The following is a 136,571-nucleotide window of genomic DNA, read 5'->3' as shown; positions in this document are numbered from 1 at the left end:
CAAAAAAAAAAAAAAAAAAAAAAAAGATTAGGAATCTTCAAAGAGCCATTTAGCTTGAATGGGAAACACGAAACTATTTTTAAATACATCCCTCTAAGGACAACAGTTAGTCTCAGAGAAAAGGAGCTGAAGACATTGAGTAGTCTTCCCACTAGACTTGATAGCAAAGAAGCAGATAAGAAAACATAAAAGATCACCTATGAATAATTTTTATAAATTTATGTATACAAATGAACAAGTGTATCTCTATGTAACGCATAGATAAAAAACATGTTTGCTGCCAAAGCCACCAATGAGATGCTTCCTGTGTTCTTTGGCCTTCACTTAGCTGTGTGACCAAGGTCCAGAAAATGGTCTGTAAAAATTATTCTGTATATTACCCCAAATCTACTACGTTTAAATGTAACATCAAGTCCGTTGTATGAAGCTGGACTGTAACGTTTATACCAGAATGTATGTCAGTTATGATATTTTGCAAGCCCTCATAAATATTATATTTATAAATTAATAGCACAAACCCTATGATGTTTCTAGATCTTAAATTAGTAATAATGGGTGCTACATAATTATTTTTCACTTAGCTTCCTGGGATCTTTTCCGTTTCTCCCTATGGTCCATTTCACTTTAATGCTGTGCCCACTGGGAGACGCCACCTTCTTCGTGTCTGGTTCTCCTTCCATATGCCTGAAGTTTTTCTGATTCTGTAACTTGGAGCTGCTGATTCCTGCCTCCCAGGCCCTATCATGGCCCCAAAGGCAGAGTCACTTGGATGCTGGAAAAAATATTTAGGAAACGTTGTGTAACCTACATACTCTGCCCTGTCTCCAGTGTACCCAGGTGATGACCTTGCCTGCCAGTGAAGATTTCATGCTAGTGCATGGTGGCTCCTGACCGAGCACTTGGGAAGGCTGGTCAGTCCCAACCCTTGGGGCTTGGTGCAGACCCTGAGGTACAGCTCCAAGGATTCACTGTTATTATTATTTTTAAAATCCATTTTCTTGGTCATTTCTTCTTTTTTTTTTTTTTTTGCGATACGCGGGCCTCTCACTGCTGTGGCCTCTCCCGTTGCGGAGCACAGGCTCCGGACGTGCAGGCTCAGCGGCCACGGGTCACGGGCCCAGCCGCTCCGCGGCGTGTGGGATCTTCCTGGACCGGGGCACCAACCCGTGTCCCCTGAATCGGCAGGCGGACTCCCAACCACTGCGCCACCAGGGAAGCCCTTCTTGGTCATTTCTAAAGTTGCTCTGCAGAAACCGTTGACCCCGTTTCCCCTCCCTTCCCTCTTTCCAACCCTGGTTTCCCAACCTCTTTTTCTAATTATCCCCAACTAGAGTGATTAGAAATTCCCACCCACTCAATTCAAATTCCCAAGGATGTGAAGGGTTAGGACACTGTGCAGGGAACTCGAGGTTGCCATGCACTCGGGACACATCTTCTCACTCATGGTAGCCATGCTCTGATCATCACAGGACCCCAAGTACCTTGTATGTAACAACATATTGTAAGGGAAATTTAAGAAACCCACTTTAAGTACTATTCACAGATTTTACCGATATACTTGCAATCTAGTTTTAAAGTACACAAGGATTTTGTGAATGGGTTTTACAGACACATTATTTATAGGGATTGCATTCTTTCTGCTTTTAGGTGCCATTTACACTGATACCATTTTACTTTATAATAAATTTACATTTCGACTGAATGGAGCCTTACAGTTTAAAATATCTTCACATATTGTCATTTGATCAAATAAATTTCTTACTTGGAATATGTGCGTATTTTTAATTTCATGTCTCTTACATGTAGCTGATTTGCCCTAACGCCATGCCCAAAGGTTCAAGAACCTTCAGAGGTTATGGGAATTTCTCTGGTTTAGGTAATCTGAGCAGACCTGCAGAGGGCATGCTCTTGAGTTAGTTCCACTTAGTTTCAAAAGCCTGCCATCTTGCTGCCTTTGGCCGTGAAAAGAAAGGGCCACGAGGCAGTGGGCAGTGTTGCCTGGATGGAGCAATTGAGAAGCCTCCAGAGTTACACTGTGAGGATAGATTTCAACTTTTTAATACACTGCATCTGAACATTCTCTTCTAGTTTTCTGAGATTCAGCAACACAAGGGGTCACATAGAGGAGCCAGAACCCCTCCCCTGGGTCTATTCTATTCACGGAGAAACCCTTCTCTCCTCCCATCACCCGTGCTCGGTGTTGGAAAGGGAACTGGGCAGCCCATCTCTTGGCCCTTGATAGTAGGTCCTTGGCACCTAATAAACTTGCCCTGATCAGCCCCAAGACTAGACCCAACTAGAAGAGGCATCTTACATGACGAGCAAAGTAATTAATTCTCTTTCTCAATAAGCCATGTCACCAATATGTAAAAAATTTTCTGCTAAGGTGTATGTGTGATGAATACATATGAATGAACACGCTACATCAATATTTCCTTGCTGCAGCAACATGGATGGACCTAGAGATTATCATACTAAGTGAAGTTAAGTCAGACAGAGAAAGACAAATGTATGATATAACTTGTATGTGGAATCTCAAATATGATACAAATGAACTTACTTACAAAACAGAAACAGACTCACAGACAGAAAACAAACTTATGGTTAGCAAAAGGGAAAGGGGACGGGGGACGGATAAATTAGGAGTTTAGTATTAGCAGATACACACTACTATATATAAAACAGATGAACAACAAGGTCCTACATTAAAAAAAAAAAATTCCTTGCTATATACTAGGGGCAGACATATCCCCCCTGACCGTCAAGCTCTCCCAGCCTCCTTCATTATCCTGTCATGAGAGAATTCACGGCTTCCTGGCATGCAGCGAAGCTTTCTGCTTTTCTGCCCCATTTGCCTGGCCCAGCTGCCCGGTACAGGCAGGACTCCACATCGCGGGACCAGCCCCGGGCCCGCTCCTGGGGACGAAGCCTTGTGGCTGGGGATTTCACCCTCTGACTTCTTGCATGACAGACCAGCAGAAGCAAACGTGGTTTGAACGAAGCTAAACTACCTCACAGCTGAGTAAATGAGGTCCCACAACCAAAACCCAGCTCACAGAGGAAGGGAGCCTTCAGGGGAAAATGATTACCTCTTGATATTTATCTGCAAATGATGAAAACTTGAGAGCTGCTCCCATTCGCTGGTGGTTACATATAATTAGGCCATTTGTGCAGACACGGACTGAGGTGAAACCCGGAGTCCCCTGCAGAAAGCTCAGACCAGGGGCCGAGCCTCAGGCCATAGCCTCCCATGGGGGCTGTGATGAACGGAAAACAGAACGAACTCATTTCTCTTTAAAGGGTTTCTGTTATCATGGAGGCCTCGCTAACCTTTTTCATTGTGCTTCCCACTATTTTTATTGTTCTCATCTGACCTCTTTTAACTCTTCTCCTTATTAGTATTGATACATTTTGCTATAAGAATAATTACAATATAATGTGATGAGTAATAATAGCTGTCTCTTGAGTGCCTACTATTTACAAAAGACTGTTATAGGCATTTAAAATACACGAGTTAGGGGACTTCTCTGGTAGTCCAGTGGTTAAGACTGCACTTCCAAGGCAGGTGGGGTGGGTTCTAATCCCTGGTTGGGGAGCTAAGATCCCATGTGCTGTGCAGCCAAAAAAAAAAAAAAAAAGAAAAAGTGAGAGAATACACGATTTAGTATTTTCACAAAAATCCTAGAAGGTGGTTAAGACAATCGAACGGAAGCTCAAAAAGAATGATTTTGCCAAAACAAACCAGCTAGTAGAAGGGGGCGATTTCATCCCAGATCTCTCAGCCTGCGGACCTGCTCACTCTGCTGCTTTTTCCAATCCTCTTAGATAGGAAGCCTGCATCCTCCAGTACAAACCTTGTTCTCAGCTTCTCACCTTAGGTTATCAAGGAGTTTCCATGCTGAAATAAAAAAATATAATGCTTTAAATTTTTTGAGCAACAAAAAATTTGTACTTTTTAGGGAGAGGCTTTTTTAGAAAAAAAGAAAAGCTAAAATTTCTATTGACCTTTATTTAAATAACCTATCAGTTCATGTGAAAGGGTGGGGTCCTAGTTACACTTTGCCCCAAACGGGTTTTTATCTCTGTTGTCCACCTTGATCTCCCTCTTAGCTCAAAGCACCGACCTGAAAAAGGAGGCCGAGTCTTTATCCTTGGACATGACTTTGAGGTCAGACCTACCTTGTTCTGAACACCAGCTCTGACCATGTGATCTTTGGCAAGTAGTTACACCTTTTTAAGCCGCTGTGTCCTTGTGTGTATTCTAGAACCTTCCCAAACATGCAGTTGGCATGAAGTACATATTCATTCTCATCCCCTTTTCTCTTTTTCCTTTGGTTGCCACGTTGAATCCTTAAGGCTTCTGGAATCTTAGCAACCACAGTCCTTGTAAAGAGACAGAGGGTTGGTACCAGCAGGTCCTGAGGGGCAGGCCGGGCAGGGGTCAGTCACCAAGATCCCTCCCGCTCACGGCAGAAATGTCTGCAGGCCCGGGGTCCAGGCTGCAGTCTCTCTGGACCTGTCGGACTGAAGCAGAGAGGCGCTCATCCTGTCTCCCACATGTGGCCCCAGGAAGCATTAGGCAGAGAAAGGAGGCTGCAAGCGCCTCTCGGGGGAGGTGGCTATGGATGTAAAACGCCAGCATTAGGCTAAATGAGGCTCTCCAGGAGGTGAAGAGAACATCTTCAGCTGTGGTTGTTTTCAACCAATATCCTTGTTGATCTCCCACGGGGACCACGTGAGAGCGAAGAGCAGGTGGGATGGATATGGCTGGAGCACGTGATGAGTACGTTTTGACAATAGAAGGACGGAGAGAAGTTTATCTAGACCCCAGAGAGTAAGGGGGAGGGGTAGCTGTCAATCACTCAGGAGACATGTATTCCGGTCACAGTTTGATTGTTATAGAATGCTAGGACCCTGGGCAGCTCACATCTCCTGATGGGGCCTCAGTTCTGTCTGTAAAAGGAGGTCCGACCAGGTGAGGGATCTTCCAGTTCTGGTGCCCGTAATTGGCCAGTGTGCGGACTTAAGCGCTGACATGGCGTCTCCTTGCTTCACGTGAGCCTCGTGGTCCAAGTGAGTCAGGCCTTTTTTCTTTTTTTTTGCTTGAGGATGATTTGAGGGGTTAGGCAAAGTCTCACCTGCTGTCTTCCTATGCAGGGCGCTCCCGTCCTTGGACTGTCCTTCGCGAATGCCGCGTCGGTTTGAAGTTGTGATAGCATTATCATGAGCGACACCCACGTCTTTCATCATCAAGCAATGTTTCCTTGTGTTATCATTTAAAGGTTTCTCCAAAGTTGTCCTTAACGCAGTCAGCTTGCTGACAAACCCCTTCTAGCTCTTCCAGAATGGTGTGGATTGAGGTTTCCTTTGGAGGGGACAGAATTGTAGAATTTTAGAGCAAATAGAGTATGTAAATTTCAGCTAGCACAGAAGTTCTCAAACTTGAGCAGCATCAGAATCACCTGGAGGCTCCTTAAAAACCCAGCCCGTTGGGGCTTCCCTGGTGGTTGAGAGTCCGCCTGCCGATGCAGGGCACGCGGGCTCGTGCCCCGGTCCGAGAAGATCCCACATGCCGCGGAGCAGCTGGGCCCGTGAGCCATGGCCGCTGAGCCTGCGCGTCCGGAGCCTGTGCTCCGCAACAAGAGAGGCCGCGATAGTGAGAGGCCCGCGCACCGCGATGAAGAGCGGACCCCGCTTGCCACAACTAGAGAAAGCCCTCGTACAGAAACGAAGACCCAACACAGCAAAAATAAATTAATTAATTAACTCCTACCCCCAACATCGTAAAAACAAACCAAAACCACCCAGCCCACTGGGCCCCGCCCCAGAGTTTGATTCAGTACAGTTGGGGTATAGCCCAAAAGCTGCACTTCTAATAAGTTCCCAGATAATGTTGATGCTGCTATTAACGACACCACACTTTGAAGTCCCCTTAACTAGTCCAACCCCCTTATGAGCAAATGAGGAGGGTATGTCTGGGAAAGTTGAACCCAAGCATACTCATTCATAGTCTGATGGTTTTCAGTTAAAAAAGCAACTTTTGGGCTTCCCTGGTGGCGCAGTGGTTGGGAGTCCGCCTGCCGATGCAGGGGACACGGGTTCATGCCCCGGTCCGGGAGGATCCCGCGTGCCACGGAGCGGCTGGGCCCGTGAGCCATGGCCGCTGAGCCTGCGCGTCTGGAGCCTGTGCTCCGCAACAGGAGGGGCCGCAGCGGTGAGAGGCCCGCGTACCGCAAAAAAAAAGCGCAACTTTTTCTGTGTGTGGTTTTTTTGTTGGTTTTGGTTTTGTTTTGGCTCTAAGCCAATAGTTCCCAAACTTTTAATAAAAGTCACTTAGGGAACCAGTTAAAATCTGGCTCCAGTAACTCAACACACCTAGAACTGTGGGTCTTAACTCTTGGCTGCGCATTGGAGTCACAGATTCTGAAGTAATTTATCGGGGCATCAGGGTTCTTAAAAGCTTCCCAGATGATTCCAATGGGTAGTAAATTTGAGAAGCACTGGGCTGGAGGAAGGTCAGAAACCTTCACCAGTCTACGCATCCCGGGTGATTTGGCTGTAGCTGCAGGCTGGTCTGGACTTTGCAGGCGAAGACTTTTCTTGGTCTTGCTTCCTGCTTTAGGAAACAAAAAACGACAATAGTGTTAGTTTGGGATTTGAAGAGTGACTAGCAGAAGCGGGCGATAGAGATGGAAACGGTTAGACCAAAGCAAACGTAGGCAGTCTTGGTGTGTGATTTTTTTCTGTGAATACCAATATATTTTTTTGGAACATTTCCTCTTTTTTATCAAGATATAATTAACCTATAACATTATATTGATTTCAAATGTACAACATAATGGTTTGATATTTGTATACATTATGAAATGATCATCAAAATATGTCAGGTTAACATCCATCACCACACACAGTTACAAATTTTTTTCTTTCTTGTGATGAGAACTTTTAAGATCTCCTCTCTTAGCAACTTTCGAATGTGTAAAACAGTATCATTAACTAGAGTCACCATGCCGTCCATTACATCCCCAGGGCTTACTTATTTTGTAACTGGAAGTTTGTACCTTTTGACCACCGGTGGTATGTGACTGTGATCCTTTCAACTCCCTTACTCACTTTCTTTGGCTCCCTGTAGCTTCCTGGGCAGAGTCAGAAAGAAGCTTACTGCCTGGTTTTGGTGTTTGGGAGAAAAGAATACTTAGAATCAGAATTCTGAAGTGTCTTTTCTAGCTCCAAGCCTGGTTGTGTGACCTGAGCAGTTAATGTCATCTCCCTGAGCCCAATTGTATATTCCTTTGTAATATAGGTATAGTAATATCTGCCATCTTTCCCTCAGAAGGGCTCCGTGAGAACCAAACTTCAAAGCCCTTGTAAACTATAAAACACTATAAAAGTGAAAGCTATTATTATATTAACCAGTGACACTTAAATGGAAGCTTAAGGTGAAAGAAATATCTCTTCACTAAATTACACCTGGGAATTCTCTTGGAACTTGTATCTAATTAGTCCTTGCTTCTAGGTGCACATGTTCAGATCCCAAATCTAGAACACCTGGGTGTGATAGTGTGAGTATTTTAAGAAGATTCTTAGATAACAGGAGCATAGACAGACTTATTAAGATGTCTAAGTGAGAAGAACGCCACCAAAGTTTTATGTAATAAAATGCCAAACAAAAATTTTTAAAGTCTTGTATTATAGCTTAAAAGGTAGATGAGAATTTATGGGGTAGTGATGCAATATGAGCATTTAATGCTATATAGGTGTTTATATTTTTGAAGTTTCTTATTACAAGAAAACCTAGAAATACTCGGATAAAATACTTTGAGACTATCAATATCCCTTCAGCATCATGAACTTCATATTGACAGCCTCTTATGTCTTCTGCGTAAGAGCCTATAAAGCCATTACTTATAATTAGACATTTTTCTAGGGAGAAATTTTCCTAGATAAGTTTTATCATTCATGTTTAGAAATTCAAATATGTGGTAGCTATGAGGTGATGTAAAATTGTGAGGGAAGAGTGCCCTCTGGTGGTATCATGCATAACTGAAATGTATCATACTTGGTCTTTAATCACAGAATTATTAAACTACAGTTCTACAGTTTTTTAAAAGTCAGACGTTCACCTTAACCATAAAGAATTTTTACACCTCCAGAGGCCCAGTGTACAATGGACTATATTAGAACATGATTTTTAATTGTGTTATATTATTTAGGTTATCTTTTACAGAAGCCCTAAAGAAAATTCTAGTTGGGACAGTGTTCCATTAAGAAATACTTTTTAGGGACTTCCCTGGTGATCCAGTGCATAAGACTCTGCGCTCCCAATGCAGGGGGTCCGGGTTCGATCCCTGGTAGGGGAAGTAGATCCTGTATGCAACCTGCAACTAAGAGTCCTCATGCTGCAACTATGACCCGGTGCAAAATAAATAAATAAATAATTTTTTTAAAAAAGAAATAATTTTTAATTAAAAAGCAGCACTGTAGGTTAACATGGCACCTCCAAATGGAATCTCTTAAATAATCTGACCTTGGCCCAGAGGGTTTTTTTATTGCCTATTTGTTTTGGTTTGGTTTTGAGTGGGGTTAGGGATTGCGTTGGAATATTTAGACATTGTGCTGGGGTTTGGATGGGACTTGCTGAATCTTCTCTGGCAGGTTTTGGGAATAACCAGCTGGGATGATCCAGTGTGATCCTAGGTAAAGACAGAATATTGGGCTAAATGACATTCTAGGGTCTCTTCCAACCACTTTGTTCTATGTTAAATTTTCCCTGGCAATCTGATCTGTCTCCCCATTAATGCTGTGCAGTATTAACAAATAAAATGAAAATACAAACCCAAGGAAATAGAGTAAGCTCTGGCACATCTCCTGAATGTTTCTACAACAGCTGCTCACACTTCAGCCCCTCCTTTGTATTCTTCAAACTTTTCTACCATGGGAAAGTTTATTATGGTCATAATTAGATTTTATTATTATTGTTTTGAATGGATTGCTCTGGATGAGTGACAGAAGCAGTTTAACACAGGACTGGCAAACTAATATCTGGACTAGCTAATGAAAATTATTCATACAGAATTAATTTCATGAAGAAATGAGAGACTTTGAAGAGCCGATGTGGAGATAACTGTAATGGCATGACAATCTAAATGAAATAAGTGATTATAAATAGAACTTGAAATATCTGACAGAAATATCTGAGGCCACACTCCTAAAGGAAATTGTGGAAAACAGTAAGGAAGGACCACGTGTCAATAATACATGTATTTGAACTAAGTCAAATGTAAATATCGTTTGAGTGTTAAGTTTGAAATTGTCTTTCTCTACACTCAGATTTTGCAGTATTGCTGCTGCCATAATATTTAGGTGTCAGTCCAGTTCTCCTGACAAAAGAGCAAAATGAACCATGTCATTTGAGTGTAAGCAAAAATCCCAAGGTCGGAGTTGGTACTTTAAAGAATTTTTACAAACTGGAACAGGCAGATAGCTCCAGATGCTAGGCAGCTCAGAAATTAACTAGAAATTGAGGTCCTTGACCTTGAGAAAAACAATTCACACCTTCAAGAAACTTTGATTAATTTTAGAAACAAAGTATACATATATATGTCCTAAAGTCAAGAAACTTTTTAAGTGGAAATACTGGGCTAAGAAACATGCCTGATATGCAGACTCAGAAACATTTATCACTTTCCAGGATACCTAAGACCACTTCGGAAAGTGTGTGTGTTTGTGTGTGTGTGTGTGAGAGAGAGAGAAAGAGAGAATGAGAAAGAGAGAAAGAAGGATTAGAAAGAGTAATATATGATTTCTACATTGAAGATGACAGAAATTATATTTGGAATTTATTTTTAAAAATCTATACCTAATGTATTGAAAAAAGACCAGAAGAAAATTAATAATGAATGTTAATGGTTATTTATAGGCGATGGGATAACGTGTGTTTAAAAGGTTGTCCATATTTGAAATTAATAAAATTTAATAAAACTAAATTTAAACTTAGAATTAATAAGATGCAGGTGATGGGATTATGTACCATTTAAATTTTCTTTCAAGGTTCTCCATATTCTCTACAGTAAAGTACAGCACTACTTTTACAACGAAAAGCTACTCTTCTAAATAGCGATTATCAATGAAAGTAAACACGGTTGAAATGTTTAGGTAATAAGCTCCTCATGAGCATTCACGATTGAGCCCTTCACGTCACCCACTCACTGCTGCACAAGTGACTATACGTCACACTACTGAACTGTACACTTTAAAACCGGCTAACATGGTAGATGAAGTTATATGCTGTTGTTGCTGTTGTTTTTCATAGTAGGCCACAAGGGGAAAAAAAAGTGAATCATCCAGGTGTAGAGCAGAAATGAAAATCGGTGTAATTGTGGGACTGGCCAATTTATAGAACTCAGTGGTTTTATCAAGTTGGTTGTATAGAATACCAAGGCTGCATACAAAGTTTGGTAAATCTACATTCACAGTTTAGATATTTGGTACTGGTGCCACCTGGCCTTGATTGTTCTTTTCAAATACTTGAAAATTCTTAGGGAAAAAAATTGTAGGAAAATTCTAAAATGGTTTCTCCAAAAGGGTTTGAACACTTTTGTTTCGGGCTACTCTTCCTGACCCCAAGAAGTATGTGTCCTGATTCACAAGCTTGCACAGTCCGTGCTGGCTGACGCAGAATGGTTCCTAGTGATGACAGGACACACCTTTCCTCCTTCATTCAGACGGAATTTATTCACCATCCGTCCTGTAATAAGTAAGTTTTATATTTATAATCACTGCTATCTGAGGATATGTTAAAACTATTTAATTTATGCTCATACTGGTAATAAATACTGCCCAAGTAGCCTTTTACCCATTCATTTAATTTAGCCATCACACAAATCACGAAAAATCTCCAAAACTCATCATAAATGCCAACGTTATATGTTTTATTTTTAATCAAGTAATTTCTTTAAACCTCAAAATATCCATAATTGACAGAATAAGACATTAGGCATGAGATGACAATATAAAATCCACGGTCTGCAGAAAGGCAAACAGTACTTTTAGTCCATCAGGATGTCTGTACATGAGTGAAATGCCATTCCGACCATCTAACTCCTTTTTTGTCCTTTAAAAACATACAGTTCAAGTGTTTTTTTATTTTCACTTGTAAACAACGTGAGCCAAAATGGACAATGAGGTCATCTAAATACTACACAGGATAATTTTAAAGCACTAGATAAAACACCATATTAAAGACATATAGAAATCAGTGTTCACTTTGGTCTCTATTATCGTTAAAGTTGTTAATACCAAGAAGCAACACACACTAATTAAAGCCAGCTGGTGGTGGGTGCCAGTGGTTGGTAGCTGTAATTCAGGAGGTAGTCAACACCATCATTTTCAAGCTGGTAACTCTCACACACGTGAAGCCACAGATGTATTAAATGTCCTAATAGTTTCTCACAGTACAGCACTTTACCATAACTTTGCAGCTTTGCTCCAAGTAGACAATTTAACAACGATTCAGAGGTCAACCTCTCACTCTAACTGAACAACTATGACACAGATCACACAACCACCACATCTGAAAGAGGCTGCTGACAGCAATGTAAGACAGAATTCGATGCTTTTAACAAGTTGTTCTTCCCTAAAACAAACAAACCTCATTAAGACAGCTGGAAAATTAAAGTCCGTGCAGCTGCACTTGTACATACTTCCCCAAATTTTATAACCAAAGGGGAAATACACATATATATTTTATGATAAACATTTCTTAGAGAAAACAGATAAATTAATTTAAATTAACTTTTTAAGACTTAATGAGATCTCCCATGTCCTGTATAATTCATCTTACAGTGAATGTTACAAAGTCTATTAACACTTATGGGCTTCTATTCACAAACTAAATACAACTAGCAGTAACTTGGGGCCACATTGGTGCAAAATAAAACTGGGCCAGAACATGAAAAAAATACCGGCAATAAAAACACCCTATATTTATTTGTAGATGGACCAATGCTAATAACATGATGTTTCTTGATCTTTTCCCCTACATTGCACGCCAAACTTCCAAGTTATAAGCAGGTAAAAATCTTTCTAAGTCTTTCAGCTGTAAAAATACATCCAAAGGCTTCTAGTAAAGACTAGAAATGCAAGTATAAAACTGTTTCTACTATAATCTGCCATGTAGCAATGAATAGCTCACAGGGCTAAGAGACCGGTAGTGCATCTTTCTAAGGAATTACATTTGTGTTGACATGGGGGGGGGTGAGGTCAAGGGGCAACTAATTCACTGACCTCCTGCCCAACCCATTAGCAACTCCTGTAAACTGATGCTTCACACAGACCCTACCCCTCAGTAGCTAGAAATGGCATTGCACGTCCACTCTATGTTCACTCCTTGGCAGCCAGTGCTAGTTAATTATGTGCCTGGGCAATAATGCTGCAATACACTTGGCCTCAGGGCAGCACAGACACAAATGAAGGAGATTGGCATCTTTCTTTGACAAGTTTTGCCCAGCACAAAAACACTCATACAACCAACCTCTCTTCCCAACCTCTTCCTGCAACCGACTGACCTCTGGGCAAAGTAGCTATTTCCAAGATTGCTTGTGTGTTCTGTTTGGCTTCAGTGGAAGAGTCCCTATAAGTCTTTAAACAACATACATGATAACTTGAAGGAAATGCTCGGAGACTTTGCTAACTAGATGAGATGCTTCATTATTCACAAGTGTTTGTCAGAAACACGCAGTTGTGAACTGCTATCTATACTACAGATAACAAGGTCTGTACCAGAGCATTATCAGCCATTGTAAGGCTGGAGCAGCATAGAGGTATGCTATGCATCAACTATGAGGTAGCCTTTTGCTGTAAACAGAATAATATTTCACCCATGTAAATGGACACTGTGCTTACGTCAGTGATATTCACATATGCGAGGAGTTGAGGGAGTCTCCTTTAGAGTACTTTTCACATGAAATAAAAATAGGAGAACCGATATCCGATATTCAGAAATTTTGATCTATGTCAAACTCAGAGGTAGTTATTACTAACATCAGTACATAATACTTACATAAAGGTCTAAGTTATTTGGTTTGTTTTGAGTAAGCAGGACTGTAGACTATTCTGTAAAGAAACAAAAATATTATATGGTATGTTCCCTGAGCAAAGTTCTTTGTCCTGAGTGTGTTATGTAATAGTGATAATATTCTCATATAAAAAATAAACCCCAACTTTTAATCATAAGATAGGTTTGGTATGTGCTTAGTTCAGTCTGGTGAGATGCTGAAAAATGATTTCAAGTTGCACCCATAAGGTCCATAGTTATGTTTCTTTCTGTGTGTCTTTTTTAAAACCATGAACTCAGCTCTGAACTTTTTATATGTAAACAGGGAATGTCCAATTCTCAAGTCCACAATTTCCTATTTCTAATAAGGTCAAGGAACTTTGGTTTGAATTTTCAAAGTGACTTATGTTTTGCATTTTTACCGTTAACCTGCTTATTATACCTGCTAACACTTAAGCAACGCCACTTTGATCTGTCTACATAGTTTAAATAAGCTTACGATCCTCACGTAAGGCAAGGAAGTACGTCTCTACATCACATTCAATACCGTCAAAGGTGAGCTTTGCATCACAGCGCACTGACATTTCAGTATGTCCCATGGAGATTCTCACAGACACTGTCAACTCAAGCTGAGTTGCGAAGGGCTGGCGGCCCAGCCCGAGGCTCGCTCTCCTTCTGCGTGGCTTGCATGCTGAAATGGCAGCAACTGTACAACAAGCCTCCCTCGGCAGGACAAGTCGGGGAGGGAGCAGAAACTGTTCAGCAGAACGTGTCTCATTTGAATCATGCTATTTTCTGGTTTTGATTATCTGAGCTTACACCAACAGGCTCATACACAACTATATTTATTGCCAACGTTAAGCATTACCACTAATTGGTACCTTCTTGGAGATGTTTCCAAAATTGATCAGTAACATCTAGAACCAGGATGACACCAGAATGAATGTTTTTCATGACTGAAACCTGAAGGGACCAATACGATGACTGGCCCCCAGCCAGTTTACTACTGTAACTGAGGACCAACCTGAGAAGCACCTCTGTCCCCATCACTGAATGTTCATCCTGAATCTCCCACATAGGTCCCTTCAGTAGCAGTCATGAGGGAATTCCCCTAAGATGAACTGTATTATATAAAATACTCCTAGCTCTCTGGTAGGAGAGGTCTGGGAACCTCCTACCCCAGGCTCATCACTCTAGTCGCCCGCCATCAAACACGGAGCTTTTTAATATTATTCAAGGTCATACGTAATTGGGCAATTGTGAGCATCCACTTAAATGTTCATTCTCAACCCTGGCATTTTACTCACATCTGTGCTGTTTTGTTTGTTTGTTTCAGAAATAAGTTAGGTAACTCTCCAGGGGGAATAAAAACAGCCACCAAAAACATACACCAAACAACTGGAGTTTTCCTCCAAGGTCTTCAGTAGTAAACAAGGAGGCCTCCACTCGAAGCGATGGTTAGAAGGACTGACTTGGTCAAGGGAAGCTGCTGTTGCCACAGTCCCTCAAAAACCTCACAACAGGTAAAAGATTATAACGAGTATCAAAATACCATTGAAAACAATCAAGTCACTACCTTTATACATTGCCCTCCCCTTCATTTCTCTGAATAGGCATCTAATTTACAATCAAAACGTATGAATTAAAAACACTGAAATATCGGCACAGAAATTACACATTCATTGTCTTTTCTGGAGTCATGTATCCCAGATTCAAAAAAGCTTATGGCAGTCAGAGGCATATGGAGTTAAGGTACTGCCTTCAAAGGGGGTGGGGTGGGGGACACACTCTACAGATATCAAGAAAAAGAGGCAATCCCAAATTCGGGAGAACTGATGTCTTAAAAACCTTTAGTACCATAGGATTGGCAGCGCTGAGATCTGAAGTATCCTTTGGTTCACATAAAAGGTAACAGTCATGTTTTGTTTTGTTTTTCCTAATGTAATATAAAGGGAATGGTATTTCAAGAAAAACTCCAAGGGTTATTTTCAAAACCATCTAACATGCTTTACCTGGGTTTTCAATTCTTGGGGATGTCCAATTCTGCGAGGGAGGCTGTGTGCTGACATCTCTATACACACATATATAAAGACAAACCCTCTTTATATATATGTCTACATTCTATAGAAAATCCTCCTGCACACACACACAGGCTCAGGCTCTCTCCCTCTCACACGGGCACATACAGATACACAGAGCATCACATCCTCTGAGTCACGTGACACATGACACCCTGCTCAAAGGTAATTTGCTTAGACTGATTTGTCTGTTTAAAAAAATTCACAGTTCCTCAACAGTAGTTAAAAATCCCAGGTCAGCTGCTGTTTGTGAAATACTGTTCCCCTGTATTTGCATGAGGTAGACTTCCCAACCGGGGAGAGAAAACGATAACGTTAAGAAAAAGGGTTATGTCTTTTTCCGTTTTTGAACGGAAGGCCCCTTTTTGCTTTGATCTTCTGGTGCTGCAGATGACTTTGTGGAGGAAGCTTCTGCAGGTGACGTGCCTGGCCACTCTGAGACCTCGGACCTCGCCTCCTGAGGAAACGGTGGTGACGGATAGCCGTGCCCACCCCCCACCTCTCGAGGGAACGCGGTGCACGGCTGGGGCTCTGCTTCCTGTCTTCCCTGAGAACCGGCGGGCGGCTGCACCACAGTTTTGTGAGGGCAGTTCGCCACCATGTGCGTGATGCTCTGACAGCAATGGCACTTCTTTGGCTGAGGAGGTAGACTACATTCCTTAGCATGATGATCAAGGCCACCACAGTTGTAGCATCTGCAACAAGAAAAATGAAAAGATCTTGAGAAGGAGCATGTCTCACAAAACAGGTCAGAAGTCGAAAATATACTAAAACACGCAGACCGTCAAAGAGATCAGCTTATTTTAATATGCCTTCTTAACAACAAACGTGTTGTATTAAACACAAAAGTCAATGAAAAACGAGAGTCCGAAAGCATGAAAGACTAATCACCTCCATATGTAAATGACTGCTTTAGATTTGACAGTTAGGTTATTGTAAAGGAAACTTAGTCCACTAGAGGGCAGCCACGTTCAACAAAAAACAACCAGCTAGCTTGGAAAAGGCAGTTAAAAAACACAGCTGTTGACTAAAATGCAACACCAACTCAACCAGCAACTGGGAAAATTATAGACCAAATTAAATATTATGAATTTAACAATTCTTTGGGTGTTAATTATTTGGCTGTGGAAACCTGTTGAACTGGAAGAATTCTTTCCCATCGCACAAATTAGTGCAGTGAAATTTGATAAATAAGTAAGTCAGACATCTATGGTGAATGGTATTTGGGGAATTACCAAGTAATATTAGAACAAGATAGAAAGTGTCTGAATCAGAAGAATGCTGTAAAAGAAAGCTTCTTAGATCAGATAAATATAGATTAATCTAAGCTTCTTAGATACTTAGATCAGATTAATAAAGGTTGATGCTAGTTCAGGGGTGGGAAAAACTTTCTTTTCTTTCTATAAGAAGTTAGTTTTCCTTCAGGGTAAATTCTTCTAAGTTGAAATAAATATAAATCCATTTTTAATTAATACCTGAATGCACACTGGGGGCACAGCTTGTACTATATGTTTGAAATTCTGACAGCTTCTAAAAGCTGAGAAATTATTTGTAAGCTACATTGCTCAATTTCAGTCACATTTTCTTCTAAAATTTTATATTAAAAACAATAAAACACCATCAACTGGAGAGAATATTTTATATTTATGAAGGTTTTTAACCTACTTGTTGAGTACAAAATTTGCTTACTGATTTGTCTCCAAATGAAAAGTTTTAAGGGCTTTCTATTTTAAATTTATTTTCCAAATACATTTATGACTCCGTAATTCTCATTATGAAATTTACACAATAGGTCACGTTTTTAAAAAATGATAGCAAAATAGGTGGTAACTGTGAGAATCAGCTTAAGATCATAACAACAAAATAATTATAATTAGATTTGTGTGTGTGTGTGAGTGTGTGTGTGTGTGTGTGTGTGAGAGAGAGAGAGAGAGACTAGCAAGCTTAATAACTCATATTACCATATACTTCTAAGACAAACTACTATTAACCTACCGGGAAGTATATGTAGGATACTTATGGTTATGTATTTTATCTTCTGAGATAAGTTATAGAGTGAATTTTTTTTTACTTGGCAAAAACTAGGATAACTAACAGCCTGCTTCTCCAGTTATCAATATTACCTTGCAAATTTTAGAATAATGGATTCACAAGATGGGCTTTTATTCTTTGCAGTAATTAACAAGTATTTATGTCAGGAAAAAAGAAAGCATCATATTTTCAAGTTAATGGGAAAAACTAAGAAATCACTTTTTATGATTAAATTATTTATTGTGTAATTATACCTTAATAAGTTAATGAAACTATTACAATGCAGATTCAATGTTTTTTTAGCCACGTGTTCTAAGAGATAATTCAAAATTAAAGAATAAAAATTACTGACTAATGCTTGAAATTCAGGTCCCCCAAAATACACTCAAAAATGGCATCTTTGGGCTTCCCTGGTGGCGCAGTGGTTGAGAGTCCGCCGGCCGATGCAGGGGACACGGGTTCGTGCCCCGGTCCGGGATGATCCCACATGCCACGGAGTGGCTGGGCCCCGTGAGCCATGGCCGCTGAGCCTGCGCGTCCGGAGCCTGTGCTCCGCAACGGGAGAGGCCACAACAGTGAGAGGTCCGCGTACCGCAAAAAAAAAAAAAAAAAAAAAAAAAAAAAGCATCTTTGAGAAGTATAAGCATATTACTTATAATAATGTTGTTCCACATAGTTCTCTTCTATAATGGAAAAGTGAATTCTTAAACTAAATTTGCCCATCTATAAAACAGCTTCTTTTAAATTAAATTCACTTCCTTGAGGATAACATCCACTCAGAAGCTCATTTTTGAAGACAGAGAAAACAGGTTAAAGGATTGAGTAATAGAGCCGCTCTCCCACGGACACATCAATTTCATCAGTCACTGTGGTATGTGCACTGCTACCCAATTCAGGGAACCATTTGCCCACTCATTTACCAAGGGGCTGACGTCAGAATTCCATTTTTTCAAATGGGGTCTTCCATCGTATTCTGTATGTGTATTTACCATTACATCTGGGTTTTAAAAGTTACTTTTAAGGATACTACGGAATTTTGGCTTCCCTGCATTTTGAGCTGCATAGTTAATTCACTCCCTTGGCTTTTCAGATTCATGCTATCATTAGGCCAGACTGCCTTCCACACTGAAAAGATTTGCATTCAGTATATTTGTGCTTTGCCTTAAAGGGGAGGAATGATATGTATTCTTCTCTTCTATTTAAACATTCAATGCCAATCACGCTTACTGGAAGTGCAGGTCACACCCCATTATGAAACTCCTTCCTTCCCAAGGGACCGACAGGAAAATGGAACAGCACACAAATAATATCACACCACATTCTCCATACAAAGCTCTGAACGGTACTAGGCTCCTTTGTTCACTCTCCACACCTCTTCAAATCAGCTTGCTTTTGTTAATTTGCATGAATTTTATGTTGTGACACGAGCATTAAAACAGGTCCCAGAAGTGATCAAATAAAATGAGAGGTGACACTACATAAAGAGAGAAAGTCAGCTTTGCTTGTCTAAAAGTGTAACAGAAAAAAAATATAACGTAGGCGCTTCTAAGTATTTTAAAGTGTTAACTTAATAAGAATATATATGGAAACTTAAATACATATTCTGGGGGGTTAGAGGGAGGCATTAAGGATAAGGATACAGTGATCTATAAACTTCTGAAGAGGAAGGGAATGCTGAAAGAACAGTAAGTAAAGCAGTATCAGTGAGAGAGAACAGAGTGGGAAAAGTGCAAGCGATGGGGCAGGAAGGAGGGATGAATATAGAAAGAAGTATAATAAAATCCCTGGAAAAGAGAGATGAGAGAAAGGATCAGTAAAGTTTCAAATGGGAAGCCAGAGGGGTAAAGAAAAGTCACAGATCGGAAAGAGTTTCAGAAACTAATCTGGAGAAACGATAACCAACTCTTTGAAGAGATTAGCGTTGTTAACTCCGATACAGTCCAACTAAAATCCAGAAATGATACTAATGACATTCATCAAGGCTACAGTTTTCGATTTTACTCTGTCTGAACACTTGTTATCTAATTCAATTGTGTGTCATTCAGCCCAAGACCTGGGAGTGCTGGATCCCAGTCTGAACGTGGGAGGTAGGGGGATGGGCAGAAATGCCATCACAGACCCCAAGAGAGCAGGAGAGCAAAGGATCCAGAGTGGCAGAAGCAATATGCTCACCCTGTACCTCCTGAGGGTAAGAGACAGATTCCTAGGCCAACCTTCCAGAAGCCCTCATTTTATTCTGAAAGCTTCCAAACAATCTAAATTCACAACTGGGTATATAGCTTATTTACTCCATAGGATCTGCCCCAAAATACCAAGAGGAGAGTTGGAAAATGTTGATGAACCACTGAGCTAGAAACAGTTAACAGTGCACACATTTTCTGACCTCTATCAAAGCAACCTATTCTTTATGCAAATTTGTTTCTTTTATTATTCTTATATCCAAACACCTAAGACTATAAGCCAACTAAACAATAAAAACATTTTAATAATGTTAACTTTTATATATTTTTCCTAAGTACAATGGTAAAAATATTGAGTTTTCAAAAATATTGGTTAGTAGTGAATTATGTTTATTAAAAAGGGGTCTTATGGAACAAATACATATTTAACACCAGAATAATTTTTTTAACACCAGAAAATCTTTCATGTGTATCTTTTGAAATACAAAAGCCAGTATCCCCCCTCAATTACCTTAACTCATGCTAAAAATAAAATAATCTATCCACAGCAGGGCTGAACACACTGTTAACAGAATTAAAATGATAATAATAGGAATAATACTGAGGTTCAATTTATTAAGAGTTTACCATATTCCAGACATTGTGCAAAAGGTTTTTTTTAAAATTTATTTTATTTTATTTTTATTTTTTGGCTGCATTGGGTCTTTGTTGTGGCACGTGGGATCTTCGTTGAGGTGTGCGGGTTTTCTCTCTCTTGTTGAGGCACGCGAGCTCTGTAGTTGTGGTGCGCGGGCTTAGTTGCCCCATGGCATGTGGGATCTTAGCTCCCTGACCCAGGGATCGTCCGCTGCATTGGAATGAGGGTTCTTTAGCACTGGACCACCAGGGAAGTCCCTAAAGGTTTTTAATATGTAATATAAAATTGACTCCTCCCCCAAATCCTATGAAGTAGGTACTAAATATCAACGTTGTGTTGATGAGAAAATTAAGACTCAAGAGAGTATACAGAGAAGGAAATTTGAATTGAAAATAATAAATTTCACTTGCATTTTCATTATATAAAAACATTATACCCAACGATACTGATGTAAATTTTATTATGTAAAAGTCTAAAAACATATAAGGGTCCTGAATTTAAAACGCCAACAAACACACAGATTTGAAGTAGATTTTTCTTGAGACTTGGGTTACTATTCTGTCACTATGGTGTGCGGAAGTGAGCTTCTCTCTTTGAGCTGTTCCATCTGAAGGCTGTAACTACTAGTCCAGGTCAGACTTTTCACTGCCAAAGCCCAGTTATTTCCCCCTACCCTCTTGTACTTTCTATGTTGAAAGTTTTTATCTAAAAAAAACCAAAAATCAGTGAATAATTTTTCCATTTTCCTTAATCATATGTTTAAGACCGTAAATTGGAACTTCAGGTTGATATGCTATAATCAGAGCTATCAAACTGACTCAATGAAATTCCAGCCAAAATAAAGAAAATAAATTCCAGTCATTGTGGTTATTAGCCCATGAAGCCACACTGTGATGTGAACAATTTATTGAGGCCTTGAAATAAATACTGCAGTGAGATTCTATTGGCTGGAGCAAATGTAAGTTGCTCTTGGAGGGAAATTTGACAGCACGTTTCAAAATATTAATATGCATACTCTCTGAGCCAGCAACTCTAACGCTAGGAATTTGCCCTACAGGAATATTCATTGATAAGCATAATGATTTGGGTACTAAAATATTATCTACAGTATTCTCCATATTGGTAAAAAATAGAAAAATTAAATGGTAATAATACCACCAACAATAATAAATACTTATAGTCAAAACCAGGTAGTCTGGCTACAGAGTTTTTGCTCTTTACCATTGAGCTACAAATATGTGAAAAGGAAAAAGGAAATTAAAGCCCACATATACTGAGAAACACTCTACAGATATTGAAAGGAATGAAGTAAAAGAATATTTTTTTAAATGAGGTAGATCTGGGGCTTCCCTGGTCGTGCAGCGGTTGAGAGTCCGCCGGCCGATGCAGGGGACACGGGTTCGTGCCCCGGTCCGGGAAGATCCCACATGCCGCGGAGCAGCTAGGCCCGTGAGCCATGGCCGCTGAGCCTGTGCGTCCGGAGCCTGTGCTCCGCAACGGGAGAGGCCTCAACAGTGAGAGGCCCGCGTACCGCAAAAAAAAAAAAAAGAGGTAGATCTATATGTATTGACATGGAAAGATCTCCAAGCCAAATTAAGTGATAAAAGCAAACCACAGAATAATAAACAAAAGATGGTGTAATCTCATTTATGTTTCAAAAACACTATATATGATTATAAGTAAATATGCATTTTTAAATGCATGGAAAATCACTGGAAGGATAAACAGTACATTAACAGTGGTTACATATGGAGAGAATACAGGTAAAGGTGAAGGTGAACTTACATTTTTACTCCATAAATTCTTGTATAGTTTCTTTTTTAAATAACCAAAAAATTTATAGTTGATGTAATTGAAAAAGGAAAAAGAGCAATTATAAAGCTGCATTTCCATTTTATAATTTGACCTTCATTATTATTGTCAGTCATCTAACAGTTAACCTGTACATCAGCGATTCTAGAATCACCTTGTAAGCTTTTTAAAAAATACTTATGCCTGGGCCCTACTCCAGACCATTAAATCAGGATCTTTGAGGGCAGACCCCCAGGCATCAGTACTTCTTAAAAAGCTTCCCAGATGATAGTGAGCAGCTACTTGAGAACCACAGCTGTCTACAGACCTGAGTTTACCGCCGACAACCTTGACCAAGAGAGAGCGCTTTGTAATCCCAACCACAAGGAATGTGGTTCAAAACAGAACACTGAATAGTCCCCAAACACTGTTTCAACAGTTCACCGGTGCCTTGAAAGGAAGGAGGAAGGAAGGAAGGAAGGGAAGGAGGGAGGGAGGGAGGGAGGGAGGGAGGAAAAAGGTGTGTGTAGATCTTGTTTCTTTACTGAAAACTAAAAATGATTCCCTGAAACTTCTAGCTGTAAGCACAAAAGCCCACAACTTTTTACCATCACTGATTCCTGCTTATTTTGGAAGGAAAACATTGCAAAAATCTACTGAGTTTAGCTTCACAAGTAGTTTCTCTGTTTTTGAGGTTATTACTCAGTTCTTAGTTCATCAATCCAGGATGGGTTCAATGGGGAGGCACCCATGTCATCAAAACGGGTGATAATTTACAGCTCTTGAATCAATTGCTCCATTCTCTAAACTTCACCATCATTACCAATTAACATTTATTGATTTCCCATAATAACTCTTTTAATTCTCCATCTTCTGTTGCCTCCATCTACAGTAATTCTCAAAACCATATAAACTTATTTCCTATAGAGATACTCCTGCAAACATTTCTAATGGCCAAATTCTTCTGGCTGTTACATACAAATGAATATAAACATAATAAAAAGATCTCTGCTTTTTATAAAATCAGTTAGCCATGGAATTTTTAAAACCTCTAATATTTAAACTACATTTCACCTAAAATAGCACCATTAATGAAGTTACTACTGCCCACTCTGTTTTTTAAACTAAGAGAAAAATAAAAGTGCATAATGGATGGTTTAAAATCTGCTTATTAGTTAGACCACCCTAAGGATTGGTTTTCAAAATTATTTTTAAAAAGCAAAATTTAGTCAGTATAACTGCCATTCAGTTCTTTCCGGTGAATAACTGCTAGATGTTTGGATGGCTCTCTATGGCCTAGTGTTAGTCATAGTAAGCAAGGGTCAGTCTGATGTGGATGGAACTAATGTGAACTCAGAACTCGAAGCTGCTGGCAGAGGAAATGAATACTCTGTGCCTCCTCCAAACCTCAGTGCTCAGACCATTTACTAAACTGATATGGGGTTTGCACTGAGTTCAAAGGGTATTTTTTACTTACCAACTACTAACCTCTTTTATCATCCAGTTCTATGATGTGCTATTACCTAGATACCTTGCCTATCAGTGGGGACTCAACTGCTTATAATACCCATGCAATCATTTTCATAAACTCAAATGAAAAACAGAAAAAAAAAAAACCACTTAAGAATATCTACAATGAGTACAACTTTGTACTAGATACTAATAAAATGTATGTGCATAGTTGGCTGGATGGTAATATACACATACATATGTGTATATGTATGTATATAAAATCTTGTTTGATGTCTTTGCCTGACTGCTTTTTGGATTGTCTTATGTTTATTAGTTTTTGGACACTCTCTCTGATTAATGCCATGGTCTGTCGTCTGTATCATAACACCAGCTAAAAATGCCCCACAGTATCTTGACAACCAGCTAAAATATAGTAATAGTTCTATTCACAAACCTTTCATCATCTTATAAAAACAAGAAGGTAAGATGGAAAAATGTGGGGGACAGATGTGATGAATGGTGGTGCAGGGTCAAGAGAAGTAGGGATGGAACATATAACAGTTTTTAAAGAGTAGAGGACATGAAAGGGAGAGAAATCACTGGAGGAACTGGGGAAAAGGGAGCCTTTTTCATGTAAGGGCCCTTCCACCACACGGAAGGCATCAGGCATTTTTGTATTTCATTCCATTATGTTTAAAAATAGAGTCAGAAAGTAAATTGGGAGATGCCAGGGGCCTGGGAGTCGGGGGTGGGGAGGGGAATGGGGAGTTAGTGTTTAAAAGGGTTAGAGTTTCAGTTTAGGAAGGTGAAACATTTGGGAGATGGATGATGGTGAGAGTTGCACAACAATGTGAACGTACTTAGTGCCCCTGAACTGTACAGTTAAATATGGTTAGAAAAATATGTTTCATATTATGTGACTTTTACCACAATAAAAAAATTACTTGTAGGTTATTCAGCAATTCCACGGAACAATAATCGTTTGTTGAGAATTTGCTACTTTGCACCACAACTTGAGAAGGAGTATAATAATGAATTCTAGGTCATAAATTAAATCTGTATTTGAAATAGAAATGTTATCTCTCTTTTAGGTGACAAACGACATCCCACACAGGTAATCCCTTCTGGCTAATGGAAAAGTTGAAAAAACAAGGAGAAAAATGGACTCAAATACAGATAACTTAATGCTTTCCAATTTCTTGGGAGGAAAAGCAGTTTGTTATAAAATAGGACCCAATCTTACATGCAGTGGGCACTCTGCCAGCACGGCTTGCATGATCCCAACACAGCTAGGGAGGAGTGTCCAGGTCAGGACAACACACACACACACACACAAAAGCCACATGTATTTTTGAAATGGCAGTGTTACAACTATCCAAACTGCTGGTTTCTTGCTGGAACCAAGGTCAATGTATCTACCATATTTGATCATATTGACCTTTAAGGTACAGTGTTTTTAGAAGGTTAGTGCAGGTATTAAATATGAAGGAAAGGGCTTCCCTGGTGGCGCAGCGGTTGAGAGTCCGTCTGCCGATGCAGGGGACATGGGTTCGTGCCCCGGTCCCGGAAGATCCCACATGCCACGGAGTGGCTGGGCCCGTGAGCCATGGCCGCTGAGCCTGTGCATCCGGAGCCTGTGCTCCGCAATGGGAGAGCCCACAACAGTGAGAGGCCCGCATACCGCAAAAAAAAAAAAAAAAAAAAAAAATATATATATATATATGAAGGAAAGACATTCAAAATTTAACTTATCTTGAGATGGTTGAAATTAAGTATTTACTTAGATGGAAGAATCAGATTATAATAATCTGATTACAGCAATCTGGAAATGTTGGTTCATTTATCTGTCACAGCAGCCTTGCCTGAAAACATAAAACCCCAGGGCTGCTTGGTTTCCACCACACCATTTCACATTCACCATTGTCACAGGTGTGACATCTGCTGTAAATAAGCACTGGTTTGGCCTGAAGAAGGACAATTCCACTACTGCTTTTGTGTCAACTTTTATAAATGTTTTTTCTTGCTCATCACATGATTTCTTTTAGGCTCTGGCTCAGGAAAACAGCCTTATTTTTAGGGTTGACATTATTTCACAAATCATTCTAAAGTGATCTTTCTCCTTATGTTGTACGTTGAATTTTTTCATTATTAAACATTTGGTCAGAGGCACAAGAAATTTTAAAAGACAAATTTCATTATGATTACTTGATAGGTGAAACAGTAATTTGTAATCTAGAGAAGTAGATGTAAACAATATATGAGAAAATTTAAACACATAGTAAAAATACTTAAGGGTTAAAAAACCTTAGGTATTCAAATGAGGACTGCACAATTAAAAAGTGACTCGCTCACGTTTTGTTACACACACCTCCTCCATTAAAGCATAGAAGAAGAGACAGCATGAGAAATTTCAAAGGAAAGAATGATGTATAGAGGTCAAGAATCAATTTTAGTGGCATGACTGATGAACTGCACAGAGGAAGGTTAGATAACAGTTCCAGATTTATGCTGGTTATTTGCAAGCTGGAAGCAAAAAGAGGGCTGGATTAAAAAATGCAATCCTGGGGCTTCCCTGGTGGCACAGTGGTTAAGAATCTGCCTCCCAATGCAGGGGGCATGGGTTAGAGCCCTGGTCCGGTAAGCCCGTGCACCACAACTACTGAGCCTATGCTCTAGAGCCCGTGAGCCACAACTACTGAGCCCTCGTGCCACAACTACTGAAGCTCGCACTCCTAGAGCCCGTGCTCTGCAACAAGAGAAGCCACCGCGATGAGAAGCCCGCACACCACAACGAAGAGAAGCCCCCACTCGCTGCAACTAGAGAAAGCCCGTGCGCGGCAACGAAGACCCAATGCAGCCAAAAATAAATAAATTAAATAACTTAAAAAAAATAAAGATACAATCCTAGTTTTAGCCAAATGAGTTATTGTTGTTGTTGTTATTTAGCCAAATTGGTTATTTAAAGCTTTGATGTTACCATGGCTTAATTACCTCTGATGCCAGTAATAATGCTGGTAGCACTTGAGTTTCTGTGAAAAGAGTGTTAAAACAACTCCCTATTGTTGTATTAGTGAATTAATATTTTTACTATTAACACTGAATGGTTGCTATATTCCTGAATTAAGAAGAACTATGTGTAAACTTTCCACTTTGACAATGTTTATATGAGTAGCATTAAAATATATTTATAGAGGACCTGTCGTCCTAGAGCACGTTGCTTGGTGTGATCTACCCAAAACGTACCCTCAGGATTAATTCATGTGCAAGATGCAAAAGAAGACTGTGCCAAACCACCTCTATCTCTACAGCTACTCAGGAATCAGAAGGAGTTAAAACTATTCTGCTGAAATCACCAAGGAAAGGCTTCTAACAATCAATAAATTTGATCTCCCATTCCAGCACCAGCTACTGCCGAGGAAAATGATGAAGTACAGATGAGATGTAAATGACCTCTGTTCACTTCCCCCTCTAGCCCAGTTGGTCTTCCTGTGACTGGCTATATATTGCCCTTTGCCAAGAATCAGCAGTTCTTAAATTGTTTACCATGTACATACATAGGTAGGCAAGCGAAAGCTGAACAAGGAAAATTGCTACTATGTTCAGATAACCTCTATAAACTGTGATATTGTCTCCTCTCTGTGTAGGTCTCATCTTGAAAATTAGAGCCATGTCAGGTATTCTTGGCCTCATGGCTACTTCTTTTTTTTCCCTCCTTACTGGTTGCAGTTGCCCTTCACATCATCCCAGCTTTTCATATGACTAAAGACTGATGGTCAAGCTGCTAAGGCATCCTTGCAGATCTTTCCTCTCATCACTGATTCCTTAAGGGATTTTGTTTCCCTACTTGAGCATTTTAAGGCTGTGACTCTGTGAACACACAGCCACTAGTATAAAAAGAGACAGCTGTGGAGCTGAGGATGGAGGTAAAAACTGAAGGTAGGTATGAGAAGAGCAGATAGGTCCTTGGACGGAGCCAAGCCATGTCCAAATACTCTTAATAAGTGCAAACCATTAGGACTAGATTCTACACATTAACAAATTTATGTGTGCATTTCTATAAGCCAAACTATGGTTCGCCTTGAATACAATTCCTTTAGCATTTGAACAATGGAGTTTTCATCTCCTTTGGTCATCCTTTAAATTTGGCTGGTAAAGTTTACATGAAGAATTTGGTTTTCTCTCAGTGGGACAAAAGAAACAAAGCCACTAAAGAATTTTTCTGTGTTTCTCTAACAAAAAAAAAATTTTTTTTTTTTTTTTGGCTGTGCTGCACGGCTTGCAGGCTCTCAGTTCCCCAGCCAGGGATTGAACACAGGCCAGAGCAGTGAAAGCCCAGAATCCTAACCACTAGGCCACCAGGGAACTCCCTAACAAAAAAATTCTTGACAAATATCCTGGTAGGTGTGGTGAAAGGAGGTAACCTTCTTTGGATGATACTTGATCTTGAAACTCTAAAAATGTATGTATTTAGAAAACAAAGAAACATTGAAAAATATGAGAGCTACAAGTGGCAAAGTGTTATTTATCACACTTGAGTGTGAAGTTCTCTTTATATGTTTTATGTTTATAATTTAATTGAATACAACATATGTGTAAGGAAGAAGTTGTGCTTCCCTGGAAACTGTGCACTGCCTAGACCTAGCATTCACAATTATGGATTATCTGATTCTGATTGTATGGGAGTTATCTTACAGCTCTTTAAATCGCCAATAATTGCAAAGTTATTCTTGCCCGTAGAGTAGCAAATTCTGCCCTGTCAGGTTCAATTTACTTCCCTTTCCCATGTGGAAAAAAGCTAGTGTTGCTTCCATTTGCATAATTTCAATATTCCTCAACTACAAATGTGTCTGTTCTTTGGATTCTCCTTTGAAAAGGTTGTAACATCTGCTTGTTTCCCTCATTTGAGTTAAATAAAATCTTTAACACTTGCTCATTTTATATCTGTATGAGAGTCATGATGTTACCTTTTTTGAAAACTGTCCTATAATTCTCATACAATAAATCTATCCCAGAGAAGCCACTGCATGAGATGCAAAGATCATTATGACATTATGATGACTTTGTTCTTTAAGCACATAACATCTAGAAAAGAGATCAGATAAATGCACAACTAACTTTAATTCTCAGGGTTATCGGACCCAATTTACGTTTTTGTGTTTCTTCTCAGTGATCTTATTTTTCCTATACCTTGAAACACTTTGCTCTTTCATAATCCTGGGAATTACACCCAACTATGCTAAGGAGCTGAAAATAGTATGAAAATTTAATTTTTTCCACAGAAAAATGGCCAACAGATACATGAAAAGGTGCTAATCACTAATCATCAGGGAAATGTAAATCAAAACCACAATGAGATATCACCTTACACCTATTAGAATGGCTGTCATCAAAAAGAGAAGGGAGAGCTTCCCTGGTGGTGCAGTGGTTGGGAGTCCGCCGGCCGATGCAGGGTACACGGGTTCATGCCCCGGTCTGGGAGGATCCCACATGGCGTGGAGCGGCTTGGGCCCGGGAGCCACGGCCGCTGAGCCTGCGCGTCCGGAGCCTGTGCTCCACAGCGGGAGAGGCCACAGCAGCGAGAGGCCCGCGTACCAAAAAAAAAAAAGGACAAGGGATAACAAGTATTGATGAGGACATGAAGAAAAGAGAACCCTCGCGCACTACTGGTGGGAATGTACATTGGTGCAGCCACTGTGGAAAACAGTACGGAGAGTCTTCAAAAAATTAAAAATAGAACTACCATAGGATCCAGCAATTCCACTTTTGGGTATAGACCCAAGGGAAACGAAATCCTTATCTTGAAAAGATATCTGCACCCCCATGTTCACTGTAACGTTGTTTAAAATAGCCAAGACGTAGAAACAACCTAAGTGTTCATCGATGGATGAATGGATAAAGAAAATGTGGCATTTTTATATACACAATGGAATATTATTCAGCCATAAGAAAGAATGGAATCCTGCCATTTGCAACAACATGGATGAACCTCAGAGGCATTATACTGAGTGTAATAAGTCAGACACTGAAAGACAAATACTTATATGTTGAATCTAAAAAAAAAATATCAACCTCATAGAAAGAGAGAATAGAAAAGTGGTTGCCAGGGGTTGGAGGGTGGGAGAAATAGGGAGAGGTTGGTAAAAGTATACAAACTCTCAAGCTGTAAGATGAATAAGGTCTGAGGATCTAATGTATAACATGGTGACTTCAGATGATAATATTGTACTGTTTAACTGAAATTTGCCAAGAGAGTAGAACTTAAATGTTCTTACAAAAAAAAAGATAAAGATGTCAGGTGATGGACGTGTTAATTAACTAGATGGAAGGAATTCTTTTGCAGTGTATACGTATATCAAATCATCACAATGTACACTTTAAAATCTTACTATTTTACCTGTTGACTATACTTCAATAAAGCTGGGGTGAGGAGGGGGTTTAGAATATTTCTCTTACAGAACTTCAGGCCACCCTTAATGCTTTTTCTCTTCTCTCATATTTTATATAACTTTCCTACTTCCCAATTCATTCACTATGCTGGAAACTCGTTGAAACAAAGGTCAGGAAACTTCAGCACTTGTTTTTAGCTCTACTACTAACTAACTCTCCAACTCACTTTGCAAGATGGTGCTAAGACTTGAATTCTCTTGATTGTCTCGCAATTTAAACTGTCTGTGATCTTGGTATCTCTCTACCCTCACAACTCAGCCTGATTTTATAACTTTATCTGAGAAATATTTGCCAGTCCCATAGTGGGCAATGGGAGGTAGAAGAGACCCAAATTTATCTAGAGTTGGGGTTGGAAAGGTGGATGGTGGGGAGGGACAAAAGTATGAGGAGGACAAGTTTTCTCATAAAAGCATTATTGAAACGAGTTGGTCCAAGGTGGGAGGAGAGGCACCTGAGACCAAAAGCAACTCAGAGAAAGAAAAAACAAGGGGGGGGGGCGGATTTTAAATACCTAGATGCAATAGTCTAGATCTTCTCTAATTTTATAACCCTAAGCATCAGTTATGCTACATGTTCATTTGGAATTGAGATTATATAAATCATTACTCAATTGCCCCATGCAATCCTGGTGTTCAAAAACTGTTTGCAGAGAACTTAACCTGCTTAACATTATTTTGACCTGCCTCCAGAGAAATCTATTAATTATACAATTAAATAATTTTCTGAAACTGGCAAATAACCATATTGAATTTAAGGCTTTCACAGAAAAAAAAAAGAAAATTCAAAAATGATGTGATCTAGAGGGATGATAAAATAGTGAAATAAATCATCGCTATTTCATCATCCTTGTTATTGCATTGCCCAAAGTTTCGTCTGATCTTTCCAGAAGGTATAAAAGACATCAGGAGGGCTTCCCTGGTGGCGCAGTGGTTGGGAGTCCGCCTGCCGATGCACGGGACGCGGGTTCGTGCCCCCGGTCCGGGAGGATCCCACATGCCGCAGAGCGGCTGGGCCTGTGAGCCATGGCCGCTGGGCCTGCGCGTCTGGAGCCTGTGCTCCGCAACGGGAGAGGCCACAGCAGTGAGAGGCCCGCGTACCGCAAAAAAAAAAAAGAAAAAAAAAAAAGACATCAGGAGACAGGACTTCTGTTGTCTTTTTCTTTTTAACTCTTCATTGAACACAGTTGAGAATTCAGAAATTTTCATTTTCTGTCCATAACAGCAAAGAGAAGAAAATGATAGAAGTTATTTCACAATTGTTAGATGAAAAAGAACACAAATACAAAAAGACAGACAGTAATACTCCAGATTCTAATGATGATGATAAAATTAATCATATAAGCTGAATCTCAGATTATGAGTCTTCACATAATATATCCTAGAAATGTATTTTATCAAACTCAAGAATCAATGAATGAACAATATATTTCTATGGACAAAAAGGAAATCTGTTATTCAGTTAGTCCTTCAAGGAGAATGTCATCATGCAGTATTTTTTTTGACAAGATATGTTTACTAAAAAGGACATGTAACAGGATGCTTTCACCTTTTATCAAGCTTGTGCTAGGGAATTTACTTGATATGATTCATAAGTAGATAAATGCTGAAGGCACTGACTGAAAGGAGATAAACAGCACAGAAATGAAAAAGCTCATTGAATTGATCATTCTAATCAATATCTAAAATGAAAATATTTTGTTGCTACTGACGAGGAAAATGACCACCCTCTCTTCAACAAAATTACGAGCCATAAGTTTTCAAAGCACTGTATTTTGATGATAGAATTGCAAGAAAAACCAGAGGTAATAAAAAGCTGGACTCTTAGAAATATATTTGAAATCTAGATCATTATTTATAAGATGGCTATGTTCCTGGCTCAGCTATGAGCAATTACTTTCATTCAAAGGATATTGCCAATTTTGGATGTGTATATCTTTTTTTTTTTTTTAACAAGGGTTTTTATTTTTGCCAGTCTGACAGGTGAAAAAGAATACTTTTTTTTGGATGTGTATATCTTCACACCAGAAAAATACGGAAAAAAATTTGGGTTTGTTACATTTAAATTCTTATTAATTTCTAATCCAGCTGTTTTTCACAACATACTTTTATTTTTATATCTGTAAACGACCTGTAAAATGATGTTTAAAATATGTTTTACAAGAGTCCACTAAACTCAGATAGTAACTGGTGATGACTATTCTTCCTGGTATATTGGCAGCTAATAAAACATAGAGTTTGACAAATGGTGTAAGAGAAAGAAAGTGTTAACATCTTTTCAAGAGAAAACATGGTCACAATTATTGGGAGCAATAGGAATGGTTTTGTAAAGGAGTTGACCTGACTACAACAAGCTAGTTAAAGGCTATTTAAAATGAGTAAGATTTGTTTAGATAGAAGAGAAAACATGCCATTTGAATATATGGCATGAATAAGAAAACAGAAGTGGAAAACTGGAGGATATGTCTAGGAAGGCAATTAATTGGCTAGCTTGCAGAAGCAAATGGAGGGTATCCCTGGTGGCACAGTGGTAGTGGTTAAGAGTCCGCCTGGCAGTGTAGGGGACACAGGTTCGAGCCCTGGTCCAGGAGGATCCCACATGCCACAGAGCAACTGAGCCAGTGCGCCAGAGCCCGTGAGCCACAACTACTGAGTCCATGTGCTACAACTACTGAGGCCCACATGCCTAGAGCCCGTGCTCCACAACAACAGAAGCCACCGCAATGAGAAGCCCATGCACCGCAGCGAAGAGTAGCCCCCACTCGCTGCAACTAGAGAAAGCCCACGCGCAGCAAGGAAGACCCAATGCAGCCAAAAACAAATAAATAAAATAAACTTATTTAAATAAAAGCAAATGGAAACCAAGATTACTAAGCAGAATATTAAATATATTTTATAGTTTAATATTTTTTTAATCTTTCATCTTAGAGTTGAAAAAATTGAGTTTCAAAGCTGACACATGCATTGCTCATGACCACAAACCTAATAATGGATAGCCCAGGATTTCACCTTATAACTCCAGTGATGCACGATAAATCACTTAATCTCTCTGGGTTTCCTCATCCATAAATAAGTTTCACCATTCAGGAATCCTTTTTAAAGATGACAATGATTCTCACTTCCTTCACATGGTTGCTGTTTGTCTCAAGTGAAATAAATATTTTAAAATGCTTTGCAAACTACAAAGCTCTTTATAAATGGTAGGTACAATTTCTTTCCCTACCCCTAATCTTAGATATTATATTCCTGAAGCACTTCCACTCCAATGGTGGTGAGATAATTAATGGTAGAAGAATTGAAGTTCTCATGAATTACAGTGGGAGAAAACAAAAATAAATAACAGGAAAAGCTTAAAATATCTTTCCATTTTCAAGAATAGTAAAGAGAACAGACTAAATAGCCTAATAATGATATATTGCTTATCTCATGAATGTTCTATAATTAATTTGCATTTACCATTCCTTGTCCACTGGGATTTTCTTTACCATCTCCTACTCTGCATTTTGATGAGTAAACTAATTTGCTTTGTCGCAGATGCCAAGCATTTTTTCTTATATGTAGGTAACTGTTGAAATGTTCAGTATTTTTCTGATTTATAACTTGGAGTCCCTAAAAATCAAATCTAGAGTAACTCTGTTTTAATAAATTCTATCAGAAAATTTTGTAGATGAAGAAAATTATAAAGACACTAATCTGTATATAATACAGCTTTATGTATGGGAAATTTGCTCACTATTCCTATATTCTAGAAACTACTCTTTCATCTAGCTCTTAGGACACTCTTTATATTGTTTTTCTTTCTACCTTTCTGACATTATTTTCCTATCTTATTCTCAGTATCTTCCTGGATTCACCAAAATCTAAACGTAAGCTTATCTATCATCTCTCCTTTGAAAAACTCATCCATTTCCTTAAACAAACTATTTTATTTATGCTGATCACTCACAAATTATTCCCACTTTGATGTTTTTCCATAATCTCAAACTCAATTCATCCCTTCAAGGCCATTTTGACCCCTTGTTTCCAGATGTCTTCCAATACTGATTAATTTTCCTGTAAGTTCCATCATTCATCATTGTGTTCATAGTGTCCACTGTTATATTACTTGGATGCCTCAAAGAAAAGGAAAAGTACTACGAAAATCTTCACTATTTTTTTTGTCTTTTAAAAGCAAAATGGAAACATAAAGCTTACTCTTGGGTCAACTTTCCTAAACCTATAAACAGTTTTCTCAGTATCTTGTCCACTTGGGGATAGTTTCCTGGTCTCTGTCTTGATGCCATGCCAAAGATGGGTCATTCTTATACTACAGGTACATCTATCAACCCACTTGGTCCACTCAATTACCAACCAGTGATGACCATGTTAGTATTATCTTAGATAATATAAATGAAACAAAAATTTATTAAATTAGTCACCATGTATTACTTTTTAATAGTGTAATAAAAAATAAAAACAGTGAAAAGGAAAATTACTATGAGCTGCTGGAACCTGAAGGTGGAAAAGAGAGAATTTAGTACCAAAAGGGCATCATCATGAAAGTGGGTGAGGTACAGAGTGACTAATGTCAAAAGGAAATAAAGGCATGCCTTCCCACCTACCATACTTTTTTTTTTGCAGTACGCAGGCCTCTCACTGTTGTGGCCTCTCCCGTTGCGGAGCACAGGCTCCGGACGCGCAGGCTCAGCGGCCATGGCTCACGGGCCCAGCCGCTCTGTGGCATGTGGGATCTTCCCGGACCGGGGCACAAACCCATGTCCCCTGCATCGGCAGGCGGACTCTCAACCACTGCACCACCAGGGAAGCCCCTACCATACTTTTTGTACTGACATTACTGTCCTGTATTCTAGACAATATTGCAGATTAACAGGCACCCACTAGGCCATCATACAACCCTATGGCAACAGCCTCATCTCCTGGGCAAAAACTACCAAATTCAGCTCAATTTCCCTTTATCTAGTCATCTTTTGACAAGTCCTTCGGACTTTTGACTAAGCTTCAGTATTCACTATATAAGGAGTTTTCAAAGACGTTGTAATGGGAGAAGTAAAAGTTAACTGTATGTTGATGTGCATCCTTGGAGATACTGCTAGTCTGAAACTTGAGGAGATGCTAAGGTTGAAGTCACAGATTTGGGAGATATCACTGAAAGGACAGGTAGTAGTTAAAGCCATGGGACAAAGGTCAACCAGCAAAATGTGAAGAGTGAGAAGAGACCTGCAGACAAAGTTTTCAGAAATACTTCTCTTTAATAATTTTCAGGTGGAAGAACCAGTGAGGTGTCTAACAAGGAACAGTCAGAGGGGTAGTAGTGTCGACTGAAACAACATTGCACAACCCAAAAGTTGAGAGTTATGTGCAATTGTTTTCAGTCGATAGTAGGAAGGCAAAAAAGAGGGGTTTCCCCAGTTTCCTCAGATATTGGGTTGATTAGATTCAAACTGTAAAAGAAAATACAGTTTTGTAGTGGAGAAAGTGGCTAATAAGATGAGGTATTAAAATAGGTTGATGGATTTAGCAAGCAAGTGGTAATAAGAAGCCTCAGATAGAACATACAATGAATACAAAAGGATTAAGGAGCTAAAATTGAACTGCAGTGCCAGTATCAGACTTAACTTCCTCAGAGTTAAACATGCATATCTTAGGAAAAAGGAGTACCTCAGAGAGCAGAGAATAAGCCCCTTCCAAAGTGTATAGTATACATTTTTTTAAAATCACCAGAGACAAACAGAAAAACAAAGAAGACACGAACAGGAAATTCACAAAAAGAGAAAGAAAAATGACACAAGTACTTTTTAAATACTCACACTAGCAAAAAATAAAAATTTTGAGTCAACCATACAAAAAAAAAAAGAATTATATTGCCTTCAAAGTAGCATATAAAAATACTCTGACCATACCACTGAAAATGACTAAAAATAGTGGACAAAATATTTTAAAAACATCTTTTGAAATGCATTACTGATCAGGCAAGGAAGTTAGGAATGCTTAGAAGTCAAAAAGGAAGTGAAAGCAGGAAACCAGGGCAGTAAGTGGAGCATTGAAACAGACTCTCACCCTGGAGGCATCCATATAACACTGCCAACCTTAAGCTTTGACCTTGTAACGGGGATGATGAAGCAGAAGGGGCAGGAAACAAAGTCTAGGATCTGCCCAGAAGTTGGGGGTGTCGTAGGAGATCCTGTCCCATAGAGCCAGAACCCCCCCCAAACTGCACTCACAATGTAAAGATAAATGAAAAACAAATTTGCCCTGAAGAAGAGTATGGCATGGAAACTTTCCCACCCCCAGAATGGTGCTGGGAGGAAGAGAAAACAAGTCTCCCCTGAGAAGTGATAACCACAACCCAGACTGCAGCTCACGTGGAGATGTGGCATAAGCTGAGCATTTCTCATAAAATGGTTCCCAGTTGGTACAAATGTCTCCAGGCAAATACAAAAAAAATCCTTGGAAAAAAATGTATTTTTCAAGCCAGGAGTCAAAGAATTCCTACAGGTAAAAGTCCAAGAAATATGACTGGTTAAAAAAAATCATAGGGCTTCCCTGGTGGCACAGTGGTTGAGAGTCTGCCTGCCGATGCAGGGGACACGGGTTCGTGCCCCGGTCCGGGAGGATCCCACATGTCGCGGAGCGGCTGGGCCCGTGAGCCATGGCCGCTGAGCCTGCGCATCCGGAGCCTGTGCTCCAAAACGGGAGAGGCCACAACAGTGAGAGGCCCACGTACCGCAAAAAACAAAAGAAAAGAAAAAAAATCATAAAAAACAAAAGAAAAATAGGGTAGCATGAACTACAGCCAGTAGAATCAGAACCAAAGACCTCAGATATTGGGTTGATTAGATTCAAATTGTAAAATAAATACATTTTGATATGTTTAAGGCAATGGTTCTTAACATTATCAGGCCCATGTCTACTTTGTACAATAAATATTTTTGTAATGCCCCTATTCTTATCATGACAGAAATTTAAAATAATCTAATCTGCATATACACATTATATATGCATATATATATATCCCTTAAGTATAAAATATAGGAGAAAAAGTAATAGTAAAATAATGCATATTTCAATAAAAAATGCAGTAACAAAACCACACTAGAAGACATAATGAAATTGTCAGTGCTTGGTACTTGTCTCTGATAAATAAATCTGGACTTAAGAGAAGCCATTCCATACAAGCACAGGAAAATAAAAAAGAAGAGGTACAGGGGAATACTAGAATAAAAATTAGTACGAATGTATATATACAACGAGAAAGGGAATGACCTTCATTGAAGCAGCATAACATGTCAAGGCAAATTTAACAACAATCAATATATAAAATATGAGAAAATATAACACTCTTCAAGTGAGCTAGACCTTATTTATAAGTGCAGTACCCAATTCCCCATGTTTTAACATGGTAGACAATACTGATGAAGTACAGCAGAAAACTTACCATGTATCTTTTAACTGTACCTCATGCTGAGACATAAATTCAGTGTCAAGTATATAAAACATAAATTCAGTGTCAAGTATATAAAAAGACCTTGGAAACCATACCCTTTAATAGGTGACACAGAATAGCTGATGGATTGGAAAACAAATAATAATAATACAAGAGCTTATAGAAAAATTGTTTCTGGAGACAGTATTTCAGTAGGTGTGAAAAGCAAACTGCAAACTCAAAATAAATACTTTCTACATGCAATTTTTAAATCTCTGTGTTACAGACAAATTAAGAATACATAGGTTCAGTAGGCTTCCGACCATGACAGACTCACTGTTACTAGACTTCTTCTTCAGTAAGCAACAACTGGAAAAGATATGTGAGGTAACTGTTTACAGGCACTGGATGGGACAACGGGCAGTGAAAAACTGATGCTTTATGGAAGGAAAACATTCAAAATAAGCACCATGTGTGATCTGGCTTCCTGAGTAGACTTTGGGACTAAGGGTCAAAGAGAAAGAACCCAGGCACAGCACAGTGATGTTAATGAGCAGAAGAATGAAAGGTTTGACCTAAAGGTTTACGAAGCAGTTGAAATTATGGAACAGACTACTGGATAGAAGAAATGTGTGCAAAAGAGAAGCCTCTACCCCCATATACAGAATGAGACTTGCTAAGCACAGCAGAAAGAGGGTACTGTTGTTTGGTGCAGAGATAACCAGATACCAGATACCCAAGGTCACAAAGTGCTGGAAGATATAGGAGTTCTATCCAGACAGGGTGGTAAGACCACACTGGATTCTTAATCCAGCACCTTGGGTATTCAGCTGAGATCCCAGTAACTCATACCTTAGGAATAAGGACCGTACCCCAGAGGAAAGGCTGCATCCTAGGACTAAACACAAAACCAAAATAGATCTACACTGAATAAAAACAGGGCTGGCAGAATAAAAAACTAACAGTAATTCAATTGCCTACCAGAATAAAACTCAACACCTGTAAAAAAAAGATGAAAACCTAGATTCCCTACAACTATTAGCAGCAACATTCTGCACACACACAAAAAATTACTAGACATATAAAGAAGCAGGAAAAAAGCAGACAAGATAAAAGACCTTGAAAAGACCCAAAAGTTGGAAATGAAAGACCTCAGAACTGCTATGTTAAATACGTTCAACCGTGAAAAGGAAAAGAAGGACTTGCTGAATTTAAAAAAATGGGGAATCGTGGCAGGGAAAAAAAGAAAACAAACAAAATAATCCAACTGGAAATTCTAGAACTGAAAGCTATATCTAAAACGAAAAGTTCACTAACTGGAAATTGCTGAAAAACGTCAGTGAACTTAAAGATGGACTACAAAAGAAATAATATGAACTGATTTCAGATACAATAAAGGACTGAAAAATACGAACAGAGTGTCTGTGACATGTGGGATAATACAAAGTAGTGTGTTATATGTGTAATTAGTCCCAGAAAAAAAGGAGAGAATGGAGCAGAAAGAAAAAAAAACTTGAAGAAATAATGGTTAAAAATTTCCTAAATTTTACGTAAAACATCTTGGATCAACAGATCAAAAATGCTCAGAGAATACCAAACATGATAAATGCAAAGAAAACACAGCTTGGCACATGAATGATAATTACTACTGAAAACCCAAATAAAGGAGCAAGGGGAGCAAAGGGATACATTTCACACCATGGAACAAAGAAATGAATTACATTTAGTGTCTTCTCAGAACTAATGGAGGCCAGATAACAAACATCATCAAAGTAGTAAAAGAAAAAATACTTTTGATTATTCTGAATCTATTAAAATATCCTTCATAAATGAGGATATAATAAAGATACCTGAGAGAACTTGTGGCCAGCAGACTTCCACAAGAAGAAATGCTAAAAAAAAAAAAGGAAAAAAAATTTCTTCAGGCTCGAGGGAAATGCTACCACATGAAAACTTCAATCTACACAAAGAAATGAAAAGAACTGGAAATTGGCAATGTGTACATAAACATAAAATGCCATTTATTTTCTACTCTTATTTACTTCTAAGATAAATATCAATCTAAAGCAAAAGCAATTACACTGACTTGTGGAATTTACAAGTTATGTCAAAGTAAATATATGACACAATAAATAGCACAAAGGATGACACAGGGGTGAATGAAATTATCCTTTTGTAAGTGCTTACATTTTACAGCACATGAAACAATATTAAGCAGAAAGAAAACAGGGAATGAATAGAAAGAAAAGTGAGAAAAATAGCAAACAAATAGCAAAGTTGTAGACTTATATCTAACTATGTTAATAATTAAATACAAATAGTCTCAATTCTCCAATTAAAAAGCAGAGATTGTCGGGTTTGATAAAAACCAGGTTTTTAAAATCAGTTTTTTATTTAAAAAATCTGGTCTGTTTCCCTAGCGATCTCTATTATACCTTCTATCTATTAAAGAAATTGAATTTGTAATAAAAACAATTTCCACAAAGAAAGCTCCAAGTCCAGATGGTTTTACTAGTGAATTCTATGTTAAATAAATTATACAATATTACAATATAGTTTTCATTATAAGGAAGGAAATTGTTTATAAGATCTAAATAATCCTAATACCAAAACCTGACAAATACATTATAATAAAATAAAATTATATACCCATATCCTTCATGAACACACAAATCATTAGCTAAATATTAGCAAAAAGAGTCCAGCAATATATAAAAAAGATTATGTATCATGAGCAACTGGAGTTTATCCCAGAAATACATATCTATTGGTACTATCATTGAAAAGTCAATTAATTGACTTAAAAGTCATATTAATAAAGGAGATAAAAACACCTGATCAGTACATTCACAGAAAAGCATTTGAGAAAATCCAACACTCATTCATGAATAAAAATTTTCAGAAATCAGAAACAGGAGAAAACTTCCTCAACCTGACAAAGGACTATCACAAAATAATTAATACTGAAATACTGAACACTTTCCTCCAAAGAATGAGGATGTCCATCACTTCTAATTAAAATTTTACTCAAGTACCTAGCCAGTCCATAAGGAGAAAAAAACACACAAAAACAAAACAGAAAAAGGAAAGAAATAAAAGTCATAAAGATGGAAAAGGAGTTATCTTCATTTGCAGACAACATGATTATTAACACATAAAATCCTAAGGAGTCTACAAAAGATAACAGAATTAATAGACAAATGCAGTACTCAAGAAATCAATTGTATTATTATATACTAGCAGCAAACAGTAAAAAAAATTTAAGGAAATTATATATAAGAGCATCCAAACACATAAAATACTCAAGAGTAAATTCAACAAAAGATATGGAAGGCTTTTAATACTAAAAACTGAAAAACGTTACTGGGAGAAATAAAACTTAAATAAATGATTATATATCAGGTTAATGAATCCAAAGACTCAAAATAATCTATAGATTAAATGCAATCCCAATCAAATTTCCAGTTTACAAGCTCATTTGTAATTTCTATAAAAATGCAAAGGATCTTGAATACCCAAGGCAATTTTGAAAAAGATTAACAAGGTTGGAGGACTGATACTACCTTATTTCAAGAGTTACTGTAAAGATACAGTGGGTTTCTTCAATCTCGGCACAATGATATTAGGCCAGATAATTCTTGTGGGGGCTGTCCTACGTACCGAAAGATTTTTTTTATCAGTATCCCTAGCATCTAACAACTAGATGCCAGTAGCAACCCCGCTCCTCAATCGTAACAACCGAAGATGTCTCCAGGCATTGCCAAATGTCCCCCCAGGGCAAAATCAACCCCAACTATCATACAATAAACTAGATAGGGTGGTACTGGCATTAGGATGGACAGATAGGTTAATACAAGAGAATCCATAAACATGCTACCTTTGGGCAGCCAGTTGATTTTCAACAAAAATTAAAGTTGAAATTAAATCAATGAAACAACGAAAGTCTTTATCAAAAAGGTAAGGCACTAGTAAGCTGCATAGCACATGGAGATCAGCTCGGTGCTTTGTGACCACCTAGAGGGCCGAGATAGGGAGGGTGGGAGGGAGATGCAAGAGGGAGGGGATATGGGAATATATGCATACGTATAGCTGATTCACTTTGTTATACAGCAGAAACTAAGACAACAATGTAAAGCAATTATACTCCAATAAACACGTTAAAAAAAAAAGACATTAGTAAAATGTAGATAGGACAATGTGTGTGTCCTCTGAGACTGTCTCATACACTGAAATCATCTAACATTCCTACACAACCGTAATTACCCCTTCCCATTATTGACTAAAGTGGAGGAAATGATCAAAATACCCTTTCCCATCATTGACTACCATTTGTAGGGAAAATAACCGAATTCTCCTCCACAAATTTCCAAACGCCTTCTGTGTGATAGGACCATGCTCACTGAGAACCATTAATCTAAAGAAGTAACAAGGGATTGAAACTATGGTCAGGAGCAAAAGATAAGCAGATTTGAAAAAACAAACAGAACACTCAGAAATTTTTTAAAAAAAGAGTAATTGCAACTAAAAATTCAATGGATGTCTTAAAAAGTAGATCAGAAATAGCTGAACATTAAGAACTTCTGCTTCCAGCAATGTGACCAACCAATTCTCAAAAAAATGCATGGAAAAAACACACATTTGCATGCATTGCTGGGCTTGCAGAAAGCTGGGCTTGCAGAAAATAAAGGTAAGAGCCTCCCCAAATAACACTAAAGGTAAAGTTAGAGCAAGGAGCAGTAAGCTATAAGCAAACAGGAAAGGCAGGGCTTCCCTGAGGATGGATAATAATATTAGTGCTGTAACAGGTGACTAGACTGAGTCACAGGGCCAGCAGCATCTTAAGTCTCTTCCACACCGAGGGATTTTTGAAATTAGTTATAATGATGAAGGCTATGGAAACCCATAGTTCCAGACAGAAGCAAACACAGTTACTTCTAGAGGAAAGTTTTCTCAATTTAAGAAATAAAAGTCATTGTACTATTTCCATAGATATAATCAAACATGTATGACCTCATAATCAAAGATAATGAGACACCAATAAATAAACCACCATGAGGTAAGGGTCAGCAGAAACAACAAACTGCCAAGTTAGACTTCTAAGAACTTTATCGGAATTGTCAAAAACAGCCTATAAAATAGTTAGAGACAGGGTTTTTAAAGAAATAGAGAGAAAAAGATGAAGTTACAAAAATGAACAACCAACAAGAGACTAGAAAAAATAACCAGGCATATTTGAAAATAACAGACTCAACAGGACTATTAGGTATCGAATCAATACTGCTGACATCTCAAACTCAGTGGAATTATTAAACAGCACTTAGACACAGATAAAGGTTAGACTAATAAACTAGAAAGTAAATATCAAGAAATTACATGGAACACAGCATAGAAAGATAAGATAAAAATGTAAAAGAGGGACTTTCCTGGTGGTGCAGTGGTTTAGAATCTGCCTGCCAATGCAGGGACATGGGTTCAATCCCTGGTCCGGGAAGATCCCACGTGCCGTGGAGCAACTAAGCCTGTGAGCCACAACTACTGCACTCTAGAGCCTGCAATCCACAACTACTGAGCCCATGCATCACAACTACTGAAGCCCACACGCTCTAGGGCCTGTGTGCCACAACTACTGAGCCCGCAAGCTACAACTATTGAAGCCCGCGCACCTAGAGCCCGCACTCCGCAACAAGAGAAGCCACTGCAATGAGAAGCCCACGCACTGCAACGAAGAGTAGCCCCCATTCACTGCAACTAGAGAAAACCCGTGCGTAGCCATGAAGACCCAACACAGACAAAAATAACAAAAATTTTAAAAAAATTAAAAAAAAGAAAGAAGGAGAAAGGAGAACAACAACAGAAAGGAAAAAAGAAAAGAAAAAAATTGGAAAAAATCCAGTCTGAAAAGATAGCACAAAACCTGTAATAAAAATATATCAATAATGGCATTAAATGTGTACAGACTAAATGTACCAGTTTAAATACAGACTGTCAGATTAGATTTAAAAATATAAAAATCAGATATATGTTGTCTATAAAGGACATATAAAACAAAATAATATGAATAGCTTGAAAACAAAGAGAGGAAAGAAACTATATTAGATCTTACGTAGCCCCACACACAAATTCATATGCTGAAGTCCTAATCATCAATGTACTTGGGGAGAGAGCCTTTAAAGAGGTAATCAAGGTTAAATGAAGACTTCAGGGTGAGGCCTTAATCCAAAATGACTAGTGTACCCTTATAAGAAGAGAAAGAGACACCAGGGATATGTGTGCATCCAGGTGAAGACAAAGTGAGAAGGCACCATCTGCAAACCAAGGAGAGAGGCCTCGGGAAAAACCAAACCTGTCAACACATTGATCTTGGACTTTTAGCCTCTAGGACTGTGAGATATAAATTGTTGTTTAAGCCACCTAGTCTGTGGTATTTGGTTATGGCAACCTTAGCTGACTAGAACGTCAGACAAATATTAACCAAAAGAAAGCTGGTTTTATTAATATATATATATATATATATATATATATATATTTTTTTTTTTTTTTTGGCTGTATGTGGGCCTCTCACTGTTGTGGCCTCTCCCGTTGCAGAGCACAGGCTCCAGACGCGCAGGCTCAGCGGCCATGGCTCACGGGCCCAGCCGCTCCGCAGCATGTGGGATCTTCCCGGACCGGGGCACGAACCCGTGTCCCCTGCATCGGCAGGCGGAATCTCAACCACTGCGCCACCAGGGAAGTCCTGGTTTTATTAATATTAACAGAAAAAATATACTTTGAGGCAAAAATATATTCCTAGGAATAGAAAAGGATGCTACATGATGAAAAATAATTGAATTTATAATTTAAATATTTATATATATACATACAAAAATGGACAGATCTAGAAGGAGAAACTGACAAATTCACCACTTTAGATACTGATTATGCAAACCAGCTGAAGAGGACATTTTACAATTATTTGGAGGAGATTTGAATATGTTATGGGTTTTAGATAAGATGAAAATGTATAACAATAGAAAAGAGATTACTGGCTAAAAACTTACCAGGTTATGAAAGAGCCATATATTTAGGCAAATATTGATACATACATATGTAGAAAAACACACAAACACACATACACACACAGAGACACTGGGAATATTTACCAACACCTAATTCTATACCACACAGGTGCTTGAAGTTAGATATACAATGATAAATAAGGAAGATCAGATCCTATCCTCATGGATTTTATATGTCAAAGCAACTCAGATTGTAGGTCTCATGGGCTTCCGCTCTTTCTATGACACACACTTCTTTGAAACTTTAAAAAAGTCCTTTGAGACAACAAAGCTAGAACTCGACATTCCTTAGTAATTCAATTACAACTAGGTGTTCCCTGGTTGTCTATTTCTTTTATTCATTAAAATGGATATTTTTTCTTCTTTTAAAAATTATTATTGACATACAACATTACAGTAGTTTCAGGTGTGTAGCATGATTCAATATTTTACATATTGTGAAATGATCACCCCAATAAGTCTAGTTAACATCCATCACACAGTTACAAACATTTGTTGTCTTGTGATGAGAACTTTTAACATTTACCCTCTTAGCAACTTCCCAATATAAGTGCATTTTTTTTTCTTTTAGGTATAGCTACTTAACTTAGAGAGTCCTATACACCTTTTACATCATTTGTAAAACAGTCTTACATTTTATACCATGTACTGAATCTCCTAAGGAAACAAAAGTGGCTAAATCAACATTTCTCTGATATTTTGGTGATCTATGACTGACTTAAGAAAAAAATTTTAACAAAGTTAATGAGGCCTATAATTGACCTGATAATATAAAAACAGTGATTTTAAAACATTACAAATCCATTTAGTATTAATTAAAATTACTATAAAAATGCCATTTCAGAAAATAGAGAGAAAACAGTACATGAAAGAAAGAATAGCTAAGCTTCAGATTTTTTAAAAAGTAGTATTAGATAGCAAGCACATCGTATATTGATCATTTGGAGAGGCATGTGGTCAAGTTTACAGTTCCGAGTTCTGGCCAGGTATTGCTCAGCATCCCACCAACTGGACTTTGAAAAGCAGCCTGGCCATGCACTATGAGACATCAGACTTCCTTCCTGAGCCAAAAAAAGAGTGATTTTTTTCTTTTTAGCATGGCTCAAGTGTTTGCAGACATGATAGCTTTTTAATTTTTTAAGAAAATATAATTTAAAATGAGTAAAGGGTCACCCAGAATTTAATTAAACAGGCATACCTATATAAAATATACCTAGAAGAGACAATGCCTTCAAGTACTCCTATAATTTTCAGTCTATGATGGGATTATTTATCTGCTTTTTCTATTTTTAACAGTTTAACTGCTAGACTATTCATAATACATATACCTATAGCATTATTTTTCCTTCTATCTTTAACAACACCTTTCTAATATATCATAGATCCAAATTTTACTTATTACACAATTGTAGATATTAAACATCAGAGGTAAATTATTTTTAGTAAATATGAAAATATTAAACTATTACTATTAAAGTAATATCCAATGACTGTATTAATTCAATTCTTAGAGCATGAAAAAATAGATCAAAGTATATGAAGTGATAGTTTACAGTTATGATTAGATTTATGGCTTTACTATAGAAATTTAAATTTCTATTTATATCAATAGTATTGTTCCTCAGATTTATCAACTGTAAGGATTCCTGTACCTCAGGAATTTCATGAATAAAATAATTTGAATTCCTATCAAAATACCAGTGGGATTCTCTTGGTAGTGACAAAGACTTGACAAAGTGATATTAAAGTTTATCCAGAATTGACATGTACACACTGCTATATTTAAAAAGGATAACCAACAAGGACCTATTTTATAGCACAGGGAACTCTGCTCAATGTTATGTGGCAGCCTGGATGGGAGAATGGATACATGTCTATGTATGGCAGAGTCACTTTGCTGTGCACCTGAAACTATCACAACATTGTCAATCGGCTATGCTCCAATATAAAATAAAAAGTTAAAAAAATAAATAAAGTTCATCCAGGAGCTACAAGAATATTTTAGACCAGTAATAAAGGGAGATTTGCTTTCTAGGTACTAAAAGGTATTACAAACACAGAGAAATAAAGACACTTGGTGGAAGAAAAATCAAGACAAACAATACAAAATTGGAGTCCTGAAACACACATCTTAGAAATAACATATAGAAGAAATCATTATGTAACAAAAGAGGCTTCAGGTTAATGGAAAGAGTTCAAACAAGAGATACTGAGTATGGGGAAATTTAGAATAAAGCTTTATTTTATGTAAAGGTATAAATTAAATTTTAGATGGAGTTAAGAGTTAAAAGAAATAAACCATAAACCAGAAAACATATAGATCACTATTTATCTGATCTATAAGAAACAAAGGCAGAAACAAAATGTAAGAACTCACCAAATGAAAGAGCAATGAAATTGGATATGCCAAAGATGATCTCAGATGAGGCAAAATTATTATATGTAGGTGAAAATATTTCATACCTTGAAAACCATAAATACATTGAAAAATTATTAAAATCAATAAAAAAGAAGTTAATAAGGTGGCTGGTTACAAAAATGTTACACAAAATCAATTCCATTTAGAAAAAAAGATTATAAAAATAAAAGAAGGAAAAAAATGTCAATTTGAATAGTACAGAAACACATACACACACAATGATAATAAACCCCAGGACAGATTGTAGACATGTGTTTAGATTACTTAACTCTTCTTTTACGTTAACAAAGTATAGTTTTCATTTTCACTATTTAGGTCCTGCATATCTCTTATTAAACTTTATTCCTAAGTGTTTTCATTTTTTGTTCCTTTGGTAAATTAAATATATTCTTCAGTGAGCAGAGGAAGATAACAGAGTTTCTCTCCTCTGTCCTCCATCCTCCTATCTCCCTTAGCAAAAGGGTCATGGTTTGCTAATTTGTTTACTGACAGCTCAGAAGAGCAGAAACTATACCTTCCACAGCTCAGAGATTTGCCTCTGCTCAAAAAATGCTAAAAGCCAGCTCTATACTCTTGTATAGGGAAGAAAAACCATGACTGGAGAAATAAACAGCAGGGAAAAAACACAGGGACAATGTAATCTGATGAAGAAAGATGCACCTTTAGAAAATGCTCCCACTGAAATTCTCTGAAGAAAATTTTAACCTAAACCAGTTAGTTTAGAACAGAGAAAAAAAGGCTGTCTTGAATTGAAAACATGATTTGAAATTTTAAAATTAAATAGGAAGAACAGTGAAAGGAGAGAGTCACACCTGAGAACTCAATATGCTGGAAGTTCAAGAGGAACAATCTTACAACAAAAAGTAAGACAGATGGAAATGCTAAGAAAAAAAATAATAAGAAACTTTAAAGACCAATTTTGGAACTAACAGTTGAATAAGAGGGGTTCTAAAAAGAGAAAAGGAGACAAGTAAAGAAATATGTAAACAAATTACAGAAGAAAATTTCTAAACACATGAAAAAATGAATATTTAGTACAGGTGACCCTGTTTTTGTACTAAGACTTTCTCAAGTGAAGGAAGTAGCATGTTTTACATTATGGCACAAGTTCCTAGTGTTGTTGAAGAACGGAAACAGTTTGCAGAATGGCTACTTTGAATAGCACTGTTTTACGGATAATAGTTGTTTTTGCCTAACTCATCTAACATCTCTTTTCATAATAGCACCTTGGTTTGCTTTTGGAGAGTCCTCCTTTCCCTACTTTAAATCCTTGTGGTTTAGATGGGGCTCACCTCACTCCTCAGCTCAAGGGGTGGGCAAATGACTGCTGTCTAGCAAACCAGAGTGCCGCATTACAGGTTAGAGCAATCCTGGGCTTTCGCTAGAATTGCTGGTAATTCTATCCCTCTTGGCATGTGGATTGAGCACTCAAATCCAGATATCTCTGAAACTACTCTAATTCCTGGAATTATAAATTATGCAAGTCAATACATTTCTTTTTTTCCTCCTGAAGCCAGTGGTTCTCAAATTTCAGAGCACATCAAAATTACCTAGAGGGTTTGTTTTAAAAAATAATAATAATAACAGAACAAAACAAAAGACAGATTGCTGAGGTCCATAACCTGGTGGGTAAGTCTCGATGAGGCCTGAGAATCTGCATTTCTGGCAAGAGTCCATGTGATGCTGATGCTTGTCCAGGGACCACAACTGTGAATGATTGCCTTAAGCCATTATGAGTTGGTTCATATTACTTACACCTGAAAGATCAGTGACCAACGTATCTCCAAACAGATGAAAAAAAATGAAATAACCCTTGAAGCAAAGTGAAAATTAAAATTTTAAATTATCCAGAAAATAATGAAAATAATAAATTCATACCAAAACCTATGCAACACAATGAAGCTTTTCTTAAAGGAATACTTATTGTCTGGAATCCTTATTGTTAATAAAAATAAAGACTAAAACTAAGTATTCAACTTCAGAAAGTAGAAAAAATAAACAAAATTAATAAAACAAAATTAACAAAAGTTGAAGACTTTTTACTGTAAGATCTGAAATAAAGAAACAGAAAACCAACAAAAGCAGCAGAAAATATAGATAAGACAAAAGCTAATTATTTAGAAGCATAAATCCACAAGAAGCCTAAATAAGAAGAAACAGACAAAATAAAAATGTAAAGTGCTAGAGATTATTAAAATCCAACTGCACAATGGGAGAGACTAAAAGAATAAGAGAATCTTATTGCCACTTTATGGCAATGTATCAGAAAATATAAAGGAGGTAAATAATTCCCCAGCAAAATATACCAAATTCGACCAATCAGAAGTAGAAAAACCTAATAGATAAGACTCTGAGAACATAATTTTTTAAACTACAAAAGGCAAAGAAAGGGCTTAGATGTTTTGTAGCTCAGCTCTATCACCATTTTTTTTTTTTTTTTTTTTTAGCGGTGCGGGCCTCTCACTGTTGTGGCCTCTCCCGTTGTGGAGCACAGGCTCCAGACGCGCACGCTCAGCGGCCATGGCTCACGGGCCCAGCCGCTCCGCGGCATGTGGGATCTTCCCAGACCGGGGCACGAACCCGTGTCCCCTGCATCGGCAGGCGGACTCTCAACCACTGCGCCACCAGGGAAGCCCTCTATCACCTTTTAAGCTGTGGGTTCCAAATCATTTTGATCACACACACTTATCAGTAAAATATTTTTGAATATCCATCCCAATATATGTATATTTGCTTGTATTTATAAAGTAGATGCATACTTTATAAAGTAAATGTATACATTATTAAACAAAAAAGTAAATAAATATAAACACAAGTCATGATATTTTTTTCCATGTATGAATAAAATGAATCTATTATCTTGTCTATCTATTGGAGATAGATTTTCCACTTTGGAGACTAGTACTTTAATTCTTATGTATATTAAATTACCCCACAACATAGAAATAGACAGAAAACTACCTAAACATTAAATAAAATAGCCTTAGTAATAAAACATGATGAGGAAAACACATTAAAAAGTCCAAGTTCATGAAGACCAATAAATATTATGAAACTGAATATATCAGCATATCATGACTAAGAAGGTTTTTTTCCCACAGGAATATAAGAATTATTCAACTTCATAGAATCTATAGATGTAATTCATTGTATCAATAACCTGAAGTCAAAAATTACATAATTATGTCAATAGATGCTGAAAAGTTTTTTGATATAATCTGACAGGTATTCATAATAAAAAGAGAAGGGAAGCAATTAAACATGATTATTAACTGAAAATAACACATTTAAATTTGAAATATTACAGCCATTTTCATTAAATCAGAAGATAGGATGTCTGCTGTCAGCAGCATTTTCAACACTGTTTAGGAAATTCTAGTCTATTCCATAAGAAAAGAAAATTAAATAATAGGTATGACTATTGGAGAAGACACAAAACTATTGCCCAAACCCACAGTTTTTCTCTACAATAACAATGGCCAGTTAAAAGGAAAAAAAATTATTCACAATAGCATCAAAAATACCTAAGAATAATCATTACAAGAAATCTATATAAGTAACTTATTAAAGGTCACAGGGACTTCCCTGGTGGTCCAGTGGTTAAGAATCCGCCTTCCAATGCAGGGGACATGGGTTCGACCCCTGATCTGAGAAGATACCGCATCCCGCGAGTCAACTAAGCCCATGCGCCACAGCTACTGAGCCCACACTCCAGAGCCTGAGAGCCACAACTACTGAAGCCTGTGCACTCTAGAGCCTGCATGCCGCAACTACTGAAGCCTGCGCACTCTGGGGCCCGCGTGCTGCAACTACCGAGCCTGCGTGCTGCAACTACTGAAGCCCACACACCTAGAGCCCGTGCTCCGCAACAAGAGAAGCCACCGCAATGAGAAGCCCGTGCACAGCAAGAGTAGCCCCCGCTCGCCGCAACTAGAGAAAAAAGCCCACGCACAGCAATGAAGACCCAGCACAGCCAAAAAATAAATAAGTAAAAATAAAGGACACAAAAATAACTTGAAATAAATGGGTCAACATAACCTATATGCTCCTCCAATCCCATTCTCTTCTCTGATCTCAGAGTAGCATTATGATGAACTCAGCGTTCATCATGTTTCATATTTTTACCATAAATATAAGTATTCACAGACAATGCATAATATTACTTGATGGTTTAAAAAAATTAATAAAGATGAATAATATTGCATCGATCATTCTGCCGCTTGCTTTATTAATTAACATTATAGCGGGATTTTTAAAAAAGTAATCCAGACTGATAACGGTAGCTGTAGTCTGTTCATTTTAACTCAATTTCATTTTGAGAATATACTATAATTTAATCATCCTCTTGGTAACAGACATTTAGGTTGTTTCTGAGTTGTTGTTTTTTTTTTTCTATTACAAGCAATGCTGCAATAAATATTTTTTTGCACAATTCTTTGTGTACATGTGACCGTAACCCACAGAGAAAACATTTTGCGTCACAATTCAGTACTCACACACACAAAAACACCCAGCATAACCCAAAAGTATATGAAACAATAGTTACTCTTACTACATGCACTTCACTCTGATGACTTTTTATTGTTCTATTTCATTAAAAAATAGCACTAATACTTTCCATAATACCAAATTAATATCAAAAGGCACTAGTGGGTCCCAGCCCACATTCTGAAAAACACTGCTCTGGTAAATCCACCTAGAAGTGGAATCAAAGTATATGAAAAATTTTGATTCCACCAGATATTGCCACATTGCTCTCTCAAGTGGATTCATTGATTATGAGTCCCATCAGGACTGTGTGACATTCTTCACACTACTTAGTATGGTCAGAACTTAAAATTTCTGCTACTTCTATGGGAGTGAAATTATATCTCATTTAAATCAGTATCTTTTTGTTTATTGAATATTAATTTTTTTCTTTTATAAATTACTATTTGCTCATTTTTCTGTTGGGCTTTTACTTCCTTTTGATTTGTAGTCCTTTATATATTATGGATATTAATTCCTTATCAACTACATGCATTGCAAGTATCTTTTCCCACTCTATATTGTATTAGATTTCTAACTTTGTTTATACTGTTGGTGCTGGACTATTTTATGTCAGTTAGGTTATGCCTGGTAACTATGTTTCCCAGAGTCTTTTTTCTGGATGGTTCTGGGTTACAGTCAGCCAAAAGAGAAACTCATATACTACAAGACATGGAAAGCAAAAACAAAGCAGAAGCCATTATCATGGTCAGCCACGGTAGCACACACAGATCTGCCCAGCACGTCCTGGCTTGTCCTCTCTGGTGCTCTGTGCCCACCTTGTCTTCCCAATGTTGGTCCCACTGACCAGCAGCCTGACACCATCCCTTGTCTGCAAATCCAGAGAGGTTGTCACAACACAGAGGTAGCAGTTTCCATAGCTCTCCCCAGGGGCTCCCTCTCCCCAGTTCCTCTGCAATACCAGATACGCTTGGCTTTTTGGATTTCCCTGCATGCTTTGATTTGTCTATCTAGTCCAGGGCTTCTGAAGACTGGTTAGTGAATATTTCTCTAATGTACTGTATGTACTGACCCTTCCCTTGCCCATCAACTCTCACGTTTGTGTAAGTTCTTTTTTTAAAAAAATTAATTATTTTTAAATTTATTTTTATTTTTGGCTATGTTGGGTCTTCGTTGCTGCACGTGGGCTTTCTCTAGCTGTGGTGAGTGCATAGGCAGGCGGATTCTTAACCACTGCACCACCAGGGGAAGTCCCTAGTGTAAGTTCTGAATCTTCAATTTTCATAACACTTAAAGTGGCTCTATCTTCCTGACTGAAACCTTTGCCAGGTAGAAATTTTAAATTCTGAAGTAGTCAATTTAATTTAACTGCTTATAGTTTGTATTTTTTGTGTCTTGTTTAAAAAAAAAAAATCCTTCCCAAACTTAAGAGCTGTAAAGTTTTGCTTTACAGCTTTAGATCTTTAGATATGTTATGAGGTTGGGGTCCAATTTTACTTTTTCTCTATAGTCAGATATACTCCCAGGACCATTTATAATCTTTGCATTATTTTCCAAGATCTGAAAAGCACCTCTGCCATATATTAAGATTTGTATATATTCTCATTGCTAATGGTCTATTCGTCTTTCACTGGGCCATCACCTCACTTATTTACATATACTTACATAGCTGTATAATAAATATAGATATCTGGTAGGGAGAGCCTTGAAACTTTGATTTTCATCTACAGAATTGTGAGGTTATTATTGGTCTTATTAACTTCCAAGTCAATTTAAAATCGACCTTATTGGAATTCTGAATGAAATTACATTGAATCTGTAGATTAATTTATAGGAAATTATGCTCTTTAAAACATTGAGTCTTGCCATTTATTAACAAAATATCTCCATTTATTTAGGTTTGCTTTTATATACCTCAATATGTTTATCATTTCTCCATAAATATCTTTCATAGTTTTGTTAGATTTATTCCTAGGTATAGTATATTACAGTTTATGTTCCAATTGTGAAACAAACCCTTTTTATTTTATTTTTAATTTTTTAAATGTTTTTAAGAATTAAATTGTGCCATGACACCTAATGATTGCACTTTTTTTTTTTGGCTGCATTGGGTCTTCTTTGCTGCATGGGCTTTCTCTAGTTGTGGCGAGTGGGGGTTATTCTTCATTGCAATGCACAGGCTTCTCATTGCAGTGGTTTCTCTTGTTGCAGAGCATAGGCTCTAGGCATGTGGGCTTCAGTAGTTGTAGCACACGGGCTCAGTAGTTGTGGCTCATGGGCTCTAGAGCACAGGCTCAGTACTCATGGTGCACAGGCTTAGTTGCTCCACGGCATGTGGGATCTTCCCAGACCAGGGCCCGAATCCATGTCTCCTGCATTGGCAGGTGGATTCTTAACCACTGTGCCACCAGGGAAGTCTCAGCAAACCCTTTTTAAAACACCAGTTTCTAATTGTGAATTCCTAGGATGCAGAACTGTCCTTACACTCCAGATATTCATTTGTTCTTAGTTTGACTTCTGTGTATTTATAACTAGCAATCTTGTTAAATTTATTTTATTCCAATAATTTATCTACGGATAACCATGGATATAAAATCATATTGATGTGAATAACAAAGCATTTGCTTTCTTCTTTTCCAATCCTTAGATCTTTTATTTAGTTTTCTTCTCTTATTGCATTGGTAGCACCTCCAGTAGTATTAATACCAAACCCAAGAGGGGACTCTAGATGGGCTATTAAAACTGAGAGGACTAAAAGCAACTGCTTAAATCAGAGAACGGAATCTCAAGTCAGCCAGGTAGGAAAAAGAAAGAATTGACTTAATAGCAGTTCCATACAATGATACTATAAAAAAAAAAATCACTGTCCCCAGAGGCTTTTATTTGTGACAGTATAGAAGTGAGGAAGCAGGCCAAGTATAAAGAGCCCTGGTTCAAATTTAGCACAGGCAAGCAACTGAGCTCCTCTAACCATGATCATATATACCTGCTTACCCAGTTAATGAAGATATCTATGAAATTCAGTTGTCCTTAGTACAAGAGTCTTGAAAAACTGAGTTTAAAAAATAATTACAGGGCTTCCCTGGTAGCGCAGTGGTTGAGAGTCCGCCTGCCGATGCAGGGGACACGGGTTCGTGCCCCGGTCTGGGAGGATCCCACATGCCGCGGAGCAGCTGGTCCCGTGAGCCATGGCTGCTGAGCCTGTGCGTCCGGAGCCTGTGCTCCCCGGCGGGAGAGGCCACAACAGTGAGAGGCCAGGGTACCGCAAAAAAAAAAAAAAAAAAAAAATTACAAAAACTATAGATAATATTAACTCTCTATCCCAAAAGGAAAGGAAACATTTAATTTTGATCCTTATTAGCCCATATATTTAGAATAATCATACAACAGACAAGACTTAAAGAAAAATTTTAAACTTAAAGAAAAGTTTTAGAGGCCAAAATTCTTGACTTCTTGCTTGACGTGTTCTAGATTTCCCTTTAAGAGAACATTTTCCCCTTTACAAAAACATTTTCTAAATTTAATATTTGTTCTCTGCTTATATCTGAAGTATCTATACTTTACAGGTAGTTCTTCATTATATGAAAATGCATATGTTAAAATTTTTACTTTAGATGGTAATTTATTATGAATCTGATTTTACAGAAGTAGAAACTGTCTTACTAAATTACTACTTCTTATCGATAAGTGCAAGCATATTAAAATCTATTTATTAAAATTTGGTGATCTTATCTACACCAACAGAAAGAACCATCTCTTTATCATATGAGAATAATTCAAGTTGTAGCTCTTAATATGTTTATTTTAACCAAATTTCAAAAAACAAAAATTCCAGTGTAAATTTAGAAGGAGCTTTGCAAAAGGCTCTTCAAGTTCATAAGAACTGAATTTGACTTGTACTTCCTTATTAATGGAGAATAAAGAAAGGCTAGCTGAAGGCTGCTAACAACTTTGTAATTCTCTGAAAATGGCACTTGGGCTTGGGACACAGGACTAGTATTTCAGTGGAGGAATTTGGCAGTATAAAGTATAGACATTTTCTGTTGATTAGTCTTCATCTTAGTCAGCCCTTATTGTTCAAACAGGAACAGACTGGATCTCCTAGCAGATATAAGCATGAGGATTTATGTTTTTTAAAGTTTAAAACTAACACTCTGAACAATGTTGTATGTTCATTAAAAATATACATACTTAGTATTAAAGGCTAAATTAATTTCTTTTTTTGAAAGGATCTCCAAGTTTAAAAGTATTAGCCACTTTTCATAATCCCTTTTATTAAAACCATACAATAAATAATCTTATTTTCACCAAGACCAGTCTAAAGTAAGGAAGCTATGTAAAGTTACTTCTTAAACCCACAATTTCTACTTGTTATATTATAAGTTGCTTCTGGACCATTTCTTTTCTATAGGCATTATTTTACTATTTATTTTGCTTAGAATAAAACGGCAATCAGAGAACCTAAAATTGTGATTATTTGCCACTTGGCTTCTGACCATTCTCATCAGGCAACTTGGGAGACCTATGCAGCGCCAAAAGAAGTTCTGCCCACACAATGTCTTGTGGTGGGTGATGAGAATGGCACATTATCTGCCTAGTCCGAACAGAGGTCACAGCAGGGAGAGCATCTGCTAAGATAATGTGAATGAAGGAAACAACCATAATTGCCTCATTAAGAGATCTCTGGCCAAATAATCACAAGAAGAAAGGAAACCACCCTAAAATTAGGTATATAATAAGGAAAATTTGGGGTAGAAATAAAAAATGCAGAATTCAGGAGACTTGGGTATTCCACTGGTTTTGCTAATTTTCTTAGTCACTGTATGAATGAATGGAAACGTGGATGCAACAGTTCAGTTATTCAACTCCAGCCCTTGCCAGTCATTAGTAAGAAGCAGAAGATGCAGATTCACAGCTGTCCAGGATACAAATTTACAAAATAAATGTAAAACAAATGTAAGATTTAAAGTCTATTTCGAAATTACAATGAAGAGCATACAGTCTAAGAACGGGAGGGAAAAAAGGAAAGGGAAAAAAGGAAATTGTCTCTGCTTAACCAATTTACTTTCTTCTGTTTTCTATCTCTATGTTTTAAAAATAGATTTTTCTTATGTCAATGGTATATAATTACAACTAAATCCTCAGTCACTTTAAATTATATATAATTGAATATATATTTCATTCAACTGATAAAATTATTTCATAGTAAAAGCTAAGGTAAATATTTTCCCAATTTCGATTTAAATTAAGCATCTAAGCTGAATGAAAAACTAAAATGTATTGAAACTGTGACAAATTATTTTTGCATTTCCTGATATTTTGAGATTAAGCTTTATTAATTTGTATTATACAGTTAACATTGTATAAATAGAATCTTGTAGTGAATTATGATTATTAAATTTTTCTGATTCCAACAAACACAGTAAAATTAGCTTGTTACAACCACAAGCCAGGTTTAAAATAAGCAAACTATTTGATGACTTTGATGTTTTGCACCCAAAATGTGCTGGCTAATTTTTCCATTCCATTTACCATTCCGGTCTTTAAACTGCCTTAATCTCCTGCCCTCAGATGTTGACCTTGTAAGAATAGGGGTCATAGGTCAGAACAGACAGACCTCAAAGGATCTGGACTATCAATTCATGCCTGAGAGATTTCTCTTCCACAATAGGAACCTACTAAACAGCAAATTCCTAAATCTAATCACACAAGTATCAGGGTGAAACAGTTATTTATTGGAATTCGTTGATTTACATTTTTCAAACATCTCCTGCACCTAAAGAGCATTTTTCTTTTTCTTTTGGGAGCAGGTTCTGGGACATAATAAATATGAAAATAAAATCATTGAAAGAATTTTTAATATAAAACAGATATCCTTAATAAAATGGCACCATAAACCTGAGTACAGATTTATTGTTTCCAGGAATGCTATGTGGATTTCAAAAATATAGAACTAGAATTCCTAACTATAAAGTACCTGGGAAACTTCAAATTATACCACAGAGATAATGAGTGTAAGAGATTATACTGCCACAGAGGTGGATGGGGAGGGAGCGGAGGAGGGTTACCACTAGTTAGTTTTGAGCTCACTTGCTCTAAAGGGGAATGAGGGCATTAAATAAGTATTTTTTCTTTTTAATAAACAGGTGAAAATATATGATCCTTCAGTGAGGACAGACAAAAGCAGAATTCTTATGGCTTCCAAATCTTCTTGCAAATTAAAAAATTTGAAACCACAAAACTAGGACCCTATAAAAATAACTCTTCTATCATACATCTTTAATTTTTTTAAAAAAGGCAAGTTAGCTCTTCTGAGCTGAGAATTTAGACATATATAATGAGTTTCTATTTACATTCACTTTGGTCTTTCTGGCCATACATGGTAAATATAATGTACCATTCTAACACCATTTTAACACTGGACTATAAGGAATGTCAAATTTCATAATCAGTTTTTAAGTCTAAATGAAGAGCATCTTAAAAATGATAAATTTACAAGTCTTTCTAACATGAACAAATGAATTTCCTATACTTCCATGCCAAAAGCAGTAATACGGAACATCATAACAATTAACCTTCTTTCTAAACAAAATACACTAAAAGTTCAACTCATGTAGAAAATCAAGAAGCTTACTCATGTGCTAATGCAGTGATGCAAATGTATTATTGCCTGAAATGGAATGAAAGCAATAGAACGTTGGTATTATTTTCTAAGTTATTTTAAAAATCTCAAGTCAACATTGTTGAAAGGGAACTTGCATTATTATGAATAGCACTTCTTGCACACTGCGGTTGGGTCAAAAGATGTGGAAGGTTGAGAACAAAGAAGACAGTCACTATGCTAGAAAAAAATTACAATAAAAAAGGAGGTTAAAAAAACCATAAATAAAAAAACACAAAATTATATGTATATACCCAATATATTTATACCTATCATGCATATATGCATTTCAAATATATTTTAAAATTACACATATTTTTATTCTTTAATTATTAAGGATTAAAATAATTTAATCTACGTAGAAACATTTCCAGACCATTTGTTTCAGTCCACATCATTTTTACTAATATAACACATATGTTAATACAAACTGAAATTTTATTATATAAAATATTTAATTCTATATTACAGGTTGACATAATTATTTCATATAAATAAGATAGTGACAAATAAATAAAATCCTCATTCTACTATCTTCCCCCATTACTTCTTTTTCCTCATAGTAAATTGTAGCTCTTTAAAGAATAAAAAGATACCAAGATATACGCCAGTTTTTCAGAATAAGAATAAAGTTTTAAAATCTTTTATTAACAACAACCTTCATGTTAGTATAAAGAGAGCTTTTATAAGGTCATTAAATCTCTTTACTCTTCTGATAATGAACATAAGAAAAAGTAAACAGCAAATATAAATCAAAAATTATTTCATTTAAAAATTTAAGAAAATATTTTAAACATAAGAGAATTTAAAAGTTAGTATTTACTGCTATTATGTAGCTGGACGCTAGTAACAGCATACTAAATTCAGCAGAATTAAGACAATAAAAAAATAAACCCACTTTCTTTTGCAAATAGTTTACTTAAAATTAAGATAGAATCTTTAAAATTATTTTTTTATTTCTTGCCACAGAAACATAAATCTTCTCAAAAATATGCTTCTATATATAGATGTATATATATATATAGAACAAATAAGTTCTCTTGAGTGATGAAACCAAATTTGAATTTGTTAAAATAAACATTTTAGAGCTTTAATTTTTAAACCTGAAATGACAGAAATTAAACTTTCTAATTTAAAAACATTTCAAGAGAAAAGATATAGTTTTCAACAGATGGTGTTTGAACAATTCATATTATTCACAGGCGAAAAATGAGCCTAGACCTCAACCTCACACTTCACACAGGGGAAAAAAACTCTGTGATTAATCAAATTTGGAGTTAATCAAAGATTTTTTAAACATGACAAAAAATAAAAGATTGATAAACGTCTTTATCAAAATTTAAAACTTTTGCTCTGTGGGAGATACTTAAGAGACTGGAACAATAAACCACAAACTCAGAAAAAATATTTGCAAATCATAAATCTAAGGACTTGTATCCACAATTTATATAAAGAGCTCTCAAAATGCAACAATAAGAAAACAATCCAGTTTTCTGGATTTTACAATAATAACTAATAGTAAGATAGAAACATTATAATATGCTATAATAAAAGTTATATGAATATATCTCTCTCTCAAAACATCTTATTGTATAAATTTAATGTCTTTCCCATTTTAACTATGCACTTATCATGCACTGTGGCCATAACTTTTGCAGCTTGGGATGCAACAGCAAGAATATCACAAATTTCTTTTTCCTTCTTCACAATTTCAGATAGAAGATTCCTTCATATCATATCTTAGCAACCTTAGCACATGATTTTTTTTTCCTGATTAAGTCAAGACCTTTCTCCTTTTCACTTAGAAGAAGCACTTCGCGGCTGCTCTTTGGCATATCCAAATTGCCAGCAACACTACTCCTGTGCTTTGGAGCCATTATTAAGTAAAAAAAGGGTTATTTGAACACACACACTGCGATATCATGATAGTCAAACTGATATCCAAGATGGCTGCTAACTGACTAATGGACAGTGTATGCTGGACAAAGGGATGATCCAGGTCTGGATGGAACAAAGCAAATGGTGCAAGATTTCATCACACTACTCAGAACACTGCAGTTTAAAACTTACCAATTGTTTATTTCTGGAATTTTCCATTTAATATTTTTGACAGCTGATGACCATGGATAACTGAAATCCCAGAAAGCAAAACTATGGATAAGGGGCGAATACTATATTGATACACTCAAAAGTTTGGATGAATTTCAAAGCCATTATGTTGAGTAAAAAGAGCTAATTTCAAAAGGTTACAAATGAACTAAGCCCAAGTTAGGAGAAGGAAGAAAATAAAGACCACAGTGGAAATAAATGAAATAGAGACTAAAAAGACAATAGAAAAGATATATGAAACTAAGAACTGATATTTTGAAAAGATATACAAAATAGACAAAGCTTGAGCTAAACTTCAGAGAGAGAGATAGAGGAAAAGAGAGAGAATCCAAATAAATAAAATTGGAAATGAAAGAGAAGACATCACACCTGATACAACAGAAATACAAAGGATTATAAAAGACTACCATGAGCAATTATAAACCAACAAATTGAATAAACTAAAAGAAATGGATAAATTTCAAGAAACATGCAATCTACCAAGCCTAGAACATGAAGAAATAGAAAATCTGAGCATACGAATTACTAGTAAGGAGACAATCAGTAATCAAAAACATCTCAAAAACAAAAAAGTCCACGACCACGTGGCTGCATTGGTGAATTCTACTAAATATTTAAAGAAGAATTAATATCAATCCTTAAACTCTTCGCAAAAACAGAGGAGGAGGGAACACTTCCAAACTCATCTTATGAGACCAGCATTACCCTGTTACCAAAACCAGACATGAATACTATGAGAAAAGAAAATGACAGGTCAATATCCTGGATGAACATAGATGCAAAATCCTCAACAAACTATTAGAAAACCAAAATTCAACAATAGATTAAAAGGGTCCTACATCACTATCAAGTGGGATTTACTCCAGAAATACAAGGATGATTCAACATCTGTAAATCAATCAATGTGATATATATATACCATGTTAACAAAATGAAGGATAAAAACCATGATTATCTCAGTAGATGCAGAAAAAGCATTTGACAAAATTCATCTATTCATGGTAAGAACTTTCAATAAAGTAGGTATAGAGAATGTACCTCAACATAATAAGGGCCATATATGACACAGCTAACATCATACTATGGTGAGAAGCCGAAAACTTTCCTCTAAGATCAGAAACAACACAAAAACACCCATTCTTGACACTTGATTCACATAGTACCAGAAGTCCTAGACAGAGCAGTTACATAAGAAAAAGAAAGAAAAGCATTCCAAATTGGAAAGAAAAAATAAAATTGTCTCTACTTGCAGATAACATGGTATTGTACATAGAAACCTCCAAAGACTACACCAAAACACTGTTAGAACTAAAAAATGAATTAAATAAATTTACAGGATAAAAACTCAATATACAAAAATCAGTTAATTTTTATATACTAACAACTAGCTATCAAAAAAGAAAATTAAGAAAACAACCCCATTTACAATTGCATGAAAAAGAATGAAAATCCCTAGGAATAAATGTAACCAAAGAGGTGAAATATCTATACACTAAAAATTACATGACACTGATGAAAGAAAATGAATAATTTTTTTAAAAATTGAATAAAACACAAATAAATGGAAAGATTTCTGTGCTCATGGATTAGAAGAATACTATTAAAAAATCCATATCACCTAAAGTGATCTACAGATTCAATGCAATCCTTACTAAAGTTACAATGGACTTTTGCACAGAAATAGTACAAACAACCCTAAAATTTGTATGTAACCACAAAAGACCCAGAATAGCCAAAACAATCTTGAGAAAGTACAAAAATCTGGAGGTGTCACACTCCCTGATTTCTAACTGTACTTTGTAACTGCACTACAAAGCAATAGTACTCAAGCAGTACTCAAGCATTTGGCATAAAAACAGAAACATAGATTATGGAACAAAACAGAGAGCTAAGAAATAAACTCACACATATGTGGTCAATTAATTTACAACAAAGGAACCCCAAATATACAATGCAGAAAGGATAGTCTCTTCAATAAATGGTGTTGGGAAAACTGGAGAGCCACATGCAAAGGACTGAAACTGCACTACTACCTTACACCATACAGGAAAACCAATTCAAAACGCTGAAAACTTGAACATAAGACCTGAAATATAAAACTCCTAGTAGGAAATATAAGCCTTAAGCTCTTTGACAACGGTCTTGGCAATTATTTGACACCAAAAGCAAAGGCAACAAAAGCAAAAACAAAAGCAAAAAACAAATGGAACTATATCAAACTAAAAAGCTTCTGCACAGCAAAGGAAACAATTAACAAAAAAGGCAACCTATAGAATGGGAGAAAATATTTGCAAATCATCTACCTGATAAGGGGTTAATATCCAAAGAATATAAAGGATTCATACCAGCGAAAAGCAAACAAGCAATGCAATTTAAAAATGGGCAGAGGCCATTTACAATCACATCAAAAAGAATAAAGTACCTAAGCATAAATCTAACTAAGGAGGTAAAAGATCTGTAATCAGAAAACTATAAGACACTGATGAAAGAAACTGAAGAGGACGCAAACAGATAGAAAGATATACCATGTTCATGGATTGGAAGGATTAATATTGTTAAAATGACCATAGTACCCAAGACAATCTACAGATTCAATGCAATCTCTATCAAAATGCCAATGGCAGTTTTCACAGAACTAGAACAAATAATTTTAAAATCTGTATGGAAACACAGAAGACCCTGAATAACCAAACCAATCTTGAGAAAGAAGAATTGAACTAGAGGAATCATGCTCCCTGACTTCAGACTATACTACAAACCTACCATCAAAAGAGCATGGTACTGGCACAAAAACAGACACCTAGATCAATGGAACAGGATAGAAAGTCCAGAAATAAACCCACACACGGTCCATTAATCTATGACAAAGGAGGCAAAAATACACAATGGGGGCAAGACAGTCTCTTCAGTAAGAGGTGCTGGGAAAACTGGACAGCAACATGTAAAACAATGAAATTAGAACATTTTCTCACATCATATACAAAAATAAACTCAAAATGCATTAAAGACCTAAATGTAAGGCTAGAAGCCATAAAACTCCTAGAAGAAAACACAGGGAGAACACCCTTTGACATTAACTCTAGCAATATTTTTTTGGATCTGTCTCCTAAGGCAAAGGAAACAAAAGCAAAAATAAACAAATGGGACCTAATTAAACTTAAAAGCTTTTGCACAACAAAGGATACCATTGACAAATGAAAAGACAACCTACTGAATGGGAGAAAATATTTGCAAATGATACGATTGAGAAGGTGTCAATATCCAAAATATATAAATAGCTCATACAACTCAATATCAAAACAAACAAACCAAACAATCCCATTAAAAATGAGCAAAATACCTGACTAGACATTTTTCCAAAGACATACAGATTCACCATTGCTAATCATCAGAGATATGCAAATCAAAACCACCATGAGATGTTACCTCACACCTTTGTGGAAACTGTTTAAAGTTTTAAAATATATTACAGATGTATAGCATTTGTATATAGTATTTTACTTAGAGTAATGCCATCAAGGTCCAACCATGTTGCCACAAATGGCAAGATTCCATTCTTTTTTATGGCTGAGTAATAGTCCATTGTGAGTGTGTGTGTGTGCATGTGCGCGTGTGCATATATTTCACAAGCTGAAAAAGATACTTCCTATATATTTGAGACAAAAGAGTACCATGATAAATATACAAAGAGAATGTGAGATAACAGGAAATATATATTGGTCTTTGCCCCTGGTTCCTGGCACAGAGCTCCTAAAGCCCTTGTAATTTCCTAAGTGATAAGAACACTAGAAGCACCTCTTTTTCTAATATCAGTCTTTGACCTCTGTTCCTGACACAGGGCTCCTGAAACCCTTGTAATTTCCTGGGTGATAGGAGGGTCTTCTGGAGGTCTAATGAGGTGACACTGGGTGGGCTCCTGGATGGCTCCTGAGTGAGGGCTGATCACTGGAAAGACCAAGCTATGATTAGAAGCTTGGAATTTTCAGCCCCACTCCCAGTTTTCTTGAGAAGGAAAAGGGGTTGAAAATCAAGCCTATGTCATGAAGCCTCTGTAAAATCCCCAAAGTACAAAATGCAGAGGGCTTCCAGGTTGGCAAACATATCCACATTGGGAGGGTGAAGCACTCCAGCCCGCTGGGAACAGAAGCTCCTATGCTCGGGACCCTCAAGACCTCACTCTATGTATCTGTTTATCTGGCTGTCATCTGTATCCTTTATCTGCTGTTATCATAACCTTGATAAACTGGTAAATGTAAGCATTTCCCTGAGTTCTGTGAGCTGCTCTAGCAAATTAAACAAACCTGAGGAGAGGATCGTGGAAACCTCTGATTTGTAGCCAACTCAAACAGAAGTTGCGGGTAACCTGGGTTACTTGCAACTGGCATCTGAAATGTGGTGGGAGAGCCTTGTAGGACTGAGCCCTTAACCTATAGGACCCGACATTATCTCCAGGTAGACAGTGCCAGAATTGAGTTAAATTGTAGGACTCCCAGCTGGCATTGTGGAGAATTGCTTGGTGTGGGGAAAAACCTCCACAAATTTGGTGACCAGAAGTGAAGCAGTCTGTGTAAAAGTAATGGAGACACACAGGAGAGAAACATAATATGGAAGAACTGAGTTCTTCCCAGCATAGGAAAGAGGAAAACTGAGATTTTTTTTTCTAAAGAGAGAAGTTAGAAATCAACAATAGCAAATGAACATCTCAGTGGAAAATAAGCACAGGACAAGAAACATGCAATTCACAGAAGAAAAAAATAAAATGAAAATTAACATATAAAAATATATTTAACCTTAGTCAAAGGATGCAAAGAAAAAAAGTAAGCTGCATTTCTTAACCTATGTAATTGGAAAAGATTTAAAAGATGACATTATTCAATGAGCAGTCTCAATTTTAAAGGGGTTGTACATTGGCCCTAACCATTTCTGAAGAGCAGTTTGGAAATAGATATCAAAATTTTTAAAGTGCATAGCTTTTGATCCAGATTTTTTCAGTACTAGGTATTTATCCCTTATGATATAATCAGACAATTTAAAAAAATGTACATATAAGGATTCTTACTAAGGTGCTACTGATAAATTTAAGATACTGGAAATAGCCTAAATTTAACAATTAAATTAATTTAACATAGCCTTGTTTTAAATTTTGGTACATTCACACAGTGGGAATTTATGCAGGTGCTAAAGACTAACATGGAATGTTCCACCATACACTTCTAAGTGAAAAAAAATGCAAGTTTCAAAAATACTGCATATACATTATGATTCCCACCTGTAGTTAACATTTCCAGTGATTTTTTTATATTTGAATTTTCTGTAGTGAGTTATCTTTTCAAAACAGACAAAATAATAAACGTATTTTCATTTGAAAAAACAGGTGAGGTGTTAAGATGTACAGAGGGGCACCTCTGTCTGTTGGGAACTTCAACTTCCCATTTGTGGTCTCTGAACAGTCTGGTGGAAATAATGGTTGGGAGACTGTCTAGTGTGCAATACTGAGGGCTCAGTTAAGTATATTCTGCAGAGAGTTCAAGTTGCAAGATAGCCTATATTTCTGATAAATTCGATTCAAATACTCAGTGGTTGCATTTTATTTTATTGTGGCTAGATTTAATAACATAATAAAAATATAAATTAAAATTTTAGAAATCTTTTCCAAATACAATAAACTCACAGGCTAACAAGGTAAAATGATTTACCTGTCTCCCTTTGGTTTTCTTTTTTGTAGTGTCTTCCCTTTGGGTCTTCTTTCACTTCCTAAGCAGGGGCTCCCACCAGGTCCTGTTACCCGTATTGATTCAAGGCCTTTGGAAGATTTTTTAAATGTGAACTCCACTGGTTCTCCTTCTTTTAGGCTTCTAAATCCTTCCATGAATAATTTGCTCTGAGAAGAGCAGGGGAGGGAGGGAGAGAGAAAGAGAGATCATGATTATTAATGCTTTATAAATTATCTCTGTGATTTTAAGATTAACACAGCAAGATATCCCCCCAGTTATTCATTGCTAAGTATAAAATCTTTTTTTTTAAAGTTCAGTGAAAGGCATACCATTTAAAAGTTTCCTGTTGTAATGCTGGCAGTGGGAGAATAAACTAATACCATTTTTAAAGGAATTTGGCAATACTTACAAAAATTTTAATGTGTATATTTTTTGGCCCAGCAATTCCACTTCAAGGACTCTCCTATAGACATACTCACACAAAGGTCCCTCCACCCCCATCACACACAAAAACCTATATCAAAATTCACTATGGCACTGCTGCCTGGTAGAAAAACTACAGCTACCCTAAGGTCCGTCAATGGGAAACTGATGAAATAAATGATAGTAGAGGTATATAATGTAACACTATTGAGCCATTAAAAGATCTATATGTATTAATGTGGGGAAGATAAACATGTAATACTGATGAGTAAAAAAAGTAAGGGTAAAGAACAGTGTGTCTACCATAACACCATCTATGTAGAGAAGTGTTTAAAAGATACATGTTTACTTATGTAGCAATGGGGTCTGGAACAATCGACAGCAAACCATGAACAGTCATTTTTCTCTAGTCCTTTTTTGGGAAAGTGGGGAAGCTTCTGGATACACACATTATTGTTTTGTTTGAGCTTTCTTGTAATTTGAAAGATACTTAGTTTTTACCAAAAAAAAAAAAAAGTTTCCTGATTGGAAAAGTGTAACTTTGGTTACAAATAATTGGCTCTTTCAATCTAACTCTTCATCAAAGTCAATGTGCCAATTCAAACTATATTAAAATAAGTAAATCATTCTAATTTTATTTATTTCTTCAAATCCCCTTGTGTACATCTTACAGATCTAATTTTGAGTACGATGTAGTTCTTTAAGACTTTTCTGAATTTGGGGTCAAAAGGAAGCAAATCTGAATATAGTAGGTAGGAGACCCTGGTTCAAGTCCAGTTCTTTAAGAAAACAGGCATGCAACTTTGAATGAGTCATTTCTCTCTTTTCTGTTTAATCTGTAAAATTAAGGAATTTGAGTTTCCCCTCATGTGTTCAGAGGAACAATGGTCCTGAAAAAGATTCCATGAAAAAAGGATCTGGTGGTCAAATAAGTTTGTGAATTGCTACACCTAGTTTCTTCTTAGTTGGATCATATTAGCATATTAAAGTCTCTGAGATTTCATACCCTCCCCAACCTCCACTGAAATAAAAATCTTGTTTAACTGTGTTTAGCTCAGGAATTTCCCGACCTAATTGATCCCAGAGACCTTTCTTTATAACTACAGATGACTAACATACTTAGGGAAATGCTGGACCAGAAAAATCTCCACCCTTCCCAAGTCCATGACTCTAAAGGTAGGTAAATAATTACATATAACCAAATAATTACATGGAAAAGATAAAATCAACACTTCAAATTTCAATGCAAAAGGGGACTCTTCATTATGAAAGTAATACGGCACATGAAAACAGGGGTTTTAACCAGTTTCTAGTGCAGGTCGTCTGACACTGAGAAAGCCTGCACATGGAAGTGTAATTTGGCAGCACCTTTTCTGCTCCCTGATGCTGTGTAGGAATTAGAGAAAAAAAAAATCACAACTGCCTACATGCTGTAAAATTTTTTTTAATTATTGTTTTTAAAACTTTATATAATATTTCCAAATCTTCTATTTTTTTCTCCTAAGCTCTCTCCTCACTAATTATAAACAGTCCTTTGCTTTCATTTCCTTTCTTACTCCCTACTCTAAAAAGTGCAGATTATCAAATCAGATGAAGTGGCGCATAGGGTCAACTACTGCAATTAAGAGAAGGGAGGGATAGCAGTTTTAATTAGAGCTATCATATGTTCATGCTTTGTTTCTATAATCAAAATTCTGTCACTTATTTCCTCATAGTTCCTAGTGTACTGGCACACTTGATTTCATTTTCCATTATTACAATTTTTGATAGGTATCATTTGTAAGTGAACTGCATTTCTGAATCTAAAGTAAAATCCTGCTCTCTGGCTATTCTTCACGATATTCTGAAAGAATACTTTTTCCCCCATTCTGTCATATACTCCCCTCCTTCCCCAAATGAGTACATAAGGCAATTTAGATTCACAGTAATTGACAATAATAATAATAATATCCGTAAGAAACTATAATGGCTTTGCAAGAAAAGGACAAGAATTCACAGAGAATATTCTGTCTTTGCTATTACACCAAAATTGCTGCTACATAAGTGGGAAAGATTTGTTAAAGGTGGGGAATTAGCTTATTTTATTTCTTCACAAAAATCAACTTCTCCCCTTGCCTTGGCAATTTTTATTAAAGGTGCCTCCATTTTTCCAGTCATACTGGTTCCAATCCTTAGTTTTACCCAACCATTTACTGAATCAGGTGCATTCTTACTTTCATCTGCCCCAACCATTTCATTGGATTGCCACTGCCCTACTTCTGGTCCTAACTATTTCCTACCTGGATGAGTGTAATAGTTTCTTCATTGCAATTTCAGCATCAACTCTCCTCCCTACTCCTTAGCATCTTCCACACCTGCATATCTTCTCTGAATAAATCTTAGCCTGTTGGTCTCCTGTCTCAAAAATCTACAATACTTCCCTTAAATTGTAGGTAAGACCACTCATAATGTTACCTCTAGGTATATTTTCCACTTGCTTTCCCATTACTCTAATAAAGCTGGCTGACTTATACTTCCCTAAGCACATTTCACGTTTTCTCATCTCTGTACTCCAACTTAGGCTGGTGGGGATGCATTATTCTCTTAGTCATAGCTGTCTATCAAAATCTTACTCAAGATTCAAGGCATAATTCATAGGATCCTTTTTGCTATCATCCTCAATTGCCCAGTTGGAAATTCCCTCCTCTTTCACTTAATTGATTCTTGTATATAGTTTTTATAATACACTGCTGCGTAATGCAGATATCTGTGTATGCCTTACTTTTATTTGCTCTTTTGGATTTTCCTTCTCTTGAAGGTCAGGGACTGTGATATATATCTTAGTATTTCCCAAAGGACTTAGCCTAATGCCTGCAAACAACTATCATTCAATAAGTACTTAAAAGAATCATAGATTTAGCATCAGTAAGATCATTAATCATTATTTAGTCCAACTCTCACTTGAAAAAAAAAGGTGGACTGAACTCTAAGGGGTTAAGCTCATGCCAAGTCAAATTTCCCAGCTCCTACTTCTGCTACATAAAATAACTTCTACTTTTAGTGTCAAGGTGACACTGTGCATGATACCTTTGGAATAAAATGCTGATAGGATTATAATGGTTCATGGTAATAACGTTATTCTCTGACTCCATTCAGAAGTTAATATGGATCTATTTTTATTGTTCTTCCTTCTTCCAATATTCTCTAATCACTCTCATTGCTATGCCTCACAATTCATGATGCTCTGCCTATGAGAACCAAGAATGCAGATTTATGTAGATTTTTGCTCAATCTACATGTAAGACTTTCATAAGGCGAGCCATTTGGTGTTTAGGCTTACATTGTCATCTGCAACATTTGTTTGGACAAAATAGACGTTTATCTTCTACAGGAAAGAATCGCAATTACTGAATGAATAAATGAACAAAGAAATGACCAAATGATTGTAGAAGCATTTAGAAGCTGCTGACATGCCTGCAAAGGTATCAGGCACTTACAAAGGGGACAGGCCAATTTTGAATGTGCACATATTAACTCATCTAACACCTTTAATTTGTGTTCCTCTTCCTCCAATCAAATAAGGTTCCCCTTTCTCCCACTTCCCTTTATTCCAAAATTTAAAATTCATTTTGGAAAAAATTTATTTCAGAATTATAAAAATACTGACTCTCAATTTCCTTGCTATATTCCTTTTCCTCCTCCCAATCATTTTTTTTTTTTTTTTTTTTTTTTTTGGTGCGGGGGCCGCGCACTGCTGTGGCCTCTCCCGTTGCGGAGCACAGGCTCCGGGCGCGCAGGCCCAGTGGCCATGGCTCACGGGCCCAGCCGCTCCGCGGCATGTGGGATCCTCCCGGACCAGGGCACGAACCCGTGTCCCCTGCATTGGCAGGCGGACTCTCAACCACTGCGCCACCAGGGAAGCCCCCCCCAATCATTTTCTTAAAGAGGAGAACCTTGTTCTCATAAATCCTCCCTCATTTTATTTATTTATTTTGGCTGCACCACGCAGCATGTGGGATCTTAGTTCCCCGTCCTGGGATCGAACCTGCGCTCCCTGCAGTGGGAACTTAGAGTCTTAACCACTGGACTGCCAGGGAAGTCCCACCTCCCAATCATTTTCAAAGAATGACAGGAACATGGAGTCAAACAACAGTGGTCCAAATACTAAACTTTATTTGCCAAGTATTCTACCCAAGGTTCCAATTAGTAATGAGATTACTTATCTCTTTTGGCACACGTTTTTTTCTCTCCAACTCGATTAGGAAAGCAATAAAGTGTTGCTACAGTTTTACACTTGATTCTCCTTAGAAGTAAGAGTATATTTTCTTCTCTAGGAAACATAAGCTGACTTCCAATTTAAGATGGCAGGCTGAATAAACATGTCTCATGTTCCTCTTTAAAAGGCATCAAAACTACAATAAAATAATAAAAAGAAATAAATTCACAATAAGGAAGAGAATAAGGCGGGTGCCATCAAGACAAAGCAAACTTCAAGAAATTTCTGGAAGTTAGAAAGACTGATGACTGGTCAACTGGGTTGAAGGAGCCATACCCTAGGAAAACTAATAAAAGGAGCTGCAGAAGTAGGAACCAGCATTCCTAACAGAACACAGAGAGACTGTGCTGAGACACTACATGTACAACGAAAACAGAAGGATTAATGGAGAGTTTGTATATGGACTAGATGCCCGTTTCATTTTCCCACCTACACATGTGAAAACAGGCAAACAATACCCCAATGCAAATAATGTGAGGCCCTTCTCTTAAGAGACTGAAGGAGGTATCTAGACAACTTGTGAAAAACTGGATCGTACACACAAACCTCTATTCATTCCGACAATTAGGAAGCCACAGGTGCAAGAGCTGTCTCCCTACCCACTCAACCTTAAATCATTCCTATCCCTCATTCTTACCCCTCATTCATATACCTGAAGGGTCAACCAAGAATCACAAAACACGCAGCATAATGAAGAAAAGCCAAGATAAATGAGGGAACAAAAGAAATTTTATCCACCACCTAATTAATCTCTCTACAGATATTTGAGACAATATCAATAAAACAAGAACAAAAACAATCAGAGAATTTTAACAATACTCTCAGACAATTAAAAAAAAATTGAGTTGGAAATAAAAGTTTAGAAAATCTCTTGGCACATAGGATAAACGGATCCCCTCAAATGAAATATACCCAAACCTTGGATTAGAGGTCCTGGGAAAGAAAATAGAGAAGATGGAGGAGACAAATTATTAAATTATTATTATTAAATGAATAGTATGAGAAAATTTCCCAGAGCTAAAGGGAATGCCAAGGAGAGGCCTATACTGGGTGAAGCATATTTTATGGAATACATATTATGGACACTTTTACACATGAGGTACATTTCTCCTTGCATGAAGAGAGAGTGAGATTTCAATGGAGAGTGAAAACAGTAATCCAAACTGAGCTAATGGCTTAACCTTATGCTTGTACAGCAGGATACTTAGTAGATATCTGGGGAGGGGAAGAAGCTTACTTTAAGTATATTAGTGTGAAGAGGGTGACCATAAATGAGGCTGGAAAATGCAAGTTAGAGCCAGAAAATGGAAATTATTTATTGATATCCTAAGCATTTTATTCTGTATAAAATAAACACCTACTGATACGTTTTGCTTTCATAAGTTGCAAGATCAAATCTGTGTTTTAAAAAAATATCACCTTTTTGGCAATACCATGGATGTGTGGAGACATGAGGATTGTATGTCTGTTACAGGGGATGCCTGTTACAAGGTAACTGTCATAGTCTTAGCAAGAGATGGTTACAAATAAACTAAAAATGAAAGGAGGAACTGGTTTTTCAAAATACATTCTGAGCCATACATATATCACCTGCTATAAATTATTACTTGCCCCATGGAAAAATTTATTGGTAAATGGATAGTGATGTTGTACAAACATCTTTGCAAGACTGCTCCAAGTGCTTCATCACAGAAATGATTATCTAACACTGTCGGCTGGAAGACAACAACACTAAAAATCAAAATCTGGCATTTTTTTTAACCACCACTCCTTGAACAGGCCAATTGATACCTCTTTTTATTTTTTCTTAACATCTTTATAGGAGTATAATTGCTTTACAATGGTGTGTTAGTTTCTGCTTTATAACAAAGTGAATCAGCTATACATATACATATATCCCCATATCCCTTCCCTCTTGCGTCTCCCTCCCACCCTCCCTATCCCACCCCTCTAGGTGGTCACAAAGCACCAAGCTCATCTCCCTGTGCTATGCAGCTGCTTCCCACTAGCTATCTATTTTACATTTGGTAGTGTATATATGTCCATGCCACTCTCCCACTTCGTCCCAGCTTACCCTTCCCCCTCCCCATGTCCTCAAGTCCATTCTCTACATCTGTGTCTTTATTCCTATCCTACCCCTAGGCTCTTCAGAACCTTTATCTTTTTTAGATTCCATATATATGTGTTAGCATATGGTATTTGTTTTTCTCTTTCTGACTTACTTCACTCTGTATGACAGTCTCTAGGTCCATCCACCTCACTACAAATAACTCAATTTCGTTTCTTTTTATGGCTGAGTAGTATTTCATTGTATACATGTGCCACATCTTCTTTATCCATTCATCTGTCGATGGACACTTAGGTTGCTTTCATGTCCTGGCAATTGTAAATAGTGCTGCAATGAACATTGTGGTACATGTCTCTCTTTGAATTATGGTTTTCTCAGGGTATATGCCCAGTATTGGGTCTATGGTAGTTCTAATTTTAGTTTTTTAAGGGACCTCCATATTGTTCTCCACAGTGGCTGTATCAATTTACATTCCCACCAACGGTGCAAAAGGGTTCCCTTTTCTCCACACTTATTGTTTGTAGATTTTTTGATGATGGCCATTCTGACTGGTGTGAGATGATATCTCATTGTAGTTTTGATTTGCATTTCTCTAATGGTTAGTGATGTTGAGAATCCTTTAATGTGTTTGTTGGCAATCTGTATATCTTCTTTGGAGAAATGTCTTTTTAGGTCTTCTGCTCATTTTTGGATTGGGTTGTTTGTTTTTTTGATATTGAGCTGCACGAGCTGTTTGTATATTTTGGAGATTAATCCTTTGTCAGTTGCTTCGTTTGCAAATATTTTCTCCCATTCTGAGGGTTGTCATTTTGTCTTGTTTATGGTTTCCTTTGCTATGCAAAAGTTTTTAAGTTTCATTAGGTCCCATTTGTTTATTTTTGTTTGATACCTTCTTGATAGTTGACTTACTCTAATAACAATAGACTTAAGTGATTCACTTCATTGTTAGGCAGAATAATAAGAATATAATTAAAATTAAGTTGTAGAAGAACTTCAGTCCAATAAAGCTGGGTGATACAGATATGTTAGAAAACAAAATTCTGGAATATCAGATAATATTAGGAGGCTAAAGAGCTGAAAATTCAAATATATTCTGCTTTTCAATATTTTAATATATTTTTCTGAGAAAAAGAGTATTTTTTTCTAAGGTATCAATGGAAAAATATACAATGAGTGAAGGGCAGTTAATTAGTACACAATATGCAGCAGACATATTACATAATATGCATAAATAACGGTTAAGACTCTTAAGGACTATATGCTTTTTTTGAAAAATAAACGTGTTTGTTTGTTTGTTTATTTATTTATTTATGGCTGCGTTGGGTCTTCGTTGCTGCACACAGGCTTTCTCTGGTTGTAGCGAGCAGGGGCTACTCTGCGTTGCAGTGCGCGGGCTTCTCATTGCAGTGGCTTCTCTTGTTGCGGAGCATGGGCTCTAGGCATGCGGGCTTCAATAGTTGTGGCACACAGGCTCAGTAGTTGTGGCTCGTGGGCTCTAGAGCGCAGGCTCAGTAATTGTGGCACACAGGCTTAGTTGCTCCACAGCATGTGGGATCTTCCCGGACCAGGGCTCGAACCCGTGTCCCCTGCATTGACAGGTGGATTCTTAACCAATGCGCCACCAGGGACGTCCCCAAGGACTATATGCTTTTGATCTACATGTCAAGATACCCCAGGAATCATTAGGCCTGAGGTATGTATAAGAATACAACAAAAATATCACTGGACTAAGTATTAGGAGGTCTGGGACTTAGTCTTGGCTCCAACAACTAATATGTTACACAACGATAGACAAATTGCTTACAGTTGGGTGGGTCTCCTTCTTTTCTTTCTGTTATAGAACACAAGTCTCTATCCTTTCTTAAAATACGTATTTTTAATTCTATGACTTCACTCTGTCTATGTAGACAGAGATCGAAATGAACGAGTAACTATTTTTTAGTCAATGCTAAAATTTCCCTTTACGCGTTCTCGAGATTTTAGTCCTTACTTAACTCAAATCCCTTAAGAAAACAGAAGCTAAAAGAAATATGGTGGCCTGGTAGAAGTCAATGTTTACTGAGCTTTATGTAAATAGATAAAATCCAGTTTAGCCCCAGTCAAATTACTAAATTTCACATAAATAGGATTAAAAATAATGAGATTTTTATACTTTTCTTGATATTGAAGTAAATCCTAACTAAGTCCCTTCATCTGGCCTGTACTTCAAAACTGAGAAGGGTACACTAAAACTGGCAAAACTGCTGGAATGGTATTTAAAGTGACATAATGGAAAGCAGGCAGGGATTAAAGTTGGATTTCAATACTGGTTTGAATCCTAATCCTACTACTTACAACCTCAAACTGCATGACCAGAGACATGTTAAAAAACCCTGTGCTCCAGTTTCCTTATCTATCGACTGGGGATAATAATATCTTCAAGGAATAAAAAATGTCTACTACAGTTATTGCTAGATTCTAAACAATTAATATAAAATGCCCAGAACAGTGCTTAGCACACTGAATAGCAGCTCAATAAATGGTTTATACTATTTTTGTAAGTATCCAGGTCTGCGTATGGGAGAGAGGTAAGAGAAAACAAACAGGTTCAAGAACCTATTAAAAACAGGCACTGTCTGCACTACAGTAAAACAGCATGGTACTGGCACAGAAACAGACATATGGATCAATGGAACAGAATAGAGAACCCAGAAATAAACCCACATACCTATGGTCAATTAATCTTCGACAAAGGAGGCAAGAATATACAATGGAGAAAAGACAGTCTCTTCAGCAACTGGTGTTGGGAGAGCTGGACAGCCAACATAAATCAATGAAGTTAGAACGCACCCTCACACCATACACAAAAATAAACTCAAAATGGCTTAAAGGCTTAAATATAAGACACGACACCATAAAACTCCTAGAAGAGGACGTGGGCAAAACATTCTCTGACATAAATCATACCAATGTTTTCTTACGTCAGTCTCCCAAGGCAATAAAAATAAAAGCAAAAATAAACAAATGGGATCTAATCAAACTTATTAGCTTTTGCACAGCAAAGGAAACCATAAACAAAATGAAAAGACAATCTACAGACTGGGAAGAAATATTTGCAAACAATGCAACCAACAAGGGCTTAAATTTCCAAAATATACGAATAGCTCATACAACTCTATAACAAAAAAACAAACAACCCAATTAAAAAATGGGCAGAAGACCTAAAGAGACGTTTCTCCAAAGAAGATATACAGATGGCCAATAGGCACATGAAAAGATACTCAACATTACTAATTATTAGAGAAGTGCAAATCAAAACTACAACGAGGTATCACCTCGCAGCAGTCAGAATGGCCATCATTAAAAAGTCTACAAATAATAAACACTGGAGAGGGTGTGAAGAAAAGGGGACCCTCCTACACTGTTGGTGGGAATGTAAATTCGTGCCCCGGTCCGGGAAGATCCCACATGTCGCGGAGCGGGCTGGGCCCATGAGCCATGGCCGCTGAGCCTGCACGTCCGGAGCCATGAGAGCCACAACAGTGAGAGGCCCGCGCACCCAAAAAAAAAAAAAAACTAAACTAAAAATAGAGTTGCCATATGACCCAGCAATCCCACTCTTGGGTGTATATCTGTAGAAAACTTTAATTCGAAAAGATACATGCACCTGCTATGTTCATAGCAGCACTATTTATAATAGCCAAGACATGGAAGCAACCTAAATGAATGGATAAATAAGATGTGGTATATATATGGAATACTGCTCAACCATAAAAAAGAATGAAATTATGCCATTTGCAGCAACATGGATGGACCTAGAAATTAAGAGATTATCATACTAAGTGAAGTATGTCAGACAAAGATAAATACCATATATCACTTATATGTGCAATCTAAAATATGACACAAATGAACCTATCTATGAAACAGAAACAGACTCACAGGCATAGAAAACAAACTGACGGTTACCAAAGGGAAAAGGGGTTCAGGGAGGGATAAGTTAGGAGTTTGGGGTTAGCAGATACAAATTGCTATATATAAAATAGATAAACAACAAGGTCCTACTGTACAGCACAGGGAACTATATTCAATATCCTATAATAAACCATAATGGGAAAAAAAACCACAGGCACTGTCTGAATGCTTTCATTTGATCCAACCTACCCTTACCCCTGACACCCACTTGGCAAATGTCTGCACATTACTGAGTTTCAGTTTAAACACGATCTCATCTTCAAACTCTTTCATGACATTCTTGAGCAAATACAGGTATTTCTTTTTAATTATATATGGCATACTTCACCATTATAACACCTACCATACTGTAATTTTTCATTTACATCCCCTAAAACCTAAAACCATCCCTGAAACACAGCGGGTGCTCAGTATATATTCAAGGCAGAGGAAGAGAATCAGGGTGGTGGGGAGCAAAGGAAAGAGGTGTGGAGGAAGGACAAAGTAGTGTGACTTTGTCTCTTTTAGATGAGGACACTGAGAGGTCAAATCTGATGAATGGTAGAGCCAGGACTCAAAGCCAGATCATTTGACACCAAAAGCCCTTGTATACCATGATGCCTAGTGTAACATTCTCCAGAATATTTCAATTGTCCCTCAACACCAAGGTCTCAACATTAAGTTTAGAATCTTGAAGCTGCAGGCCTCTGGCAGACCTCCCTACCCAACTCATGCTCATCTTTTACCCCTTAATTGTTCTGCTTAACTCTTATTAAAAATTTGCTGTCAAACTTCTTAGCTGATACATTGAATTGTAAGTATTCGACCCTTTTATCGTTGTACATCTTATTTTTATTGTGTCCCTTTGAAAATTAGAAGTACTTAATACATGATGGCTAAATTAAAAAATTTTTAAATATCCCAATTGAATCTAACCTTCAATGATATTCATGTTTCATCAAACTGAAAGAATTCTACATTTCTTTTATATATTATATATTATAGTACATATTTAGATTAAGTATATATTTAGATATAATTATATATACATATAAAAAAACACTTCTAAGGGCTTCCCTGGTGGCGCAGTGGTTGAGAGTCCGCCTGCCAATGCAGGGGACACGGGTTTGTGCCCCGGTCCGGGAGGATCCCACATGCCGCGGAGCGGCTGGGCCTGTAATTTATGGCCGCTGGGCCTGCGTGTCCGGAGCCTGTGCTCCGCAGCGGGAGAGGCCACAGCAGTGAGGGGCCCGTGTACGGCAAAAAAAAAACAAAAAACACTTATTAACAAATGGTGCTGGACCAACTGGACATTCACATGCCAAAAAAAAATTCTACACAGTCCTATACCTTTCACAAAAATAATTCAATGTGAATCACAGACTTAAATTTAAAACACAAAACTATAAAACTCCCAGAAGACACCACAGAAGAAAACCTAATGACCTTAGGAATGATGAAGACTTTTCAAATACAACACCAAAGGCATGACCCATGAAAAAATAACTGATAACCCGGACTTCATTAAAATTAAATACTTCTCTGCAGAAGACAATGTCAAGAATATGAGAAGATAAGTCATTGACTGAGAAAAATATGTGCAAAAGGCACATCTGATAAAGGACTGTTATTCAAATATACAAAGAACACTTAAAACTCAACAATAAGAAAATGAACCACCTGATTAAAAAATGGGCCAATGGGGCTTCCCTGGTGGTGCAGTGGTTGAGAGTCCGCCTGCCGGTGCAGGGGACACGGGTCCATGCCCCGGAGCGGCTGGGCCCGTGAGCCATGGCCGCTGAGCCTGTGCTCCGCAATGGGGGAGGCCGCAGTGGTGGGAGGCCCGCGTACCGCCAAAAAAAAAAAAAAAAAAGGGCCAACGATCTAAACAAACATCTCACTAAAAGAAGATACAACGATGGCAAATAAACATATGAAAAGATGCTCCATATCATATGTCATCAGGAAAATGTAAATTAAAATGAAATATTATACACCTATTAAAATGGTCAAAATCTGGAACACTGATAACACCAAATGCTGCCAAGGATATTTAGCAACAGGAACTCATTCACTGCTGGTGGGAATGCAAAACTGTGTAATCACTTTGGGAGACAGTTTTGGCAATTACTTAACAATACTAAACATACTCCTACCATACAATCCAGCAATTGCATGTCACTCCTTGGTATATACTCAGAGAAGCTGAAAACTTATGTCCACAGAAAAACCTGCATACTGATGTTTAGAGCGGCTTTACTCATAACTGTCAAAACTTGGAAGCAACCAAGATGTCCTTCAGTAGGTGAATGGATAAATAAACTGAGGTACATCTGGACGACAGAATGTTATTCATCACTGAAAAGAAATGGGCTATCAAGCCATGAAAAGACATGGAGGAACCTTAAACGCATATTATTAAGTGAAAGAAACCAATCTGAAGAGGCTACATACTGTCTGATTCCAATTACATAACATTGTGGAAAAGGTAAAACTATGGAAACAGTAAAAAGATCAGTGTTTCCCGGGGTCTGGGGAAGGGCGGCCGATGAATAGGTAGAACACAGAGGATTTTTAGAGCAGTGAAAATACTCTGTATGATACTGTAACAATGATACATATCCTTATTCATTTGACCAAACCCACAGAACATGTAACACCAAGAGTGAATCCTAAGGTAAATTATGGACTTTGGGTGATTATGATGTATCACTGTAGGTTCAACAACCGTAACAAACGTACCACTCTGGCAGGAAACGTTGATAATGGGTGAGGCTATGCATGTGTAGGAGCACTGGGTATATGGAAAATTTCTGTACTTTTATCTCAGTTTTGCTGTGAACCTAAAACTGCTTTAAAAAAATAAAGCAGTCTTAAAGGGCATAACTTAAGATGTCATGGATATAAAAATGATTTTTTTTAAAACATATTGCTGATTTTACTCAAAGTGTGGTAGGATATTAAGTCTATGTATATTACTGAAAGTTTAAGGATGTACACTGTAAACCGAGACAAGTATTTCTCAACCTGTTTTTCATCATCCCCTCATAAGGAGACTTTTTTCTTACTTGCCTCCCCCATGGAACTTTAATAACACTGATATACTGAATATTTACTTATGTACTGTGGCTCTTTACAGGGCCACAAATTACTATAATATCTAGGATGGTTTTTGCCCTTACCCCTAAAAATAATTTTCACATTCTTATGATAACCTCTTTGAGAAGGCAAGCCTTAGGGCAACCCCTAAAAATAATACAAAAAGGTATAATTAAAAAGCCAACAGATGATTTAAAATGGAACTTTAAAAATATCATACTAAGACAGAAGAAGGCAGAAATGGAAGAAAATAGGTACCAAAAAAACAAAACCAGTGGGATAAACAAAAAACAGCAAAGTGGTAGATCTAAATCAAAGCATATAAATAAATACGTGTTAGTTCTCCAACTAAAACACAAACATTGATAGAACGGATTAAAAAGGCAAGATCTGACTATGTGCTATTTACAAAAGAACCACCTTAATACAAAGACACTTGAAAAAAACTACAGGATGGAAAAGACATAACATGAAAACAATAAGCAATAAGAAGGCTACAGCTTTGTTAATAATAATAAAAGTGACTTTAAGATAGAGTACTACCAGAAATAAAGAAGGGCATTTCAAAATGAAATAAAATACAGCAATCAAAAATCTTAAAACATAGGCTTTAAGATTCTTACTTGTCAGATATTTACAGAGCTCTGAAATGCATAAATCAAACACTGACAGAATTAGAGAAACAGACAAAATCCAATCACAGTTGGAGGTTTTTTAATATGCTACTCCCAGCAGTTGATAAAACTAGGAAAAAAAATCACTCAGGACAAAAAGAAAATCTTAAAACACACAATTAACCACTTTGCCCTAACAGACATAGATATAGGTATGGATATACAGCTATAAATAGATATAGATCTCACGCACACATATATAAACTACACCCATCAACGGCAAGATACAATTCTTTGCAATTCCACATGGCCCATTCACCAAAATAGTCCATAAGGAGGGCCATAAAAAAACAGTCTCAATACATTTTAGATGATCTTACAGAGTATAGTCTCAGGTCAAAACAGAATTAAAATAGAAAACAATACTGATTAAGAAATAGAAAGGTAAATAAATGTAAATATTTGCAAGTAAACAAGATCCTTTTGATTAACTTGACAGATTAAAGAAATCACAAAAAATTTGAAAAATGTTTTACATGAATGATAATGAAAAATACAACATATCAAAATTTGTGGAATGTGGTTAAAACCAACCATAAAGAAAAACCTACAGATGTAAATGCTTATATTAGAAATAAAAGAGAGGTCGCAAATCAGTGTCATAGGGTTTCACCTTAAGAAGTGAGAAGAAAAAAGAAAATCCAAAGTTAGTAAATGGAAAAAATAATAAGAGCATAATTCAATAAAATAGGGAAAAATAGAAAAAACTAAGAAACCCAAAAGTCAGGGCTTTCAACAAAACTGATAAGCCCCTAGGTAGACTAATAAGAAAAATAAGAACACAAATTACCCAAAGCAGGAACCAAAGAGGGTCTAGCAATCTTGCATGGAAAGGCTAATAAAGGAATATTATGAATATTGCCAATAAAATTGATGACCTAGGAGAAATGGACAATTCTTTGAAAAACAGGACTTATCAAAAGAGAAAATAATAACTGAAAATAAAATGCAGCAAAAACTCTCAACAAACTAGGAACAGAAGGAAACATCCCAATCTACTAAATGACAAGTACGGAAAAGCTAACGCCAGGGACTTCCCTGGCAGTCCAGTAGTTAAGACTCTGTGCTGCCAGTGCCGGGGGCGTGGGTTTGATCCCTGGTTGGGGAACTAAGATCCCGCTAAGCCACATGGCACAGCCAAAAAATAAAAATAAATAAAGTGAGCGTTAGCTTAAAAGAAAAAACAAAACAAACAAAAAAAACCTAAAGCTAAATCAAACTTAATAATGAAGTATTAAACACTTTCCTCCTCAGATTGGGAATAAGCAAGGATGCTCATTCTCATCATCTCTTTTCAACATTGTGCTGGAGGTTCTAGCCATTGCAGTTAGGGGGTGGGGGATGGGAGGCAGAAATATATATTGGTCTTCATCCCAGTTTCTGACACAGAGCTCATAAAACCCTTGGAATTTCCTTAAGGTGTCTTTTGTTATATTGATAAGGTGACTTTGGTATAGCATCCTAGGAGGGAGGCTGGTTGCCAGGGAAACCAACCTTGTGATTAGAGGGTTGGAACTTTCACTCCTCACCCCTCTCATCAACCTCTGGGGATGGCAGAAGGGCTAGAGGTTGAGTTCAATTGCCAATGGCCAATGGTTTAATCAGTCATGCCTTTGTATTGAGCCTCCATAAAACCCAAAAGGTTGGGTTCTGACAGTTTCTGGTTTGGTGAACATGTGGAGGTGCTAGAAGAGTGGTATGCCTAAAGAAGGCAGGGAAGATCTGCCCCTCTTCCCACATACCTTGCCCTATGAGTCTCTTCTATCTACTTGCTCCTTAGTGATATCCTTTTATATTAAAACAGTAATTTAGTAAGTAAAATATTTCTCTGAGCTCTGTGAGCTGCTCTAGCAAATCAAGCAAAACCGGGGGGTGGGGGGTGGGGTGGTCATAGGAGCATCTAATCTTTTTTTTTTTTTTTTTTAATTTATTTTTGTTTGCGTTGGGTCTTTGTTGCTGTATGCGGGCTTTCTCTAGCTGCGGCAAGTGGGGGCCTACTCTTTGTTGCAGTGCACAGGCTTCTCATTGCAGTGGCTTCTCACTGCAGTGGCTTCTCTTGTTGCGGAGCACGGGATCTTGGCATGCAGGCTTCAGTAGTTGTGGTCGTGGGCTCTAGAGCGCAGACCCAGTAGTTGCAGCGCATAGGCTTAGTTGCTCCGCAGCACGTGGGATCTTCCTGGACTAGGGCTCGAACCCGTGTCTCCTGCACTGGCAGGCGAATTCTTAACCACTGCACCACCAGGGAAGTCCAGGAGCCTCTAATCTAACAGTCAGAAGCACAGGTGACAAGGTGCAACTGGCATCTGAAGGAGAGGTGCAGTCTTGTGGGACTGAGCCTTTAACCTGCCTTTTACCTGGGATACAATGCTATCTCCAGGTAGACAGTGTCAAAATTGAGTTGAATGTAGTACACCTAGCTGGTGTCACAGAATTGCTTGGTGGTATGGTCAAAAAAATCCACAGATTTGAACTGGAGTCAGAATCTTATGGAAGAGTTAAAACTCTCATAAATTGATGGTAGGAGTATAAAATGGCAGAGCTACTTTGGAAAAAGTTCTGCAATTTCTAATAGACTTAAATATATACCTGTCATATGGCCCAGTATTTCACTCTTAGGTATTTACCCAAGAGAAATGAAAACAGATGTCCACCCAAAGACTTGTATGCAAATCTTTACAAGACTTTGGATAACAGGTTTATCCATAACAGCTAAAACCCAGGAACAGGGTAGATATCCTTCAGTAAAAGAACAAGTAAATAAATTGTGCTATGTACATATAACAGAACAATACTGAGAAATAAAAAGGAATGAATTACTGGTATATATATCACAATGCCTGTCAAGAACTGTAAAGGGTCTTTTATCTTACTTCAAATGCAAGCTAAAAAATGAGCCTGCTAAAATTTCAAAGATGCTGGTAGAAGGCACAGTACTACAGATTCTGAGACAAAGGACAGTTTACTATTCAGAGCAACAGTAGTAACCAGAGTATCAGCTTCTTTATGCTGGTTCTACAAGCCCCAATTCCCACAGGGTGATGTGAAGAAGGTCAAATAAAACTTATACACAGTGGGTTGCATTATAAGAGAGGAACACTGACCTTAGGGAACCTGAATTTTTATAATGGGCAGTAAGCATTGCCCTTTACACTGGAAGGAAACACTGTCTCTATGTTCCAAAGCTGTTTGCTATATAAATATCCTTGAAAATATAGCCTAGAATAAAGGAGAGTCAGTGCCTCATGCATAAAACACGCAGCAATCTGGGAGACCCAGGGAAAATTGTCTCCCAACAGTACTGAGTGAAAGCAGCTCTATACAAAAAGAGTACAAAATTGACTAGGAAGGACATAAGGTATCCTTCTGGAGTAATGATAATGTTCAGTGTTTTAAGAGTGGCTAAGGCAGGTTACAAAAGTGTAGTCATTTGTCAAAGTCATTGAACGGTGCACTTACAGTTCATGCATTTCACTGTATATCAATTTTACCTCAAAAAAGATACTGGGGCTTCCCTGGTGGCGCAGTGGTTGAGAATCTGCCTGCTAATGCAGGGAACATGGGTTCGAGCCCTGGTCTGGGAGGATCCCACATGCCGCGGAGCAACTAGGCCCGTGAGCCACAACTACTGAGCCTGTGCGTCTGGAGCCTGTGCTCCGCAACAAGAGAGGCCGTGATAGTAAGAGGCCCGCACACCGCGATGAAGAGTGGCCCCCGCTTGCCACAACTAGAGAAAGCCCTTGCACAGAAACTAAGACCCAACACAGCAAAAATTAATTAATTAATAAACTCCTACCCCCAACATCTTCAAAAAAAAAAAAAAACATACTGAACTCTAGTTAATGATATGCATGCTGAAGGATTTAGGGGGGGAGTGCACTGATGTCTGCAACTTCTTTTGAAATGCATTAAAAAGACAGATTAATGGATCTACATTAACAGATATAGAGTTAGGTGAACAAACAAGTACAGGAAAATGTTAACTATACAATCTAGATGTTGCATATAATGGTTTACTGTTAAAATTATTTCAATTTCTTTATGTTTCAAATTTTTCATTTAAAAATATTATAAAAAATACACCTTTGATAAAGAGATACTTTGAGTGAGAGATATATTGCCATACTTAAAAAAAATTTAAGTGTTAAGTTGAAATTAAAGTTATCATTATTAGGGCTTCCCTGGTGGCGCAGTGGTTGAGAGTCCGCCTGCCGATGCAGGGGACACGGGTTCGTGCCCCAGTCCGGGAGGATCCCACATGCCGTGGAGTGGCTGGGCCCATGAGCCATGGCTACTGAGCCTGCGCGTCTGGAGCCTGTGCCCCGCAAGGGGAGAGGCCACGACAGTGAGAGGCTCGCGCACCACACACACACACACACACAAAAAGTTATCATTATTATATTTATAAAGTATTTAATAAGACCAGATTGTATATGGCACTATATTGGACATTATCAACAAATTTTAGAAAATTAAATATTCTAGTGACTTAAACAATCTGACATTTTATATTATTTATATAATTGGAAAAGGGGAGAAGGTGGATGGTGGGGAGAAAGAGCTAGAGATGAATAAGAAATAATGAATACAAACATGAATGGAACTGAGAATAAATGAATATAAGAACTTTTGAATGAATTTGGAGAATTATTTTCAGACTCTACATTCTGGGCTGGTGGGCTGCTGCCTGAATTTGAAAGGCAGCAGAAAGGTGATTTAGACAACAGCACAGGAGAGCAAAGATCTTGAACCTAAAGAGAACAACTGATAGAGGGATCCTGCTCTCCATTTTAGCATATTTTCTGAGAGGAATTACACTTGATCCTTTCCTGCAAGGCAGTTTCTGCCCTCTGCATGGAGCTAATTTGGCTCTAAGAACAACAGTATGCTATTCACCCTATATTACAATGATCGTTGATGGGGATGATGGGTAACAGAGATGAATCAATAAGAAGGGCAGCCACTTTCCCTTTAGAGCTAAGGAAAAAATGAGGAACTTCTCAAGCTGCAGAGATGATGACAAAAACTCCAAACTTACCTTTTTTGGGTTTATCCAATGGAGAAAAAAATCAGTAACTCGGCTTTCCACAACTCCCCTCGCTCACACCCATCTGAGGCCCTTTGAAAGAATAACTCTTATACCTTGCTACTTAAAAAACTCTGGAGTTCAGAGAAATGCTTCAGTGATTCTACAATAATTGATCTGAATTCCTATTTTTAAATATGCTTTTAAGTACCTTAAGATCTATAACATACAACAATCATATTAGACACAAAATTAAGTCAGTAGAATGCCTAACATGTTACTCGGCACCACCAGGTTTACACTTTTTTTTTTTTTTTTTTTGGTTCAGATTTCAGAAGTTTCAACTGGTATTTTTCAGTGCATATATTAAAACTTGCGCTTTTAATTTAAAATAGTACAGCCCTCCATTGCTCCTTCATTAAAGCTTCTGGCTTGTTCAAGGCCACTCACAAAAAAATCAAACAAGTGCAGTTACTACTAGAGCACATGTGATATACACAAATGTGGCAAGACCCAGGCATACAATATAACTGTCAGCTGTTTATTAACAAGTGAACACATAAAATGCTTTGTTATAATATCTTAAGAGTTCCTCTTTAGCTGAATATCAATGTGTATGTAATGTGAAAATAACTACTTTTAAAGCTAAAAAGAATTCTCTATTTCTTGCCTAAAAGTAGGCCATTTAAAAATAAATGTGTTGAAAAAGAATATATATATATATCTGAATCACTCTGCGGTACACCTGAAACTAACATAACACTGTAAGTCAACTACACTTGAATAAAAAATAATAATTAAAAAAATGTGTAGAGTCTTTAGACTCAAGGCAAAACAAGTTCCATTATGCTAATAACAAATTGTTCTACTGCTTCCACTATGTGAAGAGTGCCCAAAACTTTCATATAAAATCATCACTCAAAGGCAAGCAAATACTATAACATTACTTGGTGCTGGGGTACTCCTTTTTGAAAATAAAACTTGTTTATACATGTATTTCAAATAATGAAATTGAGCAAAGTGTTTGTATGGTCATTGTCAAGATACAATGTCATTTTCAAATACAGAATGAAAATAAAGCCATTAATTTATTTTTAGAGTAAAATGAACAACTTAGTGGTTTGGAAAACAAAATTATATCATTTAAAAAAACTACTAAATTGAATATTTGGGGAAAACAGTCATGGACAGAGAAAAAGCTTACTGACTTAGCAATGTGGTGTCACAATGTCACTGGGCTTACAAAGATAACATCAGCAAAAAAATTAAAACAAAGTTTGAAATAATGCGTAAAATAAAATAAACGCGAGTGAAATTTTATCTGGCTGAAGGGTATTAAGATATTTGAGGTATTTTTTATATGACAACATACAGTAACTTATAATTTTTAAGAAGATATATTTTAAAATATACATGTTTATTTTCAACTAAGAAAGACCATTTAAGTTAACTGAGGAATCGTGGTTGTTTAAAAATTTAAAACCTCCCCATTGGACATTTATAATTCAAGAATCAAAGCAGTTGCTAAATATTGCCAGTGATTCAAGACAGAAGCAAAAATGTCCTACAATTCTGTCAAGCTTCTGAATCTGTTTCTTTTTTGAAAGAAATAAACTGCTACTGAGGAAAATAGCTCCCATCTTTGACAGAATATTAGTGGTTTTATTTTTACTACATTTATTGAACACAGTAATTTTCAAGAAGTTGTCAGGGGTGAGTGGCAGTTCTTAACTCATATACCCATAGACTTTGAAGCTGGAAAAGAACTTAGACATCTCACTCTTGAAAGATACATCTATTGCAAAATCCATTAAAATAGCAAGAGCATAAAGAAATTACAGAATATGCATAAGTGGAGTACGATTGTGGTAGCTATTACAGCCGTTACAAACATTCTGGTTGCTCACTCCCTCAGGGCAAATGGTAGGCTTGCACTTCACCACTTTTTTTTTTTTTTTTTTGCGGTACGCGGGCCTCTCACTGCTGTGGCCTCTCCCGTTGCGGAGCACAGGCTCCAGACACACAGGCTCAGCGGCCATGGCTCACGGGCTCAGGCGCTCCGCGGCATGTGGGATCCTCCCGGACCGGGGCATGAACCCGTGTCCCCTGCATCGGCAGGCGGACTCCCAACCTCTGCGCCACCAGGGAAGCCCTTCGCCACTTTTTAAATTAGGCATGGCCATGTGACCTGCTTTGGTCAGTGAAACGTGAGTAGAAGTGGCTTACATACCTCTGGGTAGAAGTTATAAGAGCTAGTGCCCAATCTGCTGTTATTACCTATAACTGCCTCAGCAATCAGAGAAGGAAGTTTCATGATAGAGTCTCCATCAGCCTGAGTCCTAAAGTGAGGACCATGAGTACAGGGTCCTGTAGATCACATTGTACATGTGAGAGAGATAAAACTTTAATTGCGTATACCACTGAAAATTTGAGGTTGTTTGTTACCAAAACATAATTTAGACTCTCCTGCATGGTACAGAAAAAGGAATCTAGAAGTGAGTTGTGGCCATACCCAAAACCTAAAATATCTGCCATTATCTTATGGGCTGGCAAGCGGGAGACTAAATTATACTAGAAGGCAATCCATGCTATGTGGTGTCAAAGCATTTAGTAAAATTGTCCCATAAGAAAACATCTTGGTCACTCTTAAGAATGGAGAGCCAAGAATCACCTTTCTTTCAACACGGGAAAAGGAGCCAACATAAGCAAATAGAAAAAAAAAAAAAAAAAGAGTCTGGAGTAAATAGGACAAGTACGGAGAACAAAGCTTAAAAAGTTGCAATTAGGGCTTCCCTGATGGCGCAGTGGTTGAGAGTCAGCCTGCCGATGCAGGGGACACGGGTTTGTGCCCCGGTTCGGGAAGATCCCACATGCCGCGGAGTGGCTAGGCCCGTGAACCGTGGCCTCTGAGCCTGTGCATCCAGAGCCTGTGCTCCACAATGGGAGAGGCCACAACAGTGAGAGGCCCGCGTACCGCAAAAAAAAAAAAATTGCAATTAACATCCTCAGATAGATAAAAGATTATATTGCATAAATGAAACAAGTCAGGGTTCTCCTGAAAACAATAAAGAGCTCTTGGAAATTGAATATATGATTAGAGACACTGAAAATTCAACAGAAGTGTCAGAAAATTGATTAAATACTCCAAAAGGGCACAAAGACAAAAATGATGAACAATAAGAGTGAAAAGTTTAAAGTACAGCATTCTCCAATAGGAGTTACAAAAAGAAAAAACAAGGAGGCAAGGACTTTGAGAATAGTTCCAATAACAGAAAGACATGAGTTTTCATACTGAAAGGATCAAGTCATGTAAAAACTAATTAAAAAAACAAACCTGGCACATCACTGTGAAACCTCAGAACAACCCAGGTTGGTGGGAGAGGAGTGACTTAAAAGCTTCTAGGGAGAAAGAAAAGCAAGGTGGAGTCTTATAAAAAGGAGTGAGAATCAGAATGGCATCTGACTTTTCAACAGCAACAACAGACACTAGAAGATGAGAGAAGAATATTTTCAAATGTGAGGGGAAAATATTTCCATATAAATTCTATACCTAGCCAAACTAACAGACACACGGAGTCTTGAAAACGTACTTCCTTAGTACTCTTTCTTAGGAAGAGGTTTATGGATGTGTTCCATCCAAACATGGAATAAAAACCAAGAAATATGAAGACATGAGATCCAGAAATAGTAAAGAGGCAAAAAAGTTCCCAGAATGAGAGTTAAAAAATGCATGGGACAAGAGCTATTCAGCAGGCCTGAACAGAACAACAGGGTTTAGACTGGAGCGAGAGTGTGGTAAACTCCAGGAGGGATGCTCCAAGAAAGAAGAAATGAAATTGGCAGACGATCTGAGATATTTGAAGCTATGGAGTAGCTTTCCAGTTCTGTTGAATACTTTGGAGACATAGTAATGATACATATATAATAAATTAAGAAAAAAGCAATTATTAACTCTAAAACTTGTTTTTAAAACGGGAAAAATCATAGTACACTGTGATTCCTCTGTTAACTTTTATGTTGCTACAATAAAGTAATAAATATTTCTTTAATCAAAAATTGTGCTATACCAAATATAAAATAGCTAGCTAGTGGGAAGCTGCTGCATAGCACAGGGAGATCAGCTCGATGCTTTGTGACAACCTAGAGGGGTGGGATAGGGACAGTGGGAGGGAGGCTCAAGAGGGAGGGGAGAAAAAAGAATTGTCCTAAACTTTTTTCTTTTTTTAAGAATGGGGGAGGTAAAGGTAATCATATTCTGCGGTAGGAAGTCTATAGATAATATCTAAGGAGCAAAAGAAACAGCAGTATGAAACAGGGCAGTAAATTCCAGAAGAAACAGCTGGACAATTTTATTTTGGTTTCCTCTATAAAAAAGGAAGTGGGGTGGGGAGGAATGGAGCACAGGATTGCTTTTCCTTTTTTCCTTCTAAGCCTTATAGAACTACTTGATTTTTTTAACTATTACTTTGATAAAATTAATTTTTTAAAAAAATCAGTGAAAGAAAGGGGGAGAAAGAGAGATTGAAACTCAACATCTCCATTGCCTCATCCATTTATTCCTCAGGCCTTGGTAAAGTGACCTCTGCCCTAAACTCCACAAAAATGCTCTCACCGTGGGGCTTCCCTGGTGTCACAGTGGTTAAGAATCCGCCTGTCAATGCAGAGGACACGGGTTTGAGCCCTGGTCCAGGAAGATCCCACATGCCGCGGAGCAACTAAGCCCGTACGCCACAACTGCTGAGCCTGCACTCTAGAGCCCGCGAGCCACAACTACTGAGCCCATGTGCCACAACTACTGAAGCCCACACACCTAGAGCCTGTGCTCCGCAACAAGAGAAGGCACCTTAATGAGAGGCCTGCGCACTGCAACAAAGAGTAGCCCCCGCTTGCTGCAACTAAAAAGAAACCCTGTGCGCAGCAACGAAGACCCAATGCATCCAAAAATAAATAAATAAATAAACAGATTTATTAAAAAAAAAAAAAAAGGCTCTCACTGTGAATCCAGTGGACTCTTCAATCTTTAATATTTATCTTGTCAGCTTTACAGCTTTTGACCTTAATCACTCCCTCACTGCCCTTAGTATCCAGGATTCTAAGGACTAATTTTCTTCCTTATGCCTCTGGTCACTCCCCCTCACTGGCACTCATAAGCCCATCTTCCTTGACTTCTAAATTATCGTTGTTCCCTGGAACTCCACCTTGGCCTTCTACTCACTGTATCTGCTTCCCCTGGGATAGTTTCTATATTCCCTTAATTTCAACTACTACTTACATAATAACTCCCATTATAGTATTCCCAGCACAGACGACTCTACTGAGCTCTATCCAGTCTCATATATCCAACTGCTTACTACATATAGGTACATGACTCTCCTTTATTATGTCTAAAACTTAACTAAGGCATATCCTCCAGGAATAATAACAGCAAACACATATAATGCTTACTTGTCAGGAACTATTCTAAGCATTTTAACACATTAATGTATCTGTAAGTGAATCTGATGAAGGAAATTAAGGCAGGGCCACAAAGCTAATAAATGGCAAAGCTAGGATTTCAGATGTAAAATCCAAGGTCTGGCTCTGAGGTATAGCCTCTGAGACACACACTACATTAACTCACCAGTCACGTCACTGTTTTCCTTACCCAATGAAAAGTGACCATCATCCAACTAGTTGCCTGACACAGAGACCTCCATCTCCCTTAACCACATCAACCAGTCACCACGTTCAACTCATAATGATTTTACTTAGCATCTGCTCGCTTTCTCCCATCTTCCTAATACAAGTCTTCATCATATCTCACTTTAACTGGATTAACAGCTTCCTACTGGTCTCTTTGCTTTTAACCCATTCTCCACGTTGCTTCTAGAGTGAACATCCTGAGGCACAGGTATGCGCCTTCTCTACCCAGACCTTCACGCTACCCTGCTCATATACCCAGGCTTAAAACTTTCAGTGTGGGCTTCCCTGGTGGCGCAGCGGCTGAGAGTCCGCCTGCCGATGCAGGGGACACGGGTTCGTGACCCGGTCCGGGAAGATCCCACATGCCGCGAAGCACCTGGGCCCGTGAGCCATGGCCGCTGAGCCTGTGCATCCGGAGCCTGTGCTCTGCAACGGGAGAGGCCACAACAGTGAGAGGCCCGCGTACGGCAAAAAAAAAAAAAAAAACAAAAAACAACTTTCAGTGTATCCCCACAGTGTTCAGCATGAAGTTCAAACTTCTTAGTCCTTTAATTTCTAGCCTCTGCTTCAATTCCTAGGCTTAACTCTTATCATACTCTTCGATTCCTTCTCAGTGCTTTACCTGTTTACCTCTCATACCGGTGTCCATGCTCACGTCACTGCCTGGAATACCTTCTACTACTCTCTTCTCTACCTTGGCCTGGTCTCAGGTAGACAACCTTCCTTTCTGTTTTTATAAATACCTGGTACACCATCTATAACAGACTTTTCCATCTATTATTGTAGTAATGTGTCTTTCCCTCTGAATTGACTGTAAGCCCCAAGAGATATCACTTCATTTCATTCATCCAACAGGAAATGGAGACAGGGAGGTTACATAACTTGCTCAAGGTCACACAGCTAGTGATCAGGGGAAATGCTGTCTAAATCCAAAACCACACTGCATGAGTCCAAAGCTAAAGAAGGTTTTTAGGCAGAAGGAGTGAACACAATGAAAGCAATAGTATTTTCGGATAAGCTGCTATAATTTAAGACCAACAGTCCTTCTCATATTCCTGAGCAGCGGTTTAGTGGTTTCTATAGCTAACTACGCTATCTTAAAATGATAGTGAATAAGGGCAGGGTTCTCTTGGCAGTTTTCATCAACACCTTCTCTTTATCTTTGTATTACTTCTCCTATTGAAAAGAGTAGGTCTTTCATAAAAGTTATATCTGAGGGAACAAAGGGCCCAGAATTAAATACTGTAACAAAAGAGATGTTAAAAAATATTTTATTTAAACCTACAATTTAGAGATAAAGAAATTAAATCCCAAATTAAGTTTGGAAAATGAAATGACCAAAGTCTTATAACTAATGGCAAAGCTGGGACAAGATCACATTTACTTTCTTCGAAGTTAGTGTTCTTTTTCACTAACTACATAATGCTGTTTCCCACAAGCCTAACTTTATAGTATTTTACAGCTTAACACAGTAATCTCCATTACTGATTAACTTGAATGAAACTCCCCTCATAGTAAAGTTAGCTAACTCACAAATCCACTGTATCATTGTAATATACCGTCAAGGTACAAGAACGTCTGCCCAACTTGAAAAAACTCCATGGTTTCTCATCAATAAACCTGTGCTTTAAAAGCTACGGATAAGGCAAAATCAATGACTGCCTCAAAAGATATATCCTCTAGAGGAGTGCTGACCAACAGAATTTAATGCAATGACAGAAATGCTCTATATTTGAGCTGTCCAAGATGGTAGCTGCCAACTAGCCACATGTGGGTAGTGAGCACTTGAAATACTGTTAGTGCAACTGGGGAACCAAATATTTTATAATTTTTATTAATTTAAATTTAAATAGCCACTCAGGCTAGTGACTGCCATCTTGAACAGTGTGGTTTTAGAGTTATGTCAGAGACCTGAGAGGTATTTTGCAAAGGAGGCTTGAAAATAGATCACTATACAGTTTTGGGGGGTTTTTGTTTGTTTTTGTTTGTTTTGTTTTTGTTTTTGTCTGTACCGCGAGACTTGTGGGATCTTAGTTCCTTGACCAGGGATTGAACCCTGGCCCTCGGCAGTGAGCACTGAGTCCTAACCACTGGACTGCCAGAGAATTCCCTAGATCACTATACTGTTCAGTCCTATTAATGTAAAAGAGTTAACATAGGTAATGACCATGAGATCCATTATTTTGAAATTTTTTTATTAACTGCATGACCACCTTCATTTTCCAATCTATGTATCAGAGAGCAGGATATTATGTGTCATGGGAGAAAATCTTTATGGCTGGTGCAAGGTTGGGCAAAAAAAGTGAACAAACCCTCCTCCTCTAAAAAAATCAGAGGATCTCTTCAAGTGCCCAGCCTGCTCCAATGATCACAGAAGGGTCACAAAGCCCCAGGGGATCTTCCCAGGCATGAAACAAGTTCCACAACTCTGCTCTAATTCTTTCACTGGATAAATCACTGGATACATGTAAGGCAATGTCCCAGCTATGCCACATTACAATTTCTAGATTACTACAAATTACTCCAAATAATCAGACAGAAAAGAAAAAGATGTAATTTTAAGCAAGTGCTTCATTAATTTATGACTGTGCTATGTATTTTATCCTTCCTCCCCTTTCTCTATTGTTTAAATACTTGCTAGAAAAAAATTAACTTCTAGCTAGTAAAATGTTTGGTTTTTTTTAATATCCAGAAAATCTTGGAGCAGCGCTTGTATATCCCTTTTACTCATAGGAATATAATATTTCTTTAATTAGCTTATCATCTTTCAGTAATATTGTTTCAATTTCCATGATACCTTCACTAGCATGTTTATCCAATATTTATATTCTCCTGTCTTCTCTATCCAACTGTTCTGAATACTTCATTGCCCTAGTTAATAATTCTTCCTTTCTCTTATACATGTCCCATTTTCCCTTAGAATCTTGACAATTTTTTTTTTCTGACACTTATCAAACCTAAACAACATTTTGGAAATGAACTATCTCCTCTTGGAAAAAAGCATATTCATAGAAATGACTGGTGTCTAAATGCACTCAGACCTCTCCCAGATTTTTTACCTAGCTCTGTGAAGGCCCACAGGATCACAGATAAGAGAGTATGTGGATGGCTCAAGACAATCAGTTACTACCATAAATAAGTCAAGCATAAATCATGCTGACAGTGCGAAGTCTGGACCAGGAAATAATACCAAAAGAAATGCCATCTTCAAGTATAAAAAACTGTGATTTGTGTATGTTCCAAGGGCAAAATGATTTATATATGTTCCAGAGGCAAAGCATATAGACACTGTACATTTCCATATAAGTGTGGTGCTCAGCTTACATTAAAGCAAACATAGTAATTCAGGGCCAAAGCTACCAAAGATAGGCTTCTAAAGTGTTTCCATAAGAATGGGTATCTGTGGGCTTCCCTGGTGGTGCAGCAGTTAAGAATCCGCCTGCCAATGCAGGGGACACAGCTTCGAGCTCTGGTCTGGGAAGAGCCCACATGCCACAAAGATCCCACATGGAGCAACTAAGACCGTGTGCCACAGCTACTGAGCCTGAACTCTAGAGCCCATGAGCCACAACTACTGAGCCTGCATACAACTACTGCAGCCCACGCACCTAGAGCCCATGCTCCGCCACAAGAGAAGCCACCACAATGAGAAAGCCCGCACACCACAACGAAGAGTAGCCCCCGCTCGCTACAACTAGAGAAAGCCCGCATGCAGCAATAAAGTCCCAACGCGGCCAAAAATAAATAAATAAATAAAATAAATAAATTTATTTTTAAAAAAAGAAAAAAAGAATGGGCACTGCATCGACTTAGAAGATCCTCTTGTTTCCTTTCTGCATAAGATGGTGGCAATGAGTGAAGCAAGAGCAGCAGCAGGTCAAAGGCTTCTGACAGGATGAGATAAAAAACTGAAAATCTAAATGAAATGTAAAATATATACAAACGTGTCAACATATTTATATGTTTCACATCTACCACCTGCGAACTATTCCTGAAATTTAAGGCAATTAGTAATATGAACTGGGATTCAAGGAATTGGAATTCTTTGAAAACAAGAGGAGATATATCCAGGTAGTCTGAATGTGACCTTGGTCATATTACTTAAGCTCTCTGTATATAATAACAGTACCTAAATTGGGTTGTTATAAGAATTAGATGAGTTAATATACATCAACCACTTAGAACAGTACCTGGCATGTAGTAAATTCTATGGTTAATTGTTACTGTTCTAGGATAAAGAAGCATTTTCTATTTTTTTAATTTAATAAATATTTTAATCCAAGTTCTGCTTATTTTCTTTACATATTCTTTAAACTTAAACCATTTTACCAATTAAAAATAGTAGTACAAGAGAAACTCAGTTACAACATACCTTCTATCATATAAATAAAGGTCTTGTGAATAGTTAGCCAATAAGGCCAAAACTAGTTCTGACCACATATGCATTAAAAGGGAACTTTGTATGTACATTTGATAACATTTTTAAAGTATCTGTAAGTTATCACTATTGCCTTTTTTTCTTATCACAAATAGTACCTGTTAATTTTACAGTTATAAAACATTTAATTAAAATATAAAATTAATTTTATAAAATTATAAAATATAAAACCTACAGATAAGAAAAGCAGAGTAAAAATCACCTGAAATTCCATCATACCACTGTTACCATTTTTTTCAATCACTTTATTACCATTATTACCCTTAAACTTCCATTTTTTCATATGCATAGGCAGATGGAGATCTTTTTTCAAACACTGAGATCGTATTATAACCCAATGTTTTATACTCTACTATCTTTCATTTAGCACAGTAACATGAGCAACTTTCCACTGCACTGAACCTCTTAAAGCTGCAAGTACACTTTCCTACCCTTTCTCCAGGCAGACTCTTATTTGAAACTTCTGTATAAAAAACAAATAGACTACCATATGATCCAGAGATTCCACTTTTGGGTATGTCTAAAGAAAACAGAAACACTAATTCATAAAGATATATGCACTCCTATATACACTGCAGCATTATTTGTAATAGCCAAGATATGGAAGCAACCTAAGTGTCCTTCATCAGATGAATAAAGAAAATGTGGTATACACACACACACACACACACACACACACACTCATACACACAATGGAATATTACTCAGCCCTAATAAAGTGTGATATCTTTCCATCTGTGACAACATAGATGGACCCAGAGAGTATTATGCTAAGTGAAGTAAGTCAGACGCTTGAAAGACATATACAGTACCATCTCACTTACAAGTGGAATCTAAAAAACAAAACAAACAAAGATAACAAAACAGAAACAGACTCACAGATACAGAGAACAAACTGATGGTTCCCAGAGAGGAGAGAGGAGAGGTGATGAGTGAAATAGGTCAGGGAGATTAAGAGGTATATACTTCCAGTTATAAAGTAAACAAGCCATGGGGATGTAATGTACAGCAAAGGGGATATAGTGAGCAATATTGTAGTAACTCTGGGGACAGATGGTTACTAGACTTGTGGTGATTATTTTGTAGTGTATAAAAATATCGAATCACTATATTGTACATCTGAAACAAATATAATATTGTAAGTCAATTACACTTTAATAAAAACAAAACCAAAAACAAATAGAGACAAAGCTGCTGTGGCTGAAGCAGAATTAAGTTGTGTTCAGCCTCCCCCATTCCCAGGGTCCTCAAACTTCCTCCAAAGAAATCAAGGGCATTTCTGAATAAAGGTTAACAATCTAAGTTTGAAAACATCATTTTAAAAAACTGGCTACACAATATTACATTTTGTGGATGTTCATAATTTAACTAATTACCTAATGATGAACATTTAGTTGCTTCCTTTTATAAAAAGTGCTATGAGGGACTTCCCTGAAGGTCCAGTGGTTAAGACTCCGCGCTTCCACTGCAGGGGGCGCGGGATGGATCACTGGTCGGGGAACTAAGATCCTGCATGCCACACAGACAAAAGAAAAAAAAAAGTGCTATGATAAAAACGTTTGTGTACATCCATCCTTACTTACAGGCTTTTGACATGTATTGCCAAATTATACTCTAGAAATTTGTATCAGTATATATCTCTGCCAGAGGTATATGAGACTGACCATTTCTCTGCAACTTTACTAATATCAGGTATGATCATTAAAATAAATAACTTTGCCAAACTTTAATCCATTAAATGCTGTCTTAAACTTACATTTCTTTCATTTCTATTTATACTTCTACGAATTTCTGTGTTCCTGTCCTTTGCCCATGTTCTACGAGGATGCTTGTATTTTCTTACTAAGTCACAAGACTTCTTTACACTGCAAAGATAGTAACCTTTTGCCTCTGCACTGCAAATAATTTTCTTATTTTGCAATCTGCGTTTTGATTTCCTAACAATTTTCTACAAGCTTTTAAAATCTAACTAAAAATTTAAATAGAGTTAACATGAAAAAGATCCATGGTCAAGCATAATATTAAAAAAATCTGGTTTACCCTATCCTTCAGATATATACATATTAATTTATACATAATTTACTCACTTTACTTGAATGTACGACTCCAATGTGTAACTAAACTGTAGTTTATGAAATTAAAATATATTTGGAATAAAAGATTTCACTCATTAAACAGCCGTCATTACTTTTATAAACAATAGGTCATCTAAATATAAAATTGACTTTAAGTGTCAATGTCAGTGAATGATTAGTGATATTGGATCCTAAGAGGAAATGAACGAGCAAGAAGAAATTAAATTTTTATACATGCAGCTGTAACATGACACAGCTGGCACATATGGAGACAAAAACGCAGCTAAATATAAATGGCAAAGGTCAAAAAAGTTTTAAGTCACAAATAACGACTTGGTTATTATTGTCTATATTTTAACAATAAATTAAACTATTATACTAAGAGTAAAATTAGATGAAGTAAATCATCTAATCCTAAACTATTTTAGGGTATATTCATTGCTAAGTATGTTTCCTGCTAAAGTTTAACATTGAAAAATCTAAATAAAATGATAAATAATTTTATATCCTTCTTTTATGAACTTTATGTTTTATGAATGAAATAAATGTAGTCTCAGGACTTGAACTATACAATAAATTGTACTGCAATGAACTTCAACCATTTCTAAATTTTTTCCTTATGAATTTTTACATGAAATACTTCTTAAAATTATGAGCCACGAATTAGGCATGTTAACTTTAATATTCTGTTATAATATGGTTTTATTTGTATTACATTTTTGTATCTAAACCTATTCTATATATGATTAAAACAAATTGGGTGGATAACAAAAGTACTTATGTTTTACAGTATAAAAACATTTAAAACAAGCTGAACAATCAGACTTCTCCAATAATGGAACCTTCCTCTCCTCAGTTTATTACTGTGTATAAATAAGACAGTTTTTTCGAAGGCATCTAAAGAAGACAACCTTATCAAAAAGGCACCAGGGAATAAATTAAGGATGAAAGGCTAGTGCTGCTTCCGATGAATACCACCAACGCTAATGGGGACGCTAGGCATCGAAACCCGGAAGTGGAGGCCTTCATTAATGCTCTTAGACTAATTTTTATGGGATGTGAATCCAGCCACACGCAGATTACAAATTCTGAGTTCGGTATAAGTATGAACTTCCTACCACTAGCAAACTCTACCACCGTCATTATTTTGTACCACTGTCACCAAATGTCAAATCTTTCAGCCTAAAAACACATTATTATTTTAATAATCAGGCATAACTTGCAACTTTCAGGATATCTTATAGAAACAGCATTGGTGGGTATTATATACTTTTGTTGATACTCTATCATCCAACAAAGAAACTATGTATATAGGTGTAGTTCAATTTTGTCACTGTCAAGGGTTCAGAATTTTTTATTCTTCTCTTCCTTTACTCTATTTATCAGTAATAGAGGCTCATTAATTCCTCCTCCAAAATGTTTGCCATTTCCTTTATATCACTGCTTTTACTGTCTTTCCCTTTCTGAAAAAACTGATAGCCTCACATACAACTATTGGAATGATCTTCTTCAAACAAGGTAAAGACACAGAATAAAGTGTACAATGGTACACTGAACAAAAATGTTTTAAAGCTCAGAATATAAAATTATAACTATAACAATGTAAGGAAGTATATGGACAAGTATTTTTAAGAAAAATAGCTATTTTAAGTTATAGGCAAGGTGAAATTTTCATTAAAATCATTTTTAGGTAGTTAATAGTTAATAATTTTAAAAACAGTTGTATCATTCACAAACATTCATTTCATCATACCGTAACCTGGTTTAGGAATCTACCTGAACTATATTCTAAGTTGATCATTTAAAACCATTCACCAATGGCCTCTCCTTACCGTTCCACTCTTCCTAACCTCCCTTACTTACTATCCTCCTTGTCCTCCAACTACAAACTTAACTAGAGTAATTCCTAACGACACCCAACATTTATCTTTGCCACCACGCCCTTGCTAAATTCTCCTCTTCCCTTATCACCGTTATAGACTGAGAAAGACAAAAGCAGCCCCTGACAGCTGGGGGCTGGCCTGTCACTCTTGAGTCAGGCGCTGTGATGCTGGCTTGGCACTCAGAGCTACACCAGTGTGTGCATAGCAAAACACTTCATTCTCAACACAAACGATTTCAGACAAGGCCACTCTGTGATTTTACCTGAACAGAAACAAAAACAAGAAACAAAAATACTGTCCAAACCCAAAAATGGTCAAACACTCCCCTTTTCTGGATAATGTGTCTGCTTCCTTACCAATTCCAGTCATAGCCCCGCTGTGTTCTTCCTGCCTTCTAGAGAAGTACTATTAAGATACCCAACCACAGAATGATTGCTTTCTTCTCACAGCATCCATTCCAGAGCAAACCCCAGTTTCCTTGACCCTTTTCCCAAATCACCTAACATAAACCCAAATCCTGTAGTCTTTTCTAACACCCCCCTTAACTGAGACGCTCCAAGGTTCCACATGATGCGCCATGTCCCTTGCTGCCTCAAGTTCATATATACAATTTTTTGTTGTTGTTGTTCAAGTGTGTTCCTGATGGCATTTACATATATATAATTATATAATGCTTTTTTGAATCTTGTTCAAATCACCTATTAACTAAAAGTGCCTATTATCTGAAACCAAACTACTTTTAGTTTCAGTATATACTTTTACAGTTCATATTACATTTTATGCATTTACTTATATATTAAGTAAATGTGCTTCCACCACAAGCAAATAGACGTTTGTTCCTTAATTCCATAAAAAACAGATAAGCTCCTTGTGGATCCAAACATTTATATCTTTATTTCACTACAAAGAAGGAACACACAGATATGTCATTAATCCCTTTTATTTATTGGTACATCCCCAAATTCTGTTCCTGGATCCTTTTCTTGACAGTCACATTTTCTTCTTGTGTGATGCTATCCACCTCATGTTCACTACCACCTAAATCTGATGACTTCTAAAGTGATAACTATAATCCAGCCTTCTAAGATCCACATGGATCTATCCAACTGGATGGTTACAAGGCTCTCACACTCACATATCTAAAACAGAACTCAGTATCTGGGCCCCCAAACCTGTGTCTGTCCCATTCACGCACCCAAGTTAGAAATCTAGACTTTCCTCTACAACTAACAGTTTACCAAATCTTGAGTATTTTTAATGTTTTTCTTAACATCTCTCATCTTCCTGTTTATACCCAGTATTACTACCTTAGTTAAGGTCCTTACCACCCTCCCCCTTAAACTATAGTTCTCTTACCTCCCTCAAATTCATCTTCAATATAATATTGTACAAAACCATCTAGACTGAAAACCTGCTCAAATTAGTTCCTTGCTTAAAATCCTTCAATGGCTCCCCAGTGTCATTAAGTTGAAGGCCAAACCTCCCACCTCTTCAACTGACTCTCTTGTACTGTCCCCTCAACCCTAAGCCATATTCAACTATATGAAATGTCCTAAAAATGCTAGGCATTGGGTATAATGCTCCCACTGCTGAGAATCACTTCCCTAGATATCTGACTGACAAATACTCTCCTCTTACAAGACTCAGCTTAACAATCACCGCACATAAAATATTTTTTAACACATTGACAAATCAAGCATATATTCCCCTTTTGAATTCCATTGTAATTCCTGACAGCATCTACATCACTTTAATGCACTTCTGTATATACAGCTTTTTCTCCTATTCTGAACTGCAAGCTCCTTGAAGACAGAGTCATGACCTGAGTTAATTCAGCTTTGTATCCTGAGCATTTAGCACCATGCCCGACACAAAACAGAACTACATAAATAAGTTAAATAATTGATTTGCTAATTCACAGCAAAAGAAATAATTTTTCCATGAATCGTAAGAGTAAGGCTATCACCACAAAGAATCTTCCTGGTGCTACACCATTTCACATAGTTCTGTATCCTGATTGTGATGGTGGTTACACGAAGCCACACATGTGATAAGATTTCATAGAGCTTTACACACATTGTACCAATGCCAATATTTTGAAATTGTTTTAATGTTTTGATATTGTACTATAGTTATGTAAGATGTAACCACTTGGGGAGACTGGGTGAAGAGTAAACAGGACCTCTCTATACTATTAAAAATTTTTAATTCATAGGAAAAAATAAAGTAAGGCTAAAAGTTAAAGGATGTTCTATCAAGGACTGGTGTACCTTAATGAAACCTTTAGAGATAGATAACTTCTTTGCAAAATGCTAAAAGAAAAAGAAACGTTACAAGATGATCAGTTTACGACTTTCCGAATTGCTGCTTGTACTGATGCTCACAAGAAATAAACAAGATTTAAGATCCTACCTTTTAAATCCTGAAATGAACAAATTAAACACTGGCTACTTATTCAACAATAAAAATAATCTTAATAATGCTAATTAATATAAACACATAGGGACTGCCCTGGTGGTCCAGTGGTAAAGAATCTGCCTTGCAATGCAGGGGACATGGGTTTGATCCCTGGGGTCAGGGAACTAAGATCCCACATGCTGCGGGGCAACTAAGCCCACGTGCCACAATTATCGAGCTCGCACACCTCAACTAGAGAACCCATGTGCCGCAAACTACAGAGCCCACGCACTCTGGAACCCGCACGCCACAACTACAGAGCCCACGTGCCCTGGAGCCTGCACACCACAACTAAAGAGAGAGCCCGCAGGCCACAACTAGAGAGAAGCCCACGTCACAACGAAAGATCCCGCATGCCTCAACAAAGATCCAGCGTGCTGCAACTGAGACCCGACGCAGCCAACAATAAAATAAATATTAAATAATAAATAAATCTTTAAAAAAATTAAAAAGTAAACACATAAAATCAGGGACATAAATGTGAAAGAAAATATTTTAAAGGTTTAAAAACAAAATGAAGGAAAACAACTTTATAATCTCAGAGTAGAAATTGATATAGGAAAACAACTTTATAATCTCAGAGTAGAAATTGATATAACCACAATTTAGCATTTAGAAAACAAGTTAGCATTTCTTAATCAAGTTGAAAATACACATACCTTATGACTCAAATATTTTTTTCTAGATATAGTCTAGAAAAATTCTTGCATATCTTTTCTAGATATAGTCTAGAAAAATTCTTGCATGCCTGAAGACTTGTAAGAGAATGTTCAGTACGTATTGTTTATAATGGCAAAAAATTCAAAAATCAAATTGATTAATAATAATGATAATAGAATATGGTATATTCATATAAGAGAATACTATACAATATAATTATGGATATATGAATATCCATATACGAATATGGATGAACTACAGCTATATATAATAAGTCTTTAAATATTAAGCACAAAAATCAATTTTAAAAGTCTTTAAAAAGCCATTAATAAACACCTTAATCAATTTCTAATTTTCTTCCAATCCCAAAGAAATATAAATGGGAAAACTATGGTATGACTACCTTTATTAGACAGGTAAAATTTTTTTCAATTAGAAGTTAACCTGACAACTAGTAAACAATTATTTTCAATAAAATAAAAATGAAGACTCTAAGTCAGCACTGTCCAACAGAACTTTCTGTGATGATGGAAAGGTCCTATAAATGTACTGTGCAACACAACAGCTACTAGTCATATGCAGCTACTGAGCACTTGAAATGTGGCTATTGCAACAGAGAAACTAAATTTCAAATGTTAATTGAAGTTAAATTTAAAGAGCTGTATTTTATAAGTGATAATCATATTGAACAGCATAGCCCTAAATATTTCCTTCATAGAAACATAACCTAGAAGAATAATGATGCAATGCAAAATCTAAAATACCTAGTTTGGGACTTCCCTGGTGGCGCAGTGGTTAAGAATCCTCCTGCCAATGCAGGGAACACGGGTTTGAGCCCTGGTCCAGAAAGATCCCACATGCCACGGAGTAATTAAGCCCGTGCACAACTACTGAGCCTGCGCTCTAGAGCCCGCGAGCCACAACTACTGAGCCCTCATGCCACAACTACTGAAGCCTGCGCGCCTAGAGCCATGCTCTGCAACAAGAGAAGCCACCACAATGAGAAGCCTGCATGCCGCAACTAGAGAGAGCCCGCGTGCAGCAATGAAGACCCAATGCAGCCAAAAATAAATAAAATAAAATAAATAAAATAAAATACCTAGTTTTAGGGACTTCCCTGGTGGTCCAGTGGGTAAGACTCTGTGCTCCCAAGGCAGGGGACCCGGGTTCAATCCCTGGTTGGGGAACTAGATCCCGCATGCCACAACTAAGAAGTCCACATGCCGCAATGAAGATCCCAAAGATCCTGCATGCCGCAACTAAGACCCGGCACAGCCAAAATAAATAAATATTTTAAAAATAGTAATAAAAAATAAAATACCTAACTTTGGCATCTTAAGTTGATTTTCTTTAATAGTAAGTCTATATGTATATATTTTAAATTTATTTATTTTTTATTTTTGGCTGCGTTGGGTCTTCGTTGCTGCGCGTGGGCTTTCTCTAGTTGCGGCAAGCAGGGGGCTACTCTTCGTTGCAGTGCATGGGTTTCTCACTGCGGTGGCTTCTCTTGTTGTGGAGCATGGGCTCTAGGCGTGCGGGCTTCAGTAGTTGTGGCGCACAGGCTTGGTTGCTCCACGGCATGTGGGATCTTCCCGGACCAGGGCTCGAACCCGTGTCCCCTGCATTGTGAGGAGGATTCTTAACCACAGTACCACCAGGGAAGCCCGTAAGTCTGTATTAATTTATAACGTCCTTTGCTTTTCAACTCTCACCACTAAATCAAACCTCAGGTGTTGGATGGAAAGATGCTTTCGTTATAAAAAAGACATTTTACATATTTCTCTAGGTCCTTTCACATCTAAAATCTCCACTGAAACTATATAAGTACTGAAAACATACAATTAAATTAAATTTCCATTCTCCCACCGAAAATATAATAAGAAAAGCTCTGTTGTCACAGATGAGAATACTAGCTCTGGCACTTACTAATTCTATGACATCAGTCAAGTTTATTTAACCTGAGCTTCAATCTTCTCATTTTAAAATGAAATAATATCTAACCCAGATGAATACCAAGATTAAATAAAATGAAACAAATTTGCATTACACAGTGTCTGACCCTTATTAGAAACTTCCTAATTGTGATTTGCCTTTCCCACTTCCTCCCCCGCTCCTTCCCCCTGGATAGAGGGCTTTTGCTCTCTCCAAAATAATCAAACCATGCTATTTTCCTCTCCCTTTTGAGTAAAAAGGCATTTTCCTCTTTTTTTCATTTTTTTCTATTGAGAGATTTGTTTTCTGAATAACTTAGTAAAAACATAATATTAAACTCTATGGCATCAGAAAAGTATTCCATGCTATAGATTACACTAAGTTTTAATACACAGCAGCTTACAATACTAAAAAAAAAATTGTCAAAATAAATGTATATGTCAAAAGTCACAACAGACATGTAACACAGCTGTTACATGAACTCAGCAATGTTTTATACATCACCAGAGTGTAAATGCTGGGAGTAGCTAAGAAAGAAAGGTGTACAACCTCTTCGTAATCATGATTAAGAAAAAATAAGAAACAATCAAAATTTATCTCTTTAAAATGCATTTATTTTCTTCAATTTTTTCTGTGCATATCAGTTAATAGACCTAGAATTGTATTTAATAAATTTAGTTTTATAGCACTTAACACCTCATAATGAACATATTTTAAGTCATCAGTTATTCTTCAAATTATTTTTTGATGGCTAATATTTTATTCAGAGCTGAGCAAAGTGTTTGACACATAGTAGGTATTCAATAAATACTGGATGAATGAATAGGTCCAAGTTTTTCCACTGTAGGGACATACCATAATTCAACCATAGGCTGATTTTTGTACATTTTTCTTCATGTCGATATTTGCATTATCAATAATGCAATAAATTTTGCCATAAGCCTTTGGTTAACTATTTCCTTATAAGCCAGGTTTTTCAATAAAGAATAATCTTTATTTACTATGAGTTTCAACCTTTTTCCCTCTACCTTGGTGAAACTCCCTCTTCTTGAGTAGGCATATTAGTTGGACTACCTGTTCAGGCACAAGGCTCTATATTTTATACAACTGTATTAGATACTTCATTTTTACATAATGTTTAAATACCTTTGAACTGATTTTCTAAACCAACATTTAGATAATGTTCAAAGTAAGTTGTCTCTTTTATTAATATATTTTAAGTAAATAATTACTACTTAGAGTTAAGAATTAAATACAGTACAATCTTGTCTTCACTATTTTACTTCACTATTTTTAAATGTTAGTAACTTCGCTTCATTATTTTAAGATACTAATTCAAGAGATTAAATTTTATGTATACTAAAAATTAATTTCTATTCTGAAGGAAACAGCTATGAAGTTCAGATATAATTTTTAAAGTTTTATCACTATATGGAAAGTTTTAACATAGCCATCATTATGTTTAAATGAGATATGATGTATTTAGTATTTGTGGCAGACAGAATTCTGTCACTCTCAATTATCCCTAACCCTCAAATAATTCTCTCCTTTGTGAAGATGATGGGATATCACTCTTGTGATTATGTTATACAGATATAATTATAGTTACTAACCAGTTGACTTTGAGTTAATCAAAAGAGAGATTATGGGGTGTGTTTGGGGCTCTATATAATCACATGAGTTTTTAAAAAGCAGAAAATTTTCTCTGGCTGGTAACAAAAGGGGAAGTCAGAGAGACTGGAAGCAGGCAAGACCCACCACTGCTGACATGAAGATGTTGGGTCCACCAGGCAAGGATGTAAATATGGCCTATAGGAGCTGACAGTGGTACCTGGCTCATAGCCAATGAGAAAATGGACACTTCAGTTCTATAAGCACAAGGAACTAATTTGTACCAGCAATACAAATAGAAAGAGAGCCCTGAGCTACAGATGAGAACAAGTTGGCTGACACCTTGGTTTCAGCCTTGTGATATTCTGAGCACCCAGCAACAGAGAACCCGGCCACACTGCACCAGACTTCCGACCTATAGACTGTGAACTGATAAATGGGTATTGTTTTAAAGCCACTAAGTTTGTGGTAATAGAAAGCTAATTCAGTATTGAAGTGGGAGGAAGGAAAAGAGGGGGAAGAGAAGTGTAAAAAAATGTATACCTCATAAACTGCAGGAAGTAGTGCACAAAGTAGTGCTCAAGGACTATCCTACAACTCAAAAATAACAACCCTAGCATAATAATAGCTCTTAACAGAGCATCTACCTACCAATGCAATGGGCAAGGTTAAAAAAAATAAAAGCCTACACAAAATTTTAAGTCTTTGGGGTTTGTTTTCTACATTCTTTCTTATCTGTGAGTGTCTCTCCTCATCCATTCAGATTATGAAATTCTTAAGACTAACAGTAACTCCTATCCCTACCAAAACAGAAAAGTATCTGAGTGATCCCTGGTATGTACTCACTACACTTAAATAAAAATTAGCTTCATCTGAATGCTACTAAACTATCCAGGATAGTGGTTCCCATACAGCTGTGTGGGAACTCAGATGATATTTTAAATACTTCATTGCGGAAATGCAGAACAGAAGAACAATGTCGATGCTTGCAAGTTGTCTTTCTTAGGGCTTTTCCTTTATTCAGAGATGGTATCCTTCCCACGAACTTATAGTAATTACAAATGTCCTTACATGGCAAAATAAAAAACAGCAATGCAGCAGTGTGCTGGAGCTGGCTTGTACCAGCTGAAGACACCTCATTGTTAAATTTGTATGAATCCCATGAGATGGTTGTTAAATACAGCCACTATTGAATATTAAAGTATAAAGATAAAATTAAATGAATTGTATGGAAAAATGGTAAAAAAATTACTAAAAAGTTGTTACTCCCTAATTATTTTACTACATTTTACTATTACCTACATTGTGAGGTTATTTACATCTTTTGAATCTGTACAGTGGAACTACTACATAATGGTGTGTCACTGTGCCTTTCTTCCAACTCCACATCACTGACATTACATTGATAGCTTGAAATTGGCCATGATGTTCATACCATGGAAACTGGCAAGTACTACAAATCATGGCATGATGTATTGTTTTGCTGATTGTCTAGACACTTAGGAAAATGATGAAGAAAATGTTAACAATACAGATTGAATATAACAGTGATTCATGTCTATAGCTGTTACATTGTGAACAGCACAAAAGCTGAGGAAATATTTTACAATATTCAAAAACTGTTATCCAAGTCATCAAAAACAATCACAATAAAGTTCTGACATACATCATTTTTGTCTTACTTTTGTGCTAACTCATTAGTATAAAAATCACTTAATATTCGTGTAAGAACTACACTTGTTCATCAATTGCAAGCAGAGTTTGGCTACAGATACAAGAGTTGAGGAAAAAAAATCAAGGAAGGTATTCTGTGAGAATCAACTGGCCACATGGAATTTATAATAAAGAGTATTATACATGTATTATTATTTGTAAATTGTATTCTACATCCTTTATATCAGTAAAACTTATAAGACACACTCAATGTTTTTTGGAAAGCCAGTTATTAAACATTTACCAAATCACGCTTTTTTTTTTTTTTTTTTAACGTTTACTGGTCCAGGGACTTCCCTGGTGGTACAGTGGTTAAGAACCCGCCTTCCAATGCAGGGGATGCGGGTTTGATCCCTGGTTGGGGAATTAAGATCCCACATGCCACAGGGCAACTAAACCCACATGCCACAGGGCAACTAATCCACACACCGCAACTAGAGAGAAGCCTGCAACGAAGAGTCCGAATGCAGCAATGAAGACCCAGTACAGCCAAAATTAAAAAAAAAAAATGTTTACTGGTCCACAAATTACCAAAATTACAATCTCTGATACAGAAACAGCATTTATATTTTTTAATCACTTTTTTCTCTAGTTGCAGAATAAAAGGTTTAGTCCTCAGTAGGACGAATTTTTGGCAGTTGTAAGTGGTGAGACATTTTCAAGTTGAGAGCAGGGTAGAAGTGGTGATAATCTAGTAACAGTGCTGGTGCAGTCTGAAGATCAGCACTGGTAAGTAAGCTGTTCATTACTGGACCATGACAAGTATACAAACTAAGAAAAGCATTTGTACAATGGTATTTGGTCTGCAAGAGATCAGAAATTAAAAAAAAAAAAAAAAAAGCCTGGTGTCACTACTCTAGGATACCAAAGTTTGCCAGGAGAGTACACCTGATATAGTCCTGTTGAATAACTGGGGTAGCTGCCTTCAAGCAAACTCTGCTGCTACTCAAAAAAAGGGAGCCAGCCATAAAAAAGAATGAAATTTTGCCATTTGCAACAACATGGATGGACTTGGAGGGCACTATGCTAAGTGAAATAAGTCAAATCAGAGAAAGACAAATACCGTGTGATATCACATATATGTGGATTTGGAAAAAATAACACAAACTAGTGAATATAACAAAAAGGAAACAGACTCACAGATAGAACAAACCAGTGGTTACCAATGGGGAGAGGGAAGCGGGAGGGCCAAGATAGGGAAGGAGATTAAGAGGTACAAACTAATATATATAAAATAAATAAGCTACAGGGATATTTTATATAACACAAGGAATACAGCCAATATTTTATAATAACTATAAATGGACTACAACCTTTAAAAATTATGAATCACTATGTTGTACACTTGTAACATATAATATTGTACATCAACTATAGCTCAATTTTTTTTTTTTTTTTTTTTTTTTGCGGTACGCAGGCCTCTCACTGTTGTGGCCTCTCCCGTCGCGGAGCACAGGCTCCAGACGCGCAGGCTCAGCGGCCATCGCTCACGGGCCCAGCCGCTCCGCAGCATGTGGGATCTTCCCGGACCAGGGCACGAACGCGTGTCCCCTGCATCGGCAGGCGGACTCTCAACCACTGCGCCACCAGGGAAGCCCTCCATTTTAAAAAAGTAAAGAAAAAAAAAAAAAAGGGGAAGCCAGGTGCCCCAGGCCAGAGGCCATTCCCAGAAGCTCCTAGTGAAAGACAAATGTGTACCACTTGTTTCTTTTTATTCCACTTTCCCCGGCCAAATTTCAGCTTTCTTATACCATCACCATCAATAACATTTACCAATCTTGAGCTATCTTCACTCTCCTTTAAATGCCCAGATGCACGGCTAATGTTTTATAAATACCTGATTTTAGTTCATTAGGCTATTTTTATATGATGTACCACCCTCCTTCTCCCAGCTTTTCTGGATGTCTTGAATATTATTTATATTTCCGGTTTTGTAAAATAAAAATATATCATTAAAAATGTTTAGAAGATGTTTAAAAGACCTTTAACTTCTTTCAACTTAAGGATAAATTATGAGCTAAAGAGTAAAGATATTAATATTTATTGATACACAGTATTATTACACAATAATAATATATGATAATTAACTAATATTAATTAATTCTTGACCATAACCCAAGAATTTCTCAAGAGCTTGTTCCCATGGAACTATGTCCCATGAGATGATTCTTTAAAAAACAAAAAAAAAAAGAGGTACCAATGTGCCAGTATTCAACAAGTATGTAAAAATACCACATTCTACATCTTTATCTTGGGGGCTGATAGCATACTTTAGCATAATAAGGCATTGAAAAGTCATATATTGACTTTGTGTAACCAAGAATTTCCCAAACTTAACTGAATAAGGATTTTTTTTCCCTTCCAGGGAACACTTCCTAAAACACCATAAAACTACTTGTTTGCAAAACATGCTTTGGAGCATTAGCCATAGTTCAATCTCACCACTGAGCCTGAGGCCATTCAAATTAACTCCTTCCTATGACAGTCCTATCTATAGCTAATATCACTATGTGCAAACACCTTTATATAATGTCTAAGGAATAGTCCAAATACATTTTGGTCATTCTGTAAAATTTTTTCATCAGATCTTATAACCTTATTATCAGGCTAACTAGCTGCTCAAACTTGTCCATGACTTAAAGACAAATTCTTGTAACTCTGTATCTAAGTATGATGGTACTTGACATGTTTAAAGAAATATCCCTATAAAAAAAACAATATAGTAACTCTCCCTGGTTTTTCTAGATCTCATTGCATTAGTTTCTATGACAGCATGATTTCCTTTTAAGTGCTTTAGAATTGTTTTGCCTTGGTTTTCCTAGGAAAGTCAACAAGAGTTAGGAAAGAAATACACTCATTTTGATTTGCAGTCATCCCCTTCTGAATAGGAAGAAGCATTATAAATTACATTGTGCAAGTACTAGAATTAGCTGTAATCGTGGAGGATATAGAAATTAAACGAAATTGGCTCTTCACCCTGCAGTTTAAATGAAGTAACTGAAAGCCAAGAATTAAAAGTTTATAATAAAAAGGTAAAGTGATAGGAACAGAAGAGCAGATGCAAGCTAGGCAGCAATGGGCAAATGACTGAAATTTCAAGCTAGTTTTCTTTTGTTAAAAGCAGCTTCTCCAGTAAAGAAAAATTGATTAATCAGAGAAACTGACAAGGATCACAGGAACCTGTTCAATTTCTCTTAGCAGCCAGCTCCATGTGTTAAAGACTTTGAAGCAGAAAGACACTGATTATCAATTTCCTACAGAAGCTCTTTACACCAGGAAGAGGGAGTGGGGGTGGAAGTTGACCAAGAGGAGAAACACACACACAGACACACACAAAGTGGTGAGAGGAGCAAAATGAGTGAAAGATTTTAAAATAGAAGTGTTTTAGAACAGATGGGAAAATAATAGCACAAAGAAAGCAAAGGCCTTAGGTGAATTTATAATGTGGAAGAATATGTCCAGCATCCTTTGTGATGCTTTATTTTTGCTAGCTAAAATACGATGTTCCAGAACCTACTAGGGCATCCAACCTCAATTCTGATAAGCATTAGCTTAAGAATGGGCCAAACATCCAGGAGAAAAGAGAAAATTTATAGCATGATATACACAGCAGAAACTGATAGCAGTTTAAATATATGGTAGGAATAAAATTAATAACACAGGGTTAGGGTGGGCTGTTCCTGGTGGCTGTGTTGAGAAAATGAGTAGGGTGGCCAATAATTTAAGTGGGCATGATATGAAAAGGTTAATTCAGTTTGAGTATAGAGGGGGAATCTCAGTGTTTAAAGAAGATTCATGGGTGACAACTAATAAATATGTGGATAAGCAGATAATGAATGAACCACTGTTGAGAAAGGAACATTTAAAGAAGGTATAATAAAGGCTGTTTCCTTTCATATTAAATGAAAATTGTTCCTTTAATATAGGTATTTAATGCCTATAATGCCAGACAGACCTGCAGTATATTTGCCACTTAAAATTAGGTCAGCATATAATCTTCTGAAAGTAAAAAAGGAATATATATCTTTGTGTATCTCTGAAACCAATTTGGGGATTTCAAGTCGAGAGGGGCTCCTGGGAACTCCATATGTCATACAAAATTTTAAAACTCAAAAAAAGGACTGTTTTTACCTTTTAATATCTGCATCATTTTCCCTGCCCAGAATGCTTTTTTACTCCTTGCTCTGTAGCCAAACATCTTCCTTTCTAAAAGAAATAAAAACTCACCTCCTCTCAACTGCAAATAACACTGACAGTTACTTAATATGCTTTGGTTTTATATACAGATTCATCAGAACTTGTACAAACTGATAAATTTTAATAATTATTTCATGGCATTTTATTAAATTTAAGAAACTAAATTACAGAATTTTAAATATATTTTAGAAGTGAAGGTCATCTCTAAATATAGTTAGCAGAATTGAATTCCATTATCAACTAGGAGAAAAAAATATTAACTTGCCTATAAAACTGAAAACTAGTCAAAGATTAAATAATGACATTCTAAATTTTTATACAAAATAAATACAACATACCAATCTTTCTATATTTAGCATGTGAAAATAAAGACATAGTAACATGATTCTGTTGTTTTTTTCCAGATGATAAAATTTTCCAATTTATAATTTATTTTTCTATTATAATTTGATTAGTATTAAACTTCTCTAATTTATAATTGGCAGTGATTTGACAAAGGGAATTAATTGAGAGTTATTTTCCCCATTTGCAAAAACAAATGTTAGGCAAACAGCATAAAAAACAAATGATTTGGGCTTCCCTGATGGCGCAGTGGTTGAGAGTCCGCCTGCCGATGCAGGGGACACGGATTCGTGCCCCGGTCCGGGAAGATCCCACATGCTGTGGAGCGGCTGGGCCCGTGAGCCATGGCCGCTGAGCCTGTGCGTCCGGAGCCTGTGCTCCGCAACAGGAGAGGCCACAACAGTGAGAGGCCCGTGGACCGCAAAAAAAGCAAAACAAAACAAAAAAACCAAATGATTCAAAAATAGCATTTGTGGACTTCCCTGGTGGCGCAGTAGTTAGGAATCCGCCTGCCAATGCAGGGGGCATGGGTTCAATCCCTGGTCCGGGAAGATCCCACATGCCGCGGAGCAACCAAGCCCATGCGCCACAACTACTGAGCCTGCGCCCTAGAGCCCGCGAGCCACAACCACTGAAGCCCACGTGCCACAACTACTGAGCCCACATGCCACAACTACTGAAGCCCATGCACCTAGAGCCCGTGCTCCGCAACAAGAGAAGCCACTGCAATGAGAAGCCCACGCACCACAACGAAAAGTAGCCCCCACTCACCGCTCACCGTAGAGAAAGCCCGCGTGCAGCAACAAAGACCCAACGCAGCCAAAACTAAATTAATTAATTAATTATTTAAAAGATACTGTATTCTACATTGAGTATTGTTAGTCTATGTTCCTATTTTTTCACAGTGAAGATAGAAGATAAAAAAAGAGATAGAGGAATGGGAATGCATGAAAAAGGAATTTTCATTTGTCTTCTTCTGCTCATTGCTGTATCTCACATATTAGGTGTTTAATAATTATTTGTTGAATGAATTGATGGAGCTAAGTCCTGATGGAGACTGCCTACCACCATGATCCCCTCTGGAAAGTGATCTACCTGCAGAAGCTCACCCCTGGAAGAAAGACCTCGGCATCAAATCATATCATATGCCTGACTTTAATTCCAAAGCTGCTTTATCTGATTTGCCTAAATTTCAGGTCTGTGTTCTTTTAGGTAAGGACCCTAGGCAGCTAATCAAGACTGGGCTCTGATCATTAAGATCTCAAGTACAGATGATAGGAAGTTGTGAGACATTTTGAGATTATAAAAACGGCAACAGCAACAATTACTGGTCGGACATGAGGGCTAAAGAAGAGTCATGAGTCAGAAATGACACTAACTTTTCATATCCAAGTAAACCAATTTGATGAAAAGTTTGAGATGGGGATGGGTGAGAGAGGCACATCCTCCAGACTGGAAATCAGTATATATGAAAGGAATTGTCACTGGTGGAAGTTCTACCCAAGGAAAGAAAATAAAGTTCAAGCCTTCTGGACTTAAATAGAGAATTAGACACAAAGGTCCTTCCCCTCCAATAAACTGCAGACATTTTAGACTTAGCAAACTGTGGTAATAAATATAGCACAGAAGCCACCATCTTTTCTGCTAAGAAAAAAGGGAGGGGGCAGAAGCCCCAAAGCATCCTGGGCCCACAAAAGCAGAATGCGTAACTTGATGCATAACGAACATGTTAGAGTGATATTCAAAGGGAACTGAATATAAGTTGAACACTAGGTTTTCTTAAAGAAGAGTTTACATACACTCTCTTGGATAACATTCATATCTTTTCATCCAATGGAAGATAGGAGAAAATGTTCCTAATATATTATACTTTTTTGAATGTTCAAGAAATGGTTTTGAGTATGAATTATGAAAAGCATGCTCCCATATACTGCATGAAATACAAAATTTGGTAAGACAATTCAAGAGTTTACAATTTAGTCAGAGACACAAGACAACAAAATGTAACAGAAGACAATCTATGACAAACGGAGTTTTGGAGTTTATAAGAAGTAAGCAAGCAATTCTAGCTAGAAGGATAAGGAAAGGCCTCAGGGAAAGAAGGATCTAAATTTGGGGCTGGACTCTGAAAGATGGCAGTGATTTCCAAAAGTGACTGTAGGAAGGAAATTAAGGGAAAGACAGTATTATCTATGCAAAGGGGAAGAGGCAAAGAAGTGTAGGGTACATTGTGACTTGACAAAGCAAACAAGTAAGTATGAGAGGAAAGACAGAAAAGTAGATTCAATCAGGTCATGAAGAGGTAGGATGCTTGGCTAAAACGTCTAAATTCTATTTGAAAACAAATAGCCAATGAAGCTTTGGGGAGAGGGAGTACTTTAAAGAAATTCATAAATAGCAATGTTTAGGGTGAGGACCAAGGATAAACCTGCCTGATCTCAAGCTGGCCCAGCCCTGGCTTGAGTTTCTTCTTCCAGCACTGGTCTACCATGCCCCTTACCTGCTGCTTCCACCCAGCAAGCACCTGGCACCCTACCTACACACTGGCCTTTAGAGGCTCTTTCACCTCTCCTCATCTCTGCACAAGTATAACATGAAATGCCCTCTCGGGCTGCCAAGTTCCTAGGTATTTCCAAGGCCAATCTCAAATGGTCTCTTCTTTTATAAAGCCTTCCTCACTACTAAAAACATGGGCAATTCCTGCCTTATTGCTCTTATGCTAGCACTTATCACTCTGTGGTAACTGCTGGTCACATACACAACACACGCAACACACACACACACACACTCTAACTGCAAGCTTCTTAAAGACACGGACTGGACATTACTGATCTTTGTAATCCTAACACATTGTAAAGCTAATATTCATTTTCCCTCCTGCCTCTGTACATTCCCCCTTTCTCTGCTGGAATATTCTTTTCCTTGTTCTTTGCCTACTCATTTTTCAATACCCATCACAAATTTACTGCCCCAAAGAAGCCTTCCTGATCCTGAAACTAGGTCAGAACCCTCAAGGTTATATACTTACAGCACCACGTACCTTTTCTTCATGGCACTCATCATGGTTTTTATTTTACTTTCATTTATGTGATCTGATTGTCTGTCTCCCCTACTGTTCTTTAAACTCCGTGAAGTCAGAATCAGAATCCCTGTCTGCTTTTGGCTCATAATTGAATCTCAATCACTTAGCATAAGTTACGCATATTAATATAAAATTAAAACAGCTAAAAATGTGGCTGGAACCCAGAGATTCAAGAGCACTGCTCTGGAGTCATACTGCTGGCTCAACTGTGTGAAATTAGGCAATTCACCATTCTAAGATCATTTTTTTCATCTTAAAAATGAGACAACAATAGTAACTATCTTTCAGAGCTGTGAAAATTTAATGGATGTAAAATGTTTAGCACAGCACTCGGCACACGCAAACACTCTATAAAACTTACATGATACTATTATCATCATTCTGTTATTGATGTCCTGATCACTATCATTGCTACAGTATTGATTGGCTATGGCTGAAGGGTTCTCTTGTGTTGGCAGAACAGAAGCCTTGTTACAGGGGAGGCATACCAGTGTCTCTGGATGATCCGGAGTTAGGATCAATGACGGCAAACTGGGGTCTATCCCCCGGGAATGGCAGTAGTGGGAATTTAGCATTAGCAAGAGGCTAAAACAAAACAAATATAAACGTTTGTTGATCTGGAAAGGGGGTAGACTAATAGAAAGGAATATATGATTACATTCTAACTTTCTTTTTCAAGTATTCTATCAAAAGATTGCTTATACTTATCATTTTTATATTACTTTAAATATGTCTGCAATTATGTCATATTTTTGTGTTTGTCCTTTTAATAAATAACATTCAAAAAATTCAAAATATCTTTGGTATATTCCATAAAACGTAAGTATTACACAATATTCATTTTTATTATCTTTCAAACATAAATTATAACTTCTAAAATCCTCTTTAAGCTAATCGTGAGATTCCATGACCATTCTGCTTAAGTTTTTCAAATTAGGGTCAGTAAGTATGAGAAACTTAAACCAACACATGTGGAGCTAAGTAAAGGGATTGCCCTTTAAGATGAAGAAATGCTAGCGCAAATATCTACAGCACAAAGAAACTTGGGCCCTTCAGCAATCTTACACTACAGTTTATAGTGTTTACCACACTGAATCTGCATTTCCTTACTCATCCTGAAACAAACAAAAGAAGGAATTTATGAACAATCTAAGGAAGTAAATAATTAAAACATTTCTAGATCTATCAGTATCAATTTATTTTCATTGTTAGCCAACTTTATGAGTTAGTTTGTGGTTTAAAAAGCCTTCTAGGCAAAAATATGCTAGACACACAAACATTATCTTTAGATGACAAATGATATTGAGTAAAACATTTCATATAAACTTTCTTTGGAAATTCAGGAAAATATTTCAAATAATCAGTAAGTGTTTAGAAATGTTAAAATTACCTAACCATCCATGGCTTTTTTTTTCAGAACTCACACTCCTCTTCAAAGTTAGGAAAATTACTGGCAACAGCCTTTAGAAACAGTATAAAAGATTTAGCCAAAGCTAAGTAAAGAGAGAAAAGTGGTGAAGGACTGAATGTGACTTTGTCAATGCCTAAAACAGACAAAGTAGACTTCTTTTTTCTTAACACCACAATGTCCAGCTGTACCAAAAATGAATTCTAAATTAAAGTTTGATAAACTCTGTTATTAACCTCTTTTCAACTACACTCTTCTCCAAGGGATGATACTTCTGCTAAAGACAGACACTTTCTGCTGAGTGACTGCTTTTTTCTGGTATCTCTAGAGCTAGGGCCCCAGGCTTCCTTCCCGAAGGGGAGTGGGGGAGGGGAAAAGGGGGAGGCGGACACTAAAGAGAGAGACCACTTAAGGCCGTAATAATTCCCGATGGCAGATCAAGTGATGTTAGGGCAGGAATCATTTGGGGACAATATAATGCTTTAATAATTGGGGTAATTTATTTTTTCAATTTACAGCTAAAAATGGGAACATATACATATGTATCAAAATAATGAATTCTATTCCATAAAATCGTACTCTGAAAACATTATCCCATGTCTTATGAGATTTTCCAAAAATCATTTGAATTTTGTAAATTCGAATAATTGAATACATGTTGAACACTGAATCTCATAGGAAATTCTGGATTACCTTTAGGAATATTAATGATTTAACAGTGACCAGATACTTTTAAAAGTAAAGGCAGAGAGTAAGGAAAAGTGGTCAATAACTAACAACTTCCCAAACATTACTTATTAAGACTTTTTATATTAGAATATCTTTAAAAAAATACCCAACCCTAAACTAAAGAGCATGTACTGAAACAAATGTCCATATTTACTTGGTCCTTCAGATATTTCAACAATTTGAAAAATTATTTCCCATTTTTTATAAAGTTTATTTTAGGGGAAAGAAAATTTAGAAATCAAATCATTCACGTATCATTTATTTACAGTAACCCTCATGAAAACAAGTAGCAATATCCCTACTGGTATTACTCCCCACAAATGAACTTTGTACTTCTGACTAAACATGAAGACACTTAAAGCCATGTAAATTCATTTAACTACTCTTCACACAAGTTAAAGAAAACTTTGCAGGAGAAAAATAGCTATAAAGGGAAAAGCACCCAACTTTTCACTTTCTAATATCATATTTTGTTAGGAAAAAAAAAAGCATGCGGTACACAAAAAATCTGGTAGTAATTTTTTAAAATTAGACTTTGTTTCTTAATCTTTTTATTTTAAACTCAGAGTGACACTAAGACACTAAATGGATTATTTCAACAAAAAATGTCGGTACTAATTCAAATACTTAATAATAGATTGCTGGTGTTTTATGAATACCTTGCTATCCAAATGTTAAATGAAGAAGTATCACATATTTGAAAGATTTAGTATCCTAAACCTTTCCTCAAAGCAAAATTTTAGTGGCAATTTAAACATTAAATAAAATATCAATAAATATTTAAAAGTTAATTAATGAAATATACTGAAGTTCAAATACTCAATTGTAAAGGACATGCAAAATAAATCACTTACTATACACTTTAATGTCAATGAAAACATGACAAACACACTGCAGACTTCAAACCAGGTCCTGGTTGTTGAAAAACTGATAACCCAGTGTTATTAAACTTAAGTAGCTTTTCTGTATATCTCAACAGATTTTTCATATTAAAAGATCTGAACTAACCAAGTTATCTTGGATAACAGCAAAATCATTGGATTAAATATCATTGACTTTCAAGATGTATAAGACTACTGAAAACGTAAGAAACAATGCTTTTTATGTAAGAATTTATTTTACTGAAACACAACATTTTAAATAAAAATGCATACAGGATTTTAAAACACAGTAGGATTTCTCCTTAGAAGTCTTTTAAAAGTACTGACTTGCGGGGAAATATCATGTGTCAAAGAACATTGTATTTTAAAAATCATTGACAGGATACTTCTTTTAGAAGTACTGTTTTTCAAAATATTTTATTTATTATTTGGGGACAGCTCTACTGTTACTAAAACAGAATTTAAAGGTTTGGGAAAACAGCTTAAGAACAAATTTAAATAATTTTAAAGATTAAATATTTAATAGTAAATTATATCATCATGACTAAATTCCCAAATTGGGACTAAGCATCAACGTAAATATTCTAGGAGCTGGATAGCATTTTCTCCTAACAGCTAGCTACACCACTTACTATTATAGAGAGGTGAGAGAGAAGAGGAGCAAAAAGAAATACATCCAGTTAGTTCCTTCTTATATGTACATGCAGTTCTGTAACACATTTTTTTCCTATCAGCAAATTTTCCTGACTAAAATCATCCCAAACACCACTGCTACTTTCTTTACACTGTGAGTTCTGAGAAATAAGCTACAGTTAAAAAACCTCAAATGATACTACAAGATAACTGAGAGAAAAACGTATACACTAAGAAACTACCATGATATAGATAAGATCAGTTTTATTTTAAAAATCTATTTGGTAACCTTTTTTTGGCTTCCTAAAAAACTACATGGATGTAATATAAGGTATAGCTGTTCAAAACAAATATTTTAATGCATAAAACACATGAATTAAATAAGAGGCACATTTCAATAAATATTTCATATAAACATAACATTTGCTATGTTATGCATTTTGAGATTCACTTCAACCCTATCTGTAACTAACTAAAAAGGAAGTCACATGACTTACACAATGAAAAAGAAAGAACAGTTTTCTTTCCTTTCCTTTCTACAGGAAGAAACAAAAGCTTGGTATTAGCTATCCAAGGCCAACGGGTGGGGCCTGCAAGCCAAAAGGCTGTAATGGATTGAGGTTAATCTTAATGGACGCCCACTTTAACCTTATGGAAGCATCAAAAATGTGAAAACTGCAACCAGCGCTTGCATAAAATAACAAATATTTAATGTAAATTAGGTTTTACAACTAGAAAATTCTACAGGGACATAATTCAGCTTATAAACAACGGTGCTGTTTTTGTTGGGGTAAAATCACCTAACTGTGATTCCCTACACAGATACACACACCATCCCCCCACTGGCACACAGATACTTCACAAGCTTCTTGAATAAATAGGAGTATCCAATGTCCAGGGTGATGGGTGGTCCTGAGGTCCTGAACCAGAGCTGTATACTTTTAAGGGATGCTGAGATAAGAACAAAGTGTTTTGTGTTTGTTTAAACCTGGGTCTATATTTAAAGTCTTTACACCATTATTGATACAGTTCATAAACTTGTGCTATAGTTGATTCAGGAAAATTTTAAGTGTCAGCATAAATGCTAGAAATTAAGCACATCAAAACAAAATACTTTGGGGCTTTTATAGATTGAATTCAAATTAATAAATTCAGTTTACTTAAAAGTAATCACTACATTTCAAAGGTGTTAAGTCTTAACCTGAGACAGAATATCATCTCACCAAACTTTCACTACCAACAGGATGCTTTTCTAATATCTAATGAAATAGCATTATTTAAACAAAATTACATACATCAAACAACCTGCAGTGGCATGAAAAACTTCAAAAATAGTGAAATTAACCCATGTGAAGTCACAATCAAGCATCAACTATTATGCCCATTTTTATTCTCCAGGCTTTATTATAAGTCTAATATAAAGAGATTTTTTGCAGAGCAGAAAGGCAGGATTTACAAGTGGCCCAAGGAAAAGATAAGCAATGAATAGTTCTGACCCCGGCTTCTCTGGCTTGATCAAGTGGGTCTGCAACCTGAGCCAAAGGGCGCAAATTCCTCCCCATTCAAAATTCTTCAATGGCAAGGGGGAGGAAACAGTGAAAGGGGCAAACATGCAAATCCAACTGTCCTTAGATTTAGTATTCAACTAAAAATTTTAATTAGAGAGCTAAAAAAAAAAATGAGGTCAAGACTGTGATTAAATTTCTGACTCATAGTTTAACCAATCCTGAAAAGAGAAGTTTTTTGTTTTTTCTTGTTAAAACTGAAAAAAAATCATTCATTTATCCTTTTAAATGTATGGCTTACATTGAACTGTGTTAGGTGCGTGTCTCTCGTATCATTTAATCTATTTAAAGGAGTTGCTGAAAAGTGGAATTAGTTTCCAAGCACCAGTGTTTCCATATTGTAAGCAAAATGATGTATTATTAAAATTCTGGCTGGGAAAAAAGTTGACAGAATTCATTCATTCCAAGCTTTACAACACATCAATGATCTATTAAGTATTTAAAGTGATAGATATAACCTGTGTTGTCAGACTTCTGTTACAAACTAAACTAAGGATAAAGATAATTCATTTGAATGAAAACACGTTAAGATAAAAGAATTTAGGAACTACTGCATCTAGGAACTTTGTAGCTACTAACTGTAAAGACCTAGGGAATTGCTTACAAAGCTTAACAAATGGTCGTGAACAAATCATGGCCAAATTAAAATTAATTTGAAATTTACATAGAGTATTTATATAACATAGAACAATAAAACTGAAAAGAAAAATTTCGAGTTATTAGTAAATTAAACTTACAAGATTTTGAAATAGAAGCTAACGTTAAGGAACAAAAATAATAAATTTCAGTGAGGTTTGATCTTAAAAAGTGTTTTATAACAAAAAGTTAGAGCAGCTGGTAAAAAATAAGCATACTACTAATAGCACAATAAAATAATATGATTCTCAGCAATGGTAAAGACAGTTTAGTTTCTATGCATGAAATCTGAAAACTATATAAGACTGATGAGAAATCATTGTATTTAGTTCAAAAGTTTAAAAACTAACATTTATTTTTTCATCATAATTATCCCCAAATTATGGGTAGAGAGAGGAGCATAATTAAACTTTGTAAAAAGAAAGTGAGTAGTACATGGGGAAAATGAGCCTTTGCTTCATACCTTGTATGAAAGGAATGAGAATTGGAAAAATCTTATTAAAAAGTTTGCCAAAAGGAAGTAAACAGGAAGAATATATAGCAACCTGGAGAGCAGAACTCTCAAATCTATCACCAAACAATGCTTTACACTTAGTATGTGATCAATTAAAAAAATAGTTGAATAGATAAATTATTGAACCAGAAGTTTTCCTAGAGTTACCACTTTCTTAAAAGTTAATACTTTTATACAGCAATAAGCCTTCTTGCCGATTTAAACCTCTAAGAATGTTTACACAAAAACTCAGTTGAGACAGAAATTCATTAAATTTCTGACAAGAAATGAGAATATCAATAAGCCTAATTAGGCCCTTTAGGTAAGCAGTGAGTTTATGTTGTATGAAAAAGTACCATAAGGGTAAATGAAATTAAGTTTGAAGATTAGTGAAATGTATGCTAATTAATCTCACTTTCACAAGCACAGAAACTACTGGTGAAAAGGTCATTGTCGAGCAGAAATAACTGAAGAGAAACAAACAAAAACATGAAAATAAGTGGATTGTATTTCATAAAGGATAATGGGTTGTAGCTTATATCTAAATAGACAAAGTTAAAAGAAACAGGTCAGGTAACCAGTTAATATGACATATCAATATCATAGGACAACTGTGCCTCTCTTCTTCAAGGGTGACTACAAATGGGCACAAAGGAACTTTTTTGGGCTGATGAAATGTTCTGTATGATGACTGTGGTGGAAGTTACACAATTTGTGAAAACTCATCTCACTGTATACTTAAATTTGGTGAACTTTATTCTATATAAATTATACCTCAATTAAGTTGACAAGGCAAAAAAAATAAATGACATGAGCTTACTATCTTTTAAAAAATCTGACAAAGGTTTATAATGGTGAAGGTATTAATAAAAATATAGTGCTTGAAATGAAGATTAAAACTAAACCTGGATCATTAGAATTCTTAAATTATTTTCATGTATGATACCTCAGTTGACCCTTACCCCACCCCTCAAAAATAGGGACGGCAAGATATTATTGCCACATTTTACGCATGAGAATACTGAAGCTCCTTGGAAGCAACTAGGCAAAAGTAAGAAACCCACCCAAGTGGCACAGCCAAACCCAGACCTTCATTTCTGATATTTTCTCCCTCACTTTACCACATGATATCTCCTTTGTAATAATAATTATGTACAAACATCGCTGAGTCCTTACTATCTGCCAAGCTCTGCGTTAAATGCTTTACATGTCTAATAACATTTAATTCTCATAATAACCCTATACAAAGTGGGTACTTTTTTGTCCCTTCCCTTGTAAGATGCTGAAACACTGACAAGGTAACTTACTTTCCCTACAGACATAATAAACTGGGATTTGAACACTGATCTATTTGACCAGATTCTATACCCCTGTATCATATCTCACAAGTATTAAGTAATTATTAATAGAGCAATAGGTATTAAATTATCACAGCAGGTCTATTTAAGACAATATTTCATATTTTTCCCTTAGCCTATACTGAAGAATACAAACTGAATACGTATACCGGAATACATAGGTAAAAATCTCACGATGAAACAAACTATTAAAACAAAAACATTTGCATCACAAAATTATGTCCAAGTCTCAGTTTATATCCTGATGTGTTAAACAATAGTAAACAATACTCTATACCATACAATTATAATAAAAAGCCTTATAGTTCACTGTAATTAAAATTAAGCTATTAATATTGTGCAATACATTTTGCCTAATTTTAAAGAGAGCACATAAAAGATACCAATTTCATTTTCAACCACAAATACATACCACTGATAATAACTTATCCCTGATTTTGTTGTGGCAAAAAGACTAGTTTACATTTTCGTTTATTTATTCAACACATACCTGCTAGGCAGTTTATATAATGGTATCTCTACTCTTCACACCACCTGAAAAGTGAGGTGTTATTCCAATTTGCAGCTGATTACGGAAAGAAACAGAAGACTAAAGCTATCAATTATCTATAAATCTTATTTGAGACAGCATTTCTGAACGGTCAGATATTTAGATATGGGAAGGGGGGCAATCATCAGATAATCTTCTAATTTGTTGCTAGACAGAAGATAAAATTAATCCTGATGTATCAAAATGCAACATAACAAACATTTTTATTACCCAATTAATAGAGTACTCTTTTAAAAGATCATTTCTCAATGTACCCCACTGACCTACAATGTATTTTTTGATATATTACTGTTATCAATTTTTTTGATATTAGAAAATGTTACCACATTATTTTAGATAAGAATATAAATCATTTAAGTTCCTTATGGGCTGTATATGTTACAATGCCGTAACCTCAGTAACTACATATTGAACAAGCTGAAGTTCCAGTGAGAAATTCAGTGAGAAATATCTCAATATTTAGTTCCAAATCAAGTCTACAAAATATCATATTTAAAGTAATAAATTTCCAGTTGAATCAGAAATATCCTTACTTTACTTGTTTAGGTTATACTTGGTTTAGAAATAAAAATACAGTACACCATATTTTTAACTAGTAACTTTTAATCCCGATACCAATAAAACTTTTCAGTTGAGGTATACAAAACTATCTGCAATAGTTAGGTAATTTCTGAACAGGATGATGAATTCAACCAAACCCTTATTAGGGTTCCCTGCTGTCCAAAAGCAACAAAATTTATCTCGAAGGACTTCCATGTTGAGTCCAGGTAACAAAACAAGTTTTTAACTTCTTATGAAACCCAAGAACTCTGAGATGAGTTAAAGACAGATTAAAGATATGCTAAATACTCATAAGTGGCTTGTCACATATTTGTTTAAAAAACAGTTCTTAAATTTATCGCCTTCATTTGCTGTGAATGGTCTTTTTAAAAAAGGAGAATCAAAAATAAGGGGAAAATATTTGAGTTACATCAATACTCTTTAAAATGAGGAGTGAAGACGATGTCTTAATTATGTACCCAATTCACATTTCATGTTTGAACTGAACAAGGATATCTTTTTAGAAGTATACAGAAAAGTTCCTGAAAATGGATCAGTATTTGAAAACCAGAAGGAATGTATCCAATATCTTTTAAGACAATTAAAGTCTTATACAGTTTTTATTTAAATGCCTTTAGATGTGATTTTATGATTAAATAGCTTCAAAGCATTTCATTTGGGATTCTTCCAAACTGGTCATATGGGCAATTCATCTTGAAAATTTGGTAGCTTTAGGAACCATTTTCAAAATATTAAAATGCAGAACTCACTAACAAATGAGGTATAACTGTTTATTATCACATTTTTAAACTTCCAAGATTTCTCTATCTAAATGTTTTTTTTTTTGATATTGACATTTTCAACAGCCCCAAGAAAAAAAAATAACCATATCTATTCTGAGTGTGAAAAATGTTTTCACTCTAAACTATGACAAAAGTAATATGGCTAATAAATTGGTAGTTAAATATTATGAAAAGCCCTTAAACATGAGCATATTGGAGTAAATCAGTTTTCATAATTGTGTAGCTAATTAATGTTAAAAACACTGAGACATGAACTCCATGCTACATCAATTGAACGGTGTAAAATACTTCAATTTTCATGTATTTAAATATTAGTCATCTCCAAATGTTTTCATATCCTATACTATTAATAAAAATGCTTTAAACTTATCTCTTATTTCTTCTATTTCCATTACTCTTTTGAAATGTTTTCTGAGCAAAGTAATAAAAGGAACATAAAATATATAAACTCTTTGTAATATAGGCATTTGTATTCTCATAAAGATCAAACCATAAATCAGAAATAAAGAGCAAAAGAAGAAAACATCAATACCTGAAAGGTAATTGAAGACTTAAAAACCAAATTAAATATTTAAGCCAACTGAGTAATAATAGCTAAATTGCAATCATTTTGAAATTACTCTTTCTCGTTGAAAAAGAATTCTTACATAAACTGTGAAACAAATGAAACACATTTATGTTAAAAATTCTTTGTGGAACTTCCCTGGTGGTTAAGAATCCTCATGCCAATGCAGAGGACACAGGTTCGAGCCCTGGTCCGGGGAGATCCCACATGCCGCGGAGCAACTAAGCCCATGCTCCAAACTACTGAGCCTGCGCTCTAGAGCCCGCGAGCCACAACTACTGAGCCCACATGCCACAACTAAGGAAGCCCGCGTGCCTAGAGCCCGCGCTCCGCAACAAGAGAAGCCACCGCAATGAGAAGCCTGTGCATCACAACGAAGAGTAGCCCCCTTTCACGGCAACTAGATAAAGCCCACGTGCAGCAACGAAGACCCAACGTGGCCAAAAATAAAAATTAAAAAATTTATTTTTAAAAAATTCTTTGTATCCTATTTGATGGCAAACAATCCCAAATATATAACCCAACAAGAAAATATTATTATGCAAATGAGCTGTAGAGAGGGTAATAAGGAGAATGGATTCCAACCCTCCTCTGGACAAAATAAAGTTCAAATGATCATTTTTATCTTATTGGTTGAGATAATGACTTTAAAAATAAATGTCAAAATCTATGTAAAGAAAAACTTACATAACATCAACAGGTAGTTATTGAGTAATAATAAAAGATCTAGTATTTAATTACCATGTGATTCGTTTAAAGTATCATCACATATATAAGTACTATTAAAACATTATATTTCAGAAAGTTGCCAGAGACCTTTCCAGGTAATTTACACATGTTACCCCACAATCTAACAGTGGAGGCAAATTTTTAAAAACTTAGTAACAATAAACTGATAGGGGTATTAATTATTAGCACTTACAAAATAACTGTATTCTAATTGGTGAAATCAACTAAGAACCTAGAGTTAAAATCTGCATTAATCATCTACACTCTTACTACTCAGTGTTTTGCACTGGATGCTTAAGTAAGAAATTCCTACAAATTTATCCTACTTACAAACTAAATCATCACCAAATATTTTAAATACTGAAAATTTTAAGGAACACCTCAAAAACAGTGGACTGTGACAAAATTCACAACTATAATATCTATACATTTTTGTTAAGTTTCTAAAAATATTGAACGCTATCAGGGTTTCAGTATTAACATATCAGAATACATCTATTCATTACAAAGGCATAAAAATACAATCATTTAAATCACCAGTTAACATTAGAAAATCCAATGAAGACAGTCATTTTAAACCAATGGTCACATACCATCCTCAAATGGCAGAGTCTCACTACATTTATCAACAAGTCTGAAGAAAGAGAAAGGACAGCACCTAAGTCTTGGGCATGTTTTTGAGGAGTTGGTGGCATTACAGCAACTAAAAGAAAGTTTGATTGTATTTTTGCCAACAAATTGTAAATAGAATTATGTAACCATAAATGTATAGCTCTATTTTAAGAACACACTCATATATTCTCTTCATTTCATAGCAACTGATTGTTTTTGATGTGCAGTTCTTTGCAATCAATATTTTTAAAGGAGAAAAAATATCTGGGTGCCTTGGCATGAATTTTTAAATATTATTTTAAAGAAACTAAAATCATTTCTTTTTTTACTTCCCCAAACATATACTATTAAAAACATGTTTTAGAATATCTTTTTAAAAATCCAATGACACATGTACTTCTAAACAGTCAAAAAAAACCGCCACTACTTCATATATTTAAAATAATAATTAGATGTCGCTCTAGTTGAACATTTAAAATTCCTAATTATCTATGATGCCTATTCTTTCATAACAAAATAGTATACAGACATAATGGGAAAAATCTAATTTATAATTATACATAAAATCTAGTATGCTTTCAAAAATGCTCATACGGTAAAAATGGCAGCTAAAAAAATAATTTTTAAAATGTCTTAAAAACTTCTATAAAATGGTCCTGAATTGCAACCTGATTGTGTAAGTGATGCTGCACACATTCTTTATGGCCATCAAATTGTTACTTGTAGCTGCTTGGCTAAAATCAGTGGGATCCTGCCTTCTTCAAAACAATTATTCATATGATTTATATGCAATTTATATAAGCTTCAATATAAGACAGAAATCCCTTTACCTAGGCATCAAAGTTAAGAAGCAAAAAAAAAAACAAAGAAAAACAAAACAAAAAACCCAGCAACAACAACAAGAAAGCAACTGATTCTAAATAGTCTTCCCTAGGAAAAAACTGAGATATATTTCAAACAGCAAATACTTTAACCATCAAAAACTGCCCTAAAATGTCACTTTCTAATTTTAAATTTAAAGATTATTACTGCCCTATTTTTTTACATCACAAAAATGCTAATACGTGAGTTTTACTGACTTTTTACATACTTCTTCCTAAGAATGTATCCAGATATATTCTTATGAAAAATACAAATACATATTTTTTGAGAGAATTTTTTATCACATACATCATTTTAATACTGTTCTATTAGTAAATACATGATGTGTAACAGAAAATTTAAAGTAAGTCTAATATGAATAATCAATGTTTGTACTCTAGAAACTATTCACTATGTATATAAAAAAAACTTTTGCAGCAATATAGCATTTCTTAATTCAGTGGATATGGGAATGTTTATCAACATACAACCATTAAATAGCTTAAAATTGGATGTCTCATTGTTCTAAACATTAATATCAGTTAATAAAATGTCTACTATTTGAATACATTAAAGGGTAAACATAGAAAACGAAATTATAACAAGGCGTGATCAGACAAAGAAGAAAAGGGCTATTTTTTTTCATTCATCAATAAAACAAATTTATGAGATTGTAAAGAACAATTTAACAACCTAAAGAAGGTTCAAAGCAGGGAAAGCAGAGGCCTGAGAGAAAATGGATTTGTCAATGATTTCAGTCATTCAGTCTAGGAAGGAGAAAAGCAGAAAATGTGGCTTTATTTTGCCATATAAAGTAGGAGGCATAAAATCCAGTAGCCTGTCTGTGGAGTTCTATTTATGTATTTAAACCCTGTTTCAATTCACAGATTATGCTGATCCTTCCACATGTAAACAGCCAATAATGATAGCCAGGCCTTTAGGAAAGGAAAACACACACCACACAGCAAGGTCAGGAAGCTACCAAGCACACAGGACAACAGATCAAAACAGAATGGTTTCATATGTTTCTATTGTTTATATACTTAATTTGAAGATGATATTCCTTAGGGGGGAAAGGAGGTTGTAAATTATTACTAAGAACATGCAACATACTATCAAAACAGAAAATTTTTATGCAAATATACTAAATATTTATTTCCTGCATGTATCTATGTCAGTCAACCTGTAGGACTGATATGCATTCATTCGATTATTTTTAACTTAGATGTCAAGCTAAAATAAACCTCTTTAGTCCTAAATCCCTTTACTCCTAAGAATTCATTACAGATAATTTGTATTTCTCTAACTTCTTTCGATGAAATAATCAAGCTTGCAAACTGTAAATACCTTTTTTTTTTTTCTTACTATTAAGAGATTAAGCACAACAGAGGAGTGAAAGGGGGAGAGGTATTAATTTCCTTGTTTCTGGGTAAAATTTCGAAAATAAGAAGCAATGACATTCTATTTGGTATTGAAGCATCTTAAAAAATTACAACACAATATAAGCAACAGTGGAAATTTACCCCAAGTAGCCCACTAGCACATTTTAAACATACAAACTAGAGCCGCCTCTGGCCACATGTTTTTTTGAGTTCAGTCTCTTAAAGAGACAGTATCCTTGGACCTATGCCCTACACGGAGCACATTTCTAAAATGTTTGATTACCAACAATCCTCTCTTGCATTTCTTCAAATCCATACTAGGCCAACAATGTTCTACTCTATTTTACTGTGAAATCAAATTATTTTAATTTGAATCTACAAAAGACTACTGGACAGATATAAAATAATTGGGGAAGCTACTGTGATTAGAGGTGTCTAAAATAAGGGGACCTACAGATTTCTTATAACAGCAAATTGGCTTAAAAAAAACAAAACTTAATATGATCACTGTTTCCTCATTCATTTCCCACTCATTCCCCAGGCACAGGCCACATAATGTATCGTAACCGATAACACCGGAAGCTACACTACGGCAATTTCGCTGTCGAAAGAAGAGGGGAACTTGCTTAATCAAGTCAACCACCACCCAGAGGCGAAATTTCAGAGATTTCATTTTCTGTTTAGGAAAAGACACCCAGGAAGGTGCCCATGCACACACCCTAATAACTGTATTCACTCGTGACTGTAAGGAAGATTTTGAAGGGCACATTATTGTAAGCCCACTGACAAAACTACCGGTCAGCTCCTCCACATGAAAAAGGTGAAGACGAGGAGAAAAAAACAAAACCAAAACCAAAACAAAACAAAACACAAAAACAGTTTGGCTTACTTGGTGTACAAATACATCGACTGGAATATCCAAGGGGCTTCCCTCTCGGTTTATCATGGAGATGAATCCAAATCCCATTCGCACGTTGAACCACTTACAGTGGCCAGTTCCGTGCAAAACCTGGGATTCCTCCTCTGCCTGCTCCGGCAGCTTCCCGGGCTCTTCTCCACCACCTTTGCTTGCCCCGCCTGAGTAGAACAGGACAAAAAAGTCAGTTAGTCAGTATTGCCATACAGTTCAGTGAAAGGAAAAAAAAAAAACTGCTTGGGAGTGGGGGTGGAGGGGAGAGGAAATGAAAGAAAAAAAAAAGCTATTAAATGGTTGATTCCTTCTTTTATTCGGCAGAAAATATTTTAAGTTAAAGGCTTAAAAGGGAAAGCGGGGGAGGGAGGAAGCCACACTGTTCTATCGATCACAACTTCCACGTTTCTGTACATACGTGTACGTTTTCATTTAACTCTGTTTCTCGGCCACATATTACAGTACAGCATGCGATTATTCAACTTGCATGTTGCTGATTTAACACTGATCCCATTTACAAAGAGAAATTTTCAGTGAAACTAATTCTTTCCGGCGTGCCCGAGGAGGAAAGAGAAATCGTGAAGATGGTTAGAACTAGTTAATGCACATGCGGCAGCAGTGAATCCAGGGTTATTTGCAATGTGCATTCCCCTCCCCCCCAATAACTTTCAATTAAAGTTGGGGTGGAATGGGGGAGGGGGCAGGTGTATAAAAGTTTTCTTGGGCTCACTAACTGAAACTGCGCTTAATCACACTCAAACAATTCAAACAATAGCCCCCTGAAAGCTTTTCAAGTTGTGAATCAGTGTGGGCGGTACAAAACATTTTTGGAGATCTATAACAATAGGTTGCAGAAAGCCCCACTGCGCGATGGGGGGTGGGGGGTACTGCTCAGTATTGGGGTAAAAGGGGAAGGGGGGACGGGCAAAGAAGGGTGGGAGAGGGAGAGGGCGGGAGAAAGGAAGAGAGAAAATCACAGTAAAACAATAGAAAAGAAAATTAACCTTCGGCCATGTTGCCCCACGGGCCCTCTGCTCCAAACTCGTGAGATGAAAACTTTCCCTTTGCAACGGAGTGATCTTCTGCATCAATCTAACATCTTGATTTTGTGCGATCACAAATTTAGCTCGCATGGTCTAATGTGCTTTCCCTCTTTTGATTTTTTTCTCTCCTCTCTCCAGTTTCTGGCCCCCTGAGCACACGTGACTTTGTCAATTACATGCTTTCTTGCTACTAATTTCACCTCGGATCCTTAAGGGGCTGGCAAGAGGAAGAGATAACCAATCGCCATTTCATCTATGCTGACATCAAAATAATTTATGAATGAACACGAAAAACTCTAACATGTTATCTTAAAGACAATTGGGGACGCTTCTTTACGATAAATCAGAATGCCGATTTCGTGCTTTTACTTAAACACAATGGAGGGTCCTTGTGAATCGTCGATTTAGAAAAACGGCACAGTCATATATGTGCACACGCGTGCCTTACACACAAGCCTGTCTAAATAATCTCATTTAAGGGGAAAAAAGCCATTTAAATAAAGCAACCGACGTTACGCTTTTTTCCCCCTAAGAATTCAGATGCTCCGTTAACAGTAAACCTGCTTGGGATGCAAATTTCATATTTAATTCCATTCTTAGAGGAAAATATGTAATTTACAAAAGATCTAATTGAACCTAATTACACACCCATGAAACTTTAGATAATGGTAACCTACACCTACAATAAGAGAAATACACACAATTACCTGACTGTGACCTGAAATTTGTTTCAAATTTAAAATAAAATGCTACCGGAAAAATCGCTATCACCTTCTTGTAGTCAAATTGTGTTTAGGTTTACCATTTCGGAACATTTTGGAGGGGGCTGGTAAGGAATTGTACTTCACAGGTTTCTCCGCCATCTCTTTCCGGGGGAGGAGATGTGATTAATGACTTCCTAAATAACAGCCCAGTTTTCCAGCCTAACATAGAGTGAACCTCAATCAGTGGCGATTGTTCCCCAAGAGCAAGGCGACGTAGGGCAGGGAGGGGGAGGGGAGCGCCAGGCAGGGGAGGTGAAGAGGAGCCGCCAGCACAGGCGGCTGCGGAGCCAGAGAAAGAGGTGGGGGAGAAACAGCGGGTGCGGGCGGGGGGAGGGGGTGAAAAAGGGAGGCAAGTGGGAGAAAAAAAGGTAAATTTATATCTTATTGACCGGACCCTGACATTTTAAAAGTCCACTACCAGGGGACAGAAGAGTTGAATAAACGAAAACTTAATAACGGGTTAGGCTCCTACCGTCCCTTCCCCGGCCAGCCCCCTGTTTCAAACTGCTTACCCTTTACCTTTAAAATTGGTTCAAACGATTGTTGATTACTAGATGCTGACACCAATACTGCCTCCCTTATCGACCACTACAGTAAATGTTATAGATCAACTAGAAATGCTGGATTTCCTTTAGAATATAAAATAAAACCCGTCTTTGAAACATTAAAACGCACCACTACTCTTCCCCCACCCCACCCCCATTTTCTTAAACAAGCAGTTTACCGAGAAACTGTACAGATACCACTTCCCTTCGGCAAAGCTACGGAGCTTACCCTCCCCCACTATACCCGCAACCCCCCTCCCCGTCTCTCCAAACACACTCCTAACTCTAACACTGTTTCACACAAACTAAAACGTAGGGATTTTGACCGAATCTAAAAGCTTTTGAAAATCCACATAATGCACCTATTTACACCTCCTCCCCATACTAAACAATGAAATATAAATTTATACTAATTAGCTCAGATCTGAAGTAAATTGATGTATATAAATAAATGTTATTTTCAGCTGTTTGTGGTAAAAGGCTTCAATCGAGACTGATTAACTTGAAAAGATTTTTCGTCTGTTTATTTCTTTTGTTGTTTCTCAAGAAAGGAGGCAAAGCTTTCTCATTTTATTTACTTTGTGTGTGTGGGGGGGGATTACCATGTGCCAGCTGGTAGGGAGGAAAGAAAAAGTGTAAAAATGTAAATGATTCTGCAAGAGTCCCAAAAGCTGAAGCTCTCAGAAAAATTATTTACTAACAAAACACTCACTAGGCATTACTTTAATAGTAGAAATCTACTGATTACACTGACCTATAATGAAATAACTTTAACGATGGTATTCCAGGTGAAATATTTTGAATAACAGGAAATAGAGAAACTAATTTGAATAAGTTGTGTTTTTTTTAATATTTTAAATGAAAGAACTACTTTTAAAAATCAACATCTGGTAACAGAAATAATGTGAAAAGTACTCATGCAAATTGAGGAAATGCCATTATTTATGTAAAATTATCATAAAATTTAACAGGCAGTATAATTTAGTTTTGTCACTGACACATTCATGATAAACAATGTTTTATCTGTAAGCTTGTTTTTAATTAAAAAATAGTCTAATCATCATAAAATCAGAAATATGTAGGTGGGTTCTGAATCTTTGTCTGTTAAATGTGATGAAATTCAAACCTATAAATACATAGATGAAAAGTGTGAAATGCCATAAGTGAACCACATTGGATGGTATGGTTATGAGATTCAGTTTTGCCTGATTGGGGGCCTCCAGTATTAGTGGAATTAAGGTAGGGTTCACTGGACTGGTCACTGGTGTCAGAGGTTATCGACTCATTCATTTCCTGAGAGGGACATCGGCCTTTCAAGTCGTGTAGAAAGCTTTTTCCAACTGGGGACTTTGAGAAATCCTCTAACATTCATTCACAAAGAATTTAAGGCAAATGCATTTTACATACCTGGGTGGGGGGGGGGGGGATTGGAGTGGGGTCGGTAAAAGAAAGGGGGAGAGAAGGGAAGAGGAAGGGTAGAGGGAGGAGAAGCAGGGAAGGGAACTGGGAGGGAGGGAAGAGAAGGAAGGAGATAGTGACAGAAAATATCAGTCCCCATTTCAGGGATATGGCACTGTCTTTTAAATAGACTCATCTTTTCCTGCTCCCCCCTCAGTCTTTTGAGCCTAAGATCCTTTTATGAAACTAACCATCATCTTTTTAAGCTCATAGAGTTCTTCTTTCACCTAAAATGGTCCCATGAATCTCCTAGAACGCTTTCCAATTTGTCACCTTCCTGAAGTCTTCTGGTTTTAATTTTTTTCTCATTTCCTACTTGTTTTTAGTGCCAGAAAGACCTGTGCTTGACTCAAAACGCATGTTTTATACTTGTGGAAGCCAAATGTTTCAGTGGCTTGATTTATCATACTTCTTGCAAAATGTCTTTAAAATGAGTTCAAGTAGCTACAAAGAATCCTCAATGCACTGGGGGTAAAAAAAAAAAAATCAAGGAAATAACCTATCATACGCCCGTTGGTTATCACAATCTAAGATTTCTACATTTAAAAAACGTACATTTTTTCTTTCTTTCTTTCTTTTTTTTTTTTTAAAGAATTCCGACAGTGCAATGCAAGGAGCCGAAAGAGGTGCCAGAGCCCACCGTCGTTGTTTTCAACTATAAGCAATGAGTGACTTCTATTACAGCTGAAACAATGCTTCGGTTCTTCTTAAAACTAGGAGGAGGGGCTGCGACACTGCGACGAGCGGCTCCACCCGTGCTCTGCGTCCCGGCCGACAAGGCCGGGGTCTGCAGCCCCGCGCTGCCCTCGCAGCCGCGGATCTTCACGCGCAGCTCGCGCCCCCAGGGTCGCCGAGACCCCCAGGTCAGCGGATCTGCCCTCCCTCCACCGCCCGCCCCTGCCACTTCCTCTCCCCGTTCTCTCTCCAGTCACCTTTCCCTTTAGTCACCACATCACCACCTCCTCTCGAGAAGTCAAGCCGTTCCAAAGGCGGCTGAGGATTTCTCACTAATTAGGGGACATTCACATTTGTCATTTCGTCCCGACAAGAGGAACACCAAACAAAAGAAACCTTCACCAGGATGGAGGCAACGCTTGACGCACCCTACTACCTTCCCTGCGTTTCCAGACATGTACCGTGTATAATCTGAGTCCTTCATCTGGGAGATGTCAGTCTCCACAAACCAAAAAGTGAAGTCAAGGGGGGGAGGGGTCATGAGAACCCGAGAGAATGACCACTCCACCCCCTACTCCCCCACCAGGCCATGCCTAAAATGGAGCTGTCTTCACACAGACCCCTGGCGCCGTCCTTTCGGGAAGCCACGAAAACGTCGCCGTGCGCCTTTGGAGGATCAGGAAAAGCTGTCGGCGGGGAAGGGGGTGGGGGGCGGCCGGGGGCGATTTTAGGGAACCCGCTGTCTGGCCGCGGCTTGAGGTTTCCCGCCCAAAGGCTGCGGACCCGCACGTCGGGCAAACTGTTGCCGATCCCTCCCACTGCGTTTCAGTAAACTACTTTACCCGCAAATAACTTTCTTGAAATTCTTGCAACACGGAGTCAGCTGAAAGGAGTACTGGACTGGGTGCGTTGGTCTTATAGCACAGGCACTTTAGAATATGGGGGCTATTTGTTTTCGTTTCCGAAGAGCAAAATTCCGTTCTCACTTAATTTCCTTATCTGAGAGCAAAATGCTCTGGCTTAACACAATTGTTCCAATTTGGTAATTTTTACACAGCTGTAAAAATCTCTTAAATATTTTCCTTAAATAGGTTAACATATTTCCCCAGGTATAATTAAATAAAATTATGGAAATACGGGAAACGATTAAAATAAATTTTAAGTGTGCCAGATAAAATTGCCTTTATATTTCAAAAAACAAGCATTTGCAAATGTTTCCTTCTTTTTTTTGGCCCCTTACGTTTCAGCCAAGTATTTAGAGAAACAAAATTAATTCAGAAAAGGGGCATTATTTTAACACCATCATTTTGTAGAAAGTTTATTGTTTTTTTAACTGGAATAGCAAAAAATCATATTCTATTAACATACTTCTTCAATTAAAAGGAAAAATAAAAATTTTATTATTACTCCTCCCAAATATTTTCTGAATTGTGCGCAACAAATACTTTCCTAAATGATTTTAATTAAGACAGCAATAGGTTAGAGAAATCATTTAGTAATAAGCATTACATTACTTTGCCCAGAATAGCACAAAATGAAGGTTCTTCATGTTTTATTTGAAAAATGAGTCCAGATTTTTCACCTGTACTACTTGAACAGGTATGCCTCATAATTTACAGACCTTTTTGCAATAAATATTCTGAGTCTGCAGAAACGACACTAAATAATGTAAACAACAACTTTTCCCTCTCTCTCAAAGCAATGAATGAAAATTTACCCTTTAAAACTTAATCTCATCAAAACAAATAACTGGAATAAGAGTGTGGACTGTGGCGCAGTGGTTGAGAGTCCGCCTGCCGATGCAAGGGACACGGGTTCGTGCCCCGGTCCGGGAAAATCCCACGTGCCGCGGAGCAGTTGGGCCCGTGAACCATGGCCGCTGAGCCTGCGCGTCCGGAGCCTGTGCTCCGCAACGGGAGAGGCCACAACAGTGAGAGGCCCGCGTACCGCAAAAAAAAAAAAAGAGTGTGGACGGCTTCCTAGGTATTTCTTTTAATATTTTCACTTTAGGTTAATTTTGGGGAAGAGGACAGGTAGGTGGAAAATAGGAAGGGAAAAAATAGTACAGGAGTAAAAGATGAGGCAAATGAGAAGAAATCTTCAGGCTTTAAAGATGCCTGTGCAGGAGGCAAATCTGTGGAGAAAAAGCACCCAGCTAGAAACCGGAGGCCAGAGTTCTGGTCCCATTTAATGACCTTGTGTGTGACCTTGGATCATTAAGCTTCTCTGGGCCTCAGTTTCCTCACCTGCAAAGTGAGGACACTGGAGCAGTTGATGTTCAAATCTTTGGCTTAAATGCAATCTCTGGCAATAACCTTTCTTTTGGTGAAAGTGCAACCTCTCCGCGGC

General features: G+C 36.9%; 1 protein-coding gene across 3 annotated transcripts; it reads right to left on the bottom strand.

The window, feature by feature from the left end:
* Nucleotides 1–15,289: 15,289 nt before the first annotated feature.
* On the bottom strand, nucleotides 15,290–130,751 carry LIN28B (lin-28 homolog B). Of its 3 annotated transcripts, XM_029224072.1 has the most exons (5): nucleotides 130,221–130,270; nucleotides 129,717–129,904; nucleotides 65,518–65,702; nucleotides 38,940–38,981; nucleotides 15,290–15,827 (listed from the first exon to the last, which is right to left on the bottom strand). In XM_029224072.1, the coding sequence occupies exons 1-5, from the start codon at nucleotides 130,249–130,251 to the stop codon at nucleotides 15,461–15,463; spliced, it is 813 nt and encodes a 270-aa protein (XP_029079905.1). In that variant the 5' UTR covers nucleotides 130,252–130,270; the 3' UTR covers nucleotides 15,290–15,460. The 3 variants fall into 3 exon arrangements, with proteins under 3 accessions (XP_029079905.1, XP_029079906.1, XP_029079908.1); XM_029224073.1 differs by lacking the exon at nucleotides 38,940–38,981; XM_029224075.1 differs by lacking the exons at nucleotides 38,940–38,981; nucleotides 130,221–130,270 and adding an exon at nucleotides 130,742–130,751 and having other exon boundaries at nucleotides 15,391–15,827.
* Nucleotides 130,752–136,571: the final 5,820 nt, after the last annotated feature.

This window comes from Monodon monoceros, unplaced genomic scaffold, assembly GCF_005190385.1.
Source record: "Monodon monoceros isolate NGI ecotype Baffin Bay Population unplaced genomic scaffold, NGI_Narwhal_1 Super_Scaffold_15, whole genome shotgun sequence".
Taxonomy (NCBI): domain Eukaryota; kingdom Metazoa; phylum Chordata; class Mammalia; order Artiodactyla; family Monodontidae; genus Monodon; species Monodon monoceros.
This window is presented reverse-complemented; position numbering and strand designations above follow the sequence as displayed.

Coding starts and splice junctions, on each gene's coding strand:
- LIN28B (XM_029224072.1), bottom strand. CDS start 130,251: ATGGGATCAGTGTTAAATCAGCAACATGCAA. Junction 129,905..130,220: donor GTTAAATCAGCAACATGCAA/GTTGAATAATCG, acceptor TGTTCTACTCAG/GCGGGGCAAGCAAAGGTGGT. Junction 38,982..65,517: donor AGAAAACCAAAGGGAGACAG/GTAAATCATTTT, acceptor TTTTTTTTTTAG/CATTTCTTCTTGTGGAAGTC.